The sequence below is a fragment of the Puma concolor genome, chromosome C1 (genome assembly GCF_028749965.1).
Source record: "Puma concolor isolate L17-30 chromosome C1, mPumCon1.1.hap2, whole genome shotgun sequence".
NCBI classification, from domain to species: Eukaryota; Metazoa; Chordata; class Mammalia; order Carnivora; family Felidae; genus Puma; species Puma concolor.
Genome location: NC_141674.1, coordinates 163,358,041 through 163,460,264, shown reverse-complemented (window position 1 = coordinate 163,460,264; position 102,224 = coordinate 163,358,041). Strand labels below are relative to the sequence as shown.

Sequence of the window (102,224 nt, the reverse complement as noted above, 5' to 3'; positions counted from 1 at the left end):
GGTTAGGTCTCACTGACAAAGTGACTTGGAAGTGAGCCGTGTGGCTCTCCAGAAGATGAGTGTCCTGGGCAAAGAGGACAGCCAGTATAATGTCCCTGATCAGAAGCTGAGCACACCTGGTGTGAGAAAGGGAGGGGGTGTGGCAGGGGCTGAGGTCCCAAAAGGGTGCCGGGAGCCAGATCATGCACTTACAGGGCATTGCAAACTCGCTGGCTCATTCGCAAGTGCGATGGGGAGCCATTGGAAGATTCTGAGCAGTGACATGATCTGACTTACATTTTTTTAAATTTTTTTTTTTTCAACGTTTATTTATTTTTGGGACAGAGAGAGACAGAGCATGACTTACATTTTTAAAGTATCATGCAGGCTGCTTTAGGGGGAATAGGAGCAGAAGCAGGGAGACCAGTTAGGAGGTGACTCCAGTAATCCAGGTGAAATATGGCAATAGGGTGGTGGCAGCAGACATGGTGACAGGTGGTTGGATGCCATATATATTTTGAAGGTAGAATCCATCGTTTTCTGATTGATTCGATGTGAATGTTGGAGAAGAGAGATCTCAAGGACTCTAATCAGGGTGAAATCTTGGAATTGTTGCTTGGAATGCTAAATAAAAGCATCCCCAAAGGAGGAAGCGCATGGTCTACGTGTTGCTGGCAGCCATCCATCCTGTGTTCGTGAGGAGAGCCAGCCTGAGGTTGGAGCCAATGCTGTGTTTGGCAGGGCAGAGTGGCAGGAAGAAATTGTCCTGAGGGCGGTGCTGAGCCACTGAGTCTACACCCGAAGTCGGATCGACCTCTGCACTGCCAGTTACGAGAACAAATGAGTCCCCTTGGTGACTTTGTTATTTGCATCCAAAACATGAATACTGCTACTCTGACCCAGACTCAGAGACGTCTTTCAGATGCATGATTTGCCTAAGGAAATTTTTCATAGTCCTACCTGAGTTAGCCTGCAGACCTCAGGTGTGACTTTCTCCAAATGTTCTTTCTCATGCCTCTTTCATCTCATTGGTCTTTGGCACATCGTAATCTCCTTAAGATAAGAGTACTGAGTCAGGAGCAGGGCCAGACAGACCTGGCATGGCGGAAAGTCTGGAATTATTAGCCCCATATCCCTATTAATAGTAGTGGAGGTAGCTTCACCTGCATTTTACAAAGTTGAGAGCAGAGATCAAAAGGTCTTCTATTTCAGATCTAAGATTAGTTTTTCTGATGGCCAATCACAATCTATGTGTCACATACAAGAGAGTAGAGCTTTTCAGGAGGAGGTCATTTAACTGGTTGCTTCACTGACTGGCAGTATATTGGTACAGATACCACAGATCTGATCTTTAGCTCTACAGATGCAATAACTATTGGGTCCCTTCATTCAGGGTGATTAAGCTGGGAGGGATTAATTCATCATAGCCAAACTTACAAGAGACTGATATATAAACCAGCCTGTCATGTTATTTATAGTTAAGAAATGTTTCTCAGACTTGAAAACGTGTGGACCTTTGAATATATCCCCATTTGAGAACTATTGCTTTCACACTTACATTATGAGACTTTAGATGGTCACTTGACCAAAATAGTCATCAATGCAAATCCAGTCTGGGCATTGATATTACAGAGCATTACTCTGTAAAAAGATGGTGATCCAGGTGATGCTTGTGTTAAAATGTTTATGCGATCTTTCAAATGAAAACACAACACTTAAAAGTTATTCTAAAGAATTCATGGACCTCTGAGGATTTGATTAAAGTCTCCAATATGGAAAACAATGCAATAGGAGAAAGGCTTTGTTTGAAAATTGGAGCTGGTTATATACACAGGATGCTCTAAAGCAAGTCTACTCAGGAAACTGGATTGTAGATGTAAAGGCAGATTGTGGGGTGTAGAATAAGAACAGAAGGAACTGGCTGTTCGCAGGGAGCACAGCCTTTAGACCAGGGGAGCTGGTTTTCCTCTCTGTACTTGTTCTACAAATACTTCTGTTTAAGACTACCAGTCAGGGAGAACAGAGTTCCATCGTTCTTGCATCATGGTAGAGAAGCACTGACAACTTATTTACTAACTTCCTTTTTCCTAGACCTCATCTTGAATCCGTGAACCCTCCCTGCCAGTGCATCATTTCTAGGTAAATAGGAAGTGTGTTCTCTTCCTGACAAGGAAGGAGCTGGGGCCAGATTGGTGGAACTCCAAAGCCCATGCTCTTTCCAATTAGCAAGTTGCTGGTTTCCATCATCGAACTAAAATAATGAGGGACCCGTATATTCTATAGGAGATGGTAAAAGCAACTTTGAAAAAAATCTCTTCCCGTTTAGTCTAGAGCAAACTCTGAGAGTCGATCATTCTTCTTAAATGACTTCACACAGTGTTCTCTGCCTACTCCTATTTTAGATCTACTTTTAACAAACCCTCCCCTCTCCCACCTCCAGCCCCAACTGAGGAACGAGGGAGCACTCACGGCCCATTGTCACATACTCCCACTTCTGGCTTTGGAACCAGGCTGGAGTAGAGCCAGACTCAGTGCTGGGCTGCCTCCAAGCAGGCTGGAGGATGCATCCTGTTCCCAGGCAGTGATTCCAAGGGCAGCGTTCAATCGCCAGTTCTTCCCTGGCCCATCAGAGCCTGGCAAGGGCATGTAATCCCTTGGTCCATTTAGCCAATGCCTGCCTGTTCTCTAGTAGAGTCAGAAATTGGGGGGGGGGGGGGGTGCCTGACCACTTTAGAAATGAGAGGGCTCCCAGGGAGCATGCCCTGAAGCCCAGGAAGCAGTGCTCTGGAGTATTCATTCAGTCGTTGCTAACCCCTTGCTTTCCTATGGCCACACTCCTTGGTGCTGATGCCTGTAAACATGCCACCAGTGACGGCCAGCCAGCTAGACTACATCTGTTGTCTTTATATACCCTACCATTTCTTACTTTTGTGTGCACTTCTTCCCAAAGCCTGGAATACTGTCCCTTTTAGCTCCTCCTCCCCAAATCCTCCCCACCCTTTAAGAGCCATGGCTGAAATGAGCCTCCCAGAAGGCCTTCTGTGATGCATAACCACAAACGATGCCTCCTTTTGTCAACAGCCATACCCATCTTCCTGGACCTATCTTAAAACAATTTTCTGGTTTCTGTTGTAACTATTGACAGACATTTCTTGTCTCTTCCATCGAGAAACAAGGTAGGACGGGAGGGTGTGTCTGACTGCTTTTCTTTTTCCCACAAGGAAAAACATATTGTAGGTGCTTAATATTTGTTGAATGAATAATAAATTGGAAGCATTGTACATGTGGTGCACAGATTACAGAAGACTGGATCCTTTACACCTCTCTCTTTAGAAACTGCCCCTAGGGGTCCCTCTGATCTCCCCACACACCTGCAGCTAACAGGGCCTATTAAGGGGGGAGGGGAGCCTCCAGGTCCTTGATTCAGCATTAAGCCAATATCCTTTCTGAATGGTCAAGTGCTTAGACCATAGCAGTGGTTAAATATTTTGTACATCAGCCCTGCTTTTAAGACAGGTGGCACTCAACCAAATGACGTAGAAGAAACACGGGTTCAAATGCACGTTTTGGCAGACATTCTGGTTGAGTGCAGGGCACAGGTGAGGTGCGTTGAGGCAGATACTAGAAGGTGGGGAAGTTGGGTGTTGCCAGAAGTTGGAAGGCAGGGAATGATAGCACCTTTCATTAATTATCTGTGTAACCTTGGGCAAAAGAGCACCTGAGTGCTAGTTCTGGTGACTGGATCTTGAGCAAGTCACTTCATCTTGTCACAGTTCATTCATCTACACAATAGCAGGATGGTTGAGGTGATAGTGAGATACAGGGGTGCTTGGTGCTTGTGGAAAGTCACGAGTGCAGCCTCAGGAGTGGATATAGGTCAAAGAGATAGTGGTTATTTACATGTTGAGCCTTCCTGTGGAAGAAAGCATCTATTTTGTTCCTGTGCTTTAATAGGATATATTTTGTGGTTCTAGACCAACCCATGAAATCGAGCATCTGGCAAAAGATGGGAAAGCTAAACCGGTGTATTCAACATCAACCTGATAATTTGCCCAAGAGGCTCACGTATTTTTGTTCAAAGCAGGACGTGTCCCTTGTCAAGTCAAATCACAATTAAACCATGCTTCTTTTTTCTTGGTGAAAGCAATTTTTCTTGTCCTTGAAGTCCTTTGTCATTTCTCCTCTGAAGGGGCTCACATCGCGTAGCCCTATGTGACATTGCCATGTGAGCGTGGAGTAGGTTATGTAAATGTCTGGCATGGTTTAGTTTATTATCACTGCTTTCAGTACTTGGTAAACAAAAGAAGAGTCATTTGTTGGTTATGTTTTTTCTGTGCAAATAGAATTGCTTAATAGAAGAGAAGGAAATAGAGCAACTGTTACTAAATGACACAAAAGCAGAAGTTGATTGAGTTCCTTTCACATGAGTATTCAAGTATTTCAGCCATGATACTCTGGCAGCTTAGAATTGAGGAAGGCCTGAACTGGGTTGAGCAGAGTCAGAAGTTGAAGATACATGAGCTACCAGAGAAATGCAGGCAGGACGTAGAAATGTGGAGGTGATATTGGGGGTGAAATCTCGGAGCAGAACCACTTAGTATGAAAACCACTCAGAAACCGAGTTATAATCATGTAAAAGAAACACACGCTGCATGCTTTCTAATTTCTCAGAACACGTTGTGTTTCAGGGACTTTGTTGAAACTGGCTCTGTGCAAGACCAAACCCCTGCCTGGCTGAGCAGTAAGATAACTTTCTAGATCTGGGAGCCATTTGGAATCCAAAAGGCTTGAAAATACACGTATTACGATAGCTTAGAATCTGGAACGGAGATTATGGTTTTAACAATATGCACTTAAACATGAATTGTTATCATTGGTTAGACAGATATCAAATTTATCCAACACAGAATTCCTGGCCTCTTTTCTTCCCCCATAAAAGCCATAAATATGGCTTTTTTCCAAGCGAGAAATAAAGGCTGCAGGGTGAGTGGTAAAGCAGCTGATTGTTTCTCTGGTAAAGGGAATTTTCATAACTCATTCACCTGCCACTGCATTAATGCAAAGATTCACTGTTGGCTATTAATTATCCCCTTTAAACATTTGTTATCTGTTTCTAATCTTGATAAAAGAGCAGTTCTTATTGTGGCTTTCAGAGAAAGTATGGTACCTGACAGAAAGGCACTGCCAGGGCCAGAGTTTTAACGGGGGAACTTTGTTACCCAGAAAGGGTTTTGGAGTGCTATTTTAGCACATTCTACCTCAGAAAATTAAGTTTTATCTGGTCGCATTTGTTAAAATGCAAGTATATTGAATATGTGCCTGGTTAGTTTCGCAACAAGAAGGCTAGTCCCCGATTCCGCTTATACCAGATGTTGATGCCTCATTTTTACCTTAAGTTTGATGCTTTAAGAAAGGTTTTAAGTATAATAAGTAAGGAACAACACAGATGATTATCTTCTTCAGGTCTCTGATCAATGTCGCCATCTCAATGAAGCCTACCTTGACCACCTTATTTAAAATTGTGACACTGGCCCCAATCCTCACACTCTTCCTTTGCTCCACAGCACTCCACACTTTCCAACTTACTAGTTACGTTTATTGTTTGTTACCTGTCTTCTTTGACTAGATGGTAACCTTCATGAGGGCAGGACTGCCTGTGTTGTTCGCTGATATATTTCTAGTGCCATAAACAGAGCCTGGTACATAGTGGGTACATAGTAAGTATGTTGAATGATTAAATGAACATCTATGTGCCTGCAGTTTCAAATCCTCTTCCGTTCACAGGATACTACCAACATCGAAGAACCCTAAGGCTCATTTCTTAAGGCAAAACCCCCTGTGAATGTATGTGATTAAAGCACAGTCCGAGAACTGATGTTGGGCACAAATGTTTGGAGCCCCAGTAGCTCTTTGAGCATTGCTAGAAGCATCTGAGTGCCGGCTCTGTATGGGACATAAGGAGAAAGCTCTCTCAGTTGCCAGGAAGTCAAGGCCACATGTATTTGCGAGGCACTCATTTCTGTGTACTCCGTGCTGAACCCACTGTGAGGTTCCCCCCAAAGGAGAAGGTCCTGCCTTTGTTCTCAACATGTTTGCCAAATAATAATGGTTACCTGTGGTTCATGACTCTTATTAGCAAGAGGATCCACCTAAATTTGACAAAAGAACTGCTCTAATTATTTGAGGGCTTAAAAAAAAGATCTCAGGCCAATGAAGATCATTAAACACACTTGGAACCACTTGCTCAGACAGGTAGTAGCTAATTCCTTTGACCTGATGACCGCAGATTTTTAAAAGTAATTATTTGTGTAGTGAGGCTGAGCTGCTTATTTTCATCGTATCTCCATATCCTAGCTTGTTTGTCATGAAAACAACATGCACGCCTCCTTGCTGTCCTCTGCTTGCCCTAAATAATGCAGTCATGATGGCATGCCCAACTCTCTTGTCTGTTTAAGACACAAACCTGAAAAAAAAAAAAAAGACAAGCCTGCGCTCCACTCGTACCTAGGTCACCAATCAGAGCCCCCAGTCCTCCCTAGTGTGTTTCTCACTGGGGCTCCACCTCCAGCCACTCCCACACACCAGACCCAGACTCACCTTCTCAATCAAGGCTTCCACCTTATCACGCCCCTTCTTAGGAATTACCTTAACCACGCACAGAACTAAATGCAGACTCATGACTCTAGAATTTTAGGCCTTCCTCAAATAGCTCCACCTGGCTTGGCTGGCCTCCGCTCCTACTCCTTGCTACAGTGAGAACTGCTCCAGTCTGGTCTCCTTGAGCTTCTTTCCCCTTCCACTTTCTCCTTTTCCCTTTCCCCACATCTGCTCTCCATTCTTAGACTGATCTCCCTACCTTTGCTTGTACTGTTTCTCATTTTCTCACCTATTCATTCATTAAATACACATTGAGTTTCTACCATGTAGTAGGCAGTGTGGTGAGCCCTGGGGACACAAACTCAGCAATTTGGATTACACCCTCTCCTCTTCTCCCTCAACCCAAGCCACACACTGCACTCAAGAGCCGATTCAAGCCTCAGCATCCCAAAGGTTTCCTGACTGACTCCTCTGGACAATGAAGCCAGCCGAGTGTAACGGTTAAGAGCAGAGGCTCGGCAATCAGATAAATCTGGGGTGGAATTTTTGCTCTGCAGCAAACACCTATGACATATTAGGCAAGTTACATAACCTTTCTAAACCTTGTTAGTACCTCGTCTGTCAAATGGGGATCATAGTGGGTTCGTTGTGAGAGTGAAGAGGGGGAACAGTCAGTGGCAGTGTTGCTGTTATTATCTTTTTCTTCTCTCAAGCTTGAGCAGGTAAGTGGTGCCTGGTTACTTAAGAATGAGTGAATATTGCTTGCAGAGCTTTTGTGTGTCTTATGGAACTCCTTCCTTGCTCAGCAGCCTGTAACAAGTGTGTGTGAATGTATGGACAGTAAGAGGACAATGCTTGGTTGCCTCGTTGTCTCTTCTGCTGGCTCCCCAGTTCCTCGGGGACGTTGGCTTCTGGCTGTCCTTTCTATAGAACCTCCCCCATCATGACGGACTCTTTTTTTGTGCACTGAAAGCCATCACGACAGAGATGGAGGTATCTCATTTGATCTGAGGCTAATGGGAGAAGGAAACTTTTACAAACTGGAGGGTGCCTGAGTTTTCCAGCTAGCGTTAAGCGGCCATAACAAAGTATAACCCATGGCTTCAATTTGGTCTGTCAAAGATGGAATTAAAAGTAAATTTGGAGTTTCACAACATAGTTCTCTCTATTACGGGTGCCGCTGTGCATTGAAATCGTCTGTGTGAGGCTCATTGGGATGGGCAGAGATTCAATCACTGCTAATGGCTTAAGGAAATGGGGTGGTGAGAATTAGGGTCATCCATCCCAATTGGGGCAAGAAAGAGAAGCAGGAAATGTGTTTTTCAATCTTGACATCTTGCCAGCTGGAGCTAGAAGGAAATGTTTTTCTGAACTCATTGAACAGCCTACTCACAAATCATAGAGATAGCTGCATTCAATGAGAATAGATATAATTTTTATGTGGTCTAGCTAAAGACTTGCACCACCCACTCGGAGTTGTACAGAGCACTCCTTAGGGACCCTTGAAACTATACCACATCAAGAGGTAGAAGCCCACTTTAGCAAGTGCCGGAACTGGTTTTATGCAACGAGGCTATTTACAGATCTCCCAGTAACAGTAACTTATTAGAAGAAAAATACCATATGCATATTTAACTATCAATAGATAGCTAAGATTTCATCTACTTAGTATAATACTTAGGTGTGGTATCTGGTTTTGCATATCTACTGATGTTAAATAGCCTTAAAGAGAATGAATATTCAGGAGCACTGGGGGGCTCAATGGGTTGAACAGCTGACTGTTGGCTTTGGCTCAGGTCATGACCCCCGGGTTGTGGGCTTGAGCCCCACACCGAGCCCCACATAGAGCCCCCAGCCCATGCTGAGTGTTGAGCCTGCTTGGGATTCTCCCCCTCTCTCCCTCCTCCCCTCTTCCCCCCACTTCCTCTCTCTAAAATAAAAAAAAAAAATTAAAAATTAAAAAAAGAAAGGAATGAATATTCTGAACAGCTTACAAACCAACTTTATAGTTTTTGAAAAAAAATGTTTTACATGATCTCATCTGGTTCTTATGGCAACCCTTGGGGCAAGGGCAGGGTAGATAATTGTCATCATTTTACAGGCGAAGAAAGAGGTTAAATGCTCAAGGTCACAAAGCCTCTAAGTAGAAGAGCTGGGATAAGAATCCTAGTGGCCATTATTATTTTTATTATCATCATGATGATTATTATATTGACTCCCTGACACACCTAACTGATTTTTCTGCTCTTCTGTCCTGCATTCAGAGACTTCTGGGATGCATGTGCCCCTGAGCTGCTTCTGTCTACCCTGGGCTGGGGAGTATGGGGTCCCTGACCGGGTCCTTGATTTTCACGGGGCAAGTAGGAGCTGGAAGCCTGGCTTGGCCCTCCTGGTCTGCTTTCTAGTTTTGCCTGGGGCCTGGCCTGAGTGGGATGGTTAGAACTGGAGCCCTTTCGTGTTTTTCTGGTTTCTAAAAATGAAACAAGGCAAGAAACCCCTGCAGCAGGGCACATCAGTTCCAAGGCAGGGCGTTCCCTGCCAGTCCCCTCCTATAGGAGGGTCTGCCTTTAGGCATTCCTTGTCCCCAGCCTTGGAATGTGATCACTCTGACAAGTTTTAAAGGTATATCATATTCAGTATCCAGATCTAACTATTGGATTCCAATGCAAATAAATACAGTAGGTTACATGGTTTCGTTTCATTAACAAAACAAAACAAAGCAAAGCAAAAAAACTTTCTTAAAGTGGGGAGCTGCACATGTTTGCGAATTTATGCCGAAGCTTTAGGAAGGGATGGGCCCTAGCCCCAGACGAGTCAGGCGGGATGACGTGGCTCTGGGAAGGAGCAACGGTGACCGGCACAGGCTGACATTTGCTGGTTTGGTGGTGGGGTATGGTTTGGCAGGAGCCAGGACTCTGGCAGTTCATTATCTGAAAGAGAGATCATTCATTCACTCTCTTTCAGTCTTTTTGCTTGAATTTGCTTTGAGGGTGGGGGTGGGGTGGGGAAAGAAACACACCCCAAATTCCAAGTAATGGAGCTTCATTGTATTGGAAGCACCAAGGTGGTGTGAATGGGGGAAGGTTTTAATTTGGCCAAGAAAATGTAAAACCCTTGCTCCCTGGTAGCTGGACCTCATCCATATTGCACATCTGCATTAATCCTGCTGCCCGTGCTTTTCACAGTTGTTTCTGAGGGCAAGACCCCGAGTTCTGGATGCTCACAATCAGAACCATGCTAGGGGAAACCCAGAAACATTTAGGAACTCTACCCAGCGCGTGCAAAATAGTCACACCCTCCCGTTCAATCCACTTGACACGCTGCCTGGATCCAGTGGATTCCAAAGGTTGCAGGCGAAGGCATGACTTTGAAGGTCTCTTTAACAGGCTGTAAGAATATGCTTTCCCACATAACCTCTGAGACATCTGGGGAGAGAGAGAGAGATTGGAAGAAAGACCTTCTCTGTATAGACTAAGCCAAGAGTGCAACAGCAGCTGTAAATGTGCCAGAGGAAGGCGGGCCGAGAGCCAAGAAGCTCTGAGCAAAAGCTAAGTACAGGGTAGGCCCCTTGCCCAGCAGAGTCATTGGCCTAGAAGAGCTGGATGGTGCCCACCAGTTGCCTTAGCAACTGGGACGTGGGAGGGTTAGAACCCCCTGGAGTTCGTTGGAACTCTAGGCTTCGTGGGAGGGACTCCTTATCCTTTCCTAACTGCTTGGTGAGCAGCTGGAGGGTCTGAAGAGACCATGGTGGTCTGGGGCTTTAGGAACCACTTTCTCCCCGGTCAGTGGAGTCCCCGGCCTTTGTTTGACCGGGAATAGACTGTGTCAAGGCAGCAGCTATGTGTCCATCTCTCTGGCTATAATCTGCATGTAAAATCACACTTGTTAGTGTATCCTAACACTTACAGGATAGATGTGACTTAATTTTTAAGTTGTCCTTTTGCTGGCTGGGATGTGCTCTTATCCTGAGTCTGTGCGTCACAGTTTGTGAGTCTCCGGTGTCCCCCACAACTTAGTTTTTCCCCTCTCCCAGGCAGGCAAGAAAGCATCATGATGCTTCAAGTGCCTCATCTGCCAAGTTCTAAGAGGATCGGGCCCCAGGGAGAGGAGGGGCCTCATGTACACCAGCTGTGTGCCCCTACATGTAGGGGGCCAGGAGGACCACCAGGACCAGCCTCCTCCAGGCCTTGGTGCCACCTTTCTCTTCAACCCTCTTCTTTTCTAAAACTAAACTGCATTCCCTAGACCACCATACTCCATTTCCTGGCTCCCAGAAATCTTTGGTGTGAGAGCAGGCAGAGGAATCTCCTGGGGTGTATTTGGAAGGAAGGGAGTAAGCTCGGGGTTGGATAACTTCCACAAGCGGAATCTAAATCGGTGGTTCTTAATCCTGCTGCACAATAGAATCATCTGGGAGCTGTTAAAAAATTGCAACGCCCAGGCCCAGGCCAGAGGTTCAGTTCAACAGGCCTGGACAAAGGTTTTTGTTTTGTTTTGTTATGTTTGGTTTGGGGGTTTTTTTGTTGTTGTTTTTGTTTTTGACAAAGGTATTTTTGGGAACAATTCCCAGGCGCTTCTGAGACGCGAGTAGGGCTGAGAACCACTGATGTAAAGGTCCTTGTGTGCTACATAACAAGTCCAAACCTTATTTGTCTGCAGGAAACCCCCCAGCTTGGGCCAGTCAGGCAGCTTGCTTGGTGGTAGAGACCTCTTTTTTCTTCTCTTAATCTACTAGATACGCCCGTTGCATAGTTCTAAACTTGAGGGAGGTGGCCCTGGGTAAGAAGAACCCAGTTCTGTGGCACCATTAGAATAAGGAAGCTTTTGGAAAGTCAGCAGAGGAGAAATACAACCTCAGAGCACTGGGGATGGGGGGGTGGGGTGGGGAGAGGGAGTGGTGGGTTGTTTTTTCTCTTTGCATCTAAAATAGAACCCACAGGAGGGTGGGCGGCAGACAAGAGGAGGGAAGAAACAGAAGTGAAACAGCAGACTGAGTTGTGAACGAAAATAAGAGAATCCAGGAGACAGCACCCCCCCAGCCCCGCCCCTCACACCTGTTCTTTGAGAATCTCGGAAGGTGGGGCTTTTGACTCAAACAATAAAAATTGCAAGTGGCCTTCCTTGGAAATCTGTCCCAAATCTCTGAATAGCTATGGCTCTGGCAGCTGCTTTGGGACAGTTATTTCAGTGTCCCAGAGGAAAGATATTTTGGGGTTTAGTCCTTGCCAGAAATAAGAAGCCAAGGGAAAAGGAGAAACATTACAGAATTTCCAAAAATATTTTGATAGCAATGCAAAACTTTGTGGAGGCTTAAGGAAAAATTAGAGTACACTCTTATTTTAAAAATGCCTAGTGGACTGGCTTTGTATTTGGCTAGAAGATTATTTCTGTTAGCCCATATTGTCATCTGCAGAAGGGCCTCTGGAAGTTCAATTACAGATGTGGGAGTGTACGTGTATACGTGTGTGTGCCTGTGTGCACTTATTTATATATTTATAGTTGGTGTTATTATTTGTACCTATAGGATAGATAAGGTCTGTTTAAGTTTTTAAATAATTTGGAACTTTTCCTATTTAGGAAAATGAAGAAAATGACATCAGGTCTGAGTCTGGTGGGAAAGTGAAGCACAGAAGTCTTCAGTTAGTTGTTGAAAGTTGGACCATACATCTCAAGAAACCAAATATGACCTTACCTAACTATGGGCATCAGGAAAGTGCTGGTCCCTTACCATAACTCAGGGGCCTTTTGTGGTCCTGCTGGGAACTAATGCACTCTGAATAAAGCTTGTGGTTTTCCTCTTCCAATCCTTCTTCCCTCTCCTGCTCCTCTTGCATGAAAGAAGGAAAAGTCTTAACAGTCTTAGTGGTTAAAGGACTTTGTTCCTCCCCTGTGGCCCAGCAACAAGACTATTTTATGGGTTCTTATTTTTAATTTGCTTAAGCTATTAGTTGTTGTTCTGTAATATTTTATTTGTTATAATGTGATCATTTTCTCTAGAAGCCCCCCCGAGGGCTGTGTTGCACAGGGTGCAATTTACAAAATAAAGTAAAATAATGTTAATTACGCCCTGGAGGTTGGCACATGTGGACTTAAGAATTATTGCATTAGAAGGGTATCCCTCAGGTCTGTGCATACTCATAAATATCTGGCCATCAGTCAACTTGCCTGAGCATCCAAATCTGTACCGTCAGTTTGTGATCCAAGGGACTGAAAGTGCCAAAGCTTTGGGTCTCCATGCAATTTGGGACCAAGTAAACATTTCCATGGTGGAAAATGGAAGTAGAGGATCTGAAAGAGCAAGATTTTCTTAGCAGCCAAACTTGCGAGCCCTTTGGAAGGATGGGCAGGTACTACTGATTCTCATTTTGCTCTAGCACTCAGCAATTGAGAAAACAGTATCTGCTCCCTAAACTGTATATTAAAACACTTGCCCCAATGGGCTTTTTCCCTCCAACGAAATTGTATTTTTTATTTAAAAAAGAAAGAAAACTGGGGCGCCTGGTGGCTCAGTCAGTTAAGCGTCCTACTTCGGCTCAGGTCATGATCTCATGGCTCGTGAGTTTGAGCCCCGCATCAGGCTCTGTGCTGACAGCTCAGAGCCTGGAACCTGCTTCAGATTCTGTGTCTCCCTCTCTCTCCACCGCTGCTTCGTTAGCGCTCTCTCTCTCAAAAAATAAACATTAAAAAAATTTTTTAAAGAAAGAAAACAAATAAAAAAGAAAATGTATTTTTATTCATATGATTATACCTATAGGAATTGGTTTTATTTCTTTGAATTTTAAAATAAGCATGTAAGCCCTCCTCCCAAAGCAGAGTTTTAAGTTCATATAGCTGCTAAATTTAAGATGGAGTTCAATTAGGAAAGTTTTCAGGTTGAATGTTAATTGATAATAATCCTTAAAATTTTACACTTCTTTAGAGTTTCTAAAAAGCCTTCACAGGCTTGCTCACTTAAGTTTCACAATGTAGAGAGGAAGATGAGGCAGGTTTTATTGTCTCTGCTTTATGGATGGGGAAGCCAAGGCACAGAAAAGTGAAGGATCTTGCCTCAAGTCATAAAACTGTACATGAAGAATGTGAGTCTTCTGATACCAGATCCATGCTTTGCTTAACTGCTAATTAATTAGTTGGTAAGGACTTAGAAGCTAAAGAATTATGTACATATGTCTTGGATCCTATGGCTTCTTACTAACTTTTACATTTTGTTAGGGTTCTTGAAGAGAACATGTGAAATGGTAAGCAAGCTCAAGCTTCCCAGGCTTTGGGCTCTCTCTGCCCCATATTCACCAGCCGTATTGGCCGAGGCAGCTGTTGTTCCTAATTCTGATATCGAATGAGATCTAGAGGAATTCTCTTTTCTGTTAGCATAGTCCAGCCCAGCTGTGACAACACTGGACACTTTCAAAATTGGCTCATCCTAGTAAACTGAGAAAACAATGATAAAAACCTATACATGGATTTGCTTATGGAACACAGATTTTTTAAAAAATTCTAATTGAACTACATACAGTCTGACTTAGACATGCAAGGACTCTGCTCCCCCAAAGACTTAGCTGAAAACAAACTTATTTGTGGTCCAGAGATGCAAATAGTAGAGACAGGCAAGATAATGACCTCCAAGAGTGAAGATGGAGAGAAGATGCAAAATTACCACCAGGACTGACAGATAATCCAAGGATTTTCGTTCTGTTTAACGATGGTTCCCACACATAGGCCCCCAATGCATCCTGCTGAAAGATGAATACTCTAAACTTGTGACAAACTATATACACAATGGAAGATTATCTCATTTATTTAGCTGTATTCAACCTGAAATTACCCCTGTGTCCTGGGGCTGGTATCTGAGTAGTCATGGTTAATTTGGAACCACTAGCTAAGCTCCTATCCACCTAGCCACTAATTGGCCTGGCCTTCCTCCTCCCACTTGCACTTTCCCTAGTTTGACTCTTGCCTGTGGAATATTTATGTGTCATATTTATGACGCTGCCCACCCTCAGCTAGTAAACATCCCCAGAATAATCATACTGTAACAATTCAGTCATTAAGCTAAAATGGTCAGCAGAGGGGCGCCTGGGTGGCGCAGTCGGTTAAGCGTCCGACTTCAGCCAGGTCACGATCTCGCGGTCCGTGAGTTCGAGCCCCGCGTCAGGCTCTGGGCTGATGGCTCAGAGCCTGGAGCCTGTTTCCGATTCTGTGTCTCCCTCTCTCTCTGCCCCTCCCCCGTTCATGCTCTGTCTCTCTCTGTCCCAAAAATAAATAAACGTTGATAAAATGGTCAGCAGATCACGCAATCTTCTAGAGCCTTCGGTTGTAGGGAATGAAGGGTGTGTTAATGTGTGGGTGGATATGGAAGTTAAGTAAATATTAAACTGAGAAGTAAAGGAGCGAAAGAGAGCGCCACCATGTTTCTGTCCGTGCCTCTCTCTGATGATCCGTTTAAAAATACCCTGCAGCTGGTGCGCCTGGGTGACTCGGTGGGTCGGTCGGTCGGTCGGTAGGCGTCTGACTTCAGTTCGCGTCATGATCTCCCGCAGCTTGTGAGTTCGAGCCCCACATCGGGCTCTGTGCTGACAGCTCAGAGCCTGGAGCCTCCTTCGGATTCTGTGTCTCCCTTTCTCTCTGCTCCTCTCCCACTCACACTCTGTCTCTCTCTCAAAAATAAATAAACATCAAAAGAAAAAAATTTTAAAAATACCCTGCCAGCGTTCTACTCTGAAAACAGACTAAAATGATTCATTAACATCATTTTACATGTAATAATGGCGGTCAGGGTTTTTTGAACACAAGAAAAGCCTGGCACAAACAAGGAACAAACCAAACAGGGTAACGGGCTAGAAAAAAGCTGGCAGCCCTTCCACAACCTGTGCGGAGCCAACACCAAAGCTCTGAACTGTAGTCCAGCCACAACCCCTCGGAGGCTGGGCCTCTTCGTTGAGCTGTCGTTCACGCAGCTTCAGGCTGCTCTCTCTTTGGTTTACCTCCTCTTTAGAAGTCAGTTCTGTAACCTGACGATTTCGTTCTTTAGCTTTGTTCCTACTAGCAGTTGTGGTTTGTTTTTTGTTTTTTGTTTTCTTTTCTACCCACCTCTGTTCTACCTTGGCCGATGTTTTCTCACGGAAGATTTCCTCGCGAGCCTGCCGTCTAGGACGCTGAACACGGGGGTTAGCCCCGTGTGTTCCTCCCAAGAGGCTCATAGGTTTACGTAGTGTGCCTTACATGTGATTCTTACCCTTCAGGCAGTTTACAACCAAATAAAACAGGTAAGGCAGGTAATTAATGCACCATGCATAAGGAAGTAAATCAATTGACTGACAATATAAATGATAAGGAATGCATTTGAAATGCATAATTTACAAGGAAATAGGGCTAGTCTTTCAGTAAAAGGGAATAAAAAGGTCTGGTGGATGGGATGGATTTGTAATTTGTTCATTCCCTCGTCTGTTGAGAACTAAGTCAATATGCTTATTGACACCATAAGAGGGAGAATAGGGGGAAGGCATGATTCCTACTCTCAAAGGTTATAGTTTGTAGAAGAGACGTGATGTGTGCACACAGGTCGAAAATCTAAGGTAAAAGTGTTGTTATCCGAGGTACACAAACAAGGCCTGGGCCAAGGGAGCAGTGATTTCTGGCTTCGGGAGTGGGAGGGAGGTGGAGACACTTGAGGTGGGCTTGAAGCAGAGGTGGGATTTCATGTTTTCATGTAGCCAGAGTTTCACCAGGTCATGGATGCCTCAAGGTAAAAATAAGTCACATTAACTGAAAGCACAACAAAACAAAACAAAACAAAACACAGTCTTTCTGGCTTTGCCTATATCGGTCATTATGACATTCTTACAATCTTATAACATCTGCTTGCCCAATGTTTTCTTGGCAGTTTCTAGTTCTTGACCTTTTGAGGGTCATCTCCTTTTCTCAAAATCTGAGACACTTAGAGAAACTTTTCCAGAAAAACGTACTCCCAGTAAGTACTTTTCAGAAGTGTATGGGACCCTGGTAGCCTATTCTTGGATTCCCAGGAAGCCAGGATCTCCAGTTTAAGGATTCTTGGTGCAGCGAGTCCCTGAAGTGTGGGAGCCATTGGTGTTCAGAGCTACAGAGCAGGGCCCCACTCCCAGAGCCCAGGGAACTCTCATGTGCAGAGAAGCCACCCTGTGTTCTCTGGAGTACTCAGTGCCCCTGGTGCTGGCTAATACAGAAAATATTTCTACATAAATCTCAGGGCCAATTTTGGTGCCAAAGCAGTGCTTCCTGCTAGTGTGCATCCATTTGTGTACATAGACACACACACGCACACACACACACACACACACACACACGACCAGGATGAGGGACACATTTGTGCAGGGTGTACATATTTTTAAAAGTTTCCCTGGTGATTCTGATACCTGTGATGTATCCCCCACACCCACTGCCTTAGGATGTTGTTTTCCATGAGTTTCCTCCAACCCTCATGCTGAGAGACTCCTGGCAGGCCCATCAGACATGCCCGGACGAATCTGAATCCTGGCTCTGAGCCCAGGTTGGGCTCAGGCTGGGACATCCCTCCACTTCCCTTCCGTGCTGAATTAATATTGAAGCTGAATGGCAAAATAAGGTCACCAACAAGGAAACTCTAGAAAGCAAGCAGTTTACAAGTGCTAAAGAAAATATTTCTATAACACAGCTTCATTGAGCAGGAGCTGGGCTGGAGCCTTTTAGAATCAGCGATGCGACCTAGGGTTGCTGGCTGAATGTTGAGTTGTTCTGATGCACAGCTTCGGGATGAAAGCAGCTTCTGGGACCAGTGAGTAGGTTAGCGTCAAAACCATATTCCATTTCCTATTTTTTATACCATTTAATATCAGTGTGGTATCGCCATCAGGACGGATTATCCGATGGGCAGAGTAAGCATGCGCTTAAGTTCCTGCTCCCACCTTGATCGAGGCCATGAGGGCTCTCGTCTCCGTCGGGGCCCCTTTCTCAACTGGAAAGGGCAGGTCAGGCAGAACCATAAGCAGCGCTTTATTTTTGTAGGGCAGTCTGCGTCTCTCAAGACTTGAGGACAAACACCTGGTTCATAGACCCCAGTACTTCCGAGAAGGATCACATTTCTCACAGTTACTCACAAATACCCACTCTATCTGGGTATCGGGTCAAGCACTTGAGAAAGGAACCATTTATGGTGAGTTTGTGGCAGGGAGACATTCTGGGGAATGTGTGAGGAGGAGGTCTTCCCCAGGCCCCTTGATTCACGGTGCAAAAGTGACTACGTTTACTGCATGTGAGCCAGGCCTTCTTCTTACCTTAAGTTTTTCTCTTTTATTTATTTTTTTCTTGGCTTCAGTTTAATGTAAAACGTGAGCCATCCTACATGTTTTCATTTAAAAAAAGAAAAAGAAAAGAGGAAGAAGGAGTTTAAGTCTTTCTGGTTCTTTTTAATAACTTTCAGTCCTGGCATTTGTCCTGAAATTGTCATGACTTGAGATGTCCTAAAATGGAGGCAAGGAGAAGGGGAAATAGAAAGAGAACTCCTGGCCCCCCCGGAGCCTGACTTCAGAGGCCGGACTCTCATCCCCGTTTGGAGGGAGCAAGGAGCCTGGGAAGGACTTGGAGGCAGGGGTACTCACAAGCGGTGGGCTGGGGGTCCCCAGTCGGTACAGCCCTACAGCTATTAAAACAGACAGTTTTGAGGCGTGGGAGCTGAATTGTCTTAAAAGAGTTTTTTTGTTAGGATTCCTAGACTCACACGAGCTGCCCCGAACTAGAACAACCAAGATTCAGGACTGAGCTCACCATAAAAACAAACGAAAACAAACAAAAAACCGAAAACATCCACTAGAGGCAGAAAACAAATGAGAACACTACATACCTCTGAAAATCAAAACATCATTAAAAGGCAAACGAAAAACAGGTAAAGAAATGTATGTATCTGAAACCTCTACGAGAAAAAAAAAAAAAAAAAGAAACCTCTCCGAGAGAAGTTTAATGTCATTAATGTGCACTTTTAAATCAACAAGAAAGTGATGGATGCCCTGAGGGGAAGTTGGATTTTTATTTTTTAATTTTTAAATTTATTTTAAGTTCATTTTTTTTTTTTTTTAAATTTTTTTTTTAATGTTTATTTATTTTTGAGACAGAGAGAGACAGAGCATGAACGAGGGAGGGGCAGAGAGAGAGGGAGACGCAGAATCAGAAACAGGCTCCAGGCTCCGAGCCATCAGCCCAGAGCCTGACGCGGGGCTCGAACTCCCGGACCACGAGATCGTGACCTGGCTGAAGTCGGACGCTTAACCGACTGCGCCACCCAGGCGCCCCTTAAGTTCATTTTTAAAAGTAATCTCTACACCCAACGTGGGGCTTGAACTCACAATCCCGAGATGGAGAGTCCCACAGTCCACCGGCTCAACCAGTAGGCACCCTGGACATTGGATTTTAAAGTGTGTAAACAAGTGTAGTATAAGAAATACAAGTATAAGTATAAATATATAATAATATATATAAGTACAAATATATAAGTACAAATATAAGTAGTATAAGAAATACAAACGGTACTAACCATATAAAAATGCTCACCCTGTCGGTGGGAGGATGGGCTAAACGGGTGAGGGGCATTAAGGAGGGTACTCGTTGGGATGAGCCCCGGGTGTTATATGTAAGTGGTGAATCACCAAATTCTGTTCCTGAAATCATTATTACGCTATCTGTTAACGACTGTGGATTTAAGTTAAAAAAACAAAAAACAAAAAGCAAACCTCACCCTAGCAGAGACAGACCTATAAATACAGAGAACAAACTGATGTTTGCCAGAGGGAAGGAGGGGGTGGACAAAATGGTTGAAGGGGAGTGGAGATACAGGCTTCCAGTTATGGGATGATTAAGTCACGGGAATGAAAGGCAGCATAGGGAATATAGTGAATGCTATTGTAATGGTGTTGTATGTTGACAGATGGCAGTTACTCTTGCGGTGAGCATATCGTAACTTACAACAGAGATGTGAGATCACTGTGGTATACACCTGAAACTAATGTAACACTGGGTGTCGATGATACTTCAGTAATAATATTAAAAAATGCTCACGTCCACTGTAGTCAAAGAAAATGCAACTTTTTAAAGTGCCATATTTTGGGGGCGCCTGGGTGGCTCGGTCGGTTAAGCGTCCGACTTCAGCTCAGGTCATGATCTCACACTCTGTGAGTTCGAGCCCCGCGTCGGGCTCTAGCCTGGAGCCTGCTTTGGATTCTGTGTCTCCCTCTCTCTCTGCCCCTCCCCCACTCTCACTCTGTCTCTGTCTCTCTGTCTCTCTCAAAAATAAATATTAAAAAAAGAAAAAAAGAAAAGAAAAATAAACCTTCCTACCTTTGTTTAGCCAAACAGTGATGTAGTTTTACCCTCTGAGGATAGTATCAGTGGAGAAGGCTGTGGGTAATGAGTCCAAGTTATGTGTCATTTTCAAAGTTTAAAGAAGAATTTTTGGAATTTGAAGCAATGTGATTTTGCCCTTTGTAGAATAGTAATGTGAGAACTCTATCTATAATAAAAAAATTTACTCTAACTCTTGGACAAGTGATTTTATCTTTTAAAAATTAAAACGATATTCGGAAGAATTTAAAGTCCACCATGGCTACTGTAGCCAAGAAAATCAGCATGACCTTTGCAGAATTAAAAAATAAATCAGGGTCCCAAAACTCCTAAGACCAGTCTAAATATGAGAAAAATATCAGACAAATCCGAACTGAGATTCTACGAAATACTTTACAATTATTCCTCAAAAAAGTCAAGGCCGTAAGAAGTGAGGAGAGTGAGAAACTGTCACAGGACGGAGGACATGAAGACATGACAACTAGACACAGGTATCCTGAACCAGATCCTGAAACAGAAAAGAAGGACGTTATTGGAAAAACTGGTGAAATCCAAATAAGGTCTGGAGTTTGGTTGGTAGTAACTCCCCAGTGTTGGTTTCTTAGTTTTGACGCAAAGACCACAGTAATTTAAGATGTTGACGTAGCAGGTGACCAACCATCCCTGTTTGCCTGGGAGAGCGATTTCTTGGAATATGGGACTTTTGGTGCTAACACCAGGGCAGTCACAAGAAAACTGGGATGATTGGTCAGTCCCCATTAGGGGCAACTGGCTTAGAGGTAGATGGGAACTCTGCATTATCTTTATAACTTTTTATAAGTCTGAAAGTATTCACAAATAAAACATTAATCAAAAAACCAACAAAATAAATTAAAAACAATATAAACAAACTAGGGACAACTGACTAATAATGGGATAATAGGCTAAAGAAGTTAAATATCCATCTATCGAATAAATGTAGTGAAGTCCTACTCTGTGCTAAGTTTTCTGCTCATCCCTGCTTTTGAGTGGACAAAGCAGATATATCCAGATATATACTGCTCTCTTTTATTATCTTGCTGTGTTCAGAGATATGTGTTTGTGGGGAACCCTGTGGGTTTATTCACTTGCCTTTTTACGCCTTCACTTTGAACATATAAGCTTTAAATAGTTTATACTTCCTTCCATTCCATTGCTTTATTGATGGATTTTACCTGCTTTCAAAATATTCATTGCTTGGCCTTTATTCATATGCTCTCATCTCCTCCTCGAAAAAGTTTCCATGATGAGTTAAACCTCCCCTATGTACAGGTTCCAGTCCCTATGCGCTTCTTCTGGTCTTTCACTTTCAGTATTCCTATCAGATTTTTTAAAGTGAAGATTTTCTCTATTTGATTTTTTTCTCCCATTAAACAAACTGAGATATAATTTACATTCACTGAAACTCACTCTTTTTAGGCATAATTCTATGGAGTTTTGACTACTAGATTTTGACTATTATATTTCAAGTTATTTTTTCCTGATTCTTTTTTTTTTAAATTTTTTTTCAATGTTTATTTATTTTTGGGACAGAGAGAGACAGAGCATGAACGGGGGAGGGGCAGAGAGAGAGGGAGACACAGAATCGGAAACAGGCTCCAGGCTCCGAGCCACCAGCCCAGAGCCCGACGCGGGGCTCGAACTCACGGACCGCGAGATCGTGACCTGGCTGAAGTCGGACGCTCAACCGACTGCGCCACCCAGGCGCCCCGATTTTTTCCTGATTCTTAATAGATGCTTGAATTCACCAATAAAGGTGACTTAAAACACTTATAGACTGTCTATATCAGTTATAATAAACAAAACCCTCATTAAATTATTGATCATTCCCTAAATACCCCTTTTCTCCTGCATATAAAATTCAGAATTATTTTTTTTTTAATTTTTAAAAAGTGTTTATTTATTTTTTAAGTGATCTTTACATCCAATGTGGGGCTTAAACTCACAACCCTGAGATCAAGAGTTGTATGCTCTACCAAGTGAGCCATCCACGTGCCCCTAAAACTTAGAAGTATCAAGTATAATTTCCATGGAGGATAAGACCTTGGTAAACTTTGTAGAAAATCAATGATTGGAAGTATCAGAAAGTTATTATTTAATTCAAAGAGTCAGCATGGATTCACATCTCATCTGCCTCAGTGATGTGAAATATAATGACACATATCAGCTGAGGGAAGCCATGAGCCAATTACTTGGGATAAAGCACCATGAAAAGAATACTATACCAACAACTAATCTAGAAGTTAGAGAAGTATGGTATAGGGATGAACTGCTTAAGTAGATTAAACACTGACTTTGATATCAACGTGTGGAAGAGTTTGGAACAGATGGATTACAAAGCTCCAGGGATCAATATTAGGACCAATTTTTTTTTTTCATTTTATATCTCATTGACTTAGAAGAAGGAACATGCAGTAAGCTGGTCATACAAAACCAGAGGGAGGGACAGTCAATACAAAGAAGGAATGAAATGACTTGACTAGACTAGTAACATAAGCAGATAAGTGGCTTATTCAGTTCAGTGTGGAGGAAATATGAAGTAGAAAGATTATCTCACGGTAGTATGAAATCAGAATGTTCAAAATAGAGTAAAAAAAAGGAAAAACTCATTAGATGTGTACATGATTGTGCTAGAAATAAAAAGCATTCAAATGCTATGAGTGAGGCAGGAATATTGACTGCAGAATTTAAATATTCATGTAAATGTTAATATTTCAATAAAAATATTAATTATATTTTTAATGTACTAGACTGAGCAAGTAACTCACTGGAATATATATAATTAGAGCAAATATAATGACACTTGCTCTCAAGTATGGTAGAACCCTTAAATTATGAGTGGCCTGTCAATACGAGAAATAAATTAGTTGACTGGGTCACGTAACTTATTATTTATTATGCTTTACAACTTACATATATGCTACACATATTGTATATATTTCAAATGGCATATAACAAAAACATCTAAAGATTTCCTTATGAGTTTCTGATGATTTGTTCAGCTGGTGAATACTAGTTTTGTGGCCGCTTTACAACTCCCAGGTCATTTTATTAGCAGTTTCTCCATTAAAATAAGAAGTCTGAAACTTTAATCCCAACAATCCAAATGTGTGGTTTATTGAAAGCAGTGAATAATTCAACAGATATTTATTGGTTATCTTCGATTTGCTCACCGCCGTAGATCTATTTCTTGAACTCTTTTATTAAACAAGATAGGTGTTTTGATAAAGCATACAAATCTACCATTTTTCTTTAATATTGGAAATTCAAATAAGTTCATGCCATAGCTTTAAGACAAATGTCCCAGGGACACAAATGAAGAGCTATATTGTTTTCAAACCATACCCCTCTCCTTCCTTGATTCAGGGAAGTCAGGGAAGCTGATACATCATGCTTGTACACAATATGTATATAATTTAAACAGTGGTGACAGCCCTGTCTTGAATTAAGGGTACATATTCAAATGTAATGGAAAGTTAAAGGGGAGGGAATAACCAATTGTTGGAAGCAATGGCTTTACGGCAGAGGTTAAGACTTGAAAGGAAGCTTGAAGGCATGTGAGAATTTGTATGAGAGCAGGAGGGTGGGAAGCACAGTCCTGGTGGGAAGGGTGATTAAACACAGGGCAGTGAGGAGTTGCAAGAGAGACCCTGTGTTTGCTACATCTTGGGAATGACTTAACATTTTTTAAAAACTTTCCTTATGTTGATTTATGAGAGAGAAAGAATCCCAAGCAGGCTCTACACCATCAGCACAGAGTCCCATGCGGGGCTTGAACTCACAAACCTGAGAGCACGACCGAGCCAAAGTCAAGAGTCAGGTGCTTAACCTACGGAGCCACCCAGCCACCCCAGGAACCACTAACATTTAAAAAAAAAAAAAATTTTTTTTAACGTTTATTTATTTTTGAGACAGAGAGAGACAGAGCATGAACGGGGGAGGGTCAGAGAAAGAGGGAGACACAGAATCCGAAACAGGCTCCAAGCTCTGAGCAGTCAGCACAGAGCCTGACGCGGGGCTTGAACTCACGGACCACGAGATCATGACCTGAGCCGAAGTCAGACGCTTAACCGACTGAGCCACCCAGGCCCCCCTTAAAGCAAGGTAAAGGAAGATTACTTTGGCGGCAGATGCAGAACAGAAAGGATCAGGGAAAGTCTGGAGTACTCTCTAGAGCTACGGAAGGCCAGCCCAGGGCAGAGCATGCTTTGATCTCTTTCAGAAGGAGCTGACTGCCCCTCAGTGATTTCTGAATTCAGAGGGCACTGCTTTGGCAACGCATCTAGTGAACTGTAGACTTTGTTATTTCTTCTCTATATTATCTGAATTTCATATATTGTTAACATTTTGTCTTTTAATTAGATTATCTGCTTCTTGAGGGTGGAGGTCATGCAGTATCTGGCAGGGTGGGGTTCAGTAAATTTTGTGGGCTCAATGAGCAGATAGCTGAGACGTTCTGCAGGAAGACTTGTTAGCACCTGGTAACAGGCTGCCAATGGGAGAAGAAAGAGATGTGACAGGGGTAATTTCACGTGTGGGCATGTGAGAAAATGCTGAGGACACTGTTGTCAGAGACAGGAATGTCATAAGGGAAAGGGGGGCTGGTTCCGTAGAGTTATGGGTTCAGCTTTGAATATTCTGAGTTTGAGGTAAATGTTGAGACATTAAGAGAATTGTTATTTTATTTCTTATTATTTACTTATTTATTAAGAAAAAATTTTTAATGTTTATTTTTGAGAGAGAGACAGAGACAGAGACAGAGCCTGGGGGGGGGGGGGGGTGGTGCGGGCAGCAGAGAGACACAGAATCTGAGGCAGGCTCCAGGCTCTGAGCTGTCATCACTGAGCCCCACGTAGGGCTTGAACTCACGAACTGTGAGATCATGACCTGAGCCGAAGTCAGATGCTTAACTGACTGAGCCATCCAGGCGCCCCTTTATTTTTTTTAATGTTTATGTATATTTGAGAGAGAGAGAGAGAGAGAGAGAGAGAGACCGTGTACAAGCCAGGGAGGGGCAGAGAAAGACAGAGACAGAATCTAAAGTAGGTTCTCTAAGCTGTCGGCACAGAGCTCGACGCGGGACTCGAACTCATGAACTATGAGATTGTGAATGAGACTGTGTCCTAAGCTGAAGTCTGACACTTAACCAACTGAGTCACTCAGGCACCCTAAGAGATTAAGAGAATTTTTAGTGCTTGAGGAAGTCAAGGTGACAGGAGGCAATTAAAGATAAGATTTGGGGATTAAATTTAGAGACATGGCTGAAGTTCCGAGAATGGTTCAGCTTCCAGAGGATGAGTTTTAAAGAGAAGTTCAGGAAATCAAAAACTGAGTCTGAAGTAATGTTTTTGTATTTAGGACCTAGGAGGAGAAAAAGAAACTTGAAAGCTGCACTGTCCAATATAGTAGTCACTGGCCACACACAGCCATTTAAATTTAAATTAATGAGTATTAAATACAATGAAAAATTCAGTTCTTTGGTCATACTCGCTGTATTTCAAGTGCTCAATAGCCCCACGTGGTAGGTGCAAACAGAGTGCTTCCATCGTCACAGATAACATTACTGGACAGCATTGAGAAGTAATGGAGAAATACTCATTTGGGAGAAAACCAGAGAGCAGATGACCTTTGAAGGGAGGAGAGAGTTTTAAGGATTAAGTGTCAAATGCTAAGAAACCTGAAAAAGAATGAAAATCAGCGCGGATGGGGAACCCATGGTTTTGCAATGAGGAAGTCCTTGGCAACCTTTCAGACAGCAATTTTGAGTAGCATCGTAGGCACAGAAACTGAGTATAGCACTAAATTAGGGAGGCAGTAGGTAGAAAGTTATTGAGACCTCAGAGAAGGAAGGGAAAGAAAGAAAGAAGACAATAATTCAAGAAAACTTCAGAGTCACAAGGAGGCTTTTTAAGGATGGGGAGACTGTTCATGTTAGAAGTTAAGTGCACCTATGAAGATGGTAAGGGCTCCATCTAGGAAAAGCTCCCTGGTTTTTCTCTTTATTCTCACATTCACGATGCTCAGAACATTCTCCCTTCTGGTACCAAATGTGCATGTTTATGCCCACACCAACCAACACCAGTTGAGTGCCTTACAGTTCAGTTCAGTTCTGGCACCATCTACCTGGAGTTAGTGTCAGACCTCATGGTTTAAGGGCTCAATCTCGCAAGACTGTCCTGATGTTAGAGACCAGTTCACCAGTTTTTTGGGTTTGTCTTTCTTTCTTTCTTTCTTTCTTTCTTTCTTTCTTTCTTTCTTTCTTTCTTTCTTTCTTTCTTCTTTCTTTTTGTTTGTTTGTTTTGTTTTGTTTTTGGGAGAAAGCGCCAGGGAGCATGTTCCTATGGGGGAGTGGCAGAGGGAGAGAGAAAGAGTCGGAAGTAGGCTCCATGCCCAGCAGGGAGCCTGACATGGAGCTTGATCTCACTACCATGAGATCATGACCTAAGCCCAAATCAAGAGTTAGATGCTTGACAGACTAAGCCACCCAGGTGCCCTGAATTGCAAGTGCTTTGGACCAACAGGCTATAAATCAGGGTTCCCACAACTTCCTCCTAAGATTAGATAATTTGCTAGAATGTCTCACGGAACTCAGGGAAACACTTACCTACCTTTACCAGTTTACCACAAAGGATGTAGATAAACAGATGAAGAGACACATAGGGCAAGACAGGGGGAATAGGGGGCGTAGCTTCCATACTCTCTCTGGGCATGCCACCTTTCTAGCAGCTTCATGAGTTCAGCAACCTGGAAAGCTCTTCAAACTCTGTACTTAGAGGATGTTTATGGAGCCGGCATGTCCAATTATTAACTCATTTTCCAGTACCTTTCCAGGGGGTGGCGGTGGGACTGAAAGTTCTAAGCCTCTAATCATGGCTTGGTCTTTCTAGTGACCAGCCCCTGTCCAGGAGCCCACCCCAAGTCACCTCATTAGAACAAAAGATGCTCCTATCATCTAGGACATTCCAAGGGGTTTAGGTGTTCTGTGTCAAGATCCAGGGTCAAAGATCAAATATTTGAACACAAGATGTACCTAGAGTTAGATGTACCTTCTTATCGCTTAGGAAATCACAAGAGTTTTAGGGGCTCTGTGCCAGGAGCCAGGTGCAGAGGCCAATATATGTTTTTTCTATTATTTCACAGGCTTCCAAATCCATGCCCTACACTTGTTTCTCTTTTTAGCTCTGGGTTCAAATTTACAATAGTCTCTTAGATATCTCATGGATAGTCTCCTAGCCCCTCCAACTCAACACATCTAAAATGAAACTCATGATTGTCCAACCCATATCCATTCCCATTTTTTATATTCCTTATTCTAACGCATCTTTCCAGTTACTAAAGCTGGAAAACTTAGTCATATGTGAATCATTCTCTCCCTCCCCTCCACTCCTTCAGTCAATCAGTTGCCTGGGCATGTTTATTTTACTACTCTGCCATAGACTCATTTATTAATTTATTCTCTTTGTTTAAAGTTATGATTATGAAGTATTTCAGGCAAACAGTAGTAATAGAGGACAATACCAGAATAACATACTCAGCATAACTTAAGTAAAACTTGCAAATACAAAGCCTCTTGAGAAATCCATTCAGATCTCATTCTCCTCTCCACACCCAGGGTTGTCACCACTTAAAATTTAGCACTTGTGGGGCGCCTGGGTGGCTCAGTCAGTTAAGTGTCCGACTTCAGCTCAGGTCATGATCTCCCAGTTCATGGGTTTGAGTCCCACGTTGGGCTCTGTGCTGACAGCTCAGAGCCTGGAGCCTGCTTCGGATTCTGTGTCTCCCTCTCTCTGCACCCCCCCTCCCCCCAACTTGTGCTCTCTTTATTTCAAAGATAAACATTAAAAAAATAAAATTTAGCGTCTATCATTCCCATGCAAGATGTTATAGTTTTATCCCACATGTAGTGCAGAATATAAGTTGGTATGTTTTTCAACTCCATATATATAAAATTTATACTGTTTATCCGGCTGTAACAAGCTTTTTTCACTTAACGTTACTGAGATTTATCCATAATGAATCATCTTTTTTCATTTATTTTAAATGTTACTTAATGAATACACCATAGCTTATTAATCATTTGTGGATTATACTATATATTATAAATATAATATATATAGGTGTATGTGTATGTATAATTGCATTTATTTTGTACTCCACCTCTTGGGCTGAAACGGAATGATGACATGGTGTGACATTTCATCCATTTTAGTGGTAATTGGAAAACTTCTATTCCTTCAGGTAAAAACTGTTTTCAATACTTTATACAGTTCTATCCAGCTTTTTCCCTGCCACCTGATTCTTTTTTTCCCTTTTCTCTTACTTTCTGTAACTAGGCCTTGGGTATGGTTGGCTCTTTTGGGAATACAGTTTGCCCTTGAACAACATGGGGTTAGGGGCGCTGACCCCTTGCACAGTTGAAAATCTGCATATACCCCTACAACCTAACTATTTTAAATCCCCTACAACTTAACTATTAATGGCCTGCTGTTGACTGGAAGCCTTGCCGATAACATAAATAGTCGATTAACTCATATTTGGTATGTTATATATATTATACACTGTATTCTTACAATAAAGTAAGGCAGAGAAATGATATTAAAAAATCATGAGAAAAAACACTTACAGTACTGTACTGTATTTCCTGAAAAAAAATCTGCATAAAGTGGACTGATGTAGTTCAAACCCGTGTTGTTCAAGGATCCACTGTAGTTGATGGCTATGTCTGGATTACAGGATTAAAGAATAGAAAAAATTCTATTAAAAGACAGTGAATCATGAAATAAAGTATGAATATAGTTCAGGTTGAAGGTTGTTTCTCATTGTTTAAGGACATCATACTTTAGTGGAATCAGGCTAGTAGTGTCATTTGTTAAGTATGGCTACCTCATCAATTTGCTAATTTACAACCAAGAGACTTTCTAGCATTTTATATTATTCTAAGAAAGGCAATTAAGAAGATGCTATAATTCAAAGACACATTTTTTTTTAAGTTTATTTTGAGGGGGGCGAGGGGCAGAGAGGGAGAGAATCCCAAGCAGGTTCTGCACTGTCAGTGTGGAGCCTGGTTTGGGGTAACACGGGGCTCAAACTCAGGAACTGTGAGATCATGACCTGAGCCAAAACCAAGAGTTGGATGCTTAGCCGATTGAGCTGCCCAGATGCCCCATTTGAAGACAGATTAACAAGGTAGAAATACATAAACCATCTTTTTTCAGAAAATTGCAATGACTCAGAAATCTGTCAGCGCACTTAGCTTCCTAGACTGACATTAAGATGGTTTCATAAGTGTTATGGGCAATTAGAAAGTTTAGAATATCTAGGTATGTCAATAAGTTAGATCAAGAGAATGAGATCCCTTGAATTATGAAAAGATGAGTCCTTTTGTACTAGGATGCTATTCATTAATGAAGGAATGAATGAATGAATGAATGAAAATGAGGGTCTAACTTACTTGGGAAAATGATTTTGAAAGAGGAGGATTATTATAAGGTTGAACAAATTTTATCATATAGTATTTATTGGTTTAATTCATCATTTGTTTTCCCACAAGATAATTATCTTAACAATCTTTCTGCTTAATTTTAAACATCCACAATGTGTTAGGTATTGGTTAGAGCATTCAAAATATGATGATGACACATGGAGTTCACACCCTAAGACTTGCTTTAAAGATGATCTTCCTCAGGCACCTGGGTAGTTCATTTGGTTAAGCATCTGACTCTTGATTTTGGCTCAGGTTGTGATTCCAGGGCTCTGTGCTCAGCATGGAGCCTCTTTCTCTCCCAGACCCATCTCCCCCCTTGTGTGTTCTTTCTCTAAAATAAAAAAAATTTTAAATGATCTTCCTTATACATATGTACCTATTTTATCTACTTTATTGCATATGTGTATGAGGGGTTTGTTTGTTTGTTTTTGAGTATAAATCTCTACACCGACTGTGGGGCTCAAACTCAGGACCCTGAGGTCAAGAGTCCCATGCTGTACCATCTGAACCAGCCAGGTACCCCTATTGTGTTTTATCTTTTCTTTTTTCCATAATAGGTAGATGAAACTCTTAAACTGGTGATTTAAGAAAACTTGATATGTTGATTGGTGAAACTGACACAAGTGGGTTTAAATCCTGATTCTGCCACCTATTTGAAAAATAACACGGAACAAGTCCCATAATCTTGCTTAACCTGTTTCCTCATCTATAAAGTGGTAAGTCTATGATACATATCTCCTAAGGCTGTGAGGATTAAAAATGTGAAGGAGTTGGCACATAGGAAAAGCCCCCAAATACTCTCTCTTTTGGTAGATTAAGAAAAAATAAGAAATATGTCTTTGAGGTGTATGTTTTTTGTTTTTCTTTTTTGAGGTATATTTTTAATAAGGTAGGGAAGATAGAAAGTATGAAGGGGGTTAAGTATACTAGTCAATGTCAACCAGAATGTTTCTGAAATATGATAGTGATTATGTAAATAGAACTTGAAGATTCTTGAAATCCAGTGTGAACAGGTTAAAGAGATCCAGGGGTAGGTAAGAGGAGGGTCACAATCATAGCAACAAAGGTTATGTCAAAGAGACATTTAGGTATAACTATTAAAAATTGCCATTTAGATGAAAATGGTTGGGTATTGGCAGTTTCATATGGTCCACTTACAGATGCTCAGGAAGGAAGAGAAGCAGTAGAGACTATGGGGGAAAGGGAAGAGTCCTTCAGCTGTGGCGCAGTTCATCGGGGCTGTTGCTGTTTTTAATACAGAATGGCTAGGCTCTTACAGATGTGAATCCAGCATTATTTAGTAGCCTCTTCTCTTTGTAGAGAAAAAGGGGGTTGAAGATGGGTTAAAGTTCATGGATTGGGTGTAGAAATCTTTTAGGCCCTTTGACATTTATGTTTCCAAAGGATTTCAGAAAACTTTACACAAAGACATAGAAGATACAAAAATAAGTGAGGAAATTGAGGATAAAGGAAAATATAGTAACACCCAGATCTCCTACTGTGATGTAAAACAGTGGCCAGCACAGAACTTCCTGAAATCATCTTTGCAAAGGAGAAAGTATAAATGATGTCCAGCATGGTGCTTCCCTTCGTAATAAGCAACTGCAGTTCTGGATTCTTATGTAATGTGGCAGTAGATTCTACTGAGAAAACCCTGCTATCTTTTAATTAACATAAGCTGTACTTCAAGATTTGACTACAGTGCTGGAATAGCCAAGAAAAAGGTATTCTGTCCAGAGACTGTCTTCATTTCCAGCCTTAAGATATTGCATGACGATCACTCTTTTAAGTGTGGGCTGAGGGGGTCCTCTGAATCTGATTATGTAGTAGTAATACTTTTGGTATATATAGCTCTTAAAAGCGCTGCATTAAAAGCAGAATAGTTAGCTCTGGTAGGTTATTTTCCCTTTTCAGAAAGATTAAATGAGTGAGGTATTTTTGCATCTTGTCAGAATGGTCTATGAACCAAAGAGGTTTGAAAAGGATTTCTGCATTCCATTTGTCAGTTGGCACCAATGAGGAAATGAATTCCTGTGGCCAAATACTTTGCTCTCTATAGGTGCCTGGACTAAGACTTTGTAAAAGGGGCACGTAGGTGGTATCTTAGACTCATAAAACACATTGCCACTCTTAGAGAAACAGCTGAAAATCCCTCTTCTAGGGACAGAATGATCCTCTATCCAACATATCCATGCCAGAAAAGTGACAATACCGTGACGTTCCTCCTCTCCTACTCCACTTTTCTCAGGTCTGTCCTCCTCTTCAAGCCTCCCATTCCTCCCCCCATCCCAAGCCAGCTTATTCTGACGCTTTAATTTTCCTTTAAAAAACTTAAGGGTAAAATAGTACAGCATTTATACTACTCGCCTTTTAAAGTTATTCTTCTATTTAAATATGAGACCAAAGGTCTTACTATTAGATGAGATCAACTTGAAATTCTGAATTTCAAGTCTTGTTTTTGCATGTTTGTGGTTTTTAGGTTATTTCCCTAGAAGTTATGTCTTTTGTACATTAAGTGCCAAATATAGTGTTTTTGATCCTATGAGTATAGATTACAAGTGTAAGTGCCTTAGAATCGAGGTGCAAATTTAGTGTCTCACAAACGGGCTAAGAATTGTATTTAGTTAGCACACACAAAATCTAGTTCAATTGCTTGGACTGCACAACTCTATCACACAAAATACAATAATTGAAACATTAATTCTTGTTTGAGTTAGATTTCTAATAAAAAGGGTTATTGTGGACAGCGTTTCCACCTCTTGAATTTAACCTTTCTTGGCAATTAGATCTAAAGGTCATACGCAGAAATGTTAGTTGGCAAAACACACACACACACACACACACACACACACACACACACACACAAACACAAAGCCTAAGCATTACTCTCCCTCCAGGACAAAAGCAAGATATGAAGGGTGATTAGGGCAAAGTAGTGTTAAACTAATCCAATACGTGAAATGAGATTTTAAAGTAAATAACTAAAATGTTCCAAGAAAAAATACTAAGAATCACTGTTTTTAAGATGTTGGTAATAGTTGGTGGGTTTTTTCGGATGTTGACTTGTTACCAAGACGATCCAAAATCAGGGAATAATATACGTTTGACCAGCAAAATGATTGAGTGGATTAAAAAAATTATTCTGCCCCGTTGAATATATATACTCGCTACGTACCAAATGAGATACACTTTAAGTGCCTGTTTTGGTGCCACTGGCCAGAATGAAAAAAGTTCTCCCGTTAGTGAGGTGAACTGAGATTTTTGTTTTCAATGCCTGCCTCCAGGGTACGTACAAGTGGGAGACGCGTGGAAAACCTGGGGCTAAGGGGGATGGGAACGAGATGGCTCTGACTGTGAATCTAAGAGCTGAATGTGTGAGAGAGAAAATCCTCCTCCAGCCTCGGAGGGGGTGTCTCCCCCAATACCAACTCCCTCCCCCCGGGCTCGTGGGGCGGGTCTGGTTTGCTCAGTAGCTGCAGCGGCCGTAGCGGCAGCCCCGGGGCTGAGCGGCGGCGGCCTTCTGGCAGCGCAAAGCGGCGGCTCCGAGAGCGTGAGGCCCTGGGGAGAACCGGCGGAGGCTGCTGTCGGGATGGAGGAAGCGTCGAGTGGAACCGGGGCCGCCGGGGACGGATTTCCTCCCCGGCCCAGCTCTCTACAGCTTGGCTGGGCCTGCTCCAAGCACCTGCGAGGTGAAAGAGGCCTGCGTCTGGGGCCTGGCAGCGGCAGCCGGCGAGCAAGGCGGGCACAGCGGGGTAACAGTCGAGCCGTAGCCGCTCTCGGGAACCTACGCCGCCACGGCCGCTTATTGTCTCTCTCTTTCCACCCGGGGGCAAACAGGAAGCGCGCCGGCTGACCGAGCGACTGACGGGCATCCGGGCCAATGAGCACTGCCGACCAAGAGCGTGGCGGCGAATGAGCGCGGAGAAGAGAGGCGGGACTTCCGGGCGGGCTGTCACCCTCTTCCCCCCTTTTGGGCTGGAGGCTCCACCTTTTGTGTTTCCCGCACAGTCAATCAAAATAGGAAAAAAAAATCCCCGGACCGCTCCGGCCGTGTCCGCCGCCGCTTCCCGCATCCTCTCCCGCCGCCGCCGCCTTCGCTCCTCACCATGTGTAAGGCGGCGGGGAGCCCCGCCTGAGGTGCCCTAAACACACTATGACCGGTACGTAAAGCCGAGAGAGAGCAACCCTTGCTGCCGCCGCCGCTGCCGCCGCCGCCGACCACAGCCAGCCCGGGGCCGCCGCCGCCGGCTCCCGGCCCCGTGTGTGCGACCGAGTGTCTGTGAGAGGCAGAAAGCCGCACTCCCTTCCGCCTCCCTCCCCTCCCGGCCAGCCACCGTCCACCCCTTAAGCCCCAGCAACGCCGTGTCCCTGCCGGGCCCTGGGGCGGGCGGCCCGGTCCGCCGGGAGCGCATCCCCCCGTGTGCGGGCGCGGGCGGCGGGCGGGCGTGTGTGAGTGACTGACGGTGCGAGAGGAGCGAGCGCGAGTGAGAGCGAGCGGCGCGAAGGGAAAGGGGAGGAGAGGAGAGGAGAGGGGGCAGGGGCAGCGCGGGGAGGAGGAGGAGGAGGGAAAGAGGAGGAGGAGGAGGGTTACAGGCAGCGGCGGGCGGGGGCAGCAGCAGGAGAGGAGGAGGGATCCGCCGCCGCCGCCGCCGGGGGGCGGGTGGGGGAGGGGAAGGGGACTCGGTCCGGGCTTTCGGAGTAATTTCGCCTCGGCCCGCGGGCCCCCTCCCTCTCCTCCACCCGCCTTCCTCCCCACCCCCACCCCCCCGCGCTGTGCCTGCAGCTCCCGAAAAGCCCGTGAAACAAGAGGAAATGGCTGCCTTGGACGTGGACAGCGGCGGCGGCGGCGGCAGCGGCGGCGGCCACGGCGAGTATCTGCAGCAGCAGCAGCAGCACGGAAACGGCGCGGTGGCGGCGGCGGCGGCGGCGGCCCAGGTGAGGAGCGGCTGAGCCCCGGCCTGGCTCCCCCCTAGCGCCGCTTTCTCCTCCCCTCGCCTCTCCCCTCCCTCCGCGCCTCTCTCCTCCCCTCCCCCCGCCCCGGGAGCTGCCCGCCCGAGGCGCCAACGCTCCGACCCCGCCCGCGCTCCCCCTCCCGCCGCCTTTTTGTGAGTGTGTGTGTGTGTGTGTGTGTGAGTGTGTGTGTGTGCGCGCGCGCGCCCGCGTGTGTGTGTGTGTGTATGTGTGTGTGCGCGCGCGAGCGTGAGAGCGTGTGCGCCCTCCCGGGGGTGGGTTCCGGGCGGAAGGTGGAGGCCCGGCGCGCAGCCTGCCGCCCGCCTTCCCGCGGACGGTGGAGCTGGTGTGCGTGCGAGCGGGAGGACTCGAGCCGGAGTCGAGGAGGAGGAGGAGAGCGCGGGCTGGCGCTCGCCCGGGCGCAGCCTGCGAGGACCGAGGCGCACTTCCTGTGCGAGCGGCGGCCCGGCCCTAACCGCCACCCCCTCCCCCTGTCTCCCTCTCTGAACCCGCCCATCGGGGGTAGGACACTCAGCCGTCACCGCTCGCCCTGCTGGCCGCTACCTGCAGCAAGATAGGGCCGCCATCGCCGGGCGACGACGAGGAGGAGGCGGCTGCCGCAGCCGGGGCCCCCGCCGCCGCCGGAGCGGTAAGTCTCGCGCGCGCGGCCCGCCCCCGCCAAGGCCCTGGGCCCGCCATCCCGGGCCTGCGGCGCGCCCGCCTGCCCAAAAGGCCTCCCGGGCGCCCGCGTCTTCCGCGATACGGACGGATCGCGCAGCCGGGGCGCCCTTTCGGGTTCCTTGGCGTGCCTCTGTGGATCAGAGGCCAGCCCCGGCTTTCTCTAAATTGTCACTGTGGCGCCTCGATCCAAATTCACTACAAAATGAAGTCAGAGAGGGCGGGGGTGGAGGACTCCAAAATGGATGTTTGAGCATTTCATATCAGTGCTGAAAACTCCTTCGCTGAACACTACAAAATTTTCAAGCACAGCCTATCGGCCATAGATAGTATCAACTACAGAGGCAGTGTCTTTAGTTTCTAGTGTTTTTGAACCTGGAGCTTTTTCTGCTGCAACTTACTAGTTCTTACTGATTTAAATCTTAAATTGCTAAAAAGAAACCAAAAAAGGAATGAAGGTTTAGTCTTTGAATTACCTTTCTGTATGCAGCAGTGAATACTTTGTGAGTGCTTTTTTTTTTAGTGGCCATTCTAAATTGATGAATTTTAGTTTTTGCAGATGACTTAAATTTGTGATTTTTCGTAAGTGGAGTAAGTGAAACATTTAATTCGCGACGGTTGAAATCCGCGAAGTTACTTAGACGATACTTTGGCTTTTGAAATTGAATATGGAATACCAGTGTTAGAAACAAAAGTACATGTAAGGAATTGTATTTACATGCATACTAACGTATACTGTACTTACAGTTGAATGTGATTGGCAGAGCTGTATTTCCATTTTGTTATGATTACCGGTCTGATACAATGTGATGGGATCCTGTTTGTAGTGTTTTTAGTTTGGGGGCAGAAGGTGGAGCTGGTCAGTGTGTTTCATGAGTGCTTAATACAAATTAGCTAGACAAAATTTTTAAGACAATCAGTTGTGAATTTTATCTGTTTGAATCGTCGCTGTTGTGTTGAACATGTGGATGTGTTCACTTGTTAAATAATTAAAACCTCTCCCAGTTTTTTTTTTTTTGAGGTGGATTATGGGAATTGGTTTGTGTAGAGATATTTTGAATAGTCACTAGACAGAAAAGTTTGATATTTGGCATAGTCTGCAAGAAATTCTTAGTATGTCTAGGCACTAAAAGTGAAGCTAATGTTAAGCTATATTGTTAAATATTGTATTTGTATTTTTAGTGCTTCAAATTATATTGTAGAGGTATATGAGTAGTTTTAATGTCTTAGAAAGTATTTTAGGTTTTGTGCTTTTGTAAGCTGATTAAAATGTAAAAGCATAAAATTATATTTGTGAGAGGCATTGTTACTTTTAAACTTATGGATTGGTAAACATTTTTTAATGAATTATTCCTCTAGGCCCGTAGAGCCAAAACAAATGGTTTATCTTAAAAAAACCACTGTACAAGTAAAATTGTGAAGCAGATTGCTTCTACTTATCTTTTAAAATATTTTCAATTAGAACAAAAACTTGTAACCACAACTTAGCAAGTGTATATAGCTCACTGTTAGGGGAGGGGGAGGGGAGGAGTGAAGGAGGAAGTTATGGGTGAAAAATATGTATATGTATATGTACTTGTAGATGGGAATCTCAGCCCTGGGAGTAGAACACTGTCTCTAGTCTCATCCTCCTGTGGCCATATACTTGTAGGGAGCTTGTTTCCTTGCCTCTTTGACTCCTCCTCTCAGTTACCAAATCTCTACTGACATCACATTTCCCGCCAGATGAACGTGAACTAGAATCAGTAGGAGCACTTTTTTCTTTGTATGTTTGGTATGCATGCATAAATTTTTTTCACCGAGTAGAATTAGCAAGACTGGCTTGAGTATGTTTGCCTTAGCAAGTGGGAAAATTAGTTTTCCATTTTAAAAATGAATTTCAGACATGTACATCTCAGAAAATGAAAAAATTTAAGCAATTTTTATGGGCATTTTTTTCTACTTAAAAATGTGCTTAGGTAATCTAACTGTAATCACTCAAATTACTGGGAATCATGAGAGGCCTGTTAAGAGCTTTTGTAGCTGTGCTTTTTTAAAATTTTATTTTGCAATAATTTTATATTTATAGAAAAGTTGCAAAGATAGAACTGGGAGTTACATTATACCCTTCACCCAGCCTCCCCTAATGTTAATATAACCATGTTTGTCAAAACTAGGAAAGTAACAATAATACAGTATTATTAACTAAATTACAGACTTCATTCTCATTTTACTTTTTTCCCCACTAATGCCCATGGTCTGTTCCAGGATCTAATCCAGGGTAACACATTGCATATAGTATTGTGTATGAAATCAAGTGGAAATGTACACATAAAATTCAACTTTATGCTAGTTGAGTTTGGTACTTTGAGATTAAAAGGGCATTGAAAAGCCAGTGAGCTACACTGGAGATTTGTTTTAAGTATTTTGAATTTAGAATTTGTTATAATATGTTAGGGGTTCTTTCTGGATCCTGGCCAAGAATGTTTGGTTACCTTCAGACCAGTGTTGAATAGGTCTAATCATAAAGCATTCTCAACTGTAATGTTCCACAGCATGGACTCCCAAAGTTGGTTTGATGTCAAAGCCCTTTTTGTACTTTATTATTAAAAGTTGTTTAAAAATAAATCAAGAAATATAAGAAGTAGACCTTTATGTCACATTAATTTGTCCAATCTGTATTCATGTGAGTTTCTGGATTATTTATTTGCTTATTTCATTTGTATTTCAAGTTGTGATCAGTTAATTGGGTAATTGTTTTTATTTGAAGTTGGTTTGAGTTCTTTAGTGTTCCTTGAAGATTTTAAGAAACTTGAGTCGTTCTTAGTTTCTTTCCACCTTAGCTTCACACTTGTTTTTGTTTCCAGTAACACTTTGTCCTTGCCGGGTTCTGGCTTTCACAAAGCCATTTGTGGGAACTGAGAAGTTAATAATCCTTTCCAAATGCTATGCAATAAGTGCTATGCATTTTTCCCCCCTTCCACAGGTATTATCTGAGAAGATAGCCTCTTTTTTTTTTCCCCCATTCAACTGCTCCTCCCCCCTCCATTTTTATGCCTGGTTGCACTGGAGAAAGCCCTTGTAATGAATTGCTATAGCAACGTCCTAGGGCTACTCTTGGTTTTGGTCCTTTTTACGGTGTGATTATGTGTTTATGTACAGAGGGAGACCTAAGAGTACCTTCAAGTTACAACTTTTTACGATAATGCCAACTTCCATGTCAGCTTGGTGTTTGTTAGTTGTCTGGTAAGAATATGAAGAGTTACTGAGACAAACACTGGTGGATTTTTCTTGAGAGTTATCTTGAACCTAAACCAAATGCTAGTTCTTGCCTGGGTTATGTGTTTTTAGGTCTCTCTTCTTTTGTTTCTGTAGTGTTTCCAATAAGCCTAACATTAGTGTTTCCAATAGCTTAACATCACATGTTTTTACTTTGGTCTCTTGATTTTATGAATCGTCATCTCTTTGAGTGGGGTGCTGCTAATGAAATTTCTCTTACAAATGAATGGGCTTAGTAAAGGCTCTATAGTTTTGAAAGTTTGGGGGGACTTACTGTTGAATTATGGAAAGAAATTGGTTTAAAATTGGGAGTTTTTCATAGAAGACTTTAATATCTCAAGGTCAGTTTTATTGATCCATTCTTTCTGTCATTTTCTTTGCAGCGATTTTAAAGTAAATACTTTTAACTATTCATTCAATAAATATTTACTGATCTTTATGCCAGGGATTGTACTAGGCATTCAAATCATGCTGTGTCCTCATAATCTGAGTAATCATAATGATAGGATTTTAGGATAGTGCTTTATAGCATAGTGGTTTATAGCATAGTGGTTTATAGTTTATAAAGCATAACGCTTTATTTTGATTCTTAAGATCCTGTGAGGTAATAATTTTCCCTTTTTTTTTTGTTTTTAAAACTTACTTTGAGAGAGCGGGCGTGTGGGCTCTCTCGCTCAAACAGGGTAGGGGGAGGGGGAGGGGCAAAGAGAGAGGGAGAATCCTAAGCAGGCTCTGTGCCCTGTCAGCGCAGAGCCTGAAGCAGGGTTTGAACTCCAGATCGGTGAGATCCTGACTGGAGTCAAAATCAAGAGTGAGTTGCTTAACCAACTGAGCCATTCAGGTGTCCCAGTTTTCCCATAAAAAAAAAATTTTTTTAATGTTTATTTATTTTTGAGAGAGAGAGAGAGACAGACAGACAGACAGACAGACACACAGCACCAGTGGGGGAGGGGCAGGGAGAGAGGGAGACAAAATCTGAAGCAGGCTCCAGGTTGTCAGCACAGAGCCCAACGCAGGGCTCGAACTCAACAACTGCAAGATCATGGCCTGAGCTGAAGCCGAATGCTTAACTGAATGCTTAACCGACTGAGCCACCCAGGTGCCCCCCACCCCCATTTTATTTTTTTTATTTTTATTTTTCAACGTTTTTTTATTTATTTTTGGGACAGAGAGAGACAGAGCATGAACGGGGGAGGGGCAGAGAGAGAGGGAGACACAGAATCGGAAACAGGCTCCAGGCTCCGAGCCATCAGCCCAGAGCCTGACGCGGGGCTCGAACTCACGGACCGCGAGATCGTGACCTGGCTGAAGTCGGACGCTTAACCGACTGCGCCACCCAGGCGCCCCCACCCCCATTTTTAACATAAGAAAATTGAGTCCTGCTTTAAATCACACACAATCCCATAGTTTTAGCTAGAAGTCAGTTCTTTTCTTTATAATGTAATATACTTACCTCCTCCAAACATAATTGTAGCTTAAACCATGAAAGTCTAATAGTTTTCTGATTCAGTGTTTTTCCTCCAATTCTATTAAAAAAATTAATATTGGTAAATTTTTTAAAACTAAATTTATTTCGTTTAAAAGATCCCTTTTGCCTGTCTCTTGCTTAAATTATTTGTTGCTGTTTTTCTTCCCTCTGGGTTTGTGCTTCATAAATATTTCTTATGTATGCATTTCTCCTTAGGTTTATTCAAAAAGTTCAGATGCATCATGCTGTGTTACTTAACGTTTGGGGATTTCCCTTCAATTAATGACCTGCATTTTTGGGAAAAGTGGTACCACAATTTATTTTATTTAACTTCTGGATCCTTGGATAGTACTTAGTCAGATTTGTCATTTGAGTAGTTATATTTATTTTCAGGGAATTTCTTGACTAAAAAGCTGTTCACTGATGGTTGATTATTTGCCTTTACTACTATTTTGTAAAAAAAAAAAAAATACTTCAGATGCCATAAATTTGACTTTTTTTAAAGAATGAAAAAAGATAAAATGCCAGTATGATAAAACAATCTGTACCTGAGATACTGTATTCTTTGATATAAGTTGAATAATTGTAAATTTAATGCTGGTCAAAATTCAGAGGTGAACAACAACCTTAGGAAGATAAAGATTGGATATTAGACATATTTTAGTGTAGATTTCAGTATAAAGTCTAGATGTAAATGTCTTTAGATTATTTAAGATGCCAAGAGACTGAAATGAAACATGAATTATTACTCAGATACTGAGAACGATGACTTAAGCTTATAATTCCTATACCAGATAGAAGTTGAAGAATGACATGCAACTTTAATGACTGGTCTTCATTTTAGTAATTTAAGTTTGATAAGTTTAAATGTTTGTATTTAAAAGATGATTATTTTAGTTGAAGCTTACACATTTGTACTGGGTCCCACAGTTTATCTGTCTTTAGTCTCTTCCGCCTTTCTTTCAGTCTCCTTCACTGGGCCTTAGTTTATCTTTATAAAACACAGATCCTGATTGCATCACTTGCTTAAAAACCTTTTATAGCTTTCATTTATTATCTGCAGGATAAAGTCCAAACTCCTTAGCAGGATCTACAAAGCCATTAACTACAGGCCTTGATAAAAATGTCTTGTTCCCCATTACTTTTCTCTATGAATATGAGCCTTTTCTGGATTCTCTTGAACTCTACAAACTGTCCATTCTTTAGAATTTCCTTTTGTTTGTGAATATTTTTTATGCCTTTATTAATGCCCCTATCTCTCTTTCCTAGATGCCTACAGTGAAATCATAAATTTATTCTAAGAGTACTTTAAATATCTCGTGTGATACCTTCCCCCCCTCTCCCCCCCAATCTTCTATGTTCCCCTTCTATGGCTAGTGCACACCTATATTCACATAGTAGTAGCATGTATTTCTGTGTCTGCTTGGATAAACTGTGAACCATTTAAAATAGAGAGTGTGTGTTTCATGTGCTTACTCATGCTTATTTCAACTTGGCACGTATGCTCAAATGTCTTGAATTGAGTTATTAAACTGTGGTTCATCCATTGAAATACATGCTTTTCAACTATGCGTCTGCATGAGAATTAGGTAGTGAGTTTCTTTAAGAAACTTTTAAAATCTGGTTCTACAATATTTGCATTAAGTTTTGTGGACTGGTTTATACTGAGAGAACAGTATATGTCTTAACTGTTTTATATGGTCATAGACCTCCTTTGAGAATACAGTGTAACCCTAGATTATCCTTCTGCTCCCCAGTTGTACTTTCTCAAAAAGTTGCTGTGTTATTTTAGAGGATTCAGAGATCCCTTGAAGCCCAAGCATGGGTCCTAGGTTGAGAATGCTGGACTAGATTTTCTTATGTTTTCGTTGTCTAGTGATAAGCATAGTCATAGGAATTCACATATAGATGGAGAAGGAAGTGGCATAGGAATGACTTTATTTTGAGGGTAATTCATATAAGGTCTTATTCTCTGTGTCTTTACCCTTGATCTTAGTGGGAGACAAGTTTGGTATGAATTAAAGGCCTAGGTTCTGTAGTTAGACTTGGCCTAGTTTTAAATCCTATCTTGGCCATTTGATAGCTGTGTGATTTTTCTCAGTTTTTCATTTGTGAAATGAGAATAGTGATAACACCTACCTAACAAAATTGTTGTAAGGAGTAGATGATGATAATCTCATAAATCACTATCATAGTACTTGGCATTGAAAGAACGGCTCCAATGTGAGACATTACCTTTATTTTCTTAAAAAATTTTGCCCTTTGATGTTGATGTGTAAGATTTTATTGCTTTCTGCTTTCCTGTGTTGCTCAATCTGTAAAATATGAGGATGATAACTAAATTCTGTTACGTAACAATACACAATGTATATGTCTGTCATTTTCCTGCAAACATAAATAGAGTGGTAGATAAAATCATGTCTGTATCCTCCAGCTTTTAGATTCTGGAAAAACCTTTCAGGTGGAGTGACTTTGCCATGTGGTCACAGGGCAATAATCTTTCCTCATTAAAAAATTTTAAGGTCTCATATTTTTTTTGTAGTTCATGGGAAAAGTAAAGAATATGATGGCTTGCTAATGGAATAGTCCTAGCCAAGAGTTTACTCTGGAGGACATTAATATGTGCCATAAAAGGGGAGCTTTAATAGTTTGACTTAAGGTTTAGAGCAGTAATACACAAATCTTAATTTTTCTTATTTAGGTGATTTGATAACACTGTACTGGTTATGTTTCCTTTTTGTACACAAATATAACGTACCTGATTTAGTGATACGTATTTTAGTATATATATTTTTTGAACTCCTCCGTGTTTGTGATAATGTTTGGTTTGAGCGGTTCATAATCTTTTCTAGCCACCTGTATTTTTATTTATTTAACTGTATGGATTAGAGATCATAGGTGAGGGAATAGAAGACCAGTTTGTGGTCATAAAACAAAGAATACTCTGAATTTTTTTCCTGCTCAAATAGCATGGGTTATCTTTGTAATAATTAACAAAATTGGAAATAATAGTAAATATTATGGTTTGTATAGTACTGTCTCAGTATTTGAAGTCTACTGTGTTACTAAGAGAACTTTTAATTTCAGGTAGTAGGATTTATGTCAGTTTTTAAGATTTTTTTGAGGATTGATTCAAATATTTCACAGACATATATCGCATAACATTTTTTGTTTTCTTTATCCAGACAGGCGATTTGGCTTCTGCACAGTTAGGAGGAGCACCAAACCGATGGGAGGTTTTGTCAGCCACGCCTACAACTATAAAAGATGAAGCTGGTAATCTAGTACAGATTCCAAGTGCTGCTACTTCGAGTGGGCAGTATGTCCTTCCCCTTCAGAATTTGCAGAATCAGCAAATATTTTCAGTTGCACCAGGATCAGATTCATCAAATGGTACAGTGTCCAATGTTCAATATCAAGTAATACCACAGATTCAGTCAACAGATGGTCAGCAAGTTCAGATTGGTTTCACAGGCTCTTCAGATAATGGGGGTATAAATCAAGAAAGTGGTCAAATTCAGATCATTCCTGGCTCTAATCAAACCTTGCTTGCCTCTGGAACACCTCCTGCTAATATCCAGAATCTCATACCACAGACTGGTCAAGTCCAGGTTCAGGGAGTTGCAATTGGTGGTTCATCTTTTCCTGGCCAAACCCAAGTAGTTGCGAATGTGCCTCTTGGTCTGCCAGGAAATATTACCTTTGTACCAATCAATAGTGTCGATCTAGATTCTTTGGGACTCTCGGGCAGTTCTCAGACAATGACTGCAGGCATTAATGCCGATGGACATTTGATAAACACAGGACAAGCTATGGATAGTTCAGACAATTCAGAAAGGACTGGTGAGCGGGTTTCTCCTGATATTAATGAAACAAATACTGATACAGATTTATTTGTGCCAACATCTTCTTCATCACAGTTGCCTGTTACTATAGATAGTACAGGTATATTACAACAAAACACAAATAGCTTGACTACTTCTAGTGGGCAAGTCCATTCTTCAGATCTTCAGGGAAATTATATCCAGTCGCCTGTTTCTGAAGAGACACAGGCTCAGAATATTCAGGTTTCTACAGCTCAGCCTGTTGTACAACATCTACAACTTCAAGAGTCTCAGCAGCCAACCAGTCAAGCCCAAATTGTGCAAGGTATTACACCACAGACAATCCATGGTGTGCAAGCCAGTGGTCAAAATATATCACAACAGGCTTTGCAAAATCTTCAGTTGCAGCTGAATCCTGGAACCTTTTTAATTCAGGCACAGACAGTGACCCCTTCTGGACAGATAACTTGGCAAACATTTCAAGTACAAGGGGTCCAGAACTTGCAGAATTTACAAATACAGAATACAGCTGCCCAGCAAATAACTTTGACGCCTGTTCAGACACTCACGCTTGGTCAAGTTGCAGCAGGTGGAGCCTTGACTTCAACTCCAGTTAGTCTAAGCACTGGTCAGTTGCCAAATCTACAGACAGTTACAGTGAACTCTATAGATTCTACTGGTATACAGCTACACCCAGGAGAGAATGCTGACAGTCCTGCAGGTGAGTCTTAAGTCTTGTCATGCCATAGATCAGTGATTTGTTAACATGTAGGGATATTTTTTGGTTTAAGGTGTTTTCAGTATCTGGGTATCTTTAAAGGTGATGATACATTTCCCTATGTTTGTATGAAAGGTAGACATCAAAGTGTCTTCCAGATTGTTCTTCACTGAAAAGTTTTGAAGTCAAGGAATCATTTCTCCATTATGCCAAGTATGTTGGTAGTTTTCCCCCAATTTTATATCTGTTTTCACCTTTGATTGGTGTTGATTGGTGGCATTACAAAATTTTTATTTGGCAGGTAAGGTGTCTTGGTTGTGCTTGGTGTGATGTAAGTTAAATGTTTTATGCATTATTTTTGGTTGGGGAATTAGGTTGGCATGGTGAAAACATAGCACTGGGAGCCAAGACTGTCTCCCCTACTACCTAGCTGTGATTTTGGCCAAGTTACTTTTTCTCTTGCAAACTTGGTTTTCTCATTATATAAAATGGGATTGTTGGACTAGGTGACTATATCTAGGGTGCCTTCCAGACCTAAAATTCTTTGATTTTGTGATAGTTTATTCTTACACGTGTGTAGCTGAGCATTAAACTTAACCGTGCTAGATACATGGTTATTGATAGTATGGGTAGAAATCTCAGAAGTCTATTTTTCGAATGTTGTGTAGAAATTAAACAGTTGTAAAAGAGATGGTATCATTATTACTTTAATGTTCTTTAGGTAACGTTTTATTGAGTGTTTTGATGTGCACTAAATCCTTAGTTTTACTCTTCTATTTTGTATTTGGGTTATTGTGTTGATTGTACTACTGTTATAACCTGAGTGAGTCAAAGATTCCAAACTCTTACATTAGGACACTTGAATTTAATTTTTTGAAGTAATTCCCATCACCATAGATATTACTTTTTTTCTTTGAAGAAATTTGTCATACATGCTTAGAAAATCCGAATTGTTCTGAAGCCTCAGATCTGTACTTGGCAAGACTTTATTTGCATTTGAGCCTCCTGAAGCAGTGGTTTAGAGCAGCCATTATAAAAGCATGGTCTGTGGATCCCTGGGGGATCCCAGAAACCCTCTCAGAGGTCCTTGATGTCAAGGACACCACTTTTCATAATACTGATGTTATTTGCCTTTTTCATCATGTTGACATTTCCCTGATGGTGGCTAAAATGGCTTCTGTCCTGGCAAAAATGAAAGTAGTACCACTTCCAGGCTTGTTGTATTCTTCATGACCATGTGCTTGCAGTTAAAGAAAAATGCTATTTTCACTGAAGAATGACCTTGATGAACCAGTCAAAATAGTTGTTTTTCCTAAATCTTGACTCGAGTGCTGCATGTCTTTTTTAAAAAAAAAATAGCTTTACTGAAGTACAAGTCACATACCGTAAAGTTCACAATTCACTCTTTAAAGTATATAATTCAGTGATGTTTTTTTTTAATGTAATCACACTTGTACAGCCATCATCACCATCTAATTTTAGAGCATTTTCATCACCCCGCAAAAAAAAAAAGACAAAAAAAAACCCCATGCCCATCAGCAGTCACTCCTCATTCCCTCCCTCCTCTTAACCCCTGGCAACTGTTAATCTACTTTCTGTCGCTTTGGATTTGCCTGTTCTGGATTTGCCGATGATTTCAGATAAGTGGAATCATGCATTTTGTGGCTTCTTTGTGTCTGACTTCTTTCATTTAATATAATAATTTCAAGTTTCATCTGTATTGTAGCCTGGGCCAGTATTTCATTCCTTTTTGTGGCTGAATTATACTCCATGGTATAGATATACCTCATTTTACTCATTTACCTGTTGACAGACTGTGTTTCTACCTTTTGGCTATTGTGAATAATGCTGCTGTGAACATTTGAGGACAGTTTTTATGTGGGCATGTTTTTATTTATTTGGGGTATATACTGAGGAGTGGAATTGCTGGATTGTTTGGTAACTATGTTTCACATTTTGAAGAGCTGCTTACCAAACTTTTTCCAAAGCGGCTCGCACCATTTCACCATTTTATGTTCTAACCAACACCTGTTACTATCTTTTTAAATTTTTTTATTATTTTTTTAATGTTTATTTATTTTTGAGAGAGAGAGACAGTGACAGAGTGTGAGTGGAGGAGGGACAAAGAGAGAGGGAGACACAGAATCCAAAGTGGGTTCCAGGCTCCGAGCTGTCAGCACAGAGCTGGATGTGGGGCTTGGACTTACCAATGGTGAGATCATGACCTGAGCCAAAGTCGGATGCTTAACTGACTGAGCCACCCAGGCACCCCTCTTTTTTTTTTTTTTTTTTTTAAATTTTTTTTTTTTTCAACGTTTATTTATTTTTGGGACAGAGAGAGACAGAGCATGAACGGGGGAGGGGCAGAGAGAGAGGGAGACACAGAATCGGAAACAGGCTCCAGGCTCTGAGCCATCAGCCCAGAGCCTGACGCGGGGCTCGAACTCACGGACCGCGAGATCGTGACCTGGCTGAAGTCGGACGCTTAACCGACTGCGCCACCCAGGCGCCCCGGCACCCCTCTTTTTGATTATAGCCATCCTCGTGGATGTGAAGTGCTGTCTCGTATTTAATTTGCAGTTCCTGCTGTGTCTTTGTAATATTCTTTGTGACAAAATGGGAAGTATGCTTTAATGAAGCAATTTCTACGTCATACCATAAACAAGATGATTATCTTTAAAAAAATTTCTTTTCCAATTGTGCAGTTGTGTGAGTTGCAAGGTGAACTAAATGCTATTTTTGTGAAAGAGTGTTTTTACTTGAAAGAACAACTGACAAACTATGGTTATTGAGAGACTCATGTATTTAAGTGCAAATATTTTCTCAAAAAAAAAAAAAAAAAAAGATTTAAGTGAGCCTATCACTTAAGGAAAAAAGCCTAACAGTATTTGCTACCAATGATAAGATTTGGGTTTTCCAGTGAAAATTAGAATTTTGGAAAACTCAAGTTTATTTCTGTGAACTTGATTGCTTGTTAATAATTACTTTTTTGATGAGATGGATATGATATTAATAAATAGGATTTGATACTGTATTATAACAAAATGTGCCAACATTTGGAAGATCTGTGTGATAACTCAGTGAACCAGTAGTTGTCAGATAACCAGTTCATGTTACAAAATCATGCAGTAGTAAAAAGATCCATTCAAAGTTTGAGATACACCTGTAACAAGTATATGGAAAGTTTAACAATATGGTTTCAGATTTTACACTGCCACTGACTTATAAGAAACTGCCACTTGTCAAGTTTGATACAGTATCAAAGAATACCCACAATTGACTGAAAGACAAATTATTTCTTCCTTTTCTAGCCACGTATCTTTGTAAGACTAGATATTCTATGCTTCAGCCCAAACCACATGTTGCAAACAGATAGAATGTAGAAGCACGTATGAGACTCTAGTTGTTTTCTTTTAACATAGATATTCACAAAAATGTAAAACATGGTGTCTCATTAAACTTTTTGTTTATATTTTTGGAAAATCATTTTTCATAAAATGTTAATTTATGTTGACATAATAATTTACTATTTTTAAACAAAACAATTACAGTTTGTCATAAATTTTAATATGGTAAATATCAAAACATATAACCTACACAAACAAAGTTTTGGAGACTTCAGTAATATTTAAGAGTTTAGAAGGAGTTCTGAGACCAAAAAGTTTGAGAATGACAGACTTCTGAAGATTTAGCTGGTAGTTTTTCGAAACCAGTTTTTTTTTTTTTTTTTCAACGTTTATTTATTTTTGGGACAGAGAGAGAGCATGAACGGGGGAGGGGCAGAGAGAGAGGGAGACACAGAGTCAGAAACAGGCTCCAGGCTCTGAGCCATCAGCCCAGAGCCTGACGCGGGGCTCGAACTCACGGACCGCGAGATCGTGACCTGGCTGAAGTCGGACGCTTAACCGACTGCGCCACCCAGGCGCCCCTAAACCAGTTTTTAAAGCTTGAATAAAGTTAAGGTTGTGGAGATCTGTACATGTTAGAAAAACATCCCTAGGGAATTTATTTGTGATTTTGTGGATTTATGTTGGTCATAAATCAGTGTTACAAAGCACCAAATACTTCAAATACATTACTTCTAAAATACTATCAGAATAACAACACTGTAGGAATTAAATATGAAGTGGACTTTTTAAAGTGGTAATTTAGTTTATTGAATGGTGGCAAGGAAGGGTAAAATAAAAGAAGGGTAAAATAAAATAAAAGAAGGCCATTAAAAGTGAATTTTGTTCCAGTTTTAAAGGAATGGGGAAAATTTTTGAGAAAGTAGAATGAGAATAAATGCTGCATAGTATACAACAGCATATTTAGCAATGAAACCCAGGAAATTTTAATTTGGGGGAGATTTGGTGATAGGAAAACTATCCCTTCGTGTGTTGGAGTTTTAATTGGCAAGAAGCAAGATAAATTATTTTAGGATGTGTTTTAGTTGAAAATAAGAATAAGGTTTTTTAAATCTGTGTTAGAGCATAGTATGCCCAGATGAAATGCTTCAAATACTTTTACATCATTGGTTTGAATTTTTGTTTTTGTTAAGTATGTAACAATTTTACAATAAATGAGAAGACACAGATTTTTTACTGGGGCTCTGGAATTTCTTTGACTTTTTGTTTTTCTTAAGTTTCCCTTTAACAAAAATGACCAGCTCCTGCCTGTTTAAGGCAGTGCATCTGACTCTGGGCCCCTTCTCATGATGGGTATGTTTAGTGCCTCTTATCCCTTAAAAACCAGACTGAACATAGAGCAGCTCATCATGCCCCAAGTTGCAACCCCACTCACTTATTATATTTCTGTTTTTTTCCCGTTGAGAAATTCATGCTGTTTTAGAGAAGTTCTGTTTTTTGAAGTTTTATTTTGTCTACCATTGCTGTGTATTTGAAAATCAGTGGGGAGAGACAAAGTATGGATTTATGTCTCTTTCCAACATTTTTTCTGGTCAGAAAATGTCCCCAGAGTTCACACCAAGACTGCCTTTACTCAGGCTCTCAAATTTTAGTTCTCTACCAGATTTTGTTATATAAATACAAATTTATCCTTCAAGACTGGGCACATTTAAAATTCAGTCAGGTGTTTGAGGTAGGAAGAAAGGTTTATGGAAATCATTGCTTCTTTCTTTTTCTTTCTTTTTTATTTTTAAATTTACATCCAAGTTAGCATACAGTGCAACAGTGATTTCAGGAGTAAACTCCCCAGTGCCCCCCACCCATTCAGCGCATCACCCCTCCCACAACCCCTCCAGTAACCCTCTGCCTGTTCTTCACATTTAAGAGTCTTCCATGTTTTTGTCCCCCTACCTGTTCACATATCATTCCTGCCTCCCTTCTCTTATATTCATCTTCTCTGCCTCTTAAAATCCTCATATGAGTGAAGTCACATGACATCTGTCCTCCTCTGACCAACCAGTTTCACCTAGCATAATACCCTCTAGTTCCATCCACGTAGTTGTAGATGGCAAGACCACTTTTTTTTGACCACCGAGTAAAACTCCATTGTGTATATATATACCATATCTTCTTTATCTTTTCATCCATCAGTGGACACCTTGGCTCTTTCCATACTTTGGCCGTTGTTGATAGCGCTGCTGTAAACATTGGGGTGCATGTGCCCCTTTGAAACAGCACACCTGCATCCCTTGGGTAGATACCTAGTAGTGCAATTGCTGGGTCGTAGGGTAGTTCTGTTTTTAATCCTTTGAGGAACCTCCATATTGTTTTCCAGAGTGCCTGCACCAGTTTGCATTCCCACCAGCAGTGCAAAAGAGATCCTTTTTCTCCGCATCCTTGCCAGCATCTGCTGTTGCCTGAGTTGTCAGTGTTAGCCATTCTGACAGGTGTGAGGTGGTATCCCGTTGTGGTTTTGATCTGCGTTTCCCGGATGATGAGTGATGTTGAGCATTTTTTCATGTGTCGGTTGGCCATCTGGATGTCTTCTTTGGAGAAGTGTCCATTCACGTCCCTTGCCCATTTCTTCACTGGATCATTTGTCCCCTGGGTGTTGAGTTTGACAAGCTCTCCATAGATCCTGGACACCAAGTCTCCATCTGACACGTCGTCTGCAAACATCTTCTCCCATTCTGTCGGTTGCTTTCCAGTTCTGCTGATTGTTTCTTTTGCTGTGCAGAAGCTTTTATTTTGATGAGCCCCAGTACATTTTTGCTTTTGTTTCCCTTGCCTCTGGAGATGTGTTGAGTAAGAAGTTGCTGTGGCCAAGGTCAGAGAGGTTTTTTGCCTGCTTTCTCCTCGAGGATTTTGATGGCTTCCTGTCTTACATTTAGGTCTTTCATCCATTTTGAGTTTATTTTTGTGTATGGTGTAAGAAAGTGGTCCAGGTTCATTCTTCTGCATGTCGCTGTCCAGTTTTCCCAGCACCACTTGCTAAAGAGACTGTCTTTATTCCGTTGGATATTCTTTCCTGCTTTGTCAAAGATTAGTTGGCCATATGTTTGTGAGTCCATTTCTGGGTTCTCTGTTCTGTTCCATTGATCTGAGTGTCTGTTTTTGTGCCAGTACCATACTGTCTGGATGATTACAGCTTGAAGTCTGTCTTCTTTTTTTTTTTAAGGTTTTTAATTTATTTTTAGAGAGTGTGTGCATGCGAGTTGCGGGGGGGGGGGGGGCAGAGAAAGAGAGGAAGAGAGAGAATCCCAAGCAGGCTCCGTCAGCAACACAGAGCCTAGTGTGGGGCTCAATCCCACAAACCCTGAGGTCATGATTTGAGCCCAAATCAAGAGTCAGATGCTTAACCAAGTGAGCCACCCAGGCACCTCTCATTACTTCTTTAGAGCAAAAAGCCTCATGTTTGGAATTTCCTATTACCCTTGGATAACTGCATAGTTGTGGACTAATTGGTAGCTGTGCTTTTTAAAATTATAGGGAGAAAATGGAAGCATTACAAAAAGTTGGACTTTTAAAACTTTTCATAGTTAAGTGTTGAAGGGCAAGGGTAAAAGAGAAAAATGTGTCAACTACTATTTAGGTGTTTTTAGATATATAATGTAATTCTTTCTTGCAATAATCTTGTTACTTTTCTAACATTTGGGTAGAGAAGGAAACTGGCCCAAGGCTTTTACAACTAGCCTTTGTGGGTTTTCTGTTTTTTTGTTTTGTTTTGTTTTTTGCTATACTACACTGATTTGATGTTCTGCTATTTAATTTACATCAGTATGTTTTTTTTTTCTTTCATTTTTTGGAGGAAGGTACTAGCCTTATTGTATTTTTTTCATGGTAAGTGTAGGGGAAAATATCTTCTGAAATATTTTTATTGGTGATTATAACAAAGTGAAAATAATAATTTTTGGTTTTATCTAATTAATCACATGTCAGAATTGGCTGATTATAGGAATGGACAAATGCTGCTAAAAGGCCAAAACTATTGCTTGAAAAACAGAATATATGGTGGGAAATGCAGTCTTTGTAGAGCTAAAGAATGGAAAAAAACGTGAATGACTGTGATCCATGATGATTTAAGGTAATTGGTAAATCTTTTAGCCCTCTTATACAAATAGAGGATCAACCTAGCTACTGTTTTATGTAGACCTTAAAGTGTTTTATTTAACACAATCTGAGGCTCTTTTAGTTAGATATTATTCAGTATACCCTGCTTTGTTTCTAATTATGAACTCTTCGTTTGTGATCTGTATACTGTATATGCATGTCATGGTCTTTCACTAAATTTTGGAAATTCCTAAAATTTTTATTTTAAAACTTGGGAAAATCATTCATACTCTGATTTCCCCAGTACTTTTTATTCATTCAGTTGTGTGTATTTTCTGTACTTATTGAAGTTGCTTTATCTGCTTATAAAAGTGTAGTACATGATTGGTATGGAAAATAAAAACATCATGGAAATAGTTTTTTCTTTTTGGAAATTTTTTTAAATGTTACTTTATTTTGAGAGAGTGCTCACACGTGCAAGAAGTGGAGGGGCAGAGAGAGAATTCCAAGCAAGCTCTGAGCTGTCAGTGCAGAGTCTGATGGTGGGCTTGATCTCATGTAATGTGAGATCATGACCTAAACTGAAATCCATAGTTGGATGCTTAACTGATTGAGCCACCCATGCACCCCTCTTTTTGAAAATTTTAATGTAGAATGTGGAAGTCTCTAATCTCTTCTCAAGATAAAACATGGTGTCATGTATGTTTTTTAATATTATAATTATATTGCCTGTACAGTTTTTTAATCCTGCTTAATTTTTAGTTCCTTTTTTTTTTTTTTTTTTTTAACAGGATGAACATACCTGCTAAGTATTTAAGTCAGGAATTATATCCTATTTAATTATCTATTAATATCGATAAAAGTCACCCCACATGAGGAAGGAAGAGCCAAGAATCAGATTCACTGCTTAAAACCAACAGCTGGCGGGTGTCTGGGTGGCTCAGTTGGTTAAGCATCCAACTCTTGATTTCGGCGCAGGTCATGATTCCAGGGTCGTGGGATCAAGCCCTGCATCAAGGTTGCTTAAGATTTTCTCCCTCTTCCTCTCTGCCCTTCTTCCCTCCTTGCATGTGTGTGCTCTCCCTCAAACAAACAAACAAACAAAACCAAAACCAAGAGCTGGAGTACAGCTCCTTTTTGTTAGAGGGGAGTTTAAAACAGTGTAGGTCTCTGTTACTCCAAGGTATGGCTTAAATGAGGCTGTACACTTAGAGAAATGTGAAGAAGTTACAGGGAATAGGAGGACAGGAACACAGTCTGACCAGCATTTGAACCAGTCTGAAACACTGAACTGTTAGCTCAGAGTCTGGATTTGTGATACCCCTAATATTTCCTTTAAATCCAATATAAGATCTGGATCTGTGCTGGGGCCAGAGAGATTTGTGGAGGCACTTGCAACAATTCCAGACTTGGGATACAGAGAGAAAAATTTTACTGAAGATAAACTTGAAAACCAAAATTCTAAAATGCTTGGTGAATGCAAAAATCTATGAAAGATAGCCAATAAAATCAATAATTAGGAAATTAATTCATGTCAGATTAAAGAAAGAACAGCCTGTTGAAGAGTTTAATTTAAAATCCATATGTTTAGGGGCACCTGGGTGGCTCAATTGGTTAAATGTTTGACTCTTGATTCAGTTCAAGTCATGTATGATCTCAGGATTGTGTGATCAAGCCCTCTGTCGGGCTATGCTTTGGGCTTGGAGCCTACTTAAGATTCTTTCTGCCTCTACTGCTCGTGCTCTCTCTCTAAAAAAAAAAAATAATAAAATAAGATCAGTATGTTTATAATCATTAATGACAAAAAGGAAGTTGTAAAACAAGGGTTGATATGTAAACCAATAATCAGAAATCCTAGAAACGCTAAACATACTTCATTGCTTCTAAAACACACATTATTTAACATTTAATATTTCTGAAACATGGAGTATATATCACAATCCATGGCATGTCAATATTTAATTGATAGTGCTTTTTCTTTTTTACTGGTGGTGGTGTGTCTTGTCAGCATTGTTTTAGATTAGGTGAAATAAATTTGTGGAGGAATGGAAGGAGGAAATAGGGCAATCTTTAGGCTGGACCTAGGAAAAGAGTGAGCGAATGGTGATGTACTGAGGAATTTGCCCACAATACAGCATAGAAATAATTAACAAGCAGTCAGGAGACTTGAAAGATCGAGAGCCACCAGCATAGGAATTTTATAAAAAGAGAATAGATTGAATGGTATGAGAAGTAGTATTTGTTGAGATAATGGATGAGAATTTTCTTGTGTTGAAGAAATACAGTCCACAGATGAAAATTTTACTTCAGGTATTAAGGAAAACAAAAATAAGTTCACCCCTGACTTACACTAAAATTACGGAGAAAGATAATCTTAAATTTTAACAGAAAAGACAGATTACTTACCTAGAAATCGCAGACCTACCATCTTATCATCAGCCACACAGATGCCAGAAGATGGTGTAGTAATATCTTCATAGTACTCAGAGAAAATAACCAGCAGTCAAGAATTCTATATGCAATTAAACTTCTACTCAAGAATTAGGATGTAATGAAGACATTTTAAATATTCAAGGCCTGAGAGTTCACTATTCAAAGACCTCACTAAACTAACTACTGAAGGATTAAGTAGAAAAATGCTTCCAGAGGAAATGAGTGGGAAATGCGGAAATAATAGTGATCACAGAAGTGAATAAAAAATTAACAGTTTAGGGGCACCTGGGTGGCTCAGTCGGTTAAGTGTCCGACTTCGGCTTGGGGCATGATCTTGTGGTTCGTGAGTTCAAGTCCCGCATCAGGCTCTGTGCTGACAGCTCAGAGCCTGGAGCCTGCTTCAGATTCTGTGTCTCCCTCTCTCTGCCTCTCCCCCACTCATGCTCTGTCTCTCTCTCTCTCTCTCAAAAATAAATAAAGCTTAAAAAAAAATTAACAGTTTAGGGGCACCTGGGTGGCTTAGTTGGTTGAATTTCTGACTTTTGATTTTAGCTCAGGTCCTGATCCCCCAGGGTCATGGGATCGAGCCCTGTGTCAGGCTGTGCACTGAGCGTGAAGCCTACTTAAGCTTCTCTCCCCCCCTCCCTCTCCCTCCCTCCCTCCCTCTCTCCCCCCCCTTTACTCCTCTCCCCTGCTCTCTCTCTCTAAAATAAAAAAAATGAAGTTTAACTGACAATAAAATACTTGTAACTTATTTGAGAGCTGTGGGAAATTTCATAAAGCAGAGAAATGTATAGTGAACTTTAATGTAACCACCTCCTAGTTTCAACATTTATCAGTGTTCTGTCATTCTTGTTTCCTCTATTTCTGCTGTTTAAAATTTTGTTCTTCTGGAGTATTTTAAAGTAAAATTTCAGAATTGTGTAATTTTAACCCAAAATGGAATGATTCTCAGCATGTGGTCTGGGAGTCCCTGGTACCCTTTTCATGGGGGGTCTGTGAGATCAAAGGTATTTTCATAATCATACTAATATGTTATTTGCCCTTTTTACTCTCACTTCACATATAGTGTGCAGTGGAGTTTCCTGAAGCTATACACAATGGGTGATAACAGATTGAACATAGGAGCTTATATAAAGATCTAGTTGTTTCCTAATAAGCTAGATATTAAAGAGATTTGGAAAGACTTAATACTGTTCTCACATTTTGAAAATATATTTTCCATAAAAATGTTATTTATGTTAACGTCTAATGAGTTTATTTTAAAATTAATACAGCTTTAAGTTTTCCCCATTTTGATTCCTAATATGGTAAATATTGATAGATTATACTTATGTAAACAGGCCCTTTGAGTACATAAACATTTTAAATGTTTTCCTATTTATTTTTTAATTTTTTAAATTTTGATTAACTAATCTTTTAATTTGCATCCAAACTAGTATATAGTGCAACAGTGATTTCAGTAGATTCCTTAATTCCCCTTACCCATTTAGCCCACCCCCCCAATCCCTTCAGCAGCTCTGTTTTCTATATTTAAGAGTCTCTTAAGTTTTGTCCCTCCGTTTTTATATTATTTGTTAAAAACTTTTTTTTAAATGTTTTTATTTATTTTTGAAGGGGAGAGAGAGAGAGAGAGAGAGAGACAGAGCATGAGCAGGGGAGGAGCAGAGAGAGAGGGAGATACAGAATTCGAAGCAGGCTCCAGGCTCTAAGCTGTCAGCACAGAGCCCGATGCGGGGCTCGAACTCACAAACTGTGACATCGTGACCTGATCCGAAATCAGACACTTAATCGACTGAACCACCTAAGTGCTCCTGTTTTTATATTATTTTTGCTTCCCTTCCCTTATGTTCATTTGTTTTGTACCTTAAAGTCCTCATATGAGTGAAGTCATATGATACTCGTCTTTCTCTTGACTGATTAATTTCGCTTAGCATAATACCCTCTAGTTCCATCCATGTAGTTGCAAATGGCAAGATTTCATTCTTTTTCATTGCCGAGTAATACTCCATTGTATATATAGACCACATCTTCTTTATCCATTCATCCATCGATAGATGTTGGGCTCTTTCCATACTTTGGCTATTGTTGATAGTGCTGCTATAAACATGGGGGTGTCCCTTCGAAACAGCACACCTGTATCCCTTGGATAAATGCCTAGTAGTGCAATAAGTGGGTTGTAGGGTAGTTCTATTTTTAGTTTTTTAAGGAACCTCCCTACTGGTTTCCACAGTAGCTGCACCAGTTTGCATTCCCATTCTCATTTTTTATACAGACATAACTTAAATGAGAAATTCATCCTTTTTAGTGCATAATTCTGCACATTTTGATAGCCACATGCACTTATGTGTAATCACCACCATACTCAAGATACAGTATCATTTCATCACTCCTACCAGTTCCCCGTACCACTTCATAGTCAGCTATTCTCCCTCACCCCATCCTCTGGCAAATCGGTATAACTCACACAAACAAAAGCTCCTTGACATACGTTGTCATACAAACAAAAGCTCCTTGACAGTGTAAAAGTGATCATGAGTTTAAAAGATTTAAGATGTTTGAAAACTGCTCTGATGAATAAGGATGTTTAAAAACATAAGCACAATATTATTTACCATACTCTAAATTTCTAGTAATCTTTTTTTAATTTTTTAAATTTTTTTAACATTTAGTTTTGAGTGACAGAGACAGAGCACGAACAGGGGAGGGGCAGAGAGAGAGGGAGACACAGAATCCGAAGCAGGATCCAGGCTCCGAGCTGTCAGCACAGAGCCCTACATGGGGCTCGAACCCATGAACTATGAGATCATGACCTGAGCTGAAGTTGGACACTTAACTGACTGAGCCACCCAGATGCTCCTAGTAATCTTTTAATATTACCTAATATCCTTATAATGTTTAACTTTCCCCAGTTGGTTAAAAAAATGTGTTTTTAATAGTTGAAGGGGATTGAGAGATACAGATTTCCAGTTATAAACTAAATAAGCCATGGAAATGAAAGTACAGCATAGGGAGTGTAAAATAGTCAATAATATTGTAATAACGTATAGTGACAGATGGTGACTAACGCTTATTGTGGTGAGCATTGAGTAAGGTATAGAATTGTCAAATCAATATTTTGTACACCTGAAACTAATATGACACTGTATGCCAATTTATACTTCAGTAATAAATTTTTAAAAATGTAGAGGCTTTTTTTAGGATTAATTTGTTCAAATTAGGATTCAGAGACTATTTTATTGGTTGATGTGCCTCCAGCTCTCTGCTTCTCAACTAATGGTTTTAACAGCTTTTCATCGTCTTTTGGATTATTTCGTTAAGGTTTGTACAATGGTGATTTTTCTAATCTTCTGAATCTTTTTGTGTTACGACTTTTGATTCTCCCATAAAAAAACTTTCCCTTATTAGCTATTTGGTTATCCAAAAAAAGGTTTGTACAAAAAAGGCAAGATAAGGGCATTAGCTTTCGAATATCTCCTCTCTGTAAAGAGAGTTTTCCTACTGTTCTTATTCTCCAATCTTATAATTCCCAATAAACTTTTGCCTGCTGCTCAAAAAAAAAAAGGCAAGATAAGCTATTAAATTCATTTTTAAAAAATTTATCTGTTTTTGAATGAATTGGTGTCCTAGTCCTATCAAAGATTCTCTTTATTTTTGGGGTATATCATTATGAACTCATTTTATCAATTATGTTTTAATATATAGCATTCATTTTTGGTAGTTAATGTTTATATTGTTGAAAAAGAAATGGAATGCTAAGTATGAAAATAAAGGAATCTAGGTGTGGGTAAAGGTTCTTGTCATTTTTAGGAGAATGATCTTTATGGAGAATAGATTTAGTCTTTTTGTAGAAATTTATAATTTTTATATAAGTAACAAGAATAAAAATGTAATTTTTAACTTCTAAATTAGACCAGGAGATAGAAAATTATCAATCCATTAGAAAATTATCTGTCCAGCAGAAAATCAGAAAGAAGAAACATAACAAGAGTCCTAGATTCAGAAATTCAGGACAGCTCTGAAAAGGAAACAGAAAAAAAATAGTAATCCCACAGCCAGTAAAGTTGGTAAATTATTTGCTAGTAATCTGCTGTATAATATTCCAGTCTGTTTTTCTGTGCATATTATATACTATTAAGTGTCTTTTTTTTTAAATTTTTTTTTTTTTTTTCAACGTTTATTTATTTTTGGGACAGAGAGAGACAGAGCATGAACGGGGGAGGGGCAGAGAGAGAGGGAGACACAGAATCGGAAACAGGCTCCAGGCTCTGAGCCATCAGCCCAGAGCCCGACGCGGGGCTCGAACTCACGGACCGCGAGATCGTGACCTGGCTGAAGTCGGACGCTTAACCGACTGCGCCACCCAGGCGCCCCTTAAGTGTCTTGATAAAATTGAGGTCATGTACACAACAGCTTTGTAACTTTTTCAAACAATGTATTATGTGCATTTTCCCACAGTTTTCTACATGATTATTTGTAGATAAGTATGTTTGTATGGATGTTCCATGATTTAACTAATCTTCTATTGTTGGATGTTTAGGTTATTCCTCATTTTTTCCTATTATATAGAAATCTTTGCTCACATTTCTGATTACTCGTGCAGAAGTACTAAAAGTGGAATTGTTGGATTAAAGAATGTTAATTATTTAAGGCTTTTCTATATATTGCAAAAATGCTCTTGCACCGGCATTATACTTTTGCATACTTCATTCATACTGGGATAATCATTTTATCAAATGGGCAGAGCTTTGGAGGGCATAAGTAGAATCTAACACATTCATTTATTATTAGGGAACTGGAATGTATTTGCCTCTTTATGGGCAAATTGTGTTTGGTAAATTGCCTTCCTTTTTTTTTTTTTTTTTTTTTTGGCATGTTTCTACCCCACTGATTTGTAAGATATCTTGTTTTTTTTTTCCTTTAAGACATCTTTATATGTTAAGGCCATTACTCTTTTGTTACATACCATAAATTTTTTTCTCCATTTGCTTTTAAGTTTGGTCATGGTGAATTTTGGGTATATGAAAGTTTTTACTGGACACTTTTTTGAGCAAAATAATTTAGAAACTTTGGAGCATAGTTTTTGATTTTAATTTCTATTGATTTACAAATCATCCAGTATAATTCGAGTTTCTGCAAGACATTGGAAATTTCAATTCATAATTCTTATCTGGAGTACATTATATGCCTTCCAAAGTGAAATCATTTTTAATGTATGTTTTTGGTAACACTTGTTTTTTTAGAGTCTATGGAAATAGAGTGCTCATGCATCCATGAATAATTCTTTGAGGATGATACAGAAGTCTCAAATATCTATCTAACATTGGTAAATATAATAGCAGTATTGTTCTGATGTAGCTATGCAGTTTAAATCTTGGAATCTTAGAGAGGTCAACTAATTCAACTCATTAGATGCATCTTTAACAAATGATCTCTGGATCTGTTTTTAAGTTATTTTTCTCATTTTTTTAAGTAGTATATTCAATTTGTTATTAGCCAAATTTTTTCCATAATGTAGCCACTAGTAATAATGCAAGTTAGAATTCTTAGACCCAGCAAAATGGAAATCACCTAATGTGTGATTTTCATTAGTATGCTTTCATTGATACACTGATCTATAGTGCCCTATTACTTTTAATCTAAGAGAATTACTTTATTAAAGCCAGTCTCTAAAATACTTGGTCATTTTAGTGGTTCTTGGGATAGTTTTTGTTTTTTTTAATTTTTTTTTTTTAACGTTTTATTTATTTTTGAGACAGGGGGAGACAGAGCATGAACAGGGGAGGGTCAGATAGAGGGAAACACAGAATCTGAAACAGGCTCCAGGCTCTGAGCTGTCAGCACAGAGCCCGATGCGGGGCTCGAACTCCCGGACCGCGAGATCATGACCTGAGCCGAAGTCGGCCGCTTAACCAACTGAGCCACCCAGGCGCCCCTCTTGGGATAGTTTTTGTATCCAATTTTATTTTATGAGCGTACTTGACATGTGGTGCTTTTCATAAATCTCATAAATTCTCCTCTGATGAATAGTAACATCATCCTCCCAGCAACCTAGATGAGAGTAATCTATCATCATTCATTCAGTCATCAAATGTTTGAGGGTATGCTAAAGTATTCCAGGTAATGTTTTTTTAAGTTCCTTGCTATAGTAAAGAGACAAAGTCCTTACTCTTATGAATTTTGTGTTTTAGTGGATGAAAAAAAAAAGTAAACAGTAATTTTAGATAATTAGTGTTATGAAGAAAATAACATAGGGTTATGGAATAGTAGGGAACATGAAAAAACCCCATGGAGATTGGTGGTTATTTTAGGTAGGATATTTAGGAAATAACCTCCTTATAAGGAAATAGAATTGAAGTACAGGTCTGAACATTAAGAAAGGAGCCTATCATACTGAGATCTAGAGGAGTGAATGTTCCTGGATGGGAGAATGAACTGAGGGGGTTGGAGCTTAGTGAATGAGAGGTGTTGGAAGATGAGATTAGAAGAAGGCAGGGGCCAGAGGATATAGGCCATGGTAAGGTATTTGGATTTTTATTTATTTATTTTTTAATAGGAAAACATTGGAGGGTTTTGAGTATGGAAATGACCTCATTTTATTTATGTTTTAAAAAGATCACTCTGGCAGGTCTCTGTGGCAGATGGGGATCGGGGGTGGGGTGGGAATTGCAATGGCTAGTTTAAGCACAAAGCTAGTGCCATAATATAGGCAAAAGAGGATACTGAATTTGGCTAGGCTAGTAATAAGGAAAGTGGGGAAAGGTGGAGTAAATGGAGAATTAGGACTTCTATTTTGGTGTTGTTAAATATGAAATGCTTATTTAGATATCCCAAGTGGATGGTTCAATAAACAGTGGATGGGCTAGAGATAAGACTTTGGGAGTCATTAAAGTAGATAGATGTGACCAGATGAAATCTTTTGGCTCATTGCTTTTCAATATTTGGCTGCATGGTAGGCTCTCACAGGGAACTTTTAAAAAATGCCAACAACTTGTGTTTACTTCCTCCCAATTCTAATTTAATTGCCATGCATGAGGCTTAGGAAAGATCTGTTTTATTTTGTTTTGTTTTAAAATTTATTTATCTTGAGAGAGAGAGAAAGCATGTGAGCAGGGGAGGGACAGAGAGAGAGGGAGACAGAGAATCCCAAGCAGGTTTTGCGCAGAGCCCAACACTGGGCTCAGACTCACAAACTGTGAAACCATGACCTGAGCTAAAATCAAGAGTTGGACGCTCAACCGACTGAGCCACCCAGGCGCCCCAGGAAAGATCTATTTTAAATAAGCTCCCAAGTGATTTTCAAGTGCACGTGTTTTGAAAATTAATAACTTAGTAGAGAATATAGGTAAAGAAGAGTTTGGAAAGTAGTATAATTCGGAACCTCAAATTATTTTTCTAGATTTTTTAAATGTTATGTCTAGCACAGAATCAAAGGTAACCAGGCATATGAGAAGATGAGACAGCATTAGTGAGACCTGTCAGACAACAGAAATAAGACTTATTTGAACTCTAGATATTACAATTATCAAACATAGACTAACACAAGCTGTTTACTGTGGTCTAGGAGATAAAAGCCAAACTTGAGCACTTTTTTTAAAGTTAAGGGTTTGTTTTTTTTTTAATTTTTTAATGTGTGTTTATTTTTGAGAGATCGCAAGCAGGGGAGAGGAAGAGAAAGAGGGAGACACAAACCGGAAGCAGGCTCCAGGTTCTGTGCTGTCAGCACAGAGCCTGACATGGGGCTTGAACTCACAAACTACAAGATCGCTGACTAAGCCACCCAGGCACCCCCAAGCTTAAGCACTTTTTAACAGAGTTAGAGACTATAACAAAATGACATAGTAAATTTGTAAAAGAACCGAATAGAAATTCAGTAACTGAAACTTAAAACAGCCAAAATTGAGGGAAATCCTTGGAACTGAATCCTATGATTTCAGCATTCAGGGGGTGAGAATTAGAGGAGATGCCAGCAAAGGAAATAGTAACTTCCAAGAAGAGAGTAATATCCAAGAAGTCAAGTGAATAAACTGCTTAAGAATGGGGGAGAGTGTTCTTTTCAGATATTGTGGAAGGTATGTAAGATGATAGAGAAATGGGATTCTGGTTGTTGGTGACAAGTGGTGAGGAGAGCTGAATAGAATGACATAAAAGGAGATTTAAGGGAAGAGGAAGTAGCAGTAGTAATTACAGACTAATATTTTAAGGTTTTTGTTGTTGTTGTTAAGAGGAGTTTTGAAATTGGTGGTAGCTGGAGATGGACTTGAGGTCGAGGTAGGGTTTTTCATGTGCCTGTGTCAATGAAGAGTGAGAAATTGATGCAGAAAGAAGGTATAATAGAGGAAAATTTTTAAGAGGGCAAGCAAGATGAAATACAGGACACAGGTGTAGGGGTTGGCCGCTGATAAAAGTAGGGATAATCACATGTTTTGACAGGAAGGACATAAGATAGAGCCTTACAGATGCAGATATGTGGTGGGAAGATAAGGTAATTCTTGTCATTCTGCTTCTGATTTCCCTTTGTAATAAGACACAAGCTGAGATGGGCGAGGAGGTCAGGTGATAGAAATTTAAGAAGGAAGAAGATATAAAATGGTCATCTGAGAGAATTGGAAAGCAAAATTACTGATGAAATGTAGAATTGCAGGGGTGACTGGGTGCCTACTTAAGTAATTAGCACAATTGTTTTTTTTTCTCCAGCAGTTTGGATGCTGGTGCATGATTAATTCTTCTCTGTTTCCTTGTAGAAAGTTCTAAGTCCTTTTGGTTTCATCTCTGCCATATTTTTGTGATCTGTTCTCTATTCTCATATCGGTAGTCTGGCTTTTACTGTTATAGCTAGGCTCTTGTTTATAACATTTAATCTTTTTCCATGCCTCAGTCTTCCCCCAGTGCATTTAAAATTCTTTTAAAAAAATGTATTTAGTTCTTGAATAAATGATATCTGCACAAGGCACAAATTCAGAAAGTATAAAAGGATAAGTATTAAAAGTTAGTTTTCTTCCCTCCTTATCTTAACCACCCAGTTCCCTATCCTAGAGATAGCCATCACCACCAGGTTTTTTTTTAAAGTTTATTAATGAAGTATAGATCACACTAGTATAGTATTTTTAACATATGATACATTGTGTATGATATAGTATATAATGTATATATTATATAATGTGTGATACATGAAGTATGGATATTTTTAATGCATGAAATGTTTCTAGTGGAAGGATACATGTACAGACATTAACATACCTTACCTATATGTTCTATGCCTTTCTTAGAATTGTATCATGCTACACACCCTCATTCTTCTGCATTAAAAATTTTTGTTGGGGGGCGCCTGGGTGGCTCAGTCGGTTAAGCATCCGACTTCAGCTCAGGTCACGATCTCGTGGTCTGTGAGTTCGAGCCCCGCATCTGGCTCTGGGCTGATGGCTCAGAGCCTGGAGCCTGCTTTGGATTCTGTGTCTCCCTCTCTCTCTGCCCCTCCCCCATTCATGCTGTGTCTCTCTCTGTCTCAAAAATAAATAAACGTTAAAAAATTAAAAAAAAAATTTTTTTTGTTGGATCTTAAGTGTAAAGCTCTCTCATTCTTAGCAATGGCAACAACAGTGTTGTATTGAATGAGTATCTTGTCATTTAATAAGATTCTTATTGATGGGCATTTATTTTCAGTCATATTTCAGCTAATACTGTGGTGAATATCCTTATATACATGTACTCTTTTTTCCCTTAGAGAAAGTAAACATATCTGAAAGATAAATATCTAGGAGCAAAATTCCTGGATTAGAGGTTACAGTGCATGTATTTAATTTTTTTTTTTTAATTTTTTTTTTCAACGTTTATTTATTTTTGGGACAGAGAGAGACAGAGCATGAACGGGGGAGGGGCAGAGAGAGAGGGAGACACAGAATCGGAAACAGGCTCCAGGCTCCGAGCCATCAGCCCAGAGCCTGACGCGGGGCTCGAACTCACAGACCGCGAGATCGTGACCTGGCTGAAGTCGGACGCTTAACCGACTGCGCCACCCAGGCGCCCCGTGAGAGAGTCTTAACCAGACTCCGTGTCCAGCGCAGAGCCTGCGGTGGGGGCTCCGTCTTAAGACCTTGAAATCAAGACCTGAACCAAAATCAAGAATCAATACTTAACCACCTGAGCTACCCAGGCACCCCCTACAATGTATGCATTTACAATTTTGGAGGATACTGGAAGTTGTACCAATATGTTCTTTGCATAAGTTCTCTTCCCTAAAGACAGGCCATGCTATTGGTTTCCTTGAAATCTTCACTGGCTTTTCTTTTGCCTTTATTTTCTTTCAACTGTATTAAGGTATATATAATTGATACATAAAATTGTATTCCATTACCTTTAAATTGAGGTCTGTTGAGTCTGCTGATAATTACAGAATTCCTGCTTTGCCAGATGCTGGAGATACAAAGATGCACTAAAGTTTTCACAGTCTAACAGGTTAAACCAGGGTCTCCCAATAGCCACATCATTGATATTTTGGGTCTGCTGATTGTTTGTTGTGGGGGATGTCCTGTGTATTTTAGGATGTTTAGCAGCATCCTTCACTTCTACCCACTAGATGCCAGTAGCACTCCCTACCTTACAGTCATGACAATAAAAAATGGCTTCAGACATTGTCAAATGTCCTCGGGAAGGCAGGACTCCTCTTCTTCCCTTTGGGAACCATTGGGTTAGCAGACATGTAGAAGATTGTAATATAAAGTGGCAAATGATGTACTAACATTGAACTGATAGTACTTTGGGAGCAGAGAGAAGTAACCTTCCGATTGACATCTTTAAAGTCTTAGCTTAGATGCTACCTTGTCCCATAGCCGTTAGAGCCTCCTGCCTCCTTTAAATTACTGCTTGTTTAATAGCATCTATTTCCCTTGTTCTGTATTATAGTTACATGTTTGTCTCCTTTTGGAATTCAGTAGTCATTTCTCACTCATTTTTACGTCTGCTTTTTTCTTTTTCTTTTTTTAAAAAAATTTTTAAAAATGTTTTTATTTTTGAGACAGAGCATGAGCAGGGGAGGGGCAGAGAGGGGCTGAATCTGAAGTAGGCTCCAGGCTCTGAGCTGTCAGCACAGCGCCCGACACAGAGCTCGAACTCATGGACTGTGAGATCATGACCTGAGCTGAAGTCAGAGGCTTAGCCGACTGAGCCACCCAGGCGCCCCTCTTTTTTTTTTTTTTTTGAGAATGAATAAATGAACAAATATCAGTAATGGATACAGAAAAAACATAGATTTGTCTGGTAATATATAAGGCAAATTTTACCTGCTTGCTTCTGAAACAGTTAACTTTGTTCCGATGTATGGGATGCGTGGTACCTGTTTATTTCATACCACTTTGAGTTGTGTAATTGTGCGAAATTTGTAGCTTTTAACAGAGTCTTTACGTTTAGAATTCTGTTTCAGAAACCAACCTATAAACCTGTGGAGAAAAAAGCCAATAGAAGCAAAAGGAATTTTAGATTTAGTCTTGCCTGAATGTGAGGGAATTTAGAATTAAATGACTTCACCTGAAGTCTTTTTTTTTTTTTTTTAACTCTGTTAAGTTTTGTATATTCTAAGAATAATGTGATGAGAGATTTTATTTAATTTTTTTTAAATTTTTTTTCAACGTTTATTTATTTTTTTTGGGACAGAGAGAGACAGAGCATGAACGGGGGAGGGGCAGAGAGAGAGGGAGACACAGAATCGGAAACAGGCTCCAGGCTCTGAGCCATCAGCCCAGAGCCTGACGCGGGGCTTGAACTCACGGACCGTGAGATCGTGACCTGGCTGAAGTCGGACGCTCAACCGACTGTGCCACCCAGGCGCCCCTAGAGATTTTAAAAATGTAACTTCTTTATCTTTGAGCAATGCATACTGAACAGTTTGTGGATGAAATGTTATATCTGGGATTTGTTTCAAAATAACATGGAGACCGTGTGGGTATGGATAAACAGAATTGTTCCAGAGTTGATTGTTGAAGCTGCATGATGGGTACATTGGGGGTTTATTATATTGTTCTAATTTTGTATATATTTGAAGTTTCTATACCAAAAAGCTTCTGGAAATGTAGGTCTTGTTCTCTCCTGTTTTTTATTAGGGGACATTATGGATTGCTGAGGTTTTAAAAAAGAAATTTATAAGATTGGACTTTAATTTTGGTGTCTAAAATCCCCTGTGTTGTTTTGGTTAGTGAGCCTTGTTCATAATAATAGCTTGGACATGGTTGTGTCACAAGTGTCAAGAGGGTGTATGGTTCTATGAAAACCTGGAAGATGGATTTTGACTGTTGAGACTGTTTCCCTGCTTTATCACCTTTAATATGAAGATAAGTGATAAATTTTAGACACTATCCAGTTATACTAAACTACAATGAAATATTCTTGATTTTTCTTACACATGAAAGGGAGAAACTAGATAGATTTTTTATAAATGCTTTTGCTGTTTAAATTCTGGCAAAGGGATAGTAACTAAGGCCCAAGAGTTTGAGAGAAGAGAGGAGTTGAACAGGTTTCTTAGAGTGCAACTGTCTTTTGTCAAGTAAGTCAGATAGCCCTTAATTTTGATATTATGTGGTTAAGAGAAGGATGCATATTTTCATATTTCCAAGAAGCTTACAGATTTGTTGGGGGTATTTAAATCAGACACATGGAACAGTAATCAACTATATAAACCTATGTACAATTGACAGTATAAATCAGTGTGATGTTGGGGCGCCTGGGTGGCGCAGTCGGTTAAGCGTCCGACTTCAGCCAGGTCACGATCTCGCGGTCCGGGAGTTCAAGCCCCGCGTCAGGCTCTGGGCTGATGGCTCAGAGCCTGGAGCCTGTTTCCGATTCTGTGTCTCCCTCTCTCTCTGCCCCTCCCCCGTTCATGCTCTGTCTCTCTCTGTCCCAAAAATAAATAAACGTTGAAAAAAAAAAATTAAAAAAAAAATCAGTGTGATGTTATAATTGTATGTTACAGATAATTGTGTAGAAGTTCAAAGAGGTCTCCAGTTGTCTGGGAAGACTTACAGAGAACAGAGAACCTCCAGAACTTCTGTAGAGGAATCTAAATTTGTATAGGTAGAGAAATGAAAGGAAGATATATACCAACAAGGCAAAAAGCATTAAGAGCATAGAGGCAGCCTATCCAGGAGACAGCCTAGTATTTCCCAAAAAAATGGTTTGTGAGATGTTATTAGATATTATTAAACAAGTTAATGATAATTCTCTTTAACATGTAAAGTTTCTGAGAAATCCTGTGGAAAATAAACCTCTTGACTGTTTAAGGAAATGAAGTAGCATCCTTTTTCTTTTTTAGATTATGTATCTCTAAAGATTCGTATTTTGTTGGGTTAATTATAAGGAACACTTCGGGAAATACTGTAATAGCTGAAGAGAAGGCTGGGATGTTGTTTGGGGACTGGTGGCTGATAGGACACGTTTGGGTAAGACTGGGGAGCACTGACTATACTACTGGTGAGGATTTTAATATTTTTAACTGAAGGTTAAAAGGTTGAAGGTTTTTGAATAGATGAATAACATGAATTGATCAGTTCTTGGAAGGCGTACTTCAAGAATAGATTGGAATGGGAAGAAATTAGCACTAAAGAAGGTAGGAAGCTATTTCAGTTATGCAGGAATAAAGTAAGGAAGTAAGAATGTTAGACATTTCAAAAGACAAATCCACGCGATTTGGGTGATTAGCTGTTGGGAATAAAAGATTAGTCTTTTGTTTTAAAAAAGGTCATAATCATTGACAGTTGGGAAGGGAAACTGATCTAGGGGAAGCAAAGGGAAAGCAGTTTTAATGGATTGAATTTGTAGTTCTAGGTTGAAATGACTATTGGTAGTAGACATAGAGGACTGAAATTCTGTAGAGGTGATGGACATGAAGTCATGAGAGTAGGTAAACTGGACAAGAGACTTAGAAAGATTTTCAGGAGATTTTTAGGGATGGAGACTACAGTTAGCTGCCTTGGTAGCATCAATAAAACATATAGAAAAAGCTATATTTTCTACCATTTCTAGGATAATCTTGTAGGATTATAAAGTTTTAGTGGGTAATAATTTCTTTGGGTAGCAGAAGAACAGGCATTTGTTCTAATGTCTGGCATCAGAAAATTTAGTTTGGACTCCACAGATTTGGTTTTGGATGTTTTGTTGGTTGAGATTTGACTTGTCGGATTGTTTTTTCTCAGAAATGCATCTCCATGGATTGCTTATTGGTTCTGTTATCGCCTCTGCTTTATTTGAAAGAGCTTATTTTATCCTAGTCTTTTAATAAGTTAGAACACCAGACTTGAAAAGATTCTGTAAGGAGGAATTAAATGCTATATGAAACCAGTCCACATATATACCAGTGCATTTATTTCCTAAGGAAAATTTGCTTTCTTATTTACCTAAGCCCTTTCTTGTGATAACTTTTTTATTGCCTACTACATGTAACTCACTAGGATACTCTTTAATTCCCAGCATTTCACCAAATCCAGCTATTATCTTGGGTCCTCTAATATGCTAAAATTCTTTCTTTGAATGCTTAAATGAAGGTGGAATAGAATATAAGCATTTATTTTTAAGAGGAAGGGGGTTTCACCTTAAACCTGTGAAAATAAAACATCAGGCTTTGAAGTATTACCTTATAATTTGGATAAATAAGTAGGCAATTGGTCTTTATGTTATAGTGTTAAATGGCAGAAAGTTAACTGATAAGGACCATAAGGAAATCTTTTTGAAAAATATCCTTAATTTTGAGTAACATTATTTCTCTCTTTATTTTTCTTTCACCCTACTTTTGAGGAATGTGGCTTTTCCCCTACCATTTTTCTTCAGCCTGGACTTGTTTCAGCAGCAGTAATCACTTAGGGTTGGCATGAGAAGTTAAAGAAGATTTAAAGTCCTTGTTTGCCACAATTGAAGCAAAAGGAGTATTTTGAGTTCTAGTCGCATCTTTTCAATTGCTTTTACCAAATCTTCAGAATCCTTTTTGAAGAAAAAATTACGTTCCATAGTGAAGAAACTATACGTATTCTAGAGTTCCTGTTTTAACTGGCTAGTAGTAGAAGTAGTTTACCATTTTATCGTTTTGCATTTTGAAGTGGGTGTATATTGGGAAAAAAGAAAAATGTGGAATTCCAATTCCTTGAAGATGTAATTTGAAAGTTTTAAAATGTGATTTAAAAAATGGAGATGGTAGTCATTAGTGCTATCTACCTATTGTTTCTGGTTTTCTTTCTGGGCACACCCAACTTGGGTGTAGCCCTATAGCTTACTTTGGCCAATGAAACAGACCATAGTGACTACTCTGCTAGCCTTGACCCCTAAGTGTGGAAAGCATGCAGTACACCCTCAGCTGACCTATGATGGACATGAATAAAAAGAAACCACTGAGGTTTCAGGGCTTGCTTGCTATTGCTCCTGCAACCTAATTTTGCCCTTCATGGTTCAATATGGTAGGCACTAGCTGTCTGATGCAGTGAAGCACTTAAATTGTGGCTGGATTGAACTCAGATATGATTAAGTGTAAGATACAAACTGGATTTTGAACATTTTAGTATGCAAGAAAATAAGAATGTAAAATAGGTCAATTTCTGTACTGTTTATGGGTTGAAGTGTAATTATTTTGAATATATTGGGTTAAATGACATATTATTAAAATTCACTGTTTTTAAGTTTTTTTATGTGGCATCTAGAAAATTTAGAATTACGTAAGTGACTTGCATTATGTTTCCGTTGGGCAGCACCTGTGTTGTGTAGCCTACTCTGACTAAAATCAAAATTAATACTGTAGGGTGCTCTAACAAAAAATCTTCAGATGTGGTTCAAGGATCAGGCAGCAAGGAAACTGATATTAGAGGCTGGGAAGATGCTGTGCAGAGTCGTTTGCAATAACTTGAGGACAAGTAATATACCTAATGCATTTGTAGCTTTAGGGGATGAAGCTGGAAAACAAATTGTATTTTAACTGCTGTTGGCTCCATTTGACAAGATATAAGAAGGAAATGAGCTAGAAAATGATTGGCTGGTTTGCATGTAGGAATGAGAAGCTATTTGGGGATTTGTAGGATTGGAAGAAGCAACTGGTTCTCACATTCAGTCAGTAAGAGATGAAACTGAGAAGCCTTTTGAGAAAATAATTAAAAGTCTTATGGCAAGGATCCAAACAAGGTGATGACCATCATCCATTGTTAAAATATCTGAATGCATTAAGGTGACTCAGAGTAATGGCCTACTAATTCATTTTGGTTAGGGAAAAGAGATGAAAGTATGGCTTCCCTACTAAAGCCAGGTAAAGGTAAGCCCTAAGTACTCACAATTAGGTAGAGAGACACAGTTTCATGTGACAAGAAAGCCAGCAAATCTAGTCAGTCTAAGCTGTATCTAGAAAAAAATCTGTGGTCTAGATACTGGCACTTGGAAATGGCTAGAATCAAACATATAAGAAAGCCTTCTAAGTTTTTCAGGGAGTTGTATAGCTGAAGAAACCACAAGCATGAAAAAAGTGTGAAAAAATTGTAACTGATTGAGATTTAATATTCTTAGTCCCTGCCCCTTAACCTTGTACCAGCAGGCTGAGAATTCTGCTTAGCTGGGGAGGCACATTCTGTGTCCACTTCATTTGTGGTAAGCAGGATAATAGACAAGGAAAAACGTCCTGGAGGGTAGAGCTAAGAGGCATAGAGAACACTGCTGAGAAACTCCTCCTAGTGATCAGAGTATACCCTGCCCCCACCCCGTCTGTTCAGCGAGGTTTATGAATTACTATGAACCACTGACTGTTGTGTCTCCTGTTCCCTTTCTTTTGAGTGAGAGTGGTTTTCTATGGTTATACTTAACCTCATTCTTACCTCATTTTTATGGTTATACTTACATTTACATATATCATTGTGTATTTTTTATGTGTAGGGAGAGGTAGATAACTTGTTTTAGTAAATAGGTTTCTGTGAAGAGGGGCCACATCTGATCTGATAGATTATTTCCATACCATCAACAGATCCTGGTCTTTGAGCTTAATGCTATTACTAGATGGAATTTTCAGGTTGTGTTCTACAGGTAGGGGACAGGTGTATTCCTCTTGTCGGAAGGAGAATAAATTAAATGTTTGACCACAAAGGGGACTTGGGAGTCAGGATTCTTCATAAATAGTCCAATTCTGTTCTCTTGATGTTTCCTGTCATTTTTGAAGTCAGGTGTGGCCATGTGAATTATGGCCAATAAACTGAATTGAAATTTAAAAGCAGGATGTGGTTTACCACATTCCTTTTTACCTTGTTCATCAAGGCAGTCTTGGAAGTGTGTGTCAGGTAGCATTTAGGTTCATGAGGGACTGATGAGCCAGCCGATCCCCCCTGCAAATCTGAATTGGATATGTAAAATTAGTGAGAAGTAAATAATTTTGTTGTGTCAAGCCATTGAGATTTGGGATTGTTTATTACTGTGGCACAACCTTACTAGTCCTGATTGATGGGTTAGATTATAATTTTAGTGACAGTAGGTGCTCATTAAATGTTTGGATTGAAGACATTGGAATCTAAGGGCAAAGGAAAATGGATAAATTCTAAAACTGCTGAGGTGCGGCTTTTCGGTTTATTTTCCTTGTGATAGCCAAGCCCAAGAATGACAAGGTGCCCCTCTTATGTAGGTGGTATGGCAAAGAGATGATGTTAAGTAGAAGACAAAGGAAAAGATAGAAAAACAATGAAACTTTTAACATACAACTAAACATAATTGTTCAAAGTTGTACATAGGTGGTGTGGTTTCCTATTCCTGATGATAGCAACTCAAGTTAAGATTGTTGAAAATCCACAGAAAGTGTTGTTGAATAATCCTTAGGGGGAAAAATAGGCATTTCTGAGACATTGAGGAAAAGGAATCTTTTGTTTAAATGGAGAAATTTTTTTTAAATGAGGCAGGGGAAAAAACCCCAAACTATTATTTTTCCTAGTCATATAGTGGTAGCAATATGGCTATCAGAACCTCAGTATGTAAAACTGACCTCATGGAGTTGCTCTGATTTACATGAGGACCTGGGACCCTACGTATTCATTTTCTCTACTGACAGATTTACAGTTTATAGTGTCCTTTACAGACACTTTGAAAGCCCTTAAGCTGCAACAGGTATAGCCACTGTGGCATAGTTTTTGGAGTTTCTTAGGAGAAGCCTCAGATTCTTTAGGCCTAATTTTTCCAGTATTCAGATACAATTTTTAACAAACTTGGCTGATTTCCAGTTTCAAGTTGGGTTAGAAGATACACATTAGAAAGGATAATGGGTGTGTAGCTTGGGAGACAGGGTTGATATCACTAGAGTTGGGAAGAAGGCAAAAAAAAAAAAAAAGTAGATATATGAAATAAAAAAATGGAATTCTGGACTTAGTGCAGTGTTCTAGGGCTTGTCCAGTACCAGATTATTTTAATAATGAATTGCAGTCATTAAAGATTAAATAATATTTTCAGGTTCTGCTAAAGAAAGTAGGTAAGTGTGTAATTATTTCTGGAGAGATTTCCATTCAAAATATGGTACCCTGTGGTTATCTTGTAAACTACCATCCTAAACAACTCATGCCTTGAAGGTTTTGAATTTTAGAAGTTTTCAGTGTATTTTTAAAGTGATTCGAAGGGCACCCAGGAGCCTCAGTTGGTTGAGTGTCCAACCTCGGCTCAGATTGTGATCTCATGATTCGTGAGTTCAAGCCCTGCAAACGGGCTTTCTGCTGTCAGTGCAGAGCCCGCTTTGGATCCTGTGTCCCCCACCCCCACCCCCCATGTCCCTCCCTCTCTTGTGTGCGTGTGCTCTCTCTCTCTCAAAAATAAATAAACATTAACAAAAATAAAGTGGTATACAAATAAACATTGAAGTAGTAGATAATACTCTTCTCCAGTGTTTAATTTTAAGTTTTTATAATTAAAACTTAATGAAAAGAGCCTACCTTATTTAAATTTGAGAAAATGAGAGTTTATATTATGCTGTATTCCGTTGCCATTGTATTTCAAGAAGTTACGATAATATGTAGTATCTAAAAAGCATAACTGAAATCTGTAATAACTATTTTTTAAAGAAATATAGTTTTAAAAATTTTAGTTAACATGCAACTCAGTATTGGTAAAGAGATATTTTAAGAGAGGATTGCAAACCATGTATTTTAGAAGAGAGTTCTTGCAACATGAAATGAGAATGACTTAGTAATGAAATCAACGTAGAGGTTTTTTGTTTTGTTTTTTTTTTTTGCTTGCATTCTTGATGAGTAATGAAACATGTATATATCTGAACATGGAAGAAGTTTATTGGGTAGCTGGCATGAAAACTGAGAATAGGATTGTGTGAGGTGAGGTTAAAGAATCATGCATAACTTTTTGATTGCTGTTTTTGTAGATTTCCACCCTTGCTTTTTTACTAAGGAAAAAGTTTTTTTAAGTGTAATTTTGTCATCATATACTTAGACTAGGAAGTTGTTTCCAGGGATAGAATATTTAGAAATCAGGTGGTAAGAATGTTAATTAACTTCTATAAGATCCAGCTTATGTTATGGTCACAGTTTTGAATAAAGAGCAATGTTTTATCTCCCAGTTTAAGTATTTAATATATTCATAATATGTCACTTCAGTTCATCTTCAGTTGTCTCCGAAAACTGAATCTACTCTTAGAATGAATGTTTGGTACTATTAGGGCATGAATAGAGAGAGTTGTGATAACCACTTGTAACAGATCACTTTCTTGCTGTTCCTTAGCAGTCAAGGATTATTGGAAACTGTCATCCTTTTTGGTATTTTAACCTGGGGATGTGGTAGAGAACAACTTTTATCTTTTTTTTTTTTTTTTTTTTAAACTTTAGAGTAACTTTAAAGTCTCTTCTTATCTGAGGGAGAGAGGAAAACTAGTCTGTAAAACTTATGGGGGAAGGGAGGAGCCTTATACTGTCTGCAGTACTGTCTTATATTGATGTGTATCCTTTACAGTTATTCTGAACTTGTTATCTGTGACATTGAAGATTTTATCTGTGAGGATCCTCAAATGAAGTCCTCTATGGTGGGAAGCAACAGGGAAGATTTTTCCAGATTTTTTTTTTTTATTGTAAAAAGCACATCACATTAAATGTACCATCTTAACCATGTTTAAGTGTCTAGTTCTGTAGTTAACACTCAACCTTCATGGGACAGATCTCTAGAGCTCTTCTCTTGTAAAACTGAAACTGTATCCATTTCCCATCTTCCCTCTCCCTAGTGCTTAGCAACCACCTTTCTACTTTGTTTCTGTGATTTTGACTACTGTAGATACTTCATATTAGTGGAATCATACAGCATTTGTTCTTCTGTGAATGGCTTATTTCACTTAGCATATAGTATTTTCAAGTTTATCCATATTGTAGCATGTGATAGGATTTCCTTTTTTTTTTTTTTTGTAAGGCTGTACAATATGCCTTTTTTTGTAAGGTTGCTCCCTTTAACAGAGACTTAATATTTTACTGTTTACAGTATATTAATTGCAAGTCACATAGCCTTTTTCTCATATATTTGTGGTATGGTTATAAAGTGAAGTCTTCTATAAGGCATATTAGAAAATCAGTTATTTCTAATTATGTTTACATTTGTGTGTGTGTGTGTATCTGATAAAAGCTTCTATTGTCTATATTTACTAGGATGAATAATCCTATTGTATAATCTCTACTTGGGTAGAAAAGCTTTGAAGATGATTCTGAAAACTGCTATAAAAAAGAGAAGGAGGATTTGAAAAAGATTAGTAGAGATGAAAGATTAATTTTAAGTAGGGGGAAGGGAGCAGTCATAGAAGAATAATCTAGGTTTAGAGAGATAGGATTTGTGGGAAAGAGATTGCTTCATGTTAAAGCACAGATAATATATGTACATATATTTTGTTTAAAATAGGTAAAGGAATAAAGTTTGGTTTTAAAACTTTCCCCTAAAGTGTTAATTTCTTTTGATTAGACTAGCACAGTTATATTTCTAGGAATCAATGTCTGGAGTTTAGAACTAGCTCCTTGAAAGAAAAATTGGAAAAAGAGACTTGGTAGCTCTCACATATCCTTAGGAATCTGAATAATTATGAATGTGAAAATCTAATTAAAATAATATATGAGATCTTGTAGGATTATCCTATAATTCTGTTCAGGTGATTTTTTTTTTTTTTTTTATGGCAGGTGAAACTGATTAAAGGGAAAATGTAAATAAAACTTTAGAATCAAATGAAATAATTTCATCAGAGCTTAAAAAATTGAAGACAGAATATGAAAGCCTTTGATAAGAACAACAAAAATCCTAATGATATACTATTGATAAAGGAGAATATCTCATTTTATCAACAGTATGGTAATTCATATTTATCTAGTATTATTTATTTAAATTAAATATGCATATTCCAGACTTGATAAACCAGTTAAGAATGTATCTTAAATATTCTATTAGCTCTGTTGATAAATAGTCTTAGGAGGAAGCGTTTAGCATTTTCTGGTAATATTTTTAATAGAAATCTATGCATGTCCTGGGTTATTAATGCCTGACTAATATTGATTATACATACAGATTACCACTGGTGCCTTCATTGATTCCATGTCAGCTCTGTTTGTGTTACATATGATATGCCTGCTCACTCTCTCTCTCTTTTTACATGCTTTTAGCACGATGCTGCATATTGCTATTTATATATCCTTGAATTGAATGAATTTATATTTTCTGATTTTAACTAAATAACCTTTAAAGTGGACAAGTGTCTTTAATATCCACGTAAAGAAGCCATGCATTGACTAGCAAAGAAAATGAAGTCATCACTGAACACCCAAGAAAATGGCAGAGTAGTCACTTTCTCTCTGCTATTGATAACATTGAATCTTGCCCTAAATATTTTGTTGTGGCATTATCTAATATTGAGCTACTGTAATTAACAATAGAATTAAAATTGTTAATCTCTTACATGTATTTGTTTTCTAATATTTTATAGTCAATTAGAGTGTATATGCTTAATATTTATGGGGTGCATATTCACAGCTTTACTAATAGTGCCAATCAAAGATTTGGAGACCACTGGCTGGCTTTATCTTCCTAATCCACAAAAGCAGCCAAACTTTCTTTCCTCCTTCCTTCCTTTCTCTTTCTCTTTTTCTCCCTCCCTCCCTTCCTTCCTATTTTGTTTTATTATGGTAGGCCATGAAAACAACCATAAACGTGAGACAATACTGCCATATACCAAACCAGATGAAAAGGAAATTTAAACATTTTGAGGTAGAGAGTAAATATAATTTTAAAAATAGTGCCATTGGGGCACCTGGGCTTAGTTGGTTAAGCCTTCAACTCCTGATTTTGGCTGTGGTCATGATCTCAGGGTTTGTGAGTTCTAGCCCTTGGGATTCTCTCCCCCCCCCCCCCCCCTCTCAAAATAAATAAATAAACTTTAAAAAAAAGTGCTGTTTATTTTAACATTCTTTTTTTTTTAATGTTTGAGAGAAAGAGAAAGCGTTGCACATGTGCACCAGCAGGGAGAGGCAGAGAGAGAGAGGGGAATAGAGAGAGAATCCCAAGCAGGCTCCATGCTGTCAGTGCAGAGCCTGGCGTGGGGCATGATCCCACCAACCATGAGATCATGACCTGAACTAAAATCAACAGTCAGGTGCTTAACCAACTGAGCCACCCAGGCATCCCTCTTTGAGAATTTCTATTTATATTGCTTCAATTTTTTTTTTTTGCATTTAAACTTGTTTTTTCTTATGTACCCAAAGTCCTTTCAAATAAGCACGTTTGTTTTTTTAAGCATATTCATTTTTTATATTGTTAGTATATATTAATACATGTATTTGCTACTAGACATGTTAAATCTGCCTTTGTTGGCTAGCTTAGGAACATCAGTGACATTCTTAGAATGCTTGCTTTCCCAGCATAACTCTTGGGAAGTGTCGTATGTACTTGTTTGCAATTCATCTTTCATTCTTTCAATCTACTCTAGGCAGGATTGTGTCCTAACTTCTCTACTGCAACAGTTTTTGTCAAGATCACCAGTGATTACCACATTTTTACATCCAAAAGTCATTTCTCAGTCTTCATTTTACCTGACTCATCAAGCACTGACACCTATGATTATGTTCTTGAAATGACTGCTTCACTTGCTTTCTGGACACTAGTTTCCTCTTGTCTCTGGCTGGTTCCTTTTAGTCTCCTCTACTTGTGAACGTTGAAGTGCCCAGGGTTTCCTTTTGTCTGTATTCCATTCCAAGTCACTCTAAATAATCAGCTGTATATGCTGATGGATGTCCAAATTTATATCTGCAGGGCATGCTTTTGCCTGAACTCCAGAGCCATCAACTGCCTGATGAGCATCATCATTTGGTTATTTCATAGGCACCTCCAAACTTTCATATCCAAAAATGGGGGCCTGATTGGCACCCTTCTCCCACAGTCTTTTCACCTTCCAGTCTACCCTATCTCAGTTAATGGCAGCTCCATCTCTTTTATTACACAGCACAAAAACCTTAGAATTGTCTTTAACTCCTTTCTTGTTCTCACACCTCACAAAAAAACCTGTTAGTAATTAACAGGTTGTTAGCAAATGTCATGGACTCTACCTGACTGGCCAGTCCTTACTACTTCCTCAATAACACCTTAATTTTAGGCCACTATCATCTTTTGCTTTGGTAATTATATATTAGCTCCCTAATTTAATTAGTTTCCCTACTTATGTCCTTGTTCCCAACAGTCTCTTTAATGCAGCATCCAGAGTGATACTGAATTTATTTTAGTAAGATGTAATTTAAATTATATCACCCTTCTACTCCTAATGCCTTGGTGGCTTCCCTCACTCTGAATGAAATGTAAAGTCCTTATAATATGCAATGTGTAATATGCAATGTGTAACATCATATATGGTCATCTCTCCTCCTCTTCCACATTTTTACTTTGTGATCTTATCTCTTACTACACTTTCTCCATATTCATTTCATTCTACTCACACAGGCCTCTTTGCTTTTCCTTGAATACACCAAACATGCATCCAACTTGCTTTTCCTTCTGCCCAGAATACTTTCTTCCACCTTGCTCATCCTTTGCCTCCAGGCAGTTTTCTCTGACCCCTCTATTTAAAACAGCTAGTATTTCACTCCTTTCACTTCCTGCTCTCTTTACCATTCTCATTACACTTTATCACCTAAAATGCTGTGTATTTACTTAATTGTTCTGTCTTCTCGCAACTAAATAGGAAACTTGATGAAGGTAACTGTTGTATTAACTGTTTATCCTTAGAACCTACAACAGTGCCTGGCACATTATTGTCACTCACATACTTGTTAAGTGAATAATATTATATTCTAAACTTCAGTTTATGGGCTTAATTTTTAGAGCACACTCATCTCTTAAAGGTTTTTGTTTTGTTTTGTTTTGTTTTGTTTTAAATTCCTATGTCAGGGAAAGGTGTTAGTTGATTATAAGGAACTAGAGATGAAGCCGCAACAAAAGAAGCTGATTGACACAGAATTCCTAAGTAATCTATAGATTACTCAAAAAAATTTTTATTTAGAATAATATTTATATTGAAGTATAATACACATTCAGAAAAATGTAAAATCATATGTGTGTACCTTGATGAATTTTTATAGAATGAACACCTAGGAAAAATTACCCATATCAAAATATAGGACATTATGAACAAACCAGCAGTCTCCTTAGACCCAGTTATTACCCCTTTTTAAAGATAGGCAGTCACCGTAGAGTAGTTTTACCTGTTTTAAGCTTTATATAAAAATAGAATTTCTAGAGAGACAGAGAGAGAAAAATGTGAGCCTTTTGTTTTAAATTATGTTTGTGACATTCATTCCTGTTGCATATAGGTTGTTAATTTTCATTGTTTTAACACATTTAACTGTATGAATGAATATATTATGATTTATTTTCCATTCTAATACTGGTGGACATTGGAATTGTTTCATTTAAGGTGAACTTTTAGTGTATGCATTTCTGTTGGAGTGAAATTGCTTGGGTTATAGGGTATGCATAGGTTTAGTTTTAGAAGATGTGGTCAAAAGGTTTTCTAAAATTACACCGATTTATACACCCACTAGCAGTGTGGGAGAGTTTTAGTTATTCCACTACTTTGCCAACAGTTGGCCTGGTCTGTTTTGAATGTTAGCCATTGTGGTGGTATGATACCTCATTGTGATTTTGCTTTTTATTTTCCTGATACCTAATAATACTGGGTACTTCTTCATACTTGTATGGTCTATTTTGATGGATTATTACTTCCCTTTCCTCTGAGCCTTACAAATAGATTTCTAAGAATGATTAGGTACCACATGTAAGACATTAATATAGAGCACAGTAAAAAATATTTTCCTGTCGTCTACACTCAGCTATTGAGGAAGATGTAACCTTGACTGCCTAGTACTGGAGACTTATTTTTAAGGTGTCTGTAATTAAAATGATATGCAGTTAGCAAAGGGGAATTATTTCCAATTTATTGGGTTAATTAATTTTATCATTAAGATTCTAAAATACCCCAGATTGCGTATGAACAAGTGGAGTGATTTTAAAAATTGGTGTAACACATTTTGGGCAATTAATCTATTATTTTTAGTGAACACTTAGTGGTCCTGTCCCTATGAAATGACTTTTAATCTTATAAAAAAAAACACTTCTCTTTATGTATTATTTGCAGATAGAAGGAGCATAGAGAAGCAGAGGGCAAAGTCTCTCCAGGTAGATTATTGCCTATATTGGAAGTTCCTCCTTAGGGAAGTTTTTGTTCATTTAGTCAGATTGTATTTTCTGAGCACTTTGGAGTGAAGCACTCAATATCTAAAGGGATGTATGAGCCAATAAATATAATTCTACCATAAGTATATATAAAAGAGATGACATTTGAAGTAGCCTTTAAGGATAAATCGAGGTTAGTTCGATGAAAAAGGAAAAGAGATAGAAAACAGCCCAGGCAAGATGCACACACAAGGGAGTGACATTGAGAGAGGGCATGTATTCTGAAAATGGTGAGAATTTCAGTGGTTTGTTTGTTTTTTATTGTTGTTTATTTATTTTGAGGGAGAGAGTGCAAGTGGAAGAGGGGTAGAAAGAGAATCCCAAGCAGGCTCCCACTGATGTGTGTGGTGCTTGATCCCATGAGCTGTGAGATGATGACCTGAACCAAAATCAAGAGTCAGATGCTTAACCCACTGAGCCACCCAGGAGCCCTGAGAATTTCAGTGTTTTTAATAGTGAGGTTTGGAAGACCAGGCTGGGGCCAGGTTGAGAACATTCTTGAATACCAAGTTAATGAGTGTGGTCTTTATACTGTAGAAAATAGAGAATTAGTGTAAGTATGGTTATCAGGAAGGTGATGTCATTAGATTTTTATTTAAGAAGAACATTTTAGAGGCTGTGGAGAAGATGGATTAGCAAAAGAGGAAGATGAGAGGCTGGCAATGGACTGACAGGACTCAGCTAGAGTTGATAGTCCGAAAAATTAGGTGACTTGTAATGCTGTCAACTAAAGGAGAAGGTTGGTTGGTGGACAAGATGGGTTCAATTTACATGTGAAGTTTTTTTGCTTGTGCTGTATTCAGATTCAGTAAGAAAGGACACTAAATTGTGAGTATTTATGTCCATGACACAATGTTTAAACAATTTTGTAGGTTCCAGTAAGAGAACTAGCAATGGGGGGCAGGAACGTGCTATATAATATCTTCATTCCCTCAGTCAAGTTGCATTTCATTCTTGCCCTCTCTCATCAATTGCTTTTTTTTCTTCTCTTTGGTGTCTTCAAGTCTTCTGTCTCTCTAGACTGCTTTATCCATCCTTGGTATTAGTATTTTGTCCTCCTTTTTACCTGCTGCCTCATCACAAATAATGTAAGATGAGCAGCTTTAAAAACATCTGATAAACTGCCTCATGTGTGGACTTCAAACTTACTCTACTCTGGATATGTGGTATCCATGTACTGTGTCTTTTCTTTAACTTACAAAGCTAGTATTATGCAATATTTGTGCAAGTACTTACGTATCTGGTCATAGTGATACAGATGGACATCAGATTATAAAGGAACAGAAGTCAATACACATTTATGTTTTGTATTTGGAGGAATTTTATATATAGTGTAATTCTTCATCTTTTCACTGAGCAAATAGAAACCAATTTTCCTTCCATTTCTAGCCATCGAATTCTCTCTGCATCTGGAGTCTAGCATTGTTCACAGCACATAGCAGCTAATTACTTATGGGATGAACAGATGTGCTTGTAGAGGGAGTTGTGGCTGTGCTCCATCAGCTGAACTTGTAGGTTCTATGGGTCATCATCCCCTCCTCACTTTTTAGGGGTTTCAAAATCCTGTATTTTCAACCAGTCTCTCTGTAATAGATCTTTCTCATAAGCATTTAAACATGTTCAAGTTTTTTGTGTCTTTAAAAATAAAACAAAACACTCCCTCCCCTTAATTCTCCTCTTTGGTCCTCTCAAGCTTCTATTGCCATATTTTTGTCTCTCTCTCAAACCAGACTTCTTGAAGAACTTATCTGTACTTGTTATTAAACACATTCGCACTTCTTGCCCACTTTCTTAGTTTCTTTCTTAACTTATTTGCAGTATTTGATGTTGACCACTTCCTTTCTTCCTTGAAACACATTCTTTCATTGATGTAGCACATTTTCCTGGATACTAATTTCCTTTGCAGGTTCCTCCTCTTTTGCCTGTTCCCTAAATGTTTGTATTCCTCACTGGCTACTTTCTTTTCTCATCCTCTTTATAGTCATGGAGTGATCTAACCTACTTCTTTGGAAAGACTCCCATCACTGTATATATACCGATAATTTCTGTATCTCCAGCACTTGCCTCTATTTTGAGCTCCAAAGGTATAGGTCCTGCTTCTGTACTTGTTCAGACTCCATGGTCTTGAACCTTGAACTCATTAACTGTCCTTCTTTAATTCTACTTGGTCTTTCTCCAGTATTTCCTATTTTGGTGAATGGCACTGCTCTCTACCCTGTTGCCCATGCCATGCTTCCCTTTCTTCCTACTCCCCCCCCCCCCCCCCCGATACTTTGTTGTGGTTATCCTGATAAAATAAACTAGTTTTACACTGTTTGAGGTGTTTTTCTTGGTTGTTGGTTATACATTCTAGTTTTCATTAGTTTAAATTCAGCAGTTACAAGACACATTTGATTTTTTTAAAGCTATTTTTGCCCCAATTATTAGTGACTAATTTGGATTTAAAATAATAATTTTCCATTAAGATTTTTGGTTTACTACATAAATCAGAATAAAAATCTGTGAGAATTTGCTTTACCGAAGATGGTTATATTCAGTGTTTGTTTTAAATCCTGTATTGTTTCTTTAAAAAAGTTTTCTGAGATGAAAAACCTCTTCGTTTTCATGTAGAAAATGATGTTGTATCATTATCGATATAAAGATGTTTGGCTCTGCTGAGAAAATGACACAGCTTCCTGCCATGTCCATTCTTCCTTACCATTGCCTCCTCATTTTGTTTCCCAATCTGGTTTGTAATAAAACTCCTTGAAAATAGAAACTGTCTCTCATATTTCTGTCTCCTTCCATAGTGACATCGTGGCCATTATAGATATTTTAGTAATGATGACTTAATTTAAAGGTTAGATTTGTGAGTAACAGTTTCAAGTGAATGATCCCTTCTTTTGCATTCACATAGTACCTATTGATAGGAACGATTGATATAGGCTGTGAAGGGTTTTAGAATTTGCTCCAATCTGAATTGACTGTTGGATTTATTGATAAGCTGAACGAGTATATAATTGAAGTTTCAGATTGCTTGTGATTTAGCCTTCGCTTGCTTAAAAAAAAATGTCTTTTTCTTCCTTCCTTCCTTCCTTCCTTCCTTCCTTCCTTCCTTCCTTCCTTCCTTTCTAATTTACATCCAAGTTAGTTAGCATATGTAGTGCAATAATCATTTCAGCAGTAGATTCCAGTGATTCATCCCCTGTGTATAACACCTAGTACTACAAGTGCCCTCCTTTTAATGCCCCTTACCCATTTAACCCATCCCCCCACCCACAGCCCCTACGGCAACCCTGTTTGTTCCCTGTATTTAAGAGTCTCTTATGTTTTGTCCCCCACCCTGTTTTTACATTATCTTTGCTTCCCTTCCCTTATGTTCATCTGTTTTGTATCTTAAATTCCACATATGAAAATTACTTTTCTTAATAAATCTTTTAAAAAGCAAGCTCTCATGCTGGCTTTATTCTCTTTTTGGCTGAATTCTTTGATATTTAGAGTAAGATAGAAATGAGAACCAATGATTATGTTTAGGACCAATGGTTATGTTCCATAGACATGATTTTTGACTTTTACATAGTATTCACTTTACCTTAGAGAGGCTCACATCTCATGCTTTTTGGGCCAGTGGGCTGCTTCTCATCTGTATTTGCTTTTTTCTTTAGATATTAGGATCAAGGAAGAAGAACCTGATCCTGAAGAGTGGCAGCTCAGTGGTGATTCTACATTGAATACCAATGATCTAACACACTTAAGAGTGCAGGTGGTAGATGAAGAAGGGGACCAACAACATCAAGAAGGAAAAAGACTTCGAAGGGTAGCTTGCACCTGTCCCAACTGTAAAGAAGGTGGTGGGAGGTATGCACATATGAAACATACTCTTTTTTTTTAACACTGCTAATATCATCACCCTAATTTTTGAAATACTGCATGCGGTATCACTTAATTATGGGAAATTTCTCATTACATGATCATTTTGTGTGTATGTCTGTATGAGTGTGGCAGAAAAAGTTAGGGGACAAAATATGTAAGATAGAATTTTCAGATCGAAGTGCCTTTTTTAAAACTAAAGTTACTTAATTTGCCTTAAAAAGAAATGTAACAGATGCCATTTAACAGGCCCATATGAGAAATTAGCCTATTTGCAAACCAGCAATGAGATTTGCCTAAATACAGATAAAGAGTTGATTTTTAGCTTGAGAATAGCAGTTATATAAAAATAAGTTCAGAAATAGTTGATAAGCATAAACATTTTCTATTTTCAACAGAAATGAATAATAAGCCTTAATGATGGAATTTTTTAAGAAAGTGGAACTGTAGTATTTTAATTCTGTACTTTAAAAAAATAAATGTTAAGACAGAATAACATGACAGGAAAAACTCAAAACAGATCACTGATTATATTAAATGTGGATGGATTAAGCTTAATAATTAAGACCTTGAAACTCAGATTGTATTTTAAAAACAAAATCCAGCCTTACGTTAATTATAGGGAGCATCTCAGATAAATTGGCACAGGAATGTTGAAGGGGTGGAAAAAGATTTATTAGGCAAATGTTAACAAGAAAACTTGGATAGCAGTGTTACTGTCAGACAACGAAGGATCAGGGTGAAAATCATCACATGGTTAAATAGGGGTAGGTTTCTTAATAATACGAAGTTTTCACCAAAGGAGATGTAATAGTTACGATACTTTCCCCCCATAACATTGAAATATATAGAGAGCAGAAACTGATACGACTCTTAATGACATACTAATCAAATCCCTAGTCATAGTGAAAAGCCTTAACACATCTCTCTCAGAAATATGCCATAAATAGACAAAATATACTATTAACACAGTTAATGAGCTTAAGCTAATAGAAATAGAGTCTATCTGCCTTCGAGTTGGTGTCATTAGTTGATTTGTACATTGGCCAGCCCATTCACAATGATGGTAACAGTGACTAATAACTGCTAACATTGAGGGCTTACTGAGTTTTAGATGTTAGAAAGTCTTATAAATGAGGCACAGAGAGGTTGAATGATTCTTAAGAGCAACATGCAACTGGGATTTGGACCCAGTTTCTTACTCCAGAGCATTAACCACTAAACTGTACTTACTACCTCTTGAGTGGATTTGCTTCTATATCAGATCCTTAGGTATTTTTATTTACTGGGTAATTATTTGTTTGAAATATTATTTATTCTTTGACATGTTTTGGCCAATTTAAATAAGTTTGGTTAGACAATAACTTTTCTGAAATTTACTCTGCTTTTTAGAGGAACTTTAAAGATAAATTTGTTCGTGAAAGTCCAATCTAATTGAGGGTCAAGATCTGGCCTATATTTTACTTAACGCATTTTCTTGAAAATGAACTTCCTTTAGATTTGTATTTATTAAACTAGTATGTGCTCATAAAAATTCAGAAATCTAGAAGAATATTAAAACAATACCAAACTTCTACCCCATGTCAGGATAACCATTATAACATTTTTGTATATAGCCTTTCAGACTTTACGTATCTTTTAAAGTGGAATCATTCTCACTGTTTACATGTCTGCTCTTATTTTGACAATTTTTGTGACCATATTTCCAAGTCTGTATAGAGTCTACATCAAGTTTTTAATGGCTGTTAATACTGTTGTATGGATGCATAAGAATTTAACATCTTTTTTGAGAGTTTATTGCTGTCATTCTAATCTTACACATACATTTTTGCACCTTTGTCTGATTACTTCATCACTGTAAGTTGGCAGAAGTGAAATTGTTGGATCGAAGGGAATTGTCTGCTTTTCTATCTGTTTCAAGTTAGACTCCTACCAGTGGTGTATGAAAGTATCTGCTTTCCCACACCCTTGCCAACAATGGATTTCATCATTTTTTTAATACCTTTTAAAGTCTGGTATGAAGAATAATTCCTCATTATTATTTCATTTAGTATATTTTTTGTTACATTGTGAGATTGAACATTTTTTGGTGTGTTATTTTACCATTTTAAGATTTCTTTTGTGAATTGTCTTTTGTGAATCTGTTAATTCGTGTGTTTAACCGTCATATGTGCAGATATTTTTTCCTAGTTTTACATTGCCTTTCAACTTTGTCAGTAGTTTGTATAATGCATTGTTATACAAGTAAAAGAAGAGTTCCACCACTTAAAACTTTGCAAACTTTGTTTTATGCACAAAAGTTTTAGTGAATCAGTCTTTATGAAATACCTTAAAAAAAAAGACTTATTTTTTCTAGAACTTTTGTGAGTTCGTTTTTTAAAATTATTCTAAATAATCAAAATGGAAGCTCTTAAGAAAAAAAACTATGGTTTCTTAGAGCTCATTTGAACAAACTTCAACTGATATATACATGACAGGCAAAATTGTATCATTGATAGTTGTTGCATCTAATTAGTAGAAGCATAGCATACAGTAAATCCAGAGCATTCTAAAGGGTTCTGCAAAGGTGAGGTGGGCAGTACTTTAAAAATTTTAGAATATTGGCCTTTTTTCCCTCAGCTGTATTCTTAAAAATACACATATATCAAGTGGAATATTCAGAGAACAAAATTTTGTTTACCTTCTTGAGCAAGGTGTAAAATATAGTTAAATATTTAAAAATTGTATTCATCTGGGCATTTAACCAATACTTATTAAGCAGAACCAGCCCTCAGAAACTTTTTACTCTAGTGGAAGAGGCAGGTAATTTTAATAAAGTAGAATAAATTCTAAAAGCATTATTGTTATGTGGGGTTTGTGTGGATTAAACATCAGTCCATATTTTAAAAATTAAGTTATTTTGCAAAATCTGTCAGCAATTTCAGTTGGTGTCTCATTTCTTCCATTCCAAGCAAAAGAAAGTACTTGATTTACTTCACTTTTCTTAATTCCCATACTGAGAATTCAGCATTATTTATTGTGTCACTCTGTCTTGGCATTGTTAAACTATTGAGAACAAGTTTAGGCAATTAGGAATAGAAACTCAAAGTTGTTTGTTTTTTCTAGATGGTATAGGTGTTAGTGGTTTGATTACATAAATCAAGAAGAAAACTTACGACTAAATCTTCTATTATTACCTTTATATTTATTTGTTGAGAAAGTTCTTTTCCTTCACATCACGTGTCATAAATCCATATCTAACATATCTAGATCTTATCTTGAATAAAATTTCCTTTTTAAATAGAAATTTGGACCCGGGTGTTAGGCTTTTCCCTTAAATTAGATATATTTGTGTGCATCCTGTCCCCATCTCCCCCCCCCCCCCCCCCCCAGATGCCTGTCCCATTTTCAAATAGTATTTCTCATTTTCTTATAATTCAGTTGAAAATACCTCTCCCGGGCTCTTTGGTTCTTTGAGAACCCAGATTTGTTGCTGTAATTTGTTACAATCTTGTGCTTTGTTAGTGCTCTCAAGCTAAATTTTGCTTAGTTAGTAAAGTATTTAGCACTTTTGAGTTTATAAAAGCACATGGATTCACCTGAGTGGTACACTTAGCATAGAGGCAAGAAGTCATGAGTACAAGAGTGAACTGAATTGGGTTCTCTGTGAAATTGCTATGGTGAACACAATATGTGAAATTGGTTTTTACACCAATAACCACAAACATTACTCTTTTTTCTTAGGGCTGTGTAAGAATAAAATAAATTTTAAAAACTAAATTAAATGAAATATTGGCTTTGGTTAATACTTTGGCATTGCAGGTGAGCCAGAAAAACCTGTTTCACTCAACTCAGCTCTTGGAAGAGAGTTATAGAAATTGGGGGTGGACTGGAGCAGAAACTAGAATTGTGTTAGATTATGACGTCCTTGCCCTTAAGACAACAGCATGACTCCTCCTTGTCTTTACTTATGCTATTCCTCTGCCTGGAATGCCTTCCCTTCTTTCTATCTAAATCCTACCCACCTCTTCCACGAAGCCTTCTCTAACTACTGGAGCCCACATTGATGTCTCCCTGTTCAGAACACCTATGGCATCTAACAGCCAGCACTGCACCGTTTAGCACTGTTTGTCCTATGGCAATTTCACATGCTACTGAGTGTGAGTACATTAAAATATAAATGTGGGGAAATATGCATTTTTCCAGTAAAAATTGAAAAACGCTAGGTATAATATATAAAGGAGGATTTTCAGGCTTATGGACAGTTTACAGGCTATATACCTAGACTGTGAGATTGGGGGAGGAGGGGAAGTCGGGGCGGGGGGTCTTAAATGTACCTTTTTTAAATCTCCGAAACATTGCAGAGTTTATATGATTTTGACAGTCTAAAGTGTCGTGTTTTTTATAAACTCATTTATTTTTATTTAGTAACCAGCCCAATTTTTTTTTTTTTTTTTTTTTAAAGCTTGGGAAATAACACTTTCTATAGTGTTTAATACTATTTGAATATCAGTTCTGGAATCAAAAAAGTTTTCTTCTTGCTTAGGCTAAAATACGTGTGTTCATTCATCTAAGCACATATCTCCCAAACCCTGTTCTTGGTATCAAATACTGAAATGTAACAAATGTCAAATTTTATGCTGTGGAGAAACTGTATTTTATTATATCTCTGATGTGTAATTTGGGGTATCTTTGCATGGTTAATATGAAAGGAATTTTAACTATAAAGATAATTTTGATTTATATTTATTTTCTGTAGTGCTAAGGGAGCTATGACAGTAGCTTTGTCTAGATTTTTTTTTTTTTTTTACGATTTTCTCCCAAGTCTCCGTGTATATTCAGGGTGTGGCTATACAAATAAAGGAATAAATATGCTTAAGTCATGTTAATTTAAAGTCTGCTTAAGGTGCCTATCGTTTTTATTGTACCTGTGATTGGTTATGTAGTCATTTCTTGGTTTATTTAATTTTTAAATTAGCTGACATTGTGACTTTGAAGAGACTATTTAGTTTCTTATACCACTAGGACATGGATTGGGCCTATGCATTGAATTTGTGAATGGTTCTGACAGAATACTTAAGTAGCTTTATTTGTACAATCTGTCTTTATGAAATGTCCTTTTAAATTATATAATTCTTGAATATGTTTACATTTGGACAGCAATCACATTAAATCTGAAGTAAAATTAATAATGTGATATTACATGTTTGAGATGTATATATATATATGTATATATATATGTATATATATATATACATACACACACACACACACACATTTTTTTAAATTTAAATTGATCTTAAATGGTCTTGGTTTCTGATTGACCTCATGGCGTTAACGTCTTCGATTTGAAATTCAGCTTGGGAATATAGAAGTAGTAATGTTTACTTGAATATTTCCATAGAAGTATATATTATTCTCTGTGTGTTTTTTAGAGGTACCAATCTTGGAAAAAAGAAGCAACACATTTGTCATATACCAGGATGTGGTAAAGTCTATGGGAAGACCTCACATCTGAGAGCTCATCTGCGTTGGCATTCTGGGGAGCGTCCTTTTGTTTGTAACTGGATGTTCTGTGGTAAAAGATTTACTCGAAGTGATGAATTACAGAGGCACAGAAGAACACATACAGGTTACTAATATTTACTTTTAACTGAAAAAAAAAATGACTTATAGGGCTACATAGTATCTTGAAGTTTCCCCCCTCTCCCCACATCTTACTGATCTGAATCTTTTAAAATATAACTAGTTACATTCAATTTTTATCTTCAGTAATACCAATTTAAGAACAGTAATTCCAAATAAGCCAATATGGTTTATCTTGTAAAATAACATTTTATTTTATGCAGACTTTGGTTAGCTTTTTTTTTTTTTTATATAGTTAGCTTTTTTTGTTTTGCTGTAACGTTGTTTAATGTCTTAAGCCACATTTATGCAATTCTTGTTTATTATGTTAACCTTTTAAATTAGTTGTGTGCTTTTACTCTTGATCTGTCTTTATTTTTCTTCAACATGCTAAAGAATAATTCTTTTTTTTTTCTGATAAATTGAAGTATTTTACCTTTTCTCGTTTTAGTATCTGTGAGGTAAGCAAAAAACATTTCAATGAGGAATAACCAGGGCATTATTGATGGAAGAACTCTTCTGTTTGATTGTTTTTCATGGTATTGTGGGGTTGTTACATGAAGTGAGCCTAGGAGTGACTCCAACTAAATCCTAATTTAATGTATCTTAGAGTTTTCTCCTGCTACCATATAATGGTCAAGGTGTTCATCAGTCTATGCTCAACTCTGAAGAATTGAAAAATATATATTTATAGTTACAATAAAGCTTAGAAGGAAGAAGCATGGTGAAATGAAAGTGTTGGTCCTAGATCTGGATTCAAATCCAGGTTCTCTGTTAGAGTAAGCAGATAAGCTCTCACTCTACTTTCATACCTTCTACATTGTCTTTAAATATATAAAATAACCTGTGAAGTATGTAGTAGTATATATATTACATGTGCTACTTATTTTCTGTCTTATTTGTCAGGTTAGACAGATGAGCTTAACCTGTTTCAAGTTGCAGCAAACAAAATAAGAAAATAGGTCAAGTATACTTAGAGACAGAGATCAGTGTTGCATGGGATAGTAAGACATTGTTGGGCAGTGGGCTGGGACCTTAAAGTGGCCTGGTAACAGAATTTTCCTCTGTGGAATTTGATCAGGATATAAAAAGGAATAACATAAAAGGGGACAAAAAAGTCTGTGATCAAATAAATGTGAGAAACACTGAGTTAAACAGGGTTTAGTCCAGCTACCTTCAAGGCAACACCTCTTAGGACCATTAATTGAACATTAAGAAGACTGTGCATCTCTTAAGTTGGGAGATGTAGTATGTGTAGCATTTCCCAGCCTCCTTTGATTGTTGTGCCATTTTTCTGTGGAGCATCTCTCAGGATTAATTCCAAAAGAAATTTTGGGACATACCTTCCCAGAAGAATAGAATGATATGTGAATAGAAGAGGTGAGAGACCATTTGCCATGAGTGAAGGTGAGATTCTATATAGCACATTTCTGTTAAGTAGGATTGAGCTATGTTATGGAGGTCCTTTTAAGTTAGGCAGTAGAGAATCTATTTCATAATCTGCAAGTTATTCTTATATTTCCGTACCACTTAGTGTCATGGTGAAGTTTCACACTGATACGATTTGGTATTTAAGGAAGATTTGTCTGCCATTGACTGACTGGATAGGAGAGGGGGAATGACTTAGGGTGTCACTGCAGCATAGTTCAGGCGTGAGGTCTGATGAGGACCTACTTAAGGTGGAGGTGCTGAAATAAGAGATAGGTAAGAATTTTGAAGAGAATCACAAAATACAAGATTTGTTTACTACTTGATTTCTCTCTGGATTCCTTTTAGATTTGCCTTTTGCCTTTTCCTCCAGTAATTCTCTTTTGTAGTTGTCTTCAACATAATAGAAGTTCAGTCAGTCTTTTGTATTTAAAAAAGGATTTTATTCATACTGGGGAAATAAAGTTAGGCATCAGGGTCTTGAATTAACTATAACATCATGGTATATCAGGCTTGCTCTTGACTATTCCAGCTAAAATCACATCAGCTAGCCATCTCCATTATTCCTGGGATTATCAGTCTTATTGGAGCACAGGCTATGTTTTTGCTTTAATCTTAAGTACCCTGTGTAGTTCCTTGAATTCACATTTAAAAGGTTTAGTATCGTGGATACGACATGCTAATAATACCTTAAATATAGCTTAAAACAGTGTGCTCTTTGCAGATGGTCATTTTTTAGCTGTACGGTGTCTTCTAACAGATGTTTCAAAACAAACTATTGGCATAGCTGAGGTATTCAAATCGTATCCAGATATCAGTCTATAACTTTGAAGATCACTTTTCATTCAGAAGTAAAGAGGACAGATTTATTTTGAGGGAAGAGTACTCTATGTGAGAAATCTTGCAAGGACCGCTCACGAAACGAATACACTTTTAATGGAACTGAACTCTGCTTCTTGTCTCTGTCAGTGTTGGCTTATTTTCTTTCTCAGCAGATGATCAGTCTATTCATGTTGAATTTAAAAAACTAAGTAACCTAATTTCTTTTTAACAGGTGAGAAGAAATTTGTTTGTCCAGAATGTTCAAAACGCTTTATGAGAAGTGACCACCTTGCCAAACATATTAAAACACATCAGAATAAAAAAGGTATTCACTCTAGCAGTACAGTGCTGGCATCTGTGGAAGCTGCGCGAGACGATGCTTTGATTACTGCAGGAGGAACAACACTTATCCTTGCAAATATTCAACAAGGTTCTGTTTCAGGGATAGGAACTGTTAATACTTCCACCACCAGCAATCAGGATATCCTTACCAACACTGAAATACCTTTACAGCTTGTCACAGTTTCTGGAAACGAGACAATGGAGTAAATATTACACAAATACTTATTCATTGTGGTTATTTTTATACAGTAGTGAGAAGAATATTGTTCCTAAGTTCTTAGATATCTTTTTATTGATGTGCAAAAATTTTTGGATTGACAGTAACTTGGTTATACATGACACTGAAATGCCTTACTTTGTATGATATTCCATAGTATATTAAAAATGGTAAAATTGCATGGGTTTTGTAGGTACTTTTGGAATCTAGAAGAAATGAAATTTTACCAAGTTATATAAAGAGAAAATTGAATTTAACAATGCGAATGGTAGTCTAACCAAATGCATCAATCCTGTGTGGTTTAGTGTAAAAATGAGAACATGTTGGTATTTATCTATTGTAAGATAAAAAAAAGTTGGTGGGTGAAAGAAATCATGTTATGATAAAAAAATTTTTGTAATTTTCTTGATGACTGGAATTTTTATTATGCATAACTGACAAATCAAGTTTCCAAGCAAATGTTACATAGTGTAGGCTTTACTTAGCTTATCAATTTGTCATTTTGAAGCTAATTATTTTAATTAGGTTAACTATGTACAATATTTTAAGCATTACTCTTGTAAGATTTTGAAAACTACATTTTAACATGGAACTCTAGGGATAGTCACCTTTTAAAATCCTGTTGAAAAGCCATGTTTAAGATTTAATTTGCCAAAATAATGTCTTGTTAATATTCTTTCAATAACGAAGTTGGGCAATATAACCAATGTTTAAAAAAAAAGTTTAAAATGTATAGGTTGAGGCATTTGGGTGGTAAGAAAATGTTAAAGTGAATTATCCCTTTTCTTGAATATTGGAGGACCAAAAAAAATAAGGTGTATTGCGTCTTAGCAGTGATTTTTTTTTTTTTTTTTTTTTTTTTTTTTTAAAATCCAATCTTGTTTCCAAAAACCATATGTCTGCCAGGGCCTTAAAAGCCATCATGTAAATTACCAGTAAAGTATAACATATGCAAACATAAAATCACTTCCATAGTGACGATACTCCAACCATATGGATATTAGTCATAGAAAACTAGAGGTTTATGATATTTTTTTAAGTCTTTTTTTTTTTTTTTGTCTAGGTAGTCAGTCTGCACTTAAATATCAACCATTTTCCTTTTTTGCTTCTTCCCTTAAAATTTATATGTATCCAGTACATTTAATTGAGAAATGTATGTTTTTTATTATGCTGTATTTTCTTTTTATTTTTTAATTATTGTTTATATTTTCAATTATTAAAAAATGTACAAAATAAAGTTTCATTGCTGGTCTTGTAAGAGCTATACAATTTTCCTAAATGTATACCTATAACTGCAGCAGTTCACCTATTTCAAAATTTGGAATTCTGTTCATTTGTTATTCTTAAGACCACCTCAAACTTAAAGGCTACCTTATTGTACGTTTAAAGTGTATTATAACAGTGTGGTAGTTAATAAAACACTATTTTTTTTCTTTTGAGTTTGTTGTATTCCTATGCATTTAAAATATTTGCAGTGGTATGGGGTAAGAAAAATCTGTATGGTTCATTTTTCTTCACCTTTTGTTCACAGATTCTTGATCTCAGACAAATTATTGGGAGAAGGGATATTTACTTGAAAAGGGAGGAGTAGAGGCCCTAGCAGATGACTGATTTTCTCCTGAAAATGAGCTCATTAAATAAAACTTTTGAAAAAAAATCTTTTAATTCTAAGTCCACATTGATTCACATTAATTGTAATAATCCCATTTTGCAAACCTTGTTTTTATTTCCGCAGTTAAAGCAGTGCAGAATATTTTGATTTATTAAAAATGTGAGTTTACATGAAGATTCTTGAAAATGCTAATGTAAGACATACTTTGGTAACCGTGGCACGAGTTGAAAAAGTTATGTTTTGAGTTTGTGTAGGTCTAATCATGATAAGGGCAGAGTGAAAAGGAAAGGAAAAGTTAACATTATGACTGAATTTTGGATATTTTTAAATGAAAAATCCAGTTACTTTCCATGTGTTTACAGTGGGGGTGAAGATTAAGATTCCATTGTTTTCCAGGCCCAGTCTGACACTGTCAATAATATCTTTGAATGCATAGGACAACTCTAGATACACATAGAAACACAGGCAGAGTTTTCTTTCCTAAATGTGAGACTTAAGCTTGTGATGTGAAATAGGCATTATTACTTGAATTATAGAAATTAATGGAATGTACAATTATTTTGAAGTTACAAGGATCAGAATTTGAATCTTTAAGCTCCAGTTAATTTTTAGAAGTTTTTTTATTACTGAAGATGTGTGAAGAGGATTATGTGAGAAGGTTGCTCACTTGAGCAAAATACCTATTAAGTCAGGGGATTAAAAATCTTTCTAGAGTGTGATAGTAGAGATGTTTTTAAATAATATTGAAATTTTACAGTAAGTTTATAGAGTGCTTTTGATCCATGAGTTTCCAAGCATATTTTATCAGTTCTTGGAGCATGAATACAATGAAGAACGTTAAGTAGTCCTAAAAATTATTTACACTTTTAGATTTTAAAGAGTGCCCACTAGGAATATGTCCGTGAGCTGTGGCTCTTTACCTAGCAAAAAGAGTCAGTGTTCAGCCTCAGCCTAGGTCATTTCAAATATTTCTATTTTTGTATTTAAAAGTGCTGAGTATATTGATCTATTTTTTTCTAGTTCTAGAATCTTAGTATTGTGTAAGAGTATATTTCTTAGTGCAAGTATACTCTTTAGTAGGTATTTCATCAATTGCTTTATTTTCGTGAAGGCCTAGAGGGTGCATATTCAGTATATTTACATGCAAATAATTCCTCTTTATCAGAACTATCAGAACGTAGTCACCTAGTCGGGTAGATGTCTGTACTCTGTATACCTCAACTTAAAATACCACAAGAAAATTTTATTTTCTGTATTTTGAGACTTAATGACTTTGAGAAGTAATGCAATTAACCCAAAAGCACATAAAGCTTTAAAGGAATATGTTGCAAAAGTCAGGTGCCCTGTAAGTAACATTGGGCAAAATAGTGAAAATGCTTAAGATACTTCAAAATAGTGGAAATACTTAAATAGTAAAAATATGTGTACTCATAAGTTGAAGGCATGTCAAACATACTTCATAGAAAATCGTTTTTAGCCAGTATTGCATCAGAAAATGCTGGGAGCATTTTAAAACGTCCACAGGTCTTGCTGCATTTTTTACCTAAATCTACATTTCTGGGGATGGAGGCTATATATGTATTTTGTAATAGCTCCGTAAGTGGTTCTGATAAACACTCCTGGGTTAGAATCACTTAAATAGAGCAAGCATCTTTGATCTCAAAATTTTTGTTTTATTAAAAATCTTGTATTCAATATTGCTTGAAATTTGTGGTTATTATTACTAATAGCATTTGGCTTTAACCCTATTAGTAACCGTTTGGTTTTTAGTTTTAATTAAGTTGGTAAGAATGTTTTTAATGTAAAAGAACTATTTGGTTCACCAAATACTATGTTTAAAACTTTTTGCCATAAACGAGTAGCAAGTCTTTTGTCTGATACTGAGCACAAAATGAATTGGTTGATATTTTAGTGAAATTACCTTCTCTAAAGTGTTGAAGACCCAAAGATACTGATTTTGGTCTTTTGGACAGATTGATAAATATATACCAGCAGCGGATGCAACGTGCTCCAGAAATGTAGAGGAGGGAGAATTCTGCATGGAGAGATCTGGGGAAAGGCAGAGGAAATGGCGTCAGGAAAGGCACAGTGTGATTTGTTACACATGACGAGGATTTGTGACGAATGGAGTGGAAGAGCTGGAGGAGGTGGTCAGATTGCAGAGGCGTTCAGAATTTAATTTTTACCAGTGGTTCCTAATCTTTTTGGAATCCTGGGTCTTAGAGAAAAATGCAAGAGCTCTTTAAGCAGTTGGTGAGCAGTTGATCTTTTTAAGCAGTTGGTGAGAGTATTGGGTAAAAGACTGGTTGAAAGCACAGGAGAAGAGGCTATGGAGACAGCAAGCATAGCTCTTCTGTTAAATTTGATGGTAAAGAGAATAAAGGAGGCAGATGCTGAGTAAGGAATGAGAAAATGGAAGTTTCTCATAAAATGGGTACATTTTTATATTAATAAATGTTAACTATAAAAATTTAAGTGACCTCTAAGCTGGAGTTGAAATTTTTTTTTTTTTAAAGTTTATTTTGAGAGAGAGCACAAGCAGAGGAGGGGCAGAGAGAGAAAATCTCAAGCAGGTTCTGCACATCAAGCCCGATGCAGGGCTCAAACCCACAAACCATGAGATCGTGACCTGAGCTGAAACCAAGAGTCAAGACGCTTAACCAACTGAGCCACCCAGGTGCCCCCTGGATTTGAAATTTTTAAAGAACTGCATATGCTGTTAAGTAACATGATTCTTAATCATTTCATCATTATATATTTAAATGCAGTTTTTCGGTATTAAAAGGGTGCCGAATGAGAGGTCTCGGTTTCCTTCAGTCTTTCCCCACTCCCCAGGTTTTAATTCCTTTGTTTCTTTTATAAATCCGTATTAAGCTACCTACTTGATACGTGAGAACAGATAGGTTTCTGACCTTCTTAAAACCTAATTTTCATCATCCACAAAAAGGGGATAACAATGGTATCCCTCATACGATTGTTGTGAGGATTAAAATGTAAGCATTTATCATAGTGCCTCTGGCTTAGAGCAGCAACTCATAATTTTTTCTCCTTCCACATCTGAAGACATTTTTCTGTGGTGAAGGGGACAGTACTTGGGGGTTTCCATTGTTTGTAGTTCATGCATTGATTTTTCTTCTTCAGAAAGAGGGAGTTTTTTTTTTTTGTTTTTTTTTAATGGAAAAAAAATATGAAAAGAGAACCATAGAATCTAAATTGCTGGTGGACAATGTCAGTGAAGTGACTGCCCCGTCAGAAAGGATGGAAATAAAGAATGAAGCACAGAAAGTGTCATCTTAAGGAAATTACAACCTGATGTAGAATTCTATCCTATTTTAACATTTCTAGGAACCAACCAGAGAATCTTTAGATTCATTTTGATTGAATTTAGCATTCAGTGGCTCCAACCTTAAGTTGGAAAAGGCCATCAAAGAAATTCAGCCTATTTTCTCCAAGAAAAGTCTAAGCGTCCAATTAATAGACAACAAATGAAATGTTGTAGCAGATAATTTCTAGGATTGCTGCCCAACTTTTGACCTATTTTCTGAGGATTACTTCTGCCACCTTCAGGGAGGAGTTGTTTAGATGATTGGACAAGGAGTGGACATCTGGTCAAATTGGAGCCAAGTAGGTGATCTGCGAATTTAGAACAGGGAAACCGATGTCTTGGGAGGTTGCATTTGGGACATGGATGTGAAGCAGAAAGAATAAAAGACAAGACTGTACAATCCCAGGATAAAAAGATGACGAGAACAGCTGCCTTGATTGCTGGTAACCGCAGTTTTTGTTCCCATGTTTTGTGCCTGTCTACGTTTCGGGCTCTTGGGTTCAGTAAGATACCCTTAAAACCTTACAGAGGTTCCTCGCCTTCCACCTTTAGTTCTTAACGTCTGGGAGGCTGTTACTTGTTATCAAATAATGCCAACTAAAACATAAGATACAATTCCTTCTTGCATAACGTAAGTTGTCTGTATTAGTTGATGACTTGGTCCTGTAGAAAATACCACAAAAAAACAAAACAAACAAAAAAAAAAAACCCATCATCAGTGCCACATGAGTCGGGTTTAGATGAGGGAGAACTTAGTTTAGAGCCTGAGTGAGTCGGAAAGGGTGAGCCTTGAAGGGCCAGTGAAATGTACCCAAGGGAACTGATTAAAAGGCCAGAAAAGTCCATCTACTGTTTGAGGACTCTTATCAAAGGACTGTGTATTTGGGGTTAAGGAATATTGGTTTTCTTGCCAATGTTAGCTTTGTAGTTAATCTCTCATGCTATATGTTCTTCCCTTCATATTTTCATTATGCACACAGGTTTGGTTTGGGCCTCACTTTTAATTGTGTGTAGCCAATTACTTAGTCCTCCTTACACCCTGATTCTTTAAAAATCTTCAGTAAATTGCATCTTTCCCATTTGTGCTCTTGGTAAATTTCTGTGGCTTTTCATCTTGACTCATTTAATAAAGGTGAAACTTTTCACAGTAGACACAGTGCCTAGATTTCAGACTTAGACACATATGGATTTATGTCCTGGCTCTGCTGCTTACTAGCTATGTGACCTTGGACTCTACATTCCATTCCCAGCCTCAGTTTTCCAATCTGTGAAATGATAATAGGAGCATTATCTCCATAAGGGGGATGGAGGAGATTAAATAAGTTAATGCATGTAAACCATTTCTCACAGTGCCTGATACATAGCTAAGAATTAAGTAAATATAAGCCTTGGAGGAATCAATATTCTTCCTACATTTGGAAACAGTTATCCCCATCATGTATTAATGTGTCTATTCGCTTTCATCTAGCTAGCTGTCTATCAGCAAACATTAACAAAATTGCTATTATTTGTATTGTGCCTTTTTATTATGAAGCATTTAAACATACAGAAAAAAATATAGAAAACAATATAGTGAATACCCGTGTATCCACCATCCAGCTTTTACAATCTTATATTTTACACACATTTGCTTCTTTTTAAAAAGTTCTGGCTACAGTGACATCTATGCAGCCCTGTCTCATTCCATTCCTTTCCCTTTACCCACAGAGGTACCTGCTGCTCTCAATTTTGTTTATTGGAATGATACCATGAACTGTGTTACATGCTTATTATATATATGCATATGTAGGATTGTCTTCATGTTTTTGAAACTTTATATAAATGGTATCATAGTGTAGATTAACCTTATGGGACTTGTTTTTCTCATTCATGTTGTTGAGATGTATCCATGTGAATACATGTTTCTCTAAAGCATTCATTTAAAAACGCTGTAGTTCATAGAGTATATCACAATTTCTCCATTTTCTTGTCGACGCATGTTTCAGTTATTTAAAATTTTTCGCTTATAAACAATGCTGCAATGAAATACTTGACATGTTTCCTTGTGCACTTGTGTGAGTGTTTGAGGTATGTATCATGAACTTCGGTCACTGGCCAACAGGATATTCTTCAAGTTTATTAAATATTGCCAAGTTGATCTGCACTGGGTTCATACCAAATCACAGTCCTACCAGCAGTGTATAGGCGTTCACATGTTCCCATACTCTCTAACTGCTGGCCTTGGCAGAGATTTTTTCCAATGAAAAGCAATGCAATTTTATTTTGGAATTTGACAAAATGGTTTACAGTTCATCTGGGAGAAAAGTAAGGGTAAAAAGTTAAAAAGGCATCGGAAAACCTAAGCCACGTGTATATAAAGACATTGATATCAGCAGGCATAAGCGGGCATTCGACAAGAGTAACAGAAACAATGCGTGCTTTTCTTTAACGTTTATTTATTTTTGGGACAGAGAGAGACAGAGCATGAACGGGCGAGGGGCAGAGAGAGAGGGAGACACAGAATCGGAAACAGGCTCCAGGCTCTGAGCCATCAGCCCAGAGCCCGACGCGGGGCTCGAACTCACAGACCGCGAGATCGTGACCTGGCTGAAGTCGGACGCCCAACCGACTGCGCCACCCAGGCGCCCCAATGCGTGCTTTTCTTACTGGTTCCACCCTTTAACTGGCAATTTAGCCCCTGCCCTGGTGTGCTACTCCCCCTAGCCTCTCACTGTCGAGGCCTCTACACAGGAGACCACCCTCTTGGATGGAATATTGTAAAGAAGGCTCAAGCCCAGCTGACTGCCTTCCGTGGTGCCCTTCATCCAGGGGCTGGGATATAGGCTGCTACGGCACCGTGGCCTCTTGTCTGCTCTGTTCTCCAGTTCTTCCCGGCATCCCCACACCCACTCCAGCTCACGTAGTCCTTTTGACCAGCCCGCCAGCTGCATAAGCCAGCTTCACATTGGGGAAACCCTCTCTTGCAGACCCCCAGAATTACCATATATTCCCACATGATGGATGTGAAATAACTCGTGATTTTGATTCTCATTTCCCTTTATCCTGGTGCGGTTGAGCCTATTTCATTAAGTTTATAATCCATGTTTCCTCTGAAGGGAATTAGCTATTTGAATCCTTTGCCCTTCTGCCTTTTTAATTATTTGCATTTTTGCATTGATTTTTACATTCTTGGGCACCTGGGTGGCTCAGTTGGTTAAGCGTCCGACTTCGGCTCAGGTCATGACCTCGTGGTTCGTGGGTTCAAGCCCCATGTCGGGCTCCGTGCTGACAGCTCAGAGCCTGGAGCCTCTTGGGATTCTGCCTCTCCCTTGCTCTCTGCACCTCCCCCTCTCATGCTCTGTTTCTCTCTGTCTCAAAAATAAGTAAACACACACAAAAAATTAATAAATTCCAGATACATATTATTTTAGAGATCAATGGGCTAATAATATCTTTTTCCGACATGGGGCTTTTCTTCCTAGCATTATGGTGTTTTGTGTATATAGGTTGCTGTTTTGTAAGAGTTTTATTGAATCTATAAGGTGCAGCTTTTCTGTCTTTCTGAGGAAATTCTCTGGTGTTATAAAAATATTTTCCTCTAAAAATTTTACCATTTTGTTTTTCAGTTTAGCTTATTAGTCCAATTTGAAGTTATTCATTTAGGTGTGAAGTCTCTACTATTTTCATATGGATGTCTTCTTGGCACATTATTGAATGGCCCAACTTTCCCCCACTGATTGTAATGCTACTTCTGTCATTTATCAAGTTTCCATTTTTATGTAGCTCTATTCCTCCAGTCCTTTCTGTCTTCCCTGTGTGAGCACCATACAACCATACCATGGCTTTAATATCTTTTTTTTGTTGTTTTTTAGAGAGAGAGAGCACAAGCGGGAGAGAGGGACAGAGGGAGAGAGAATTTTAACCAGACTTCATGCTCAGTGCAGAGCCTGATGCAGGGCTTGATCCCATGACCCTGGGATCATCACCTGAGCCAAGGTCAAGAGTCGGACGCTCCACCTACTGAGCCACGTAGGTGCCCTAGCTTCCACATCTTGCTATCTGGTAGGGCAAGCCTCTGCTCACCTCTAACCTGTCCTTCAAAATAGTTTTGACTGGGGGCGCCTGGGTGGCACAGTCGGTTAAGCGTCCGACTTCAGCCAGGTCATGATCTCGCGGTCCGGGAGTTCGAGCCCCGCGTCGGGCTCTGGGCTGATGGCTCAGAGCCTGGAGCCTGTTTCCGATTCTGTGTCTCCCTCTCTCTCTGCCCCTCCCCCGTTTATGCTCTGTCTCTCTCTGTCCCAAAAATAAATAAACGTTGAAAAAAAAAATTAAAAAAAAAAACAAAATAGTTTTGACTGTTTTGATCCCTAGCTTTTTCTGTGAGTTTAAGATTAAACTGTCAAGTACCACTGAAAAATCATGTTAGGATTCTATTGGAAGTATATTGAGTGTATATGTTAGTTTGGAGGAAGAATGTTATCTTCTTATCCATGGACATTCTGTATCTTCCCTTATTCAAGTCTATTTTAATGTTCTTTTTATAGACGATCTTCTCTTTGAAAGGTCTTACACATCTTTTTACATTTTTTTCTATGTTGTTTCTTTGGTTGTTTTTTGTTTTTTTGTTCTTTTGCTATAAGAATACCTTTTCTTTTTTTAAATTTTTTTTGTTAACGTTTATTTATGTTTGAGACAGAGACAGAGCATGAACGGGGGAGGGTCAGAGAGAGGGAGACACAGAATCTGAAACAGGCTCCAGGCTGTCAGCACAGAGCCCGACGCGGGGCTCGAACTCACAGACCGCGAGATCATGACTTGAGCCAAAGTTGGCCGCTTAACCGACTGAGCTACCCAGGCGCCCCCCCCCCCCCTTTTTTTTTTTAGGTTAAATGAGTAAATTAGTCACTACTGATCTATATACTTGCTATTGATTTCTATAAACTGTTTCTGTCTAACAATCCTACATAATTCTCTTGCTAGGTCTAATAGTTTGCCTATAGATTTTATAACATTTTTATGGAGACAGTCATGTAGTCCTCAAATAAAAGTTTTGTCTCTTCATTTCCAATTTTGATACGTCTACTTTTAAAAATATCTTATTGCAGGGCGCCTTGGTGGCTCAGTCAGTTAAGCAGCC

General features: G+C 38.9%; 1 protein-coding gene across 1 annotated transcript; it reads left to right on the top strand.

Annotated features, from left to right (window-relative positions):
- Positions 1 to 33,439: 33,439 nt before the first annotated feature.
- SP3 (Sp3 transcription factor) lies at positions 33,440 to 93,610 on the top strand. The gene is made up of 7 exons (XM_086718923.1): positions 33,440 to 33,579; positions 34,203 to 34,354; positions 34,896 to 35,018; positions 42,959 to 44,318; positions 83,554 to 83,746; positions 89,173 to 89,369; positions 91,845 to 93,610. Exons 1-7 carry the CDS (start codon positions 33,573 to 33,575, stop codon positions 92,159 to 92,161), a joined length of 2,349 nt encoding a protein of 782 aa, XP_086575049.1. The 5' UTR covers positions 33,440 to 33,572; the 3' UTR covers positions 92,162 to 93,610.
- Positions 93,611 to 102,224: the final 8,614 nt, after the last annotated feature.

Excerpts from the sequence above, each read along its gene's own strand:
- SP3 (XM_086718923.1), top strand. Across the intron at positions 83,747-89,172 it reads TGTAAAGAAGGTGGTGGGAG|AGGTACCAATCTTGGAAAAA; the intron begins GTATGCACATAT and ends TGTGTTTTTTAG. Across the intron at positions 89,370-91,844 it reads GCACAGAAGAACACATACAG|GTGAGAAGAAATTTGTTTGT; the intron begins GTTACTAATATT and ends TCTTTTTAACAG.